Genomic DNA, 139,313 nt, shown 5'->3' on the forward strand with positions numbered 1-139,313 from the left:
TGTTTTACGTTTGCCTTTCAGTTGTTTTAACCGTTTTTATTATATCTTGCACATCGCCTTGGAAGGGAGTTATTACAGTGGAACCTCGGTTTTTGAACGTAATCCATTCCGGATGTCCGTCCGACTTCCAAAACGTTCGAAAACCAAGGATCAAAGGGCTGGCTGCGAAGTCAATAGAAAAAAATGAAAAGCACGCCTTGGAAGCCTTTTGACTTCTGAGGCGCGTTCAAAAACAGAAGCATTCACTTCCGGGTTTTCGGTGTTCGGCCCTCAAAAGGTTGCCCAGAAGGCAATGCGGCCCTCAGGATGAAAAAGGTTCCTTCCCTACCCCTGCTGCAGATACTGTGGGATGGGATTCTGACTAAATAGGCATACGGTTCCTCTCTGTCTATCTGTGTGTGTGTGTGTGTTCATTCACAGGGGGTTTTTAATTGAAATGCAGCAGTCCAATAAATGAGCTTGCATTGCAAAATATTTGATCAGTAACAAATTCAGTTTTCCCCATCCCATCTAAGCCGATTAAGAGATCAGGGCTGCAGTCTTTAGCCAGTGAACCTGGGGAGGTCTGTCAACTCCTGCTACACAAGGCTGCCAGGAGCTACAAAGAGCCCTTTTTGGCTTTTGCTTTTCGTTTTGCTTTTTGTGTGTGTGTGTGTTTTTGGAAGACTGGCTTCCCTTCCTCCCCTGCCATGCAGACGAGGGTGTTCTCCCCGGCTACCCAGGACTTACGTTAAAAAGCAGTGCTGGCACAGGCGTGAACCGCTCGACATGGATCATGCAGATGGCATCAGGCAAGTGCCCCTCACGGGAACCAACGAAAAACAACCTGGCAAGAGCGAGGGAGCGTAAGGAAGCTGCTGGCTGAGGCAGAGCAGAATTGTCCTAGCTGGTGACCAAGACCCACAGAGAGGCAGGGCAAGGGGTCAGGCTGCCCCCCCCCCCCCGGGGACTGGCACAGTTCCCAGAATCCACTGTGTCAATTCAAAAGAACAAGAGAACGGACACTGCATTCAGACAAGGGAACCGGCCTTTCCCAAAGCACTTCCACAGCCCAGACTCCTGCAGTCCCTCTTCCTCTGCTTAACTTTACTGGTGGGGTTTTCTCTGAGAAACAGATATATATTTGGCACTCAGCGAGGTTTGCCATACCCGCAGGGTGGCACAACACCTCCTCCAGTGCAGTAAAATTAGGGCAGATTCAGATCCATTTTGCCACCAACAGTGGGTGGAGAACAGCCGTCATAGGCTAGCATCCACACTGACAGCCTTACCCCTAGTTTCCTGGGATCCCAGGTGAGTTTCTGAGGGTCAATCCAGGCATTTATTTTTTCTCATACGTGAGAAGCTTTACCACATGGGGGAAGACTTCCGTGCAAAACAGAATTTTGCACAAAAGTGGAAAGTTACCTAGTTTCTAAACTAGGTCTCTCTGGCATGCTGACCTTTCCCCCCTCCCAAATGTGGTTGACAGTTCCTCTGGTGAAAATGAGTAGGTGTTAATCCATTCATGGAACAGCTTGGTGTGGGCCAATCTGAACGTTTTCCATGGTTTATTTCTGAAGATCATGGGCACAAGTAAAAGTTGGCATAATTTGATATAGAAGGAGATCTCCGTTATGAACTTTCTTGAACCTGGTACAACTCCTTATCACGAACATGTCATGTAAGGTTTCCTGACCTTCTTAATACTTTAGGTAAAGGCTAGCACAGTAATCTGGTGTTACCAGCAAAATTTAATTTTCACCTCCTGTAAAAAGAGATAAACTTGGAACTCAGGAAACAAACAAGATAACCAGTTTTTGTAATTTCTAACTAGGATTATGTTCTTTCAAGTCCCAATTATGCAGAGTAAACAAAATAGGGAAATAGGCAGGAAACTGTAGGGAGAGACAACAGGATAGGAATGTAGATGATCTAACAAATCACTCGTCCCCTCAATCCTGTCCCCTCAATGTTGAGAATGTGTTGGCTCAAAACAGCACTTACACCCTAAGATTTTCAATGGTTAGTGAGATATAAAAGCACCAACATCAACCCCTTTTGACTCTACACGGTCAAGGACCAGCCTGACACTAGGAGTCACGATAGGACAGGTATACATTTTCCCTCACCATGAGTAGGCAAACTAAGGCCCGGGGGCCAAATCCGGCCCAATCGCCTTCTAAATCCGGCCTGCGGACGGTCCGGAATCAGCGTGCTTTTACATGAGCAGAATGTGTCCTCTTATTTAAAATGCATCTCTAGGTTATTTGTGGGGCCTGCCTGCTGTTTTTACTTAAGCAGAATGTGTGCCTTTATTTAAAATGCATCTCTTGGTTATTTGTGGGGCATAGGAATTTGTTCATTTTTTCCCCTTCAAAATATAGTCCAGCCCCCCCCCCCCCCAGGTCTGAGGGACAGTGGACCGGCTCCCTGCTGAAAAAGTTTGCTAACCCCTGTAATAAACCAACCTTTCTTTATTTTTCTTGCACAAGAACTTCTCTTGGGTAAACACATATTCATAGCAAACACACATGTGAACTCTAGCGGAAGGTCCAAAACCTCTCAGAAGTGTGTGTAGGAATGCACACAAGTGCCGGGCAGGCATGTGGGTTCAGACACACATCTTTGAAACAGGAGAGGCATGCAGGTTACCTGGAAGCAGCTAAAATGGAAGCATTCAGGCCCCCAAAGCAGGACAGGGCAACAGCAAGCGGGATCGTCCAGTTCATAACTCCAAATACTTGATCGGCAAAGGTCTGGAAGGAAGAGAACATGAGAAAAAAATGAGCTGGTGAATGCCTTGCAGGGGGGTTCTAGTATAAACTTCATTCCCAACTCAACAAGAGACTACTTGCGCCTGTACTCCAAGAGGCTGAGGTGGGAAGAATGCAACTCATTGCGAATCATTGCAACAAAATTGTTCATGAATTGCCCCTCCGTTACTTCACATTGTACTACTGTCCCTTTGAAGTTGTTCTTTTGAGTAAATGATCAACGCTAATGGCCCTCTGTGGACCAGCCAACTGGATTCCAAAGTGACCTGTCATTCGGGGGTGGGAGGAAGAGGGAACGAGATCTACTCACCACAGCCACAGCGTCACTTGTTAATATCTCCGTCTTGCTCAGCACTGTGTAGTACGCCACGTTGGTCATGATGTAGATCACTGTGACGATGGGCATTGAGATGCCTATGGAAAGGGGAAGGTTCCTGAGGAATGGCAGTGAGGAAAAACAATGTTAACTCCCTTCCACCACCCACTTCGTACTTCCCTTGACACTATTCCTGCAACCCGATCATGCCCAGGGCTAGCAGAATACACTGAAGCCCACATTACCACCCAGAGGCCCTAGAAAGCTGCTTCACAAAGCCCAGTTCCCAGAATCCCCTGCTCCCCAAGGCCCAGTTCCCAGAATCCCCTGCTCCCCAAGACCCAGCTTCCAGAATCCCCTGCTCCCCAAGACCCAGCTCCCAGAATCCCCTGCTCCCTAAGTAGCCTAAGAAACTCTGTGTCACCCTTGGCTTCCTTTATTTTCATTTGCCTGCTGTACTAAAGAATATTGAGAAAATTATTACCAGGCGGCGGAGCAGGGTGTTAAATGAAAAAATGCTCCAGCTAAGCAGAAAATATAGTGCTTGACTCTGCAGACTCGCTTTGCTGTGATGAAAATTTCAAGACTGCCACCTCCTCCCTCTTAAGCCAAGCTATTATTTGATTCAATCAAATCAACATTTCTGCCGAGATCCCTTTAAACAATTCTTTAGCTGAAAGTGGATTTTTAGATTACAGCTTGCTCTGCAAAACCCAATACATTTTATGCTAGGCTTCACACAGCGTCTCCCTTCACAGCCAAGCCCACAGCGGACCCAGGAAGCAAGCTGAGCCTCTCTCAGCCGTCCCCGGACTGTGATGCAATGCCCAGCTGTGGCAACTAGATGGCAGAACGCCTCCACAAGAGCCCATCCCAAACAAAACCTGTTAAAAGGAAATTCAGCTACTTATAGAATGGAAGGGATCACTGGGGTTCTGCCACTACAACTCCATCACGCACACCCATATTTTCTTTTCTCGTTTTTTGAGACTGGTATGATGTGCTTTCAAGTACGCAAGAGGGAGAGCTCTCGCTCAGCTGTTTTAAAAACAACTCTCCAGGCAAAGTATGGAGAAGCCCCTCATCCATTTCTCTGCAGCAGAAAGCCCAACATTTCTCTGCAGCAGAAAGCAGGGAGGGAGGGCGGTACTTAAGGCTAGTCAGTTTCAATTCCTTTGGAAGCAGAGCACAGATTTTAAGGAGGGAACAATGTTGCTTGGCCCTAGGGATGTCACAGGCGCTGTCCCATAGGTCCCTGCAGCTTCATTCCACACAAAATGCCAAAACACATCGGTCTCGCTAGCTGAGGATGAAAGCCACGCTTTTCTCTGCAAATGCTGACCTTTCAGGGTTCTTAATTTCCTCGGTGACAAAATTGAGGGTGTCCCATCCGGAGTAGGAGAAGAGGGCAGAGTACAGGGCAAGCGCAATGTCCCCCGTGTGCCAGGAGGATCCTTCGAAAGGGTCTGCAAAGTTCTGCGAATGTCCTACATGGAAAGATAACCACATCCCGGTCAATCAGTCAACTTCTAGTTGCGATGAAAAAACATCCTGCCTGAGGAAAATTGGAAGAGGTGCAAAAGTCCCATCTGTGGTGCTGACACACTGTTCCCTCGCGCAAGCCATCGCTAGACGTGTACAGCTGTCAAGTGAAAATTGTTCAGGTGCAAACGGAAACCCACAAAGCCACAAGATGAGGGAAAGTGGGCTGTGAGTCTGTCTGGGTTTGGGTTTTGGGTTCAAGTCTCGCCTCAGACATGGGTTGAGTGAGTTGCCTGGAGTGGACCACTAACTCTCAGCTTTCCCACTGCGGAACGGGCACAGAGGCCTACACCGAAAGGCTGTGAGGTCGAAACACAGTAAAGGTCAAGAAGGCTCCAATGCTTCTATGCCTATGTGCATCAAAAGTCCACATCTGTCTGTTCTAAACCTTAATTCGGAGGGAGGGCAAGAGGGGGGAGACCAGGGGTAGAGATGGGAGTACCTTGCCCGATGCGGACCACGCCAGCGATGATCACGGCAATGAGAGCCAGCACCTTGGCGTAGGTGGACAGATCCTGCACCCGCGTGCCCCATTTCACATAGGCGCAGTTGACAAAAGTGAGGAGGCCTGGAAGAGAAAACAAGCCAGAGGTCATCCCATGGTAAGGGGCCCTTGGACTACACCAGCCCCCTCCACCCTAGACCATCCACATACACAGCAAAGTCCCATTAAATCCTTCCCTTCTCCAATTTCAAATGTATATCCAATACGGAAATATAAATGCATGCCTAAGCGGCTGATTCCTAAAAGGGAAAAAGAGAAAGAGAGAGAGAAATCGACGCAGCTGCCCAGTAATTTTTCTGCTGGACTCCATTTTATTTTCTCAGTGCAGAGGTGGGAAAACATTGGGGGGGGGGCAGCCCAAAGGCCACATTTCCCTGTAGAGAACCTCCTGGGGGCCACCTCCCAGTCGTGGGTGGGCCAGTGGCAAAAGTGGGTGGAGCAACAGATGCAACTCTTCTAAAGTATGAATCAGAGTTTTTCTCACACACCTCTCTCTACCCAGGCAAACATCGCAGATCAAGGCCAAGATCCAGCCAGGCAAAAGCCCTCAAGGATAAGAGAGAGCAGGGCTGCTGAGGGATGTGGTTTGGGAAGAGTTCTGAGAACTGGACAGAGAGGCCTGGAGGGTCACACTTCGCCTGGAGGGACTGAGGTCCTCGGTTGCTCCAACAGAGAAGCAAATAAAATACAAAAGTCTAGTGCCGTTGAACTGTTACCGGAAAAATCCGAGGGCTCCCTTGGACAAAACAACCAGGATAACTTGGAGCAAAACAGCAGCCTGTAGGCTTGGCCTTTATTGAACTGTTGCAACAGGGTATTCCCCTCACGTGCAGGAGAGAGGAAAGACCCAGAAGAATAGTGTGCAAGGTCTTATAAAAACTTTTGAAATTCCCCTCCTCTAGGTCTAGCCCACCCCCAGAAACATCATGCATACATTACAGAAAGGAGGGGTTGAGGGAGGCATACATTACAGAAAGGAGGGGCTGATGGTAACCTGAGTGTCTTGTCACCTGGCTGGTTCCTCCTTTCCCCCTCCCCACAGTTTCCTGCCCCCTGAGGGAAGATCTGATCATTGTCCTTTGTTTCAGTCCATGTTGAATCCACTCCCATATGCAGGTTCTTTGTGATCTTGATTGTCTTCTGTCTGGGATCATCAGGGTTGGTATGGGCAGGGCTCCTGTGTATGTGCTGAGACAGTGAAGGGATTATGGCTGACCAGGACTAAGTCACCCCCATTTGTTAGTTCTTGTCATATGGAGTAAAATAAAAATGGAACAGTGCAAATCCAATGTATGGTTGATTTTCTATGAATTTATAACAGAAATGTGGCGTTATGAATTTATAACAGAAATGTGGCGTATGTAGTGTGTGAGTGTGAAGTTTATACAAACAGAATGATTGGGGTGGGGGGGTTCCTGCTACAGACCAAACCTTCCAAGGCGTCCTCAGGCAAAAGGGGTGGCTGCACCCTTGGAGTGACCTGGTGAAGGAGGGGACTCCCTGCTCCCTTAACTGCCCCACTTTTGTGGGTCTCTTGGGCATGAGTTGCTATTAACAGAAGCCTCTCTGCAAGGGTGTGTGTTGTCTGTCTTGTGATGCACAAGGGCGTGGCTGGCATGTGTGCTCCTGGAGGAATTGCAAGGAGGCATTGCAGCCCCGGGTCCAAAGGTTAGCCATCTCTAGTCTAGGACCAGGCACAAAGGAGGACAGACACACACACACCCCACCCCACTATGACCCTCCGATCTCCATTTCCCATTGTCATGGGATGATGCTCTCACATGCACCCCTTCTCCTAGATGTGAGAAAGAGTGTGTATTCATGAGATATCACTGGGGGACAAAATCTGAATCCTGACTCTTTGCGATTTTAAAGGGTGGGGAGGTGTTTCATAGAATCATAGAATCATAGAGTTGGAAGAGACCACAAGGGCCATCGAGTCCAACCCCCTGCCAAGCAGGAAACACCATCAGAGCACTCCTGACATATGGTTGTCAAGCCTCTGCTTAAAGACCTCCAAAGAAGGAGACTCCACCATACTCCTTGGCAGCAAATTCCACTGTCAAACAGCTCTTACTGTCAGGAAGTTCTTCCTAATGTTTAGGTGGAATCTTCTTTCTTGTAGTTTGGAACCATTGCTCCGTGTCCGCTTCTCTGGAGCAGCAGAAAACAACCTTTCTCCCTCCTCTATGTGACATCCTTTTATATATTTGAACATGGCTATCATATCACCCCTTAACCTCCTCTTCTCCAGGCTAAACATGCCCAGCTCCCTTAGCCGTTCTTCATAAGGCATCGTTTCCAGGCCTTTGACCATTTTGGTTGCCCTCCTCTGGACACGTTCCAGTTTGTCCGTGTCCTTCTTGGACTGTGGTGCCCAGAACTGGACACAGTACTCCAGCTGAGGTCTGTTTCCCTGGACCCCGCTACTTGCTTGGCTTCTGTTTATTCCCGTGGAAAATGAATGCAGCTGCTGAGCTCAATCCAATCATCATAGCCCTGGCCTGCCAGACCTACTTCCTTCCTGGGTTGTGATGCAAAACCGAGCGAAAAAGAGAGCGAAAGTAAGCGTTGGGAAATGGCTTGTCAGCAAACGAGTCTAGCAAGGATGCTAGATGGGACAGCCTTGGCCCAAAAGGAATGCATTACCCCAGCTAAAAGATGACCTTCATTCCCCTCCTTTCCTGCATGTGTGAGATCTGACAGATACATGGCGCCCAAGAGTTGGAGCAAAAAATGGAAAGGGGGTGGGGGTGGGACACGGGGCACAGGGTCTATCACCTATTTCTAGTCCTGAGAAGGAGTGGGGTCTGCCGAGGTCCCAGGTTCCATCCCTGATGGCATTTCCAGGCAGAACAGAGAGAATGCGCCTTTGCCCTGTGATAGGAATTCTGAGGTCTTAGATATATGTCAAGTAATCAAGTAACCTGCCAGACAGGAGATAAACAATGACAGGAGAAAAACAACATTCAAATTTCTATTTTAGACCGCCTTTTCTGTGATGTAGGTATCTGGGGGGGTGGTCTTGAGCTACACCCCTTCTGTGATGTATGTATGATATTTCTGGGGGTGGTCTTGATCTACAGGGTGGCAATTTCAAAATATCTATATAAGGCCTTGCGCACCATTTTTCTGGGTTCCTCCTCCTCTCCTGCATGAGAGGGGAGCACCCTGTTGTAATAGATCAATAAAGATCAAGCTTACTAGCTGCTTTGCTTCTCAATATTCTCTGGTTGGCCTCTGTTATTTTCTCCTACCAATAGGGAACCTACGTAAGGACTCTACATGGGCTCTTGGATACCCCATAAGGGGAAAAGGGTAGATTTTGTTTACAACAGCCCGAAACCTCGCAAAGTCACTGGCCGTCAGTGTTCGCAATGAGTCAGGCAGATCCCAGCAGCCTGATTTGGTATAAGGCAGCTCCTGGTCTTTTTATGTCTTGAGGCAGGTGTTTCGGTTGTGGGGACAGACCTTTTCCACCTTCCCTTCTGGCTTCAAGACACAGACATGCACCCACCATGAATCCTTGAGGAGGATGCAAAGCAGAGCTGGTGGTTCTGCAGGCTGAGAAGCTTGGGGTACCCCATCATCATCCTAGCCCCTCATTAAAAAAAGGTAACATTCACAAAACCAAACAACATGGGCAAACATAACAAGGATTGTGGCTAATGCACAAACGGTCATCCAGAGTTTGAATTAAGAGGGAGGGAGATGGGACTTCCTCGAGAGGAGGTGGAGAAGTTGGTTGTTTATCCCTTTCCGGCTCCTGACGCTCTGATCACCTTTATCTTTATGTTTATTCCAGGAACAAGTTGTTATGACTCAAGGGGCTGTGTGGGACTCAGCTTTCTACCAGACGCCCAAACCCGGCAGGAGGGTGATGTGAGACATGGGGCAGGGGGGCTCAGAGAAGGTTCCCCCCACACACTTTGTACCTTTTCCCCTTGGCTCCAGGGTGTGGATGGAGCTTTCCTATTGGCAGGAGTGGGGGGAACTGGGGACACCTTGCAAACAACGGCTCTGCTTCTTTATAAACAAGGCCATAAATTCCTCTCTCTTATCAGGCGGGTGACATGCTCTGAACAGAGAAAACCACACATACCGTGAGCTGCACTCACTTGCACATAGCTCCAGCAATTCCCCAAGCATGAAGCAGCCCAGTTTCCCCAGTTCAGGGGAGGGGGTGGGACGAAGGCCATCTCAAATCCACCTTTTCTGTCCCAGCCTAGTTTCCAAATAATCTCATCTGAGGCTAGATGTGACCCAGCCTAAAATGGAAGCATTGTGTGTGAACAAGCCCCTTGGGCTCCACACATCTGGGGGAGAAGGGGACAGAACTACCCTTCCTAATATTCTTCCAACCCATTAAGAAAAGGAAGTCTAATGGTTCGCCCCACTTCCACCTAGAAATACACTTGCAGGAGTGCTAGCTGCTACTTCTTGCAGCTGGCTGCCTGACAGCAAGGGTGCCACAGAGCATGAACAGAGGGCACTTTCCTCATCAAAGAGAGGCAGCTTTCCTCTTGAAAACAGACTTGCGTCTCAGCATTAGGAGCCTGGCCTTAAGGGTGGCATTCTGGACAAGCCAGTAGGAATCTCACACCAGGAGACAATCATACATCACATCCACACAGTACATTTAATGATTATGTTTTACCCACCCACACAAAGGATCCTGGGAAATGTAGTTTGCAATGGGCACCAGGAACTGCAGCTCTGTGAGGGGTAAACTGCAGTTCCCAGGATTCCATGATGTGGATGTGAGCTCCCAGCACATCTAGGGCAAGGCAGCTAGCTGTTAAGAAGAGGGCATCCTTGAGAGATCTCAGTATAAAGGTTCTCTTTCTATCTCTGATTTTCAGCTTCAACATCATTAACTACAAACCCCTAAATTTGAGATACCCTCCATACCTTTTGTAGGGTTTTGCAGTCGTTTTGTAAGGTTGTGTCGGGCAAATCCCACGTTTTGCAGGGCTCCCCAAACTGAGTAATTGGTACATCAAACCAGGGTTCGTAGTTAACACACAGAAATGTGACGTTGTCCCGATTCATAACATAACCTGTGCCAATGTTTCATGGTCGTTTTGTTGGGTTTTGTAGTGCGAACCCCATGGTTTTGTAGCGTGAACCCCATGGTTTGTAGTGCCCCCCTCAAACTAAGTAATTGTTACTCAAACCAGGGGTATCCCCCATAAACTCCAACATTGTCCCATTCACTTGCCCTATAAGAGGTTTCGGGGGGGATCCCAAATTTAGGGGTTTGTGGTTAATGAATCTTTCAGCTTCTATGTCTGTGAAATGGGGATTACTACACTGGCCTAATTTACAGACCTGTTGCTACGGAGTTAGCGTTTGTAAAGCACTGAGCACCTGGGCAGCAGTGGGGGGTGGCACATAATCCTCTGTTCTAACCTTCTCCTGGCACCCTTTGCTCGAAGACACACTGGGCTTATGGGGTGCTCTCGGCTAGCTTCCCATCACCGCCAGCATTCATGCCTGACCTCGTGCCTCCCTCAGCCGTCACATTCCTGTGTGTTGCAACAGGAGCGGTTTCGGGGAGCCTGACATTGCGTTTCTCGCCAGCTGGATCTGGACAACAGCTGCCGACTCAGCACACTGCCCGTCTCCCAGCTGAAGTCACTCATTTCCTGAGAGAGACCCAAAATTACCCGCAGGGTTAGGAGGAACGGAGAGCCGAGAGGGCCCGGAGGAGAGGCTCGTGCCAGGTTTAGACACCACTGATGGATCACCAGACCATGAGTCAGAAAGGCTTGATGTGAAAGCGGTGTCACTCTGAGCATGTGCAGAGTGTCCCTCCCCACCGATCAAATACACCCGTCTTGCTCAGTCCAAGGCAACAGGTGGCAAAACCCAATCCCAAACAGCCTCAAGCAGGCACGGACTTGCCCAGATGCAATCAGTTTAGCTTTTAACCAACTCATCTTCCACAAGAGAGGGAAGCAGAGACTCAGGACCCCCTTCATTCTCCCTGGAGACCACCCTAGAGCTCCAGCAGAGGAGAATGAGGCTGGGTGGGCTTAAGGGTCCCTTCCAACTCTACACTTCTGTGATTCTATCTCTCCATCTTGGAGGTGCAAGGTTAACATCTAACAAACAGGCAGCTGATAAAGGCTGTGGAGCCCTGGCAAGGCGGTAATTATACTTTTATCTTTTATGTCTAACTAGAGGAGTGAGATGTATTGTGGGCAAGGGGAGCTAGAAGCCAGGCCTTATCTGAGATAACAGCCATATCTATTGGTTATACCCAGTAACCCCTTCCCCCAAAAAAATTCTGCTCCCCTGCCCCGCCACCCCTTCCAAAGCGGAGAGGGGAGTGGTACTCCCATAGCTAAAGGCATGTTGTGGGTGTCAGAATTCCTGGGTCCATCCCACGCCCAGTTCCAGAAGCTCAAGGTGGAGCTTTGGCAAAGCACAAAGTCTGAAGCTCCCCTTATGCCGAAGATTCAAAACCATTGCCAAGGAAGGAAAGAGTTTCCCAGAACTGGGAAGGAAAGGTCGCAGCAGAGAAAGATAAAGGAACAATTGGAGATTAGATAAGGGGGAGGGGGGAGGGCTACCTTTCAGCCCACCTGAGGCTGAATCAGCTCAGGCACTGCCAGGGCTTTTTTACTTTTCTTTTCAAACAACAACTAATGCCCCCCCTCCCAACAAACTTCACACAGCCCCGCTGGGTTCCCCCAAATACTCTCCCCACAGGTCCCGCTGGCAGTCTCACTCACAGATGCAGACGGCAGCCAAGAGTCGGCCTGCCAGGTAAGGTGCCTCACAGGACGGGAACACGGGTTGCACCAGGTAGTTGGCGAACGTGATGGCAATGACGGCCTGGCTGGTGGGCTCAATGATGAGGAGAGAAGTCCACAGGCGGATGAAGGCCGGCAGCTGCCCAAAGGCCTCCAAGATGTAGGCGTAGCTTGCCCCCGATTTTTTGATGGTGGTGCCCAGTTCTGCATAGCACAGGGCCCCAAAGACAGAGAACAGCCCTCCCACGGCCCAGACTACAAGGGAGAGGCCGTACGAGTCACTGTACATCAGCACGCCCTTGGGCGAGACAAAGATGCCCGAGCCGATCATGTTGCCCACGATCAAGCAGACCCCGTTGAGCAGGGAGATTTCCTTCTTCAGCTTCATGGAGTCGTCGGGAGACGTGCCGGAGGAATCCTCGAGGGGCTGGCGTGAGGAGGTCCCGTTGGGTACTGAGTTGGCCGGCAGCTCATCCTGAGGAGTCGCCTCATAGCGGGTGGTCTTGGCCATAGCTTGGCAAGAAGAGGAACGGTTCTGTTGTTATTAATAATAATAATAATAATAATAATAATAATAATCACCTGCCCTGCAACCATAAGGTCTCCCAGGGCAGGTTGCATCATTGAAACATAACATTAAAAACCATTTGAGACAATTTACAATCATATAGATAAAAATATACGCCTCAAGTGTCAAAAGCCAGGGTAAGGAGGGGGTGTCTTCAACCTCCAGCTATATAATGAAGGTGCCAGACCCACGTCTGTGGGGAAGAAGACCCACACCTTAGGGGTTCACCAGAGATCATGTCCTCTCCTGGCCTGCCACTCCACCTACACCCCAGCCTCAGAGGGGGAAGGAACTACCAAGACGACCCCTTCTGCCAATCTTAGCATCTAAGAGGGTCAGGATGTAAGCAATCTTTCAGATGTTTTGGGACCTGAGGCATTTGAGCTCTGGTGCATCTTGTACTTGTGCACCTGGCACTTTAAAGGCAGCGGTTCTCAAACTCCTTAACAACTTGAAGAACACTCTCCCGTTTTTGCTGTACTCATGCCACATTTTGCTAGTATAAAGCAGTAGTTCTAGGAGATACAACACCCAAAAAGATGGCGTTCTCTTCCAGGAGGCGCAAGTTGCGACAGGACATTGGGAGAAACGAGGTTGGGGGTGTAAGATGGCATGCACAGGCAGGTAGGAAACCGGACAAGAGTGCCTCTACTTTCCCAGGGGGCGGGGAGCATGCTATCCCAGGAGACAGACAAGTGCTAGAAGTAGGCAGATGTCCCTCTGCCTCCCAAATACTGGGACCCAGGGCTTGGTTCTTACCTCTTTATTTGCCTGGAGAACTGCAAAGAATGGGCATTAGAACCTTGATCCTCATTTCTGGAAGGCGAGTCCAGCAAGCGAGTTTGGGGCACTGAGGTTACCTAGGCACTATCTCTTAAATCTGAACAGCCCGAACAGGTAATGGTTGGGTAATCTTAAGAGGTTGGGAGCTAGTCACTGTAGATTTCCTCTTCTGCCCAGGGAGAGGTGTCTGGGGGGTGGAGAATGCAGGGGGCTGGGAACCAGGAAAAGAGAGGGTGGGTTTCAGCATTGAGAGAGCAGTTCTGGGGCTGGATTCCCACCCAATATTATTAGGGGACAGAAAGGAGTATATAGATGGGGATGATGGGAAAGAGAAACTGACAGATACTCACAGTCCACAGTGCAGTTCCTCCTCCTGCTCTGTCGCCTTATCCCCACACCAGCTTAAGAATAAAGAGACAGAAGCTGCCAGAACAGCACTTTTAACATGAGGAACTAACCAGGGTTGCCGGGGGCGGGGTGAGGGGGGTAAAGGAGGGTGAGCCATTGACCGAGTCCAAGGTCCGTCTGGTGCCAGGTGGGGGCAGGAGGAGTGCTATGGGAGATAAGAAGACTGGCAGTGCCTCTGGGGCACCCCATGGCTGAGCCGTCCAAGAATTGGCTTCCTGCAGGAACGTCTTGTGCATGTGCACCCTCGCAAACGGCGCTATCAGTTTCCCGCAGCAGCCCCCTCATGCATCCTGTGAGACGTCAAGCCTCTCAAGTCACACAGAGCACCTCTTCAGAGACAAAGAGACCTGTGGGAATCGGCAGCTTGCTAGACCTACCGGGGCAAATGGTTCAAAATGAAAAGGTTATCAGCCCTAAAGGCAACCAAGCCTGTCAGATTGGTTCAAGTGGAAATTCTCGCCACCATTCTTGCATTGCAGGGGGTTGGACTAGATGACCCTCAAGGATCCCTTCCAACTATACAGTTCTGTGATCCATGAACTTAACCTTCGCTTCTGATAGTAGTAGTTGGGAGTTGGAGCAGGGGAGTTGTTGTTTTCACAACTTGACAAGTGAATGGCAAGTGGGAATCCCAAACTTCAAATGTTATCTTTTCCCAGACTGTATAAATCACACGCGATGGCAACTTTCCAAGCCACACCGAACTCTTTTTCAGACAGAAAAAGTCCTGTGCGACTCTTGACAATTGCTACACAACACACACCCTGCATCCTGGCTACTTGCAAGTCGTTTTCTGGATAAAATGAGCCACACATTATTCCACGTTTGCAAATCATATAATGGCTTTGAAACCCTATGCACACCTACCTGGGAATAAGCTTAATCGAATTCAATGGGACACCAACAGGATTACACTGCAAGAGCACAATCCTTTGTACACTTCCCTGGGAGCAAGCCCCGTTCAATAAAGAGCATGGGACTGAGGACCTATCAAGTATACAGAGGATCACGCTGTAAGAGAATTAGGACAAGAGCAGCAGGGGAGGGGTTCCCCCTGTTAAATTAACACCCCGATCCCACCCCTGTGGCTAAATTTAGGGCTGTCATCTTTTTCACTGGCTGTGCCCCTGCGCCTTTTATTTCAGTTGTATCACAGGCAGAAACACGCATTGATTTGGCTTCACTGAAATGCAAGGGGGTTTGGGCTCCAGTTATCATGCATGAGGAGTCCACTTGCATGAACCATACATGCACGCCTGTTCAATATATATCAGATCACAATTTATAAATGTGCGCTTTATAAATCTATAATTTAATAGATCTATGTTATACACGTGCTTAAAGACCAAGTTCCTTCAAGGGGGTGGGGGCTTAATCCACCCAACCTCCAGGAACCCAGGAGTCCGAGGTTGCCAGCAAAGGCCACCGCACTGCGACTCCTCTTCCTGTTTATGCCGTTTCCAAGGGCGACGGCTTCCTTAGCAACCAAAGGCCAAGATGGCGACGGAAAAGCCTTGCCCATTTCAAAGATGGCCAAAGAGCCCCTTCCGCCCTTAAGAAAAATGGCAGTCAGGGCACACCAGAAATAAACAAACAAACACGCCGCCTTTCCTGAGGCTATGGGTTGTGTTAGAGACAGAGGTGTTAGTTCTGAAAGGGAAATGCATCTTTCACGAGAAAAGGCGACGCAGAGCGTGTTCCCTAAACCAATACGGTGAGTGGGGATATAGCTTCCGGTTTAAATCACAAAATGGCGCCGCGCTTCGTTTGCCGGTACTCACATCCGGGTCCCCGTACCAAAATGGCTGCTCTCACTAATAAAAAGATCTCCCTTAGGCAACTAGGAACATTGATCAGCTCACGTTCCCAAGGCCCTGGAGCGGGGCCTGTGAGAATGTGCAGCTATATCCGACTGGGTGTACGGAGTCTTCGGGCGTTTTCTCCTCTTTCCTACGTTTTTTTCTTAGAATTCTGAAACGATCCGTACAATATGGCGCCCTCCTGGCCTTTTTCTTTTTTTAAGGATGAGGCGACCTTTCCGTTCGCAAGTGGGTGGTTTCCGCTGACGAATTATCCCAAAATGGCGGCGCTCATTTAAAAATGGCGACACCCAGTGGAGGTGTGTGTGCTTTTCCGTACAACCTCTGCGAACGGAAGCGCATGGTCCCGTTCTCTGATGTTTAGTGTCAAAATGGCAGCTTGCGTGGCTCGGAGGCTGGGTACGGAAATCTTACCGGTGGGAGAGCTAGGGAAGGGAGCGGGGCTATGGATTTTGCATGGCTGTCCAGAGCAGGATGCTCTATTCTTTTCTGGGAGTCAGCCCCACCGAACCCGATGGGGAGTCCTTACTGAGTATACATGCATGGGAGGATTGCGGGTTAAAATAGAGGAGTTGTCCCCCAAGTGCCCTTCTTTTCTTACTAACATCGCAGGTTGCTGTTCCAGAATTATACCCATGTCAAATTCTGGATGGTGAAACATGCACAGTTGCCCCTCTAGCAATTTTTGAAAAGGGGGGCGCACGACTTTTATGGCTTTTAAATGGCTATATATATAAAGATTTCTAAATGGCCTTTGCTTAGTTTCTTTTAGCTGCGATGTGTTGCGATGAAAATATAATATGACTTTTGACATTTTAAGTCCGACCTGTTGCCAGAGCCCATAATGGTTATAACTGATTTATGCTCCGGCTTTGACTATAGCATTATGCTATTGTACTGTTGTGCCTATGAAATACCCATTGCTAGAACTTGCAAGTGGGGAGATGGCTCGAATCCTGCTTGCAGATTTCCCACAGACATCTAGTCAGCCACTGTGAGAACAGGATGGCTAGATGACCCGTTGGCCTGATCATGTAGCCTTTTCTTATGTTCCTATAAGTAAGGAGAGGGAGAGGCGATTTGACCCTCCAGATGTAGGACTTCCAACTGCCGTGAGCCTGGGCCAGCACAGCCTGATGGGAAATGTAGTTGAAAACTGCTGGAGGGCACCGGTTTGGTGAATGCTGAACTACAGGTTTCCCCCACTCCTGCCATAATGTCTTGGGGGGGGGGCTAATCCAGATGAGTACCTGCTTTCCTCTACCACACAGCACGTCATCCTTGCAAAGTTCTCGGGTCAGGTTTTGCCTCTGCCCATGAACTTGGTGGTAGCCTTGGGGCAGTGGAGCATTTGCAATAATAAAAAAAAATAAAAAATACAATGGACCTGTCTAACAGGGTTGTTGTAACAATTACCAGAAGAATGCTTAGAAAGCTTTGTGTCCCCTAAAGTATATTTAAGGTTAAGGGGTGATATGATAGCCATGGTCAAATATATAAAAGGATGTCACATAGAGGAGGGAGAAAGGTTGTTTTCTGCTGCTCCAGAGAAGCGGACACGGAGCAATGGATCCAAACTACAAGAAAGAAGATTCCACCTAAACATTAGGAAGAACTTCCTGACAGTAAGAGCTGTTCGACAGTGGAATTTGCTGCCAAGGAGTGTGGTGAAGTCTCCTTCTTTGGAGGTCTTTAAGCAGAGGCTTGACAACCATATGTCAGGAGTGCTTGGCAGGGGGTTGGACTCGATGGCCCTTGTGGTCTCTTCCAACTCTATGATTCTATGATCTAGATGCAGTGGTTTCAAGAGTACAAGGCACCGTGACTCTAACTGAATCCAGAATTTCTCTTTCTACTTCCAACCCTACAGGACCTCAGCTGGCAAAAATTGCTTCGATGTCTCGGACCTTCCATTGCAGTACTGTGGATCAGTCTGGTGGGGCCTGGAGAGTGAAGTGAGTGCCAGAGATAGAGGGGGACATCTTCAGAGCTAGAAAGGGATCCTTCATCTTACTTACTCCATTATTATTATTATTATTATTATTATTATTATTATTAATACTTTTCTGGCAGCACTGCAAATGACTTTGCCCTCTGTATACTTCCTTCCAGGCACGGTTTCCCTATAAACCCTTCACATTATGGACCCTTAACAGACCTTCCTGACTGGTCGTTTGCTGGTAAGAAAAATGGGTGTTTATATTATTTGTTTCACTGTATTTAGGCTGCAGACTTGCAAAATAAAAGTAATGTTGCCTTTACATGATATCGGACCATTGATCCAACTAGATCAGTATTTATAATCTCCTCTTCCACCCCAACTCACAGCTCGGTTAATCTGGAAGAGAACCAGTATACTTTGCTAAGCGCACTAACTTTTAGTGTTAAAATTTGGCCCATAATCACCATTCCTCCCTCCACCTCTTTCCCCCTTTTCTTCCTAATATAACACTAATGTCTTACAGCAAATGAAACTGATCTGTTGAAAATGCAGCTTGAAAAAAGAGACATTGCACATACTTTTGTAAACTAAGAAATCTTTAATAAAAATAATTTTTTTTAAAAGGCCCATAAAACTTGTTACTATCTGCCATGATTTGAGGGCGCAGTAAAAGGGTGTGACAGTAGCATCCTTTGCCAAGCAGGCACCTTCCAGAGGTTGTTGGACTACAACTCCTATCAGCCCCTTACTGGGAGTGATGGGAGTTGTAGTCCAACCTCTGGAGAGCACCAGTTTGGGAAGGCTGGAAGAGAGCATGCATCTGTGTTGAAATAACCTTAACAACCTGGCATGAGGTGCTATTGAGATTACTTTCCTGTACTTTTGAGCATACAGGGAAGGAGCAAGTATCTGTATCCTTTTTTGTTTTTTCTCTACCCCAGATGGGCGGCCAGCCCCACCAATGAAAAATCATCTCCGTCGGAAGGAAAAGAACGAAAACTTGGCTGTAAGTGGGAGCCAGAGCGCCTAAGAGCCTTAGGAGTCCTGGTTTGGGAGGAATTTTGGAATAACATTAAGGAAGAGTGTGGGGCTTCCTGGGTTGGCAGAATGCTGGAAAACCTCACAGGTGTAATAACAGATAGAAATGAGTCAATCTGGAGCTATTACTATGCTGTTTAGGGAGGGGTTGGGGGGGTTAAAATTTTATTTAATCATTTTTTTCGATACAAACAACAACCGCAAAAGACACATACAACCAAAACCATAATGACAATAATAACACAATTTGACAATTCAGATTTGAATACACTGATATACCTATGACTACACCTTTTTAACAATATTTTCCCACCTCTCTCTCCTCCTCCCACCATTATCCGCCTTATCGCTTAAAAATTCATTCCCGATTTCTTCATATTTATCCATTCTTAATTTGCGTCAACATGCAATTCGTTCGTATGTAGCTAATCTGTCCATATTATCAATCCCTGAGCTCAATGGAATCTTTTTGCAGCTCTTCCAATTCATCAAAACAAGCTTTTTTGCTTCTAATATAGCACAGTACATCCAATTTTTTTTACCCCTTCAAGGGGCTATTATTACTATGCTGTTGCCCTATAGGAAAAGGATCCAGTGGATTCTGAGGCAGGGAGTTCTTTCTCTAGAGGTCTGTTTTTTTTTTTAATGGCAGGCTCAGTCCTGGATCCCATGAATTAAGTCTGCATATGCTCAGAGGCAGGTTGCCTATGAGCATATGCAGAGTGCCCACTGCTGAGCAGCTTTAGCCAGCTCTTTCACCTCTTGAAACTGGGATAAGGATGGAAGGGAAGCATGAGCCTTGGTGGGTTTCCATTAAAGCTATGAACGTAAACCAGTTTGAATCCCATCACTACCCACGAACATTTGGAATTTTAGCTTTGTGCCTTCCAGAATACTGCTGAACAGTTCTCAAGATTTCTTGAGAAAGGACAGTGCAGTTTGAAACCCATTTTAAAATTCACGGTGTAACGTAATGTACCCTCAGCAACAGATTATGTACTTATTTTATTTATTTATTTGATCCAGCATATGAATCACTTCCCCCCTAAAACACCTTGAAGTGATTTCGCAGTTTAAAAAAGCAGCACTAAAAGCAATTCCATATGTAAAAGCGATTTTTAAGATTCCATATGTTAAAAAGTGTTTCCATGTATACAAACGAAACAACGCTGTTTAAAAGCAATTTCATGTGTAGAAACCGTTCGAGATCCAATATGAATAGAGACTGCGATAAAGAGAATCACTTAAAACGCTTGTTGAAAAGGGCCCTAAATGCACCCAAGCAGAGCTACAGTTCTCACAGGGAACTCTGGGAATGATAGTTCTCTGAGGGAAATAGTGGTTTCCTAACAACACTCAGAACCCTTTTTTAAAAAAATTATTTCCTAAAATTTATATACTGCTTGATTGTGTGTGTGTGTGTGTGTGTGTTATTTTAAAAAAACTATGGTTCCCAGGAATCAGGCAGAAGCTGTGGCAGTTTAAAGTGGTATGATACTGCTTTGAACGTCTAATGCAGATGGGGCCAACAGAGACAGCGCCTGTCCAATGGCCGCTGAGGATTTCCTCAGGCACAGTGCTCACTCTGCTCTTCACCTTGTCTCCTCAGCGTCGGGTAGCCATGATCTCCGCAGAAATGGATCACGGGATGGAGAAGTGGAAAGCTAAGCAGAATGAACGAAAGCGACAGGCAGAGGAAAAGCGACACAACAGACTTCAACCTAAAGGAAGCTCCCAAGAGCAAGACCCCAAATAAATACTTTCCCCCCCTCCAATTTGGCGCTTGATTTGTGGTGTGTTTTTTTTTTTTAATGTTCTCTTTTTTAATACCAAGGAGGGGGGAACAGTGGCGTCACAACGGGGGGACAGTGCACCCTGGGTTCCATGTCTGCGGGGGTGACAAGAAATCACCCCATGGGGGCTCACGGCGGCGCGAGCAGCCATCACACTGCCCCAGCCGCATGTCGAAGATCCTCCATCCGTGAGCAGAGGATCCTGGCGCCGGTGGCAAACCACTAAATACAACGCATGTGCGGCGTTACACACATGCGCTGTATAGCGGTTTGCCACCGGTGCCGCTCCAGCACCGTACGGACGGTCACCGCTACAGCCACAAGTGGAGGATCCCGGCACCATCCTTACAGTGCTGGAGCGGCGCCGGCAGCAAACCGCTATACAGTGGTACCTCAGGTTACAGACACTTCAGGTTACAGAATCCACTAACCCAGAAGTAGTACCTCGTGTTAAGTACTTTGCTTCAGGATGAGAACAGAAATTGTGCGGCGGCGGCAGTAAAAGGTAAAGGGATCCCTGACCATTAGGTCCAGTCGTGGCCAACTCTGAGGTTGCAGTGCTCATCTCGCTTTATTGGCCAAGGGAGCCGGCGTTTGTCCGCAGACAGCTTCCGGGTCATGTGGCCAGCATGACTAAGCCGCTACTGGCGGACCAGAGCAGTGCACAGAAATGCCGTTTACCTTCCCGCTGGAGCAGTACCTATTTATCTACTTGCACTTTGAAGTGCTTTCGAACTGCTAGGTGGGCAGGAGCTGGGACCGAGCAACGGGAGCTCACACCGTAGCGGCGGCAGTGGGAGGCCCCAGTGGCTAAAGTGGTACCTCAGGTTAAGAATAGTTTCAGCTTAAGAACGGACCTCCAGAACGAATTAAGTTCTTAACCCGAGGTACCACTGTACACCGCATGTGCGTAGCGACGCCTGCCCCAGGTGTCATGCCGCCTTCCTTCGCCCCTGAGGAGGAATAACAGATTCCCGATGTGGTTCAAGTTCAAGAACTGCCCTAGAGCCTTCGCTTGGGGCCAACTGCCTCGGCAGCCATTTTCTGTGCCGTATCTTAAGGAGATAAGGCAGTGGGCAAAGAAGAATCAGGCCTTGGCTGGCTTAGCTTTGGCAAGGTTGCCGCATCCATTCGTCTCCATTGTGGTCTCCCTCCCCTGGTGCCCACCTGATGTTTGCAGTGGGGAAATAACCAGATTGTTCCATCGAGAGCCTTTCAAGAACGTTCCTGTCCAAAGAAAATGGAACCTGTAGCTCCTGTTTGTTTGGGTTAAGGGGGAAGCGGCACAAAATGGTGGTCCTTTTGCACAGCAGCCGGCCACTGTTTGGCGGAGGATCAGTTTTTCATGCAGCTTTATGGGGTGTGGCTTAGGCTTAAAAAAACGGTTTGGGCAGGAGCTGGTGCATTGGAACAAGCTCATCTTGAGGTCACACATCTTGGTGTCACCTCCGCACCATACATGTTAAAGGACTGTTGTATCACTCTTAACAGCCATGGAAAAATTTGGGAACCGTGTTGGTTTGTTTATTTTAAATCGCACATCCCCTCTTTTCATCTAGGTTCTCAAACGTGGCTTACGGCAATAACCTCGAGAATCTAAAATCTGCAAAAGGGGGCAGGGGAAAGAAAAATTAAAATATATGGGAAAGTAGGGTGCAAAGGCCTACCCAAATAATCTGTAGCTGTTAGAGGAGCCCTGGAACCCTTCGAAGAGGATCCCAAAGCATGTGCAAAGTGCTTTGCCTTGCTCCACTATCCTAGCAGTTTGGAGACTCATCGCTCCGAGGAGGTTTTCCAAGAGAAGCTTAAACTGCTGCTACCTCTCCCTGAAGCGTACGGCCTAAGGGTTGGAGAGAGTCAGCAGGATTACACACTTAATATTTTTCTGCCTTTGTCAGCTGGCCTGAGGAACTGTGTGTGTGTTTAGGTTGGAGGAGATCTCAGCCTGGCTGCAGACCTCCTGGTGGCCGTAAGCCAGGCTGGAAGGAATCTTGGCCCTCTCCTCTGGAAAAGGGAGCTCTCCTTTTCCCCTCCTGCCATGTAGATTCCCTCTTGAGATGGCTCGCTGCTTCTTCTTCGTATTTTATTTTTTTCACCTTCCCTCTCTTGGCCCCGTGGGAACCACTGCCTGCTGGAGGTGAAGTCACAGCACTGCAGGAAGGAAGAAGGATCAAGGGCTGAGAATGAGGGACTTGAAAGGCAGAGGTGTGCACACACAAACACAAAAAGATTACTTCCTTCCCAATGGAAAAGAGGTTCCCACACATTCACCGCTACCGCAATGATCTATTCTGGTGGTTTTCTACCCCGCCTAAATTACCTTTTTTTTCTAATAGGGTGGAATGTTTCCTGTCACACCCAGTAGCCATTTTTGCAGCGAGCATCGCAGTATTGTGACACCTTAACAAAGTGGTTACGCTTGTAATTATTGGTGCCATAATAATTTAAAAACGGTTAAGTCTTTGGCCCTGTCACTGAATTTCCCTGGAGGCTTTTCCCCTCAGGGGATTTGTGCAAACGGCGGCCTCTGAAATTTATCGGAGGCAGGATGGCAGTATCTGGGAAATCCTAAGTAGGGAGAGTACTGGCACACTGCTCGCAATCTGCTTTCAGATTTCTGGGACAGCTCTGTTGGTAGAGCATAGCAATTTTAAATCTCGGGGTGGTGGGTTCGAATCCCACCTTGGGCAAACGATTCCTGCACTGCAGGGGGTTGGACTAGATGGCTCTTGTTGTCCCTTCCAACTCTACAATTCTATCATTCCTGTCAGGGGCAGGTTTGGTACAGGGAAATGGCAGCAAGCCATGTGTAGGGTTGGCCTGTGTCGCCTGTGATCCTGGAGGACGTGGTTTTGCGAAACTCTTCCATTGTCTCGAGCGAAGTCTGCCTGCCTGTCCCCTGGATTTGTCTCTGTTTAAGCTTTCCAATACAGGAACTTGGATGCCAAATTTGGGTCAGTGGCTCAGCCAGGGGAGGGAACAGAGTAGGGATATTTTTTTCCCCTTCTTCCCTCCGTTCCAAAAAATCCTCTTTCCATCCCGTGACCCTAGCTGCGACTGACAACACAAAGCCCAACCCCAAAGCTTCGGGATTTTGAGGCCCTGTGTGTGTGTGTGTTTAGTTTCTCCCCCTCCCCACCCCATTCCTCCCCCCAACCCTGCCAGCTCTGCCTTGCTGATCCCAGCTGTGTTTTGAACACATCTCTCACCCCCCCTCCTTCCCTCCCACCCCATATTGGTAATTGCTTCCAGATGCAGCAGCCACGAAAGCATGGATGAGATCAGCGCCTGGGGCCTATGCCAAGTGCACGAGACCCACAGGGACATCCAAGGGGCTGGAGAGACAGCAGTGCAGAGGGTTGCCATTTGCTGCATACACCGCCCTCGCCAAGCCTCGGCAAACCACCCTCCCAGCCCCACTTTCTCAGGGCTCCCCTCTACTTCAGGGTCACCCTCACACACACACACACACACACACACATCTTCGTGCATGAAGCCAATCGGGCGGCCAAAACAGTTGAGCTGTAGCCTCGCTGCAGCCCTTGTCAGTATCTATTGAATTATTCCTGACTCAGTTGAATGTGTGTCAAGGGGGGGACAGACGGACCGCCGCGGTTATACCAACGTCACAATGCAGGAGACAGGATACAGGGGCTGTGCGTCACGCATATATCTCTGGTGATTTGATTTTTATATCGTATTTTTGGCGGGGGGGGGGGGTGTTAATGCATTCATTCTAGCCCTGTGAATGGCTCATGTGGTCTAGCACCCTTTTTATAGAATTATACGAGTTGGGACCCGCAAGGGTCATCTAGTCCAACCCACGGAAATGCAGGAATTTGTGGCTCTCAGCAACTGGCATTTGCAGGTAAACTCTGTCTGGCAGTGGAGGGACGACAACAGCCATCATGGCTAGGAGAGAGTGCTTAGAATAGTTTTTTCTCTCTCATACACAAGCGTGGTTCTTAAAAACAACCCCTTCCTTTAATTGGCTATAGCTCGCTAGGCTGCGGGCTGCCAATATGGCACCCATGGGTGCACATTCACCCACAGGGGGCTTGCTTGGTGCCCACAGGGTTCCCTCCAGCCCTGTCCCTGTGAAAACCAGGATTGAGAGAAGCATTCTGTTGCAGCCCTGAGAACAGGGTGGTTCATGGCACCTGTAAGTTTCTCCATTTTGCAAACACGCCTGCTATCCAAAATAGGTTGGCTATGGTATGTTAAACAACGTGCACAGCGCTGCCACAGAGGTAGTCCCCAAGATGGCCAAAAGTTGCCTTCGGCATAAATGGGCATTCACTTAAGACATACAAACATCCCACTTATCCCAGTCAAGGAATACTTGCTAAAACTTCAGCCAGTTTCCAAAACATTGTTCCAGAGGCTGTCCAGGGCTCACTTTGAACCAAAGTGTGATCGGCAGGATTTCAGCCGCACAACTGTGAAGTCTGCAGTTCTGCTCTAGAACGCATGGAAAATGGAGCACAGTGCTCCTGACCATGTGCAGAGTGCATTTCCCTAATCGCTGTGCCAACTCAGCTGACTCCCCCAGCAACAAACAACTTGCCCCTGAATTTCCTAGAATTATGGCGTTGACGTGAAAAGCAAAATACAGTACTCGGAAACTAGATTTCAAAACAAACATTGCACAATGAGATGCACTTTTCCAAATGCGGCATCATCACAAAATTTCCCAAACATGAAGCTTCAATTCTGAAAAGATCAGAGGACCAGGGGGACAGGAAGTGTGGTGTTTCTGCAATTCATCTTCTCCCTGTGACTTTCATCACAGCCAAAGCCTCGCTCTGGTGTTTGACTCCACAAAGTATCCCAGGATGATTTCGAGTAGCTAATTTTGGCAGGGAAGCGTTAGCAGACCATTTCCGTGGCCATTGATTCCGGGCCATTCTGCACTATACATTTAAAGCAGTATCATAGCACTTTCAACAGTCACAACAGCTTCCACTAAAGCAGGCATCCCCAACCTTCGGCCTTCCAGATGTTTTGGACTACAATTCCCACCATCCCTGACCACTGGTCCTGTTAGCTAGGGATCATGGGAGTTGTAGGCCAAAATATCTGGAAGGCCGCAGATTGGGGGTGCCTGCCCTATAGCATCTTGGGAAGTGTCGTTTGTTAAGGTTGCTGAAAGTTGTTAAGAGGAGAGCCCCATATCCCTCACAGAGCTACAGTTTTCAAGAGTTCCCTGGGAAAAGGGATTGATTGTTAAAACACTCTTGAGAAGCGTAGCTCTGTGATTATTCTTAGATTTGAACTTGGCTCTTAGCCCTTAATGGGCCAAACACATTGTGCATTTCTATATTAGCATTTCTTTGGGTCAATGAAAAGGAATGGCAAGCAAACTTTCCAGGAATGTGCAGAAATATCTCGGGAGTATTTAGATATTAATTCCCAAAAAAGAAATATAAATCACACTTTAATACAACATACTACTAAAAAGGAGGGGAAATTCCAGCATTTATTTTTTTCCAAAAAAATCTCTGGTGATTATTTTTAATAACAAAATAGTCATGAACAAATTGTGTGGGGACAAAAATAAAATAAAATAAATGTTTGAAAACTCCCAGCATTTTGAGTCCATTTCCACCCAGAAATGGGGGTTTTTATTGCTAAACGTTAAAAGGAATAACAGATTTAAAACAGCCTACAGGTCCCAGCAATGTATGTTATATTCCCCTCCCAAAGAATGGGTGTTTATTAATAATAGCAAAATAATAATAACAATAAAGTGAAACAATAAACAATATTAAAAACCCGCCCACAAACCCAAATGTATCGTTAAACACAGTTTAATTCCGTTTGGAGACCATTTGAAAACACAAGACCCAGAATTCAGACACGCCCTCCCCCACCCCCAATGGAAAATGGTCTGAATAGGAGAGAGTTTAGATACCTCGTTCCCGGCCTGCAGGATTTGGGGGTTCCGTCTCCCACCCCTATTCTGATTTCCCCACCCTGTTAATGCACTATTTTAAACTTTCTTTTTTCAAAAAAGGCATTTCTATAGAATAATTAAAAAATTACATATTCAACAAACAAACAAAATTAAACGTTTTCCCTAAGAAAGGAGGATAAGGCAGTTTGAGGCAGTTCTCTGGTGCAATAGGAATTTTTCTTCCACTCCTCCCCCCGCCCCCCCCGCCCCCGTTTTTGGAAATTGCTACTTTGCTTTGTTTGCTTTTTTTTAAGAATCCAGAATGGATTGGAAGTGACAACTGTAAACTTCATGCAGTTATAATCAGACATTGGAGTAAACATTTATGCAAAATCATTTGAACCGTGCTGACCACCTCCATCCCATTCCACACCTCCTCCTCCTCTACGTCCACCTCCAGACCGACCGCCACAACCACCCTTCCCTTTCCTCCTGCTCCCAAACCTGCCCCACTCTCTGTTGCATTCAGGGTACCAATGGCCAACTCCACCTCTGCTGTGTGTGAGACCTCCACTTTCCCAAGGTTTGGCCCTTTAAGATGCTTCCCCACCTCCAAAAGGTATGACCTGTCATGCCACGCCCCACATTTTAAACCCCGCCCCTTGTCTTCCACCAAGGGCCCTCCCTGTTGGGTCATCTACATAAGCGCTTCTATTGGTCGGCCATGGCTCCTCCCTCCTTTTCAAGCCACGCCCAATGGAATGATAAAAGAGTTCCCTTTTTGGAATGCCATGCTACATTGCCCCGCCCCAAAATTCTGCAGCTTCCCTATTTCATCTGCATAGCTCCGCCCACCACGAGGCTGAAACCTGCAACTCCCCTCCCATCACTCCTAATAGAGGGTACCTATCCTTCTGCCCATCGTTCAGTCCCATGTGACCCTGAAAGAAGGTTGAGGGCTGGGCGGCATTAACGACAGCAGATACTTGGGAGGGTCGCCGTGATAATTTAACCTCGATCCCACCCAAGGGAGATCGCGGGAGGGGGGGAAACTTTGGTGGGCGTTCACAGTGTGCCGTCTTATCCCCCTGCCTTGCAGGTTGGCAGGTCAAAGCGAAGTCTCCTTTTCCCGAGCGGAGGTCAAGGGGTGCACTGCGACGGGGGTCGGGCGGAGACCGAAACCAGCATGGGGGAAGGTGGTCCTCTTTTGCCTCCTCAAGTTACACTCATGATGAGCATGCTCAGCGCACCCGCTGGGGGTGGAAGGGATATGAAGAGACCAAGAAGGAGGAGAGGAGAGGAGAGGAAGGAGGGAGAACAGGACCAGGGGAAAGGATGCAGCAGGAGAAAATGGAAGTGGAGAAGAGGAGATCGGGACATGGCTTAAAGAAGCAGCACGCAAGGAGCAGTGGCAGAACGAAGGCAAGAAGAGGAACGCAGGGAGGACAAAATGGCGGCAGGGCAGCACCGGGGAAAGGAAGAGAAGGAAGAGTGTGGCGACTAGGGCAGAAGGGTTCACGAAAGAAGCACCGGAGGAGAGATGGTGGCCAAGGCGAGGGAGACAGGAGTGCCCTGGCGCTCCCAGCCCAGCGAGGCAGCTCGCCTTGTCACACCTTGTCCAGCAGGGAACGCTGGCAATACAGCAACCGTTTGGGCGTGCCGTAGCGCTTGAAGATGAACAGGGCGATCCCTAGAGCAAAGATGGTGAGCAGGAGGAGGATGGGCAACACCACAGCGGCTGCGTTCACCTCCCCTGCTTCCGCATTGTCCACTTCGATGATGATGACCTCCTCGCCGTCTTCCTGGCGGTCGCCGCCCGAGCTGCATCCCATCCAGTCTCGGAGCACAGACTTGGGGTACCCTGGCTCCACCTTCAGCTTCTCGTTGTTGAACTTCCAGTAGCGGTCTCCCTTGTAAAAGTAGGTGAAAACTATACGGGGGAGGAATAGGGGGTGGTCAAGAAACAGGGAAGAAAATGAGAGTCAATTATAACAGCAAAGGAAAAAAAATATCCAAGAGCAATAAAATTCGAGATGGGTTTTGTGAAATTCTGAATCCCACTTTTAAATTGTAAACCCATCTGAGGCAGGGATGTAGGATCTGTCTGGTGGCTACTTCAAGGTTAATTTTCAGTTTCAAGTTGAGGACCTTGCAAAGCACGTTTCATTTTGTGCGCATATTTGGAATTTAAGTGATATCTGCCTGTGTTTTGCAGATTAAGTTTTGGAATCCGAATTCCATTTTCTGCCCCCCATTTTGAGTACATATGGAGAATCTGTGGCCCAAATGATCATTTCAGACCTTCCCTTTGGATTTTGACACCAATGTGCTAATTATAAAGGCATGTGTAAATTATAAAAGCAAGACTTTTTGTGAGAAAAATGGTATTCCACACTGAGTAGTTTCATTATTCTGAAAGCAAAATGTTTTCTATCTGAATCTTCACTTTCATTTCACGTTAGGAATTCGTAAAAATAACCTTTGGTTCCAGATCAACAAGTTTTTACGGCTGGGTTTCAATTCAAGCTATAATCACTTTTTAAGGCATTTTACATTTCATTGTAGCAAAATGGCTTCCTGATCAGAGTTGGGAAGGGTAAAGCTTCCTTTTTAAAAAAATCACATAATGAAAAATTCATGTTTTAATAAACGATTACCAGCTGCAACCCGCTGAATCATTTTAGGAACACAACATTAACTCCACAATGGCGGTCAACGGTATCGCACCAGCCATCTTTCATGAAGGCTCAAACGATTATTAGTCATTAAAACGGGACGCCTTTTGAATGGCTGAGTGTGCAGGGGGTTGATTTTCACACTAGAAGCACCTGGCAGGCATTCTTTGCATAATCTATGCATTGCATTTCTTCAGGAGATTCCTGCGGCTGAGGCCAGGCTACCCTCTGCCAGGATCAGGGGACAGGGCAGGCACTGCAACGGTGAGGAGACGCAATATTGGACAAGGGCTGGGCCTACTCCCATTGAAATCCCTCTCTCAGCCCTGATCCTCACTGGGTGACCCTTAGGCCAGCCCATGTCTCTCAGCCTCATCAGCCTCACAAGGATCGTTGTGAAGGGAAACGGTGCACTCCCTTCATAATAAACAATGAATGCATAACAATGTCCTAGAGTGAAGCAATTCAGCTTTTTCTGCATAGCTGCAATATGGTGGCTGCTGATTAAGCTCCCTGCTACAATGGCTCCAGCTATTAGGTATCAAATCCTGACCATATCTGCACACCACCATCCAATTTTATTTGTGTGCATCCTGCTCACTCTTTCTTGGTCACAGAATGCTGGCAGCTGCTTCTTACATAAGTCAGTATCAGGTGGGCTGCATCCTCCCTAGCTTTGCATTAGAAAGTGGAGCCTTTTCATCACCCCCTTTTCCAATAGTCCCCCCTCCGCTCCCCCTTTCTCACCCTCATCGCTGCCCATAAAAGCCCCCCGGAGCGACTCAGGGATCCCTTCCCAGACAGAAATGTGTTTGGGGTAGCCGGGCTCGACCGTCCGGCTCTCTTCGTTGAAGCGGTAATATCTGAAGAATGAAAAAGAACGCCGTGTTAGAAAAGACTGCAGAGCAGAAAGAGAAAAGTAATTGCTTCCCTCTTTGTAGCAAAACCCCCTGACGGGATGAGCAAGAAAGCTGCAGCAGCCGTGATCAAACCTCCCTCTGGTGGCCAGACAATGACTTAAATTGGAATTCAAGATTGCATGATGTGGCTAAGAGGGCCTTTAGAAAGGGTTAGACCAAGGGTGGAAAACTCCCACCAGCCCTTTCAGCAAGCATGGCCAGTGCGCAGAAAATTGCAGTCTAAGAATATCTGGAATATCTCGTGCCTGCAGTTGTTGGATCTTTGGTGTCAATGAGCAAGACACCTCTTGAGGATCTGCCGGTAAAACGTCTGCAGTGTGCAGCCCAAGCTAAATTTACTCAGAAGAACATCCCACTGCCTTGACTTGGGACTTTTTGCCCTGGGCAGTATTCTGAGGTCTGCAGGGCTACTAACTTGCACACAGCAAACTGGCAACCATAGCTGAAAAAGAGCTAAACATTTAGGTTTAATAAGGAACCAGAAACAATTCTATGTTGGCCTATCTCTCAAGGTGATCACGCAAAGCAGAGATTCTGAGAGCAGGTACAGCGTTCAGGATCCTGATAATCTCAGTTGCTGTTCTTTTGAAATAAAAGCCAATCTCTTCGCCCTCAAGGATGGGAAGACAGGCTTGGAAATGTGCAGGTGTTGACTGGTGAAATTACAGAACCCAGAAGGGAAGGACGAGGAAGATTCCTAGTTAGCTGGGGGAGCAGAACTTGCTTCCGTGCCCTGATCTTCAGCTCTTTGCCTCCCCCCTGCAACTCACAGTAGCATATTGTTTGGAAGGGCTATAGCTTGGTAGTACAGCATCTGACTTGCATCAATCTCTGGCAAATCCAAGCAGGGCTGCCTGAAACCTTAGAGAGCTGTTGTCAGTCAGTGAAGACAGTTCTGAACAAGATGGGCCCCCAATGGCCTAACTCAGTACTATGTCAACTTCCCATCCTCCTGTGTTCATTTGCTTACACAAGCAGCCTGTTCTAGGGCTCAGGGCGTGTTGCAAAGCTTCCCAAAAATTATGCACGGAAAACAAAAAGGACTGCGTCCCCTGCCAACTCACAAAAAGGGTCTCACAATTACCACTCGCTTCCCCCAGAGATTTGGCTGGCAACCTGCTTCGCTCTGAGAAACTGCAGCAATTTCCCTCCACTCTGCCCAGGGAAGCTGCCATTGCATGGCAACCCTCCCTCCACATGGCCTCCTGGACACAGCAATGAGATTCAGACACTCATGCACAGAATGCTTCGAAAGACCACGATGGATAGGGGTGGGACCACTAAGCAAAGGGGCTGGGCTGTGAGACTTCCAACCTCTTCCAACTCTGTTTTGGTCCCAAGGAGCCAGAGCAGATGTACGCAGGCAGAGTTTTGGGCCCAGGCTTGACACAGGTGTCCTGTGGCGCTGTGGAGGGCCACTGGAAGCTGACTGGAGAGGGATCCCAAGGTTGCCACCAGCCTGTCTCGCCTGCCGAGCAGGGAGGTGGAGCCTGAATGTGGGTCCAGGGACATGCGAGATGGTGAACTGTGCCCAGGCAGGGCAAAGCCACAGAGATTTCTGCAGCAGTCTGACGTGCAAATTACCCTTCTGACCTGGGTGAGGGACAAAGGACTCATTGAACCACCCAGTGGTTTCTTCCCTCAAAACAGCCGGCACTCATTACCCAAATCCTCCCGCATTTTCATCTGACAAACAAATGACTTAAAGCTGACTTCCGGGTTGGCGCCATCGCCGAATGGCGGACTCCCTCCGAGCTCCGGAGGGAGCCTGCTCGGCAGGGGCTGGGTTCTACCGCGCCGGCGACGCGGGGACCCTCAAAAACCATGGGCGCTGAAACCCATGGGCATGGTGACTCAGCTGGCACCGTTTGCGTCCCCCCCGACCCGCGAAGGAGCCTTTTTAAAGGCTGCGGAGCGGGTGACGGGGGGGGGGTTTGCTTTGAGTCCTCCGCTTCCCCTGCCGAGCGAAGCCGCATGCCATTCGACGGAGAGCGCTGACTTCTTCCATTGAAAATTTGGACTTTAAAAGAATAACCCGTGAGTAATTGGAACTTGGATTAAAAAAGGGGAAAAATTCCTTTTAAATTCGTAGCGAGCGGGGGAGGTGCAAAAAGGAAGTCAGCCTCCCCCCTGTTGTAGAGGAGCTAAAGCAAAGGATTTGACAACTAAGATCGAGCGCAACCTTTTTTTGATAAAATTATTAACTTCGCGATGGAAAATTACAAGACTGGGCTGGAGGAGAAAAGTGGAATGTGAATTAAAAGGCAACCCCCCCCCCCCCGAAACCCCGGGAGCGATCCGTAAGAGCGCCGGGAGAGGAGAAATAGAGGTTTTGACAGCTGTCAAAGGAGCTGTCAAAGCGAAAGAACAAAAAGAGAACTTTGTTACGAGGACTTTGCTGGTCACATTTGTTACAAATTGGATATAAATTGTTTAAAACAAGGAATAATAAGTTACTTTGACTGTTGGGTGTGATCGGGAAGGAAACTGAGTTACTATAATCCCTCTAGAGGAGCTGTGGGACATTACAAGTATTGTTGGCATCGAATTTGAATAGGACTTTTTATCTCCTGGGAAACTGCAGAAATGGAACACTATTTTGTCTACAGAGGTCTACACACTAAAGAAGACAATAGATTTATCTATTGAAGAATGGAAGGGACTTGACGTAATGTTTTGTTCTTGAATAACAAAGCCTCTGCAGAGGAATTAGAAGCTTTTTGGAATTAGAACGTTTGTGCAGGAGAGCAGGGAAAAAAAAAGAGGAGGAGAGAGAACAACAAGAACAACAAGAATAACAAGAACTGGACAAAGTTGGAAGATAGACTCCTTCCAAGATTGGACATGTGAAATCAAAGATGACCAAAAGACGGCAAAGACTAATAAAAAGACGGCAAAGCGGACTGGTGAAGGACTGTGGTTTAGATGTGGGAGCTCCAGGATGACAGTAGATATTGACGGACATTGGGAACGCAACCGGGAAAGGGGGGAGGGAAATTTGGAATCCAAAGGGTGTTAAATTACATTTTATTCTTTTTTCTATTTTTCTGTTTATTTCAATCTGTATTGTATATTAAAGAGGGGAACTCGTGGAAGGGAACAGGTCGATTTTAGGGGATGGGAAAATATTTTTTAAATTGGGTCAATGATAAATAATTTTAAAATTTGGGGTAAGAATTTGTTGAATCTATTTGAAAGAATTGGAATACAAGAGGGGGAGGGGAGGGGAAGTCCTGGAAAGATGCTAATGAAAATTAGGTTTTAAATTTGGATGTTTTTCTTTTTTTGTTATATTTGAAAATCTTTAATAAATATTATTAAAAACAAAACAAAAACAAATGACTTAAAGCTGAAACGATTTCAACCATTTGCTGGATAAGAAGTCTGATTTGCTGGGTGCGAAATGTGAGCCGCTTTAGTGGACCACAACAGCTTATCGGTAACTCACTTGTCTCCCCGGAAGAAGTAGGTTTTCCCACTCGGCATCCAGAAAAGAGCGGCGTCGATCCGGTCTGTGGGAAGCCCTCTGCCCAGCTCCTTGATGTGCTTCGGGTAGCCGGGTTCCAAGGTGGCCTCGTTGAAGACCCAATGCTTGTCCCCTGAAAGAAGGAAGGCCACCCGATTTCCCAAGATGCACCAGCAGCCTTAACCATGTCTAGCATTCCCTAGACAGAGGACCAAACTTCCACCCCCATCAAACACCACCAAGAATTATGGGGTGGGGCTCTGACTTGCAGGCCAAATTTAGCCCGGCACAGGTCCCAATTTGGCCTGCAAGGCTGTTTTCCCATGCAAGAGACTTTGGCAGGACAGCTGCACAGCCCACCTCAGCAATTAAAATGTATATAAATCACAGTAATAATAATAATAAAATTTTGGGAAAGGGGGAATAATATATTTAGTTATGTAACGTACTGGCATCCCACACCGAGGAACACCTTGCTGCCTTCAAAAGCAAAAGAGTTAATAACAGTCCACCAACCTTTAAAAAATACGAATTTGCCATCTTTCCTCTCATAGGCTGTGTTGATTGTTGAGGGGAGACCAACCCAGAACTGGCCGATAGGGAGAGGGTGCCCGTCCATCACACGGTTATTCCGGACTCGCCAAAACCATTTGTCCTGGAAAGCAGCGAGTTTCCAAACATGTCAAATGATGTAAAACAGTGTTTAAATTGCCCTGCATACTTAGATCAATGGGTCCAATGCATGAGGATATTGATGCTAATGGATGTTGCAATAATAGCTGGTGCTTGCACGCTTTTGCAATTCCACAGTCAGGCTGGGTTTGGGCTGACACTGGTTACTAATGAAAGTTGATGTTGGGTACTGGTTTCTACATTCTGACTATTAAATTTAAAAAACCATTTTCCACCCTTAAGGTTAAACAGACAAGCTTGAAAATACATAGCAAATATTAAACCTGTGTTTGTGGAGATTCCACTGAGAATGTCAGTAGCTATCAAGGGAATGGGCACTAGAGGCCTACATACACCTTAGTCTGCAACCATGACTAATAGAGGCTTAATAAATTACGCAAAATAAGCAGATTTGCTAAATCTCCGTATTTCATATACAGGTTGCAGAGTTCAGGGTTCCCCCCCCCCCAAAAAAAAAATCTTGTCGCATAATGATGAATCTATCTCTTTTATGTAGCAAACATAAACCCAGATAATAGCATTTTCAGAGATGGCTCCAAAGCAGGGCTATCGCCCTTCCTACAAACTCATAACCACCTCCCCTCTCTGCTTTGCCCTCCCCACAGCCTAAAGCTCTGATTATGCTCCCCGCACTGGGCTAACCTTGAAGACAAACATCTCGCCCCTTAGCACAGCAATGGTGTCAAATCTCCCATCACAGATGTTGGGGCCGTACGTTGGGTTCTTGGGCGGCCGGTCTGGGACTCGGGGCTTCATAGTGGTTCGAGGGATAGACGGAGGTTTACTGGGGTGGCCAATTTCAGTTCCTGGAGACAAGGATGGAAAGGGTTAATAATCTCAAACCTTTGGGCGCAGGGTTAGACTCAGCTTTGTGTGCGAATAAAACATGCAATGAAAGTTCTAAGAAGTCAGGGTTACAGCGAAGAACTGGGGTGATTTTAGTTTAGCCTGAAATTTCCACCTTTTTTGAGGAATTATGAGCCATAACGACCTAAAATCAAACCTCCATGTTCAAGGGCACTATTCCGTCAATTACAAAATGGCAGGGGGCAAACAACAGAGATGAATGACTCCGTCGTGCTCTGGAGCATAACCCTGTTCCAAAGGAGGCAGCTAGTTGTCAGTGTAAAGTCAGAAAATCAGCTGAGTGGAACTGGAAGCAGAAGCCTGAAAGCAGGCCAGGAAAACATGGCCGACATTCCCTTGAGGCTCTCTCTTAATTGGCCATGCTAAGGGAACAATTGACATGTGAGAGTGATATAAGAGTAGAAATGGAATCAGGCCAAGGAGTCAGAAGTCACAACAGAAGTTAAGAGGGGTCATACCATACAATTGCTGTATGCCACGCCGGTCATCTTCTGGCAACTCAAAGTTATCCGTTTCCATCCATTGGTAGAAGGGGGCCATGATGGCGGACGGGTCGTTCGAGTGCTCCAAACCCAGAGCGTGGCCCAGTTCGTGCACCGCAACCAAGAAAATGTCATTTCCTACGAGGAGGGAAGAAACGATTTACCAGTGTCCTTTGCAAATGGTTTACCAGAGTCAACCATCCCCTCAAGATGAAGGACACCAAATGGTTCAAGGAGTGCGAAAATCTTGGCCAACACTACTTGGGTCAAGGATAGCTGGACACGGGGCCATTCCTTCACGGATATCGGTTCTAATTGAACAAAGGCTGCACTCAGGAGAAAATAAGGAATTGGATACAGGGGCTTTCCTTCCTAAGAAGTCCTTCTGCTTTTGTCTACAACTCACTTCATTATGAGATTTGGGGAACTAGAAAAAGGAAGTGATGTTCTGGCTGGTCCCGAGCCGATGAGGAGAGATGGGTTCCTTCTTCTCGCCAATTGTTACTCATAGTGACTCATTCCCACGCAAGGGTTCGTCAGTCACGTCTGCCACCATCTACGCTTCTTCTTCCTGACATTTTATCCCCCCCCCCCAAAGTCCTTCCAGCACCTTAAACTTCCACTCACCACTAAGGTCATCACTGCGGGACGTCCAGGGCTCCGCAGCGTCGAAGTGAGTGTCGCCACCGATGTGGGGCCCAGGGAAGTAAGCGTGGGCCAAGAAGCCTCCTTCGCCATCGAAGGGGGTGCTGTCGCCATGGAAGCCTTCGGCGAAGAAGATCATGATGTCAGCCTGCGGCTGGCGGCCCTCGCGCACGTCCGAGTAGGAAACCTCGCGGAAGCGCAGTGGCGTTACAGACTGCCACACGCTGAAGGCACGTCGGATTGCGGTGAAAGTGGCATGCTCGCCTACCTTGGGTGTGTAGTTCTGGATGCTGGAACGGAAGCAGAAGTTGAAATCCCAAGGGTTTTGGAAAGGCCCGTCCTGATACCTCAACCATCTCAGGCATGTAGGCCTCTGAACCTGCGCTGCTTCCACAAAGGGATCACTTAGACATCCGTCTCAGGATCCCTAGATGCCTCCTAATGAATCATCCCTGTCCAATCAGCTTCAGATTTCCTTTTGTCCCGCTAAAATGACCTTCCAAGCTCTCCCTCCTTTCTCAGTCATGAACCCCATTTAGCTGCTTCCCCCTCTTAACATGCAGGACAATGGTGCCAAAAGCTTGTTATGACTTCTGCCCTTCCTCTGACAGCTACTTTGGAAAACTTTCAGGGAAAGCACTGAAAAATAGGGTGGGAGAAATCTGCTCTGTTGCCTGGAAACCTGAGAATCTGTAGTGCAAAACGTGTTGGCTTATTCGGGCCGTCAGATTTCTTCCTATCTGAAGTGTTTAGTTTGTGAAAATGATGTTTGCTGGAATACATGTGGGGCACTCAAAAATGAAGCTGGAGAGCAAGAAATTGAGAGTGGGCCTTGAGGAGTCAGACTATGGCCTTCCATGTAGCTCCCAGGTCTTTCTCAAGAGGCCACTACGCTGCCTTTTTACTCATGCTTTTTGTCTCATTGTCTCATTTCCTAAAAGTTTCCCCCTTTGATTTCAACATCAGGACGACACGAAATGTGTATAAAAATACCCCCATATCTGCATTTTCTTCCGGTAACAAGTCAGAATTCTGCCCCCCGTAATTCTATATCGCCTGTCTTTCTTCTGACAGAGCCATCCCCACAGCTAATTCTCCTTTCCCACAGATCAGCCCTTCGACTCCCTGCCCCACGCCGTCTCCTCTGCCAACCTCACCAAAAAGTAAGATCGTAGTGTGACCACTTCAGCCCTTGGATGGCGTAGCGCCTGCGCCGGACATTGGCCTTGATCTCCGCTCCAAATTTATCTGGGACACCACAGCGGGGCCTCTTCATAGCCCTGGAAAAAGGAAGACGCATTTAAGGTTCCAGCTGCCCTTGAGAAACACATTTCTATCTCACCAAAGTCTCTGTAGGTCAACCTCCCCATGTTAGCCATGCGGACAACCTGCCCGGGCCCAGCAACTTGTCATGAGGTCCGTCTCTCTTCATGCGCCACCTCTGAGAGAGGGGGACAATGTGGGAAAAGCTTTTTCAATGATCACTCCCCGACTGTGGAATTGTGGAAAGCCTGGCACCACCACTGCCAGCTTTCAGTTGCCAGGCTAAGTCATTCCTGTTTACCCTTGGTTCCTTCTTGGAATCATACTACTGCATGATTTCCGGCCTGTCTGTGGTGTTAATCATTTAGTAGGCTGGGGTAGCATGTGTCCTTCGTATAGGGTCAGTATTGTTGGAGGAGCGCTTTCAGCAAAAAAATAATAATTGTATTTTATTGACGCATTTGCTTTTAAAAGTTCGAAGTGTTTGCATATTTTATGGACTGCTTTGAGACTTACTTTTTAGAAAGCATGATATAAACTGTGATTGATGATGCCTTGACATCTGGCCAGCATTTACCGCTGCTTCTGTCGGAATAGTTATTTACATTCTAGCCGTTTTGAAACTAGTGGGGGTTGGTGCGTATCGGGACAGGTAGAATGGAAGACATGGGGACGCAACATCAGGTAAAGTCAGAGCCAATGGAAGACAGAGCCAGCTCATTCTAGTTCTGTCTGCCATTCTTCTCCCTGCTGGGTCCTAGAAAGGCAACACTGAGACTAAGGGGGAGGAAGCCGACACGGTACTTCCACCTTTGGGTGGGCTGTAGACAGGAAAGCAGGCAGGTGGGGCAGTGGAGTATTTGTACCTACGGGACCGCCTCTCCTGGTATGCCCAGTGGAGGACCTTAAGGTCCACAAATGACAACACTTTGGAGGTCCCAAGCCACAAGGAGGTTAGATTGGTCTCAACTAGGGCCAGGGCCTTTTCAGTACTGGCCCCAACTTGCTGGGATGCTCTGTCACAAGAGACCAGGGCCCTACGGGATTTGACATCTTTCCGCAGGGCCTGCAAGGCGGAGCTGTTCCACCTGGCCTTTGGTTTGGACTCAGTCTGACCCTCATGTTTCCCTCCTCTTATGGTTTTGATTTACAGGCTACTACTAAAATGAGGCTGCATTTTAAATTGTATTTTAACCTGTATTTTAATTAACGGTTTTTTCTTTTTCTATTATGTCTTATTGTAGTTTTATTGGTGTTAGCCACCCTGAGCCCGGTTCTGGCCGGGGAGGGTGGGGTATAAATAAAAAAATTAATAACAATAATAATAAGCCAGCCTCTGCCGCTTGAAACTACAGATGGAGAACGATTCAAGATGATGATGCTGTGATCATATACGATGCCCACTGCTATGAAGACCAAGGGAAGCAAGACTCCTAAGGAGGCAAAGCCCTGCCTCTGCTCTCTGATTGCATTGATATTATTTATTATTATTTTTAAATTTGTATACCACCCTTCAACCGTAGATCTCAGGGGCAGTTCACAACATAGAAATACAAGAGGTGGCATCATAGACTGAGGGAGCTAAGCCAGTAGCCGCCGGCCCGTAACTCAGACAACCGATTCTGGGTCTTATTGAGAGCAGTAGGCAGGTGGCGACAGCTCCATTAGATAGAAGATTGCATGAGGTAACTTTTTGGTGGATTGGGCCCCCATGGATTCATGCGGGGGGGGGGGGTATCGTTCCGGGCTTCTGCTTCAGGAGCCATAGTGTTATGGGAGAGTAGCACAAAGTTTTGCATGCAAGAATAGGACCTAGGAGACCAGGTTTCGAACCCCTACTCAGCTGCCTGGGTGGACCTGAGGCCTATCGCAGTCTCTCTGCGTAACCTGCTTCACAGGGTTGTTGTGTGAGGAGGGGCTGCTGCCTGAAACAACGGCGGCATACGCATGCCAACTTGTTTCTCCAGCACTGTCGTTTGCCAGGGTGCACACTAAGTCATTCTTTGCCAGTTCCACACAGTTCCCTCTCCCTTCCTCCACACCCACAATTCTGACTTCCTCTCCCCTAGCATAAGAAGCCTTTCTGGGATGCTTTTGGCACAGGGATAAGGAAACCAGTAGCCCCACCCCACCAAAGTTGTTGGACTCCAAGCCCCATCATCCCTGATTAACCCTCTCGCCCAGCCCTTTCCCGTATCATCACTAAGCCAGAACAGACAAGCAAATAACATGTTTTAAAGGGTTTCTCTTGCCCCACTCTTCCTTTTGGCAAAGGATCTCCAAACCAGCTTTCCACAGCTCTGGATGCCTTGGACTACAAATCCCATCATCCAGCGTGTGCATGGAGTTCTTACACTGGTTTATCAGCTTTATACAGGCCAAGGGGTGCCAATTTGCGGCCAGTCACCTAGCTCTATATGCCAAACATGGTGGAGATGTGCGAGACTTTTCCCTTTCCCAATCTTTGTTGACCAAGGCAGAGAAGACACCAGGCCTGCCACCTTCAGCTTGGCCATAGCTTGCTGGGCTGGCAGTGGCAAGGCTGGCAAAAGCGAGACAAGGCCGGTTACAGGAAGTGCACATCTCTGCTTGTAGGCAGGAGACGTCCATGCCAGGACTCAAGATGGAGCCTGGCTGAGGCTTTGCAGGGGAGGAGAGCAGAGGGCAGTCCTGGCATACGTCAACAGGCGTGGCAAATAAAATTGCTCTTTCGGCTGGAGTTTGCAATTATGTGACAGGCAAGTGCTAGCCCTAGACTAAACTGGGTTGGGGGGAGCTTAGAAAGAGGGAGCAGAGAGGGGATGGAGAGGGGAAAGGTAAACACTCATAAAAAAAATGTTAATTAAATCTTTTGCTAGCTTATAGTTTAGGAACCACTTAATGTGCTTTAAAGGACGGTGTTGCACATTGCAGTTGGCAACTACGCACTGCCACCACGAAAGATGAGCCCCCACCCCACAGAGAGAGAGTTCATAATCAAGGGGGGCAGAAGTACATACATTTGCCCCCCCCCCCACTGCAAAATTTGTAGATCTGGCACTAGAAGACCCACCATTTCCCACCCGGAAGCTGCTTCTGAGTCCTGTTTAAAATTCTCCTCCTCCTCCTCTGTTCTTTGTACCCTCGCCAAGCTCTTGTGGTGTGGAGTTCCACTGGTCAGCCCTAACTCCACCAGACACTGCTTGCTCTGTATGCAATACTAGGGCCACCCCTGGAACAGGATGCCGCTCAGCCGTTCTGCCTGCTTGCCAGCGCTGGGAACTGGAAGCCAGCCACCCAGCCACAACCACAGTCCCAGCCTTTCTCTCAGTTACATCATGGCCCTTTTAGGTGGTTTCATAATATCGTGTTCCCACCACCAGCGTTTTGAGAAATGCCATGCGGCATTTTGGAAAAACTGCCCGTAGGCCTTCAAGTTTGGATAGGAGAAGTTTTCTGAATGCAGGAAGCACCTCGCAAGGGACAAATCTCAGCTCCTGGACTGGTAGTCTTGCCTGTCCTGAGTTCGAGATTTATCATCTACGAGGTAGCTCCTTGAATTCAGTAGAGCTTTATCAAGGCTGGGTCTCACCAAGCATGTACCCCGAATGAGAAAGGCCCTCACAGTTCTCAATTCTCCTCTTTACCCAACTTAGGCCGGCAGGCAACCAAGGGACACAGTTGCCGACCACACGCTCATTTCAAAATGGCTGAAGCAGGTCAGTGAAGGTCGCCATGATAGCACCTGTGAGAACTATACCCCATTTGCTTGCTTGATGCTTGGTTTCAGTACTTAAGGAGACAATTCCCCTCTGATACTGTTTCCCAGTAAAGCAAAACAGCTTTGTTTATGTACCCCCACCCCATGACTAAAAGACCCCACGTACCAAAAGCACTGAAGTTGCCACAGCACCTCAGTGAACCATGCAAATACAATTTTTTGGATTGCATGGTTTGCAACAATAATTATTACTACTTACTGCTACACCTTAAAACTGGGGTCCCAAATGGTTTGGGGTCCCAAATGGTTTGGGGCCTGGGGCACATTTGGAACCCCAAAAACTGTTGTAAGGGAGCCTCAAAAGCATGCACTTCCCATAAGAAAAATTGGCAATGCTCAGAAACCCCTCGAGAAAGAAAAGAAGGCAAAACAGCTAGAAACACCCCAAAATGAATGAAAACACAGACAAAAAAAAGCAGGCAGCAGCCTTCTCTAGAAACATGCAACCTCCCAGCCAAACAAACCCCCACGCCACCCAAAATAAAGTTAAAAAATTAAATTATTGGGAGGGAGAAGAGCGTTATTGCCTTCAAAAGGGCATGGGTCTAAAAGAGATTTTTAAAGAGGGTCTTCTCTTGTGGGTAGGGGAGAAGCAAAGTTCCCAAGGCTTTTAGCGGTGAAAACAGAGAAGAGTAGCCACTGGATTTTGAAAGGGGGAATTCGTCACACCAAGGGCCATGGTGGCAGAGCCTGAGCACTGCAACGCAGGCGTCCGCGAGGCTCCCTGCCTGACACCCTGGAGAGCTGCTGCCAGCCAGTGTAGCCAATGCTGAACTGGGTGGACCCAGGAAGGAAGTGAGCAGCAGGAGGAGGAGGAGGGAACTCACTTCATGGTCTCGGAGTCCGCCGTGCCCGTCACCTGAAGGCCGTAGAACCGCTGCATGGCCGAAATGGCGGCCGTGAGCGACTGTGGGGAGCGCTGAGTGTGCGTCCGAAGGTCTCCGGGGGGCAGGTAGCCATACTGCTGCAGCCAGGCCTGGGGGGAGAAAGGAGAAGGGTGTGAGAAGCACAGATGTCAGGAAGGACAAGCAGTGGTCGAAATTCCCCAGGCACGTTTTGCTTATTTATTGCATTTATATCCCAACTTTTTCTCCAAGGAGTATATGGTTAACCCCCCTCCTCAGTTAATCCTGACAACAACCTTGTGAGGTAGATTAAGGGGCTGTGAGTGGCCCAGTGACCTTCATGGCCAAGTGGGGATTTGAACCCCAATCTCCCAGTTCCTAGCCTGACACTCTTAATGGCTCCAGCCCACTGGCTTCCCGGAGCCCTTCTGCAATGGGGCACCTCTATAAATTAAGTAGGTAAATAAAACATGGGGAAAGCCAAATGTCATTTAGAAAAGGATCTGAAATATTTTCTTTGAAGCTTGAACCTGTTTTATTCTGGGTTGTTTTATTTGATGTTTCAATGAGTTGGAAACCAATTTTTGAGATTGTTTCTTTAAAATATTAAGCAGTATAGAAATGAAATGAATAATAATCACAATGACGACAACAATAAATTCTACCGCAAAAAAGGCGCCTAGACATTGCATTGCTGTGACCAGGTTTAAGGTGCCATTTGGCGATTAGCTTATATATCTCGAGTTTGGTCACAAGCGCACTTGTGAAGCCGGAATCACTGCAAAGGGTGCACAGCCCAAAAAAATGCAGAATGGAAGACTGAGCCACGGCAAATTGTTTCAGGATTTTTTCTTTCCTCTGTCCATTTCTACCTATAGGCTTCATTCTCACTAAGATGGTCAACCCTGTGTCTGGACTGTGCCACCTCAATCTGCCGGGGGGGGGGGCTCAGCCGATTTAAAACAAAAGCCCTTCAGGCAGAAGATGAGCACAGCAAAGAATATCAGAGCAGCCGCCTCTCTGATGTGCTGATATTTTATGCAGGGGGATTATTTTCATATGGACAGGCGTTTGGGCCTACGTGCCCACCCCTTCGACCATCTGAAGTGGTACAGGCCAGTCTTGGCTCACCGCTTTGGTGAGAGCTCGGCCACAGAATCATAGGGTTCGAAGGAACCAGACACAGATAGAGGCCAACCCCTGGCCTCAGAACAAGGTTTTCCACAAATCCCAGCCCTTCTCCTGCTAGCTCCGCTCGCCGCATGCAGGCACGCTCTGGATAGCTCAAGAAAAACAAAATAGCTGGCTGCCAGGAGTGACGGTGGATCAAACAAACTGGGCTGGGGAGCCTGTGGCCTTCAAGACCTTTTGCAGGACTACATCTCCCATCATCCTTAGCCATTGGCCACACTGGATGGGGTTGATGGGAGTTGGAGTGCAGCAATGTCCAGAGGGTCAAAAAAGTTCAGGACCCTCTATAAATTACAAATCCATTTACAAAGGACTTGGAGAATGGGGCACGGGGCTCCCCACTATTGGTATTCTGTGCTTCTTCTATCCCAGTTGCCCCTTCAGATGTTGCCCACTGGTCATGGTCATTGGGGATGATGGGAATTGTAGTCTATCAACACCCAGAGGGCCACATGTCCCCCGCCCCTGATCTATGTCCATATACTGTCAGCTCAGCCATACTATCCATGGCAAAGACTCACCGCCCAATAATTGCTGGTATCAATCCCACTCAGTGCTTCTGTCTTTCAGCATATTCCCGTCTCTGTCCTTCCCACACTCCTCCCTACATATCAATCCATTTGTGTGCTCTCTGTTGCCTGCTTTGAGGTAGGGCATCTTGTATAAAGGACACCCCTCAACTATCAACCTTCCCCTCCACATACACCTATCCACCTACATAATCAATTTGTGGTTTCGTTTTTACAATCCAGCGGAATATCAAATTTATGAACTAAACAAATAAAGTTCACAGTGCATTCCTTCTGTTCCCATATATATCATGGGGTATCATATATATCATGGGGTTTATCATGGGGTATGAGGACCTGTTTAGTCCTTTGGATGCCGTCGGACTCCAACTCCCATCAGCATGGTCAATAGCCAGGGATCATGGGAGCTGTAGTCCAACAACACCTGACTGGCCCCAGCATCCTCAGTCCTGATCTACTGACTCCATCTTTCTTTCCTTTCTCTGTCCATCCACTTTTCCTCCCCAATCGCTGCCCATCCACCGACTCATTCCCATACATTCAACTCATCTTTCTGTCCGTCTGCCAATCTGTTAAAAGTATGCTGTGAGCCCAAAGCACCTACTGATTCAGGAGCTGACACATTGTGCCTCTGCGTGATCGCCTTGCCCTCCTTCCCATCATTCTTCACTGGATGAAAGGCAATAGCGACGAACAGGGCATGATAAATTCATTCCATTGCTCCCAATACAAAGAACCACCTGATCTCAAGAGCAGTCATACCCAGAACAGTGACTCATACAAAGGCACAACAGGGGAGGAATATTAAATATATTTTGAAAATTAAAGGAGTACACTTTGGGAAGTCGTGTAAGAGGGTTGGAAGTTTGGGAAACCCTGAAATACTCCAAAATAACACCTTCTCCTTATTCTGCCTGTCCGTCTGCACCAGCTTTCCCCTTCAGCTCAGCCAGTACAGCAGGAGACTCTTAAAATTATGGGTTTGAGCCCCACACGGGACAAAAGATTCCTGCATTCCAGTGGGTTGGACCTTGGGGTCCCTTCGAACTCTACAATTCTGCGATGACTGTGGCTGGTGCTAAGGGGAACTTATCCCACACTCTGCCCCCTGCCCAGTTCAGTCAGGGGAACATCAAATGCAACCTTAAGTTCCACGAATTTCAGTGGGATTTATTAAGTGCTTCCTTCACTTATCAGTTGCTTTGTGTGTCAGCTCCTGCCAGGCACACAGGCCTTGTGGCTGTCTCAGTTCCTCCCCCCTCACCACCCCACTGCTCCCCTTCCATTGATCTTTACAGTGAATCACTCTGTCTGCAGCCATTTTCAGGCATGGTGACCCTTGGTAAAGCAGGCTGGGCAAGGCTCTCCTCAGATCTAAGACGCCTGGGATCAGATCTTCAGATGCTGGTCTCTGCAACGCTTTTGGGGAGCTGCTCTTGTGGCGAGACTGGAATTGAGCAGCATGAAAAGAACAGAGCAGGAAGAAGAAGAAGGGGAAGGGGGGGTCATCTCTACAAGGAACTGTGCTTCAGGATTGACACTCATTATAGATCATCTCCTTGCGTAACATCAGGTGATTCAAAAGGGATGTTGCTCAGAGGGAGAAACCCAAGAAACAAGCAGCAAATGAATTATGGTGGGGAAGACAAGAGAGAAGAGCTGGGGAAAGGAGAAGAGTTAACCCTTTGTGATGCGATAGGTTTTGCAAGGGCGATTCTCCCACCTCTGCAAAACGCAACTGCATTTAACAGGGCCTCCTAGCCTGCCAATCCATTTCCCGACAGCAGCCAACCCCAAAAGAACGTCCTGAGACGTAAGCATGGCAGGTCTTTCCTGATATCTATCCCTAGAGCCTGTTCTTTACTCAGAAGTAGACTGCCCCTGCACATGGAAGTGTCATTTAGCTACAGAGAGAAATGTTTCTCCCTCTCTTGGAAGAGAGAACTCAGGGGCACCGCGTGAAAAATCCACTGAGAGGACAGACAGTGCAACTTGCAAATTTTTCAGCAGTGAGGTATGGCAATGGCCAGCTTGGCTTGGAGGGCATCAGAGGGGCAGTCATCCACATTCCCAGAGGGAAAGAGAGGTCTGTCTGTGATTATTGGCCTTGACAAATGAAATACTGTAGAACCTCCAGGCCTAGTAACAGTGTACCTCTCTCAATGCCAGTTGCTGGAAGGACACAAATACAGGAGAGGGCTATTCTTGTTTACACACACTGCTCAAGTTTCCTGGCCACCCCTAGAAAGAGGATGCTGGATGAGATCAACTCTTGGCCTGATCCAGCAGCGCTCTTCTTCTATTCTGGTGTTCCTATCATGGCTGGTAGCCATTGGCAGCCCTGTCCTTGGAACACCCTAATTTTGGCTTTTCATACAGTGGATGATACAACACAGCTGCTGCCCCTCTTTCTGCAAGTTTTATTTTTAATAGCTGTCAAACAATCCAAGAGGGGTTTTTTTTTTTAGCTGATTAATCACCTACCTTTTAACCAATTCATCAGCTGATTAAAGCCCACTGGGGAGAGTTATTAGGTTGTTGTTTTTATTTTGATTATATATTTTGTGGTTTTATATTTTGATTTTGTTCTGTGAACCGCCCTGAGACCTCCTGGTATAAGGAGGTATAAAAATTCAATACATAATAATAATAACAACACAACACAACTGACCCGGCTTAGCCATGGTTTAGTGCGAATGCACAAACATGCAGGTTTCCTGGATAGCAGATTGTGACCACTTCTCCTCCTGCACTGCTGTTTGCTAAGACATGGTTTGGCTTAGCATGCTGTCTGAACATGGCCTTTTGAGATGCAACCAAGGTTTGTTCTATGGTTTTACCATTCATGGATAAACCACAAGATCAGACATAACACCTTGCCAAACCATAGCTTCACTCACAACAGCAGCAGCTGGGCCAGAGAAGGAACAAAACAGCCACAACCTAGGAATCTGTTTGCTCTTTCCCACTTAAACAATGGTTTGGGGCTTAGTGCTTTGGGTACACTGAGCCAGTGAGATGTACTTTGAAGTAAACACACACACGACTCCACTAAGTTTTAAGAAACATAGAAACTTAGGTTGGTTTGACAGCTGTGGCCTTTCTTGAATAGCAGTAGTCTGGCCACCCTGATCTCTAGCACCCTCCAGCTTGGACTACTACAATGTGCTATGCATGGGGCTGCCCTTGAATACAGTTCAGAACCTTCCCCTAATACAGAATTCACCTGCTAGCAATCTACATGGTTTATCTAGAGACATACGACATCAACTCTGAAGGAACTACGCTGGCTCCCTATTCAGCAGATATGATACGCCACCTTCAAATATCTCAAGGTCTGTTACCTGGAAACGGGGACAGGCTTGTTTTCTCCTGCTCTGGAGGGTAGGATTTGAACCAATGACTTGCCATATGTCATGGATGCTTTAGATGAGATTCCTGCTTTGCAGGGAGTTGGACTGGATGACCCTCAGGGTCCCTTCCAACTCTACAATTCTATGATTCTACCACAGAGACCAGTTCAAGGCAATGTTGCCCTAAATCAACCTTCACCAACATGGCGCTTGCGCTCTCCATCACCCTTTAGCCCCAGCCAGCATGACGATGGGAACTGAACTCCAAAACACTTGGGAGGACACAAAGTTAGCGATGTTTGCTGTATAAGAGCCTGGGGCTCAAATATCTGCAGGAGTGCCTCCTCTTGTGCCAAGTTGCTTGAGCTCTTAACATCACCAGAGGAGATGCTTTTGCTTCCACAAAAGAAGAAGAATACTATGCATGCACAATCTTATATGTGCTTACTCAAAATTAAGGTGGTGTAGTGGTTAGAGCGTTGGACTAGGGCCTGGGAGACCAGGGTTCGAATCCCCTCTCAGTCTTGGAGCTCATTAGGTGACTTTGGTCCAGTCACTGTCTCTTAGCCTAAAGTACCTCCTAGTATAAAATGAGGAAGGTGAAAAACCATGCTACCTTGAGGAAAGGTGTGGTATAAATCTAATAAATAATCAAAACAAGTATTTGATGGCTCGCTCCTAGTAAGTGTGCTTAGACTTGCAGCCTAAACCATTTCCTGATATATTTGGCCTTACTTATGAGAGTTAAGTCAAGTAAGTGGGCACAGGGAAATGGGGACTTTAGGGTCAAAGTGAGCAGCAATGTATACATTTCAGACTCTCTATATAAAGGCCTTGTGTGCGTGTTTTTTTCCAGAAACACACCCCCTTAAGGCAAAGATTTAAAAAAAGAACTTGGAGCAGGCCCAGGTGATGATGTCAAGGAGCCTGACAAATTTCGACACCCTCGGGCGTTGCCAATTATTTTCTTGCCTTCCTATCCGTCCATGACGTTCCCCCCCCCAATTTCCCTTGCTCTACTCGCCAACGTTGGGTATAAAAAAAGACCCCGTGCCCCCGCTTTTTTCCGCTTGCTCTCCCTTCGCACTCCCTCTTGCCTCCCTTCCCTCGCTTCGGGATGGAGCGGTCCCTAAAAAAAGTCACCGTGTCTCATCCCTGAAGTCTCAAAAATATCCCTTGGAAGAGAAAGAGACACAAACAACCCACAGACCATGCAGCCTTTGGGTACAGTAACCGTCCTGCCCTCCTCCTTCGTTTCATCCTAGGCCAGAGCCTTGCGTAGAGTGAATTCCCCAGCCATCCCGGGCCTTCGCTCTTGTCCGAGCAAACTTGCAAACTTCCTCGAGGGTTCAGACAAGGCCCTCTTTTGTCTCGTCCCTCCCCACATCCTCATTCCTGGCATTCAGACCCGAGTAGCTTAAGGTCACAGCCGCCAACCCCCTTTCAGAGCTGGTACCGCCACTTCCCTGAACTGTTCTTTCCTCTACCTTCCTATGCTGGGTCCATTTCCTTTTCTTCTTGTTATTATTTTTTTTCCAATTGTAAAATTGGCTGAGAACACCCACATGAAAAGCTGCCCTTTTCCTGCCTGGGTTCTTTCCCCATATTCCTCTCTCTCTCTCTCTCTGCATTCATTTTTTCTTCCAAACTTATCACAACAATTAGGTTACAAGGTAAAAAACACCCTTCCAGTTGCATCTTCTGCCAGTGGATGTCCACCACCATCATTCTAGCCCTCATTGATCCCCAAGTCCTTCACAGCTCTTTCTTCCAAACCAGCCACCAAGGCCACAGACTTCTTTGTTCCTCTGAGGACATTTCAGGACTTGATTCGGGTTCTTCCCCCTTAACATAAAATATTCCCAGCTACCACAAAAAGTGTGTGTGTGTGTGTTTCGGCAGCAAAAGTTGCTTGGATCGGCAATAAAAGCAAGGAACAAAAAGAAGAAGAGAAAGAAAGGAACTGTAACAATAACAGACACGCCGTCAAAAGCCAAGGAAAAGTTGGAAGGAGACCATGGTGGTTTGTTTGGGGTTTTTTTTTTCCTTCAAGGATTGCGTAACTGAGAGCAGTGTGATCAAGAAAGAGGGAAGGAAGATGGAAGAATGATGGATGGGGAGCCTGAGATATGTATGGCTAATTGGAGAAATATGGATGAGAGATGTTCAATGGGTGACTGAGAGATGGCAGACTAAGAAGTAGATAAGATTAGATGATTGATGGGCAGGTGGAAGCTTTTTTTAAAGGGAGTTGAAAGTGGTTTGAGACAGACTTCACTCTCTCTGGTGTATACACATAATTCTTTTGTCTGGCTGAGTGAGGCAAAAAAAAGAAAGAAAAGGGATGATGAGTGTGACCACCACAAGTAACAATCCATCTTTCAAGCTCCCTTCAAAACAGTGGATGGAGAGAGAGATATAAGCGGACAAGCAGACAGATAGATATGGGAAGATAGGGAGGGAGTTTGAGTTTGAGTGGGCACAGGAAAAGGGTCACAATGAAAGAGGGAATTATCTGCTTGTTGAGAATGGTGAAGGCTCAGAAGCAAGGAATGAATTGTGACTTAACATTACTTGATTTATAAAGGAGCAGGGAGCCAGTTCAAATAACAGAAAGGAAGGAAGAGATTACATGACAATCTGATGGACTGTTGCAAGCTGCCTCGAGGGTGTCTGGGTGGAAATGGTGGTGTGTGAACCCAGTACATAAATGCAAATAAATAAAACTTTAAAAGTACATAAACAAAGGGGTAGGGAAGGGAAGGGAACAGGCAAGCTGGATTTCCATCCACTTTAGGGGAGTTTAAGCTGCAATATTTCTCCAAAAGGGAAGAGAAAAGGTTGTGAAAGAGAATAAAGGCCTTAAAACGAAAGGATTTTGGTAGACATCAATTTGGGGGGGGGGGGGCAGAAGGCATGAAAGTGTTTAAGCTGACGGGCAAAATCAAGGAAGAAAGGGAGCTTGCATCAAAGGGACAGCCGTCCAAAACTGGAACACGAAAGCGCTGGGAAGTGAGGGAATGGGGAAGGTTGGCAAAAGAACGAATGGAACAGAAAATGCCTTGGCATAGAAAACACCATCTCTCCGTCCAGCTGCAGAACACATCCAAGAAAAGAGGGGAGGGGGTGAACACAAAGGATGGTAAAAGAAAAAGCAAGGGAGGAGTAGATGGAAAGAACAGCTGGAGAAGGAATGTGAATAAAAGAATAGGAGCAAAGGTGATGGGAAGTTTGGCAGAAGGGAGATACAGGAAGGAAAATTCAGAACGTGCCTGACTCCTGAAAGGGCGTCTCAAGAAGAAGAAAAGGGGGGGAAATCAGGAGTGATTGGGAAAGGCCATACTGACCACCAGGGAAGGGTGGATGGATGTCAGAAGCTTCCTAAAGAAGGAGTGCTGGGAAGGCAGAACACATACAAAGGAATTTGCAAAAAGGAAGGCAGAAATATTAAACTGCAAACAGCAATCAAGCAAAGGGGGGAAATCAATATATAAGCCCAGTCAATGGGAAGAGGTGAAGGCTCTGTCATTGGAGAGATGGACGAATCCTGTTTAGATGGAGGTTGATATATAAGTGGAGAATAATGTGTGCCAAGCTGAAAGCGAATGAGTGTGGCAGAGGCCGAGGGAAAGAGAGAGCAAAGGAGAGAGACAGGGAATGGAGCCATCTCTGCAGCAGACAAGTGGAGACAAGAACATCGAAGAATGGAGCATTTAAGAGAACTTAGCAGGAGGGGAAGGCACAGAAGGAAGGAATGAGAAACCTGGGCTGGCAGAGGAGTGCAGAATGCAAACGAGGGAGAGAGAGAGAGGTGAGAGAAGAGTGAAACAAGGGGGAAGTCTACTGCGGGAGCAAGAGAATGAGAGAGCGAGGCAGAGGGCAGGAAGAAGGGAGTGCGAAAGCCAGCAAGTGAAGGGGTGGAAATAAGGGCGAGATCTTCTCCAATGGGTCTCATTCATAGCAAAAAATAATAATAATGAAGGTTCCCCGGAACAAAAGCGCACCAAGCGGGAACGTGGAGGAATGAACTGTCCGGTAAGGAAAAGAAAAGGAGGGGGGGGAAACGTAAGGGAGGAGGAAAGCAGAGAGCAAAGGAGTGGGGAAGGCAGGCGGGTGGAGGGATGCAAGGGAAGGAACGGAGAAGCAGGTCGGGCAAAGGAAAGCCTGGGAGATTAAGGGAGAAAGAGGAGGGAGGCACGGAGGAAAGCCGGGCAGGAGGAGCTGGCATTACCTCCCTCGATTTTGCAGGAGGACACTCACCTCGGGGCTGAAGCGGGAGGTGGAGGATCCGCGGGGCAGGAGGGCGCTCAAGGCCACGGCGAGGGGCAGCAGCCGGAGGAGGGCGAGCCACGGACACATGTTGCTTCTCCCCCCGAGTGTGGCGCTCTGTGGCGATCCCACTCACCCGAAAGCCTTTTTTTTTCTCTCCCCCTCTCCCTTTCTCCCGTCGTGCAAAAAAGAAAAAAGTTGCTGGTGTCGAGTTTCTCTGCCCCTCCCTCTCTCTCCTCTCCCCTCCTCGCGCTGCTTTCCCTCGCTCCCTCCTTCCGCCCCGTCTCTCCCCCTCGCCCAAAGTGGAGACGTGGTCGGGCGCGGGGTCTGGCTCCAATTAGAGGGTTGCGAGGAGGATGGAGAGAGAGAGAGAGAGAGAGAGAGAGAGAGAGAGAGAGAGAGAGAGAGACTCCCCTCGGAGGGGAGAAGATGGGAGGAGGGAGGGAGGAGGAAAAGAAAGACAGGGAGCCTCCAGTCTTGCAGCAAAGCCTATTGAGCTCAACTTCTGAGCAGAGGATCTCTGCACATGCATGCTCTTTCCCACTTCTACTACCTCTCTTTTCCCATCCCCTGTTCTTCCCTCTGCGCCGAACTTTAACGCTGTTAAAGTTTGGGGCAGCAACTTAATGTGACTGCAGCGACTTCTATTGCATGCCTATGCCGCCTTTCCACCCAGGAGCTCAAGGCGGCATGCATACATGGTTTGCTCCATAGCTGTCAACGTTTCCCATTTTTAAAGGGAAATTCCCTTATTCCGAATAGGATTCCTCGCAAGAAAAGGGAAAAATTGACAGCTATGGTTCGCTCCCGCTGTCACCGTTGCCTGCTCACAACAATCCTAAAAGGTAGGTTAGGCAGTGAGAGAGCGAGGTTGAACCAAAGTCACTTCCTGAGGCTCATGGCGGAGTGGGGACTGAACCCGGGCCCAGTGCTGGATTTATGTATAAGCTATAGTTTAGGGCCTCGCTCTCTTAGGGCCCCCCCAAAAAAATTAAAGAAAATAAATACTTGATGTACATTTCCAAAATATAAGATAAAAAACAAAATAAAACCTACATACAGCAACAGTGTTTTGTGTTGTGTAGGCTCCTATTTTGTTATGTGCAAATGGCTTTGATACCTATTAGGTCCATCAATTACCATATAGCATATATTCAGCACAAAAAACAGTGGCAATTTGTTGTCGACAAAGGACAGTTGGATATATAAAGGGCCCCATTACCTTCAGTAGCTGAGGGCCTCATCAAACCTAAATCCGGCCCTGCCCTGGTCTCCCAGGTCCTAGTCCTACACTCTAACCACTACCCCACATTGCCTTTCTGGTCTTTCTATCATGTTATTGGTGGTGGTGGTTTATGCCATCACTGTGCCTGGCAAAATAATAATAATTATGTTATTATTACTTTATTATTTAATAATTTCATTTATTCCCAGCCACTCTGGGTGGCTTCCAGCACATATTATTATTATTATTATTATTATTTACACAGCTTGGGTATTCTCCGAATGTAGGGCAATGTGTAAATTCTGAAATTAATTAGGTAATCAAATAATAGAATCATAGAGCTGGACAGGATCCCGAGGGTCATCTAGCCCAACCCCTGCAAGGCAGAAATCTTTTGCCCAACATGGGGCTCGAACCCACAACCCTGAGATTAAGCATCTCATGCTCTACCTACTTGAGAGGGAGGAAGAAATTCAGATCTAGAAAGGGGACTGGAATTCCCCTCAGGAAAGGTTGCAGCATGTGGGGCTTTTCAATTTAAAGAAAAGGCAAGTAGAGGCAACAAGGCAAAAAATTATGTAAAATTATGCAAGTCATGGAGAAAAGTGGTTAGAGGGTGCTTTTTCCCCACCCCCTCATAATGCTAGAAACTTGCAGACATCCGAAGAAGCTGAATGTTGAAGAATTTGTGTCTGAGGAAAGAAAGATCTTCTTCACACAGCACTTGGTTAAGTTCTTGGAATTTGATCCTCACAGGAGGCAGGGAAGTCGTCCAAGTTGGATGGATCTGTAAAGGGGATTAGACAAATTTGTGGAGCGGCTACTAGCCACAATGGCTATATACTCTGCCTCCACCGGTCAGAGGCAGTAAATGCTTGTGAATCCCATCTGCTCGAAAAGCGAGAGTGTTGCTGCGCTCAGGTATTTCTCACATGCTTCAATCTCACAGGCACCTGGCTGGCCGCTGTGACAACAGGATGCTAGGCTAGAGGGCCAGGAATTATTTATTTTTATTTATTTATTTATTTATTTATTTATTTATTTATTTGTATCCCGCCCATCTGGCTGGGTTTCCCCAGCCACTCTGAGCAGCTTCCAACAAAGATTAAAAGTACATTAAAATGCCACACATTAAAAACTTCCCTGAACAGGGCTGCCTTCAGATGTCTTCTAAAAGTCAGGTGGTTGTTTATTTCCTTGACATCTAATGGGAGGACATTCCACGGGGTGGGCGCCACCACCGAGAAGGCCCTCTGCCTGGTTCCCTGTAGCTTTGCTTCTCACAGTGGGGGAACTGCCAGAAGGCTCTCAGAGCTGGAACTCAGCGTCTGAGCAGAACAATAGGGATGGAGACGCTCCTTCAGGTATACTGGGCCAGAGCCGTTTAGGGCTTTAAAGGTCAACACCAACACTTTGAATTGTGCTCGGAAATGTATTGGGAGCCAGTGTAGGTATTTCAAGAACGGTGTTATGTGGTCTCGGCGGCCGCCCCCAGTCACCAGTCTAGCTGCCGCATTCTGGATTAGTTGTAGTTTCCAAGTCACCTTCAAAGGTAGCCCCACATAGAGCGCATTGCAGTAGTCCAAGCGAGAGATAACTAGAGCATGCACCACTCTGGCGAGACAGGAAGCTCTACTTATGGAACAAACGGTTGGAGCAGGAGGAGCAGGTTAGGTTAACGGGGTGACAGCAGTCACACCCTGGGAAACAGTTTCGACTGGCCGGAGGCGAGGGTAGCCGATGGGTCTCAAGTCCTCAGTGAGTTAAGGACTTCCTCTGCAGGTGAAGACAGGATCTGGCGGATGGAGAGGAGAGACCGAGAGTGGGTCCAGTGGTCAAGAAAGCGGTTTCTGCATGTCTTGTAGAGAGAAGCGAGGGGCAGACAAGACTCGCCCACCTGGGAACGTAGCCCTTCTAGGAGAAGGAAAACTCTGATCCTAAACCTCTGCTGCCTTGTGTCTATACACATTTGAGAGAAAGGGCTTTAGTTGTAAACCCCGAGGACAAATCCGTACCCTCTGTTTTGTGGGACATCTTAAACCCTACTCAGATCTGGAGTGGAGTCCCTAAGGGGGTTGGATGGCGTCTTGTATGCCTCCTTCCGGCAACTCCTGCAGCCAAGCTGGTGCCAAATGTCTTGCTCTGCTTTCGTTTGGACCACAAAAGTGAGACCGGGGCAAGGGGTATGTGTGTGCCTTGTTGTCTGGCCAGTCCAGGACCTCCATACACACTGCCCAGGCTTGCATCCCAAACAGGTCGGTGGGTGCTGCTAAAACAGCAAAAACAACATGGGAGGCAGCAGTTACGAGTTACCGGTCTCTGCAGCCACAGCTGGCGCTGTGATTCTGGGATGCTGGGATGCTGGTTTCTTTTCCAGTGAACAAAAAAACGCTATGGCCTGGGACTCTGCGTCTACCTACGAGTGCAATGTGCTTCAAGCCAGAACTCACCCCCACCCAGATTTCAGACCAGAGAGGAGGGCTGGGCTGAGCAAACCGGTGGTCTTGGCTTCCAGAGAAAGTGAGGAAATGGTTGGAGCCAAAGGACCTTCCTGGGGTTGTGTTCTGCCGAGCTGTTAAGACAAACATGTTACAATGCGGGGATTACTTGGCGAGGTTCTGCTCCAGCTGCTCTGCCCTGGAGGTTTGCTTGAGCACCGTCTATTTCAGAAGTTGCACTGCAGCCTTTCTTAACAGGGCAGACAGGTGGGCGCATCTTGTCTACGAGAGGCGGTGACTCAGACGCACGAATGGTCTGCGCAAACCCAGATATTCCTAATATCCGCTTTGCGGGAGGATATGAAACGTGAAGTCATTAGGGGCTTCCTTCCTGATAAGGATGGACTGTTCAGCAGCGCTGGGTGGCAGCAGCCAGCCAGCACTGGGCAATTGCCAAATTCTGGGCATGGGAATTCTCCGGTGAGGCCTGCCCTGTGCCTACTTAAGACCACACCTGAGGATTATGGGATGGCCGCTCCCATTTGAGGCAGCCCACATCCCACCATCTCTCACCACTCTGCCTCTTTTAAGAGGGTCTCTCTTTCCGCAGAGGGGAAAACAAGCTCTGCCCTGCTTTCTAGGGCAAAGCCAACTCTGTTTTGGAAGGGTAATTCCAGGTATGCGTGCTGTGGACTTTGGCATCGCTTTATCAACCCACACATGAAACACACACACACCTTTGAGCTGAAACTTTGGTTCCAAGAACTAAGTTTAGATGGGATCTGGGCCCTTGGCGGCAGTTCCACTGCCCTCAGAAGTTGGGGGGTGGGGAGGGCAGCAGCCCAGGAAGAAGGCATTGTCTGTGGCATCCTCTTAACTAAGGCCCGGGGGCCGGATCTGGCCCAATTGCCTTCTAAATCTGGCCTGCGGACGGTCCGGGAATCAGCATGTTTTTACATGAGTAGAATGTGTCCTTTTATTTAAAATGCATCTCTGGGTTATTTGTGGGGCATAGGAATTCATTCATTTTTTTTTCAGTATATAGTCCAGCCTCCCACAAGGTCTGAAGAACAGTGGACTGGCCCCTTGCTGAAAAAGTTTGCTGACACCTGCTCTTAACTATTTCCTCCCCAAAGAGTTGTGTCCTGGCCCTTTCATTATGCACTTTCCGTTGTATGCCGAAGATGCAGGTCTTTGCTTTTTCTGGCCTTGGAAACTACATAGAAATAGGTATAGGGATATAGATGACCCACCCTATTATCTCACCTGCAACTTGCTTTTAACTGATATTAACATTACATTTATACATCCGTGTAATCCACCCTGAGGCTCTATGGTGAAAGGAAGGGAAGAAATCACCATCATAACCCAAGGGTAAAAATCAGCACATACAGTCAGTTCTACAGTGCTACTGGTATTGTTTAGAAATGTGACGTGAATGCCGTTTTTCTCCCTCTCTCCTAATGCTAGGGCTGCAGACAAGAGCTGGCGTCCGTCTGCCTTGGGAGACAATGGAAAAGTGTGCCTTTGGGGATGCTGTGAAACCATTGGAGAGTTACGGCGCCTGTTGTGGCTGTAGGGACCAATACAGGAGAGACATGTTTATTGCAGCCGGGGCAGATCAAGACATCCAGTTTCGCTGTTGCAGCATCTCTTTTCTCTGCGCTCCTCCCAGCAGTCATTCCTCCTCTGGTCACTGTAGCTACACAACTTGCCTGTCTGTCTCCTGGTTCTGTGGTCGTCTGCAAGGGATTCCCACACAGCCAGGTTGATATTGCCAGCACTCATGTCATATTTGCAGACATCTTTGTAACGCAGAATTGGTCTGGTGCCTGAAGCCGGCCCCCCATAGAGCATGTCCTTGGGGATCATCCTGCCCTCTTCAGTTCTGTGTACATGACCAAGCCAGGGTAGACGTCGCTGAGACAGCAGCGTGAACATGCTTAAAGCACATTCAAAGCACTTTCTCCCACCTTCCAGAAGCTCCACTTGTTAATTGCAAATACGTGTGCAGAGGCTGAGAAGGTGGCACTCTGTGCGTTCTCAGAGGCTGCCTTTACTTCCAGATATACAACCGCTTCCCGCAGAAAGGGTATGGCCAAGCTTGTGATGCAGTGCTAAGTGGGTGTGGTCAAAGGAAAAAGGGGTGGAGCTAGTGGGCTGAGAGGTTTTCAAAGCTGGCACCACTGCGTTAGGGATGTGGGTGGTGCTGTGGGTTAAACCACAGAGCCTAGGACTTGCCGATCAGAAGGTCAGCAGTTCAAATCCCCGCGATGGGGTGATCTCTTGTTGCTCTGTCCCTGCTGCCAACCTAGCAGTTTGAAAGCACGTCAAAGTGCAAGTAGATAAATAGGTACCGCTCCAGCAGGAAGGTAAACGGCGTTTCCATGTGCTGCTCTGGTTCGCCAGAAGTGGCTTAGTCATGCTGGCCACATGACCCAGAAGCTGTACGCCGGCTCCCTTGGCTGATAAACCGAGATGAGCGCCACAACCCCGGCCACAACTGGACCTAATGGTCAGGGGTCCCTTTACCTTTACCTTTACCTTTACCACTGCCTTACTGCCTCTGGTGGGTTTCAAAATATCCAACCATCGCTGCTGCCACTTTATTAGAAAAGGAGAAGGAGTTAATTTAAAAATCAAAGGACAAAAACATTGCCCAAGTGATCAAACTTCTGCAAGCACAATTCTCGATGTGAGCGAATTGAGACTGAACAGAAAATTAAACTAATGAAACAGGAAAATTTTTGAATTTGCCAATAAACCAGGTAAATTGTTAGCACAGCAACTTAAAAGTGAACCTGCAGCCTTTCAAGAGGACTAATAGGAAGGAAATTGAAAGGGTGTGTAGGGGAAGCAAGTCAAGTCAGTGGAGGATGTTGATTTTGCAAATGATGTGGGCTTCCCCTCTCAGCAAAAAATTATCCCCCCTCCTTCTCCCCCCATCCTGCATGTCTCTCTCTGATCCTTGTCTGCTCCCCTGCTGGGTGGGGACACTGGCTCCTACAGTTGACTCAGCAAACACTGATTTTTGCTGAGTTGGAAGAAGAGAGACTCCTCTTGGCCACTTCAGCCAAAGTGGGGAAGGTGGTGGGAAGACCTGGGGGCTTCTCTCTCTCTCTCTCTCTCAGCTCTGCCTTCTCTAGCCCGCAAGATCCCTCCCGGCTCAAGGGATGGAATTCAAGAGTCCTGCATCCTGTGTTTCTCTCTCCCACTGGGGAGCTTAGCTATAACTTGGTAACCACCAAAACAAAACCCATTAGTCCGGTGGCACCTAGCTCCCTTCCTCTCCCCCCATTTCACCCCCCCCCCCCCGTAGCTGGGACTGAGGAATCCTGCTTCTCTGGCTACCCCCCTACCCACCCATCAAATGACCTCCTTTTGCAATCTCATTACACCCACCGCAAACATCTACATCCTTCCTCCCAGGTATGGTGGGGGGGGGCTCACATTTAATCTGTATGATCACTGGAGCATGCTTCCCCTTCCTAGAGAAGAACCCCAGGAGTCCTGGGACCCAGCCAGCACAAGAAAAGAAGAGAAAATGCATAGGGCAAAGGAGAAAGAGGAAGTGGGAAACCTTAAAAAAAATTAAAAATCTGGGATCAGCAAAATGTAAACGCCAGGAACCACGTCTGGAGACCGACAGCAAGAGATCCAAGTTCCATGGAATGAGGAAAAAAAAGAAAGAGTGGTGTGTTTTTGTGTGTGTTTTTGCTCTTCATGCAGAAGATACTTTCGGGAAAAGGCCATAGCTCTCTGTTAGGATTAGGGTTAGGATTCCATAGACATGCACTTAAAAGAGAAGGGAATACCCAGCAGTTTCTAGTGCCATGAAACGTAGGGGGACAAATATTCTCCATCCACGTTCTCTATGCTATGCACAATTTTGCAAAATTCTATCATGCCACCTTTTACTGGCCTTTTCTCTAAAAAGTCCCAAATGCTGCAAAAAATATTTCGAGAGCACTGCTTGCCTGTTTGGAAATAGTGCACAAGGAAGGGGGAAACCGCTGTTCCAAATTCCAGAGGTCCCAGGGATTAAGCTTGATGTGAAAGGACTACCCTCTAACTTAGTGGGAATGGGTTTAGGTTGGTGTGTGATGTGAGTGGAAGTGAACTCTGCACATGGTCAAAGATTGTCTTGCATGTTCCAGCTCCAAAGTGCTCAGGCTCATATCTTATTATTTGACTGTTATATTTATTATAAATTCATATCACCCTTATTCGAAGGAGCTACAGTTCCTTCTCCTCCCCTCCCCCCATTTTACTCTCACCACAAACCTGTCAGGTAGGTTCTGCAGAGCGATACTGACTCATTCAAGGTGACATTAAACCCTGTGCCACAGAATATTTGTCCCATAGTAGTTATTCCTGGCTCCATTACTGCATTTCACACAAGAAGTTGTGTGAAAAATCCCAGCTACTTGGTACCCACCCTCTTTGGCCCCCTAGAAAGTCTCTGCTAAATGGCAGTTGCCCAGTCAATCTATAAAATAAGTGAAAATTAGAACCTATCCATAAACAATCCCTTACCAAGTGCATTCACGAGCCCTGGTTAAGGGGAAAATCCTGCGCACTGTAGATTAGGTCCTAGACTCTGCACATAATACCCTGAGGTATCATGGCAAGCTAGTATAGATAACAGTGGAATATTTACCTATTGGTTTTGGTGAGGGTCTGTTTTAGTTTTGCACATGCCACTGTGGCAGGTTAGTACCACTGGGTTTCGTTGCTGCTACTGTTTTGCTCATCAGACTGCTAGGAGTGCCAGAGTGGAGAGGCAAGGGCTAGAAGCTAGTTGGGACATAAATGCACTCCCTGCTTCTGATGTTAGCAGGAATGTGTTAGCACACTCTTGTTGCCTGCTTGTATTCAGTAAAACTATATATTAATCATCCTGATTATTCTGGGGCAGGCAAAAGAAGGAAGAAAAAAGAAGGGCGAAACAGCTGGGGGGAGACAATGATGGATGAGATGCAACTCTTCGCAAAAAGGGTTAAAGCTAGCAATAGGAAACGGGGGCGATGGGGGAGGAATGCAAGCGGCAGCCTGAGCAAGCAAATTTGAAACCTGCAATTTGAGGCCTGGGTGGCGCTTGGCTCCCCTTCTTGTCCCGGCTTGCAGAATCGTGCCGTAGACGCTAGATGGCGCCAAACGCTGTCCAACGGCGGAGTCCGGGAAGGGGAGGAGGTGGGGAGGAGGAGCGCCCACTCTTAAAAGGACAGACCCACATAACTTCGAGCAATTTGGTGGGGTGGGTGTGAAATGGTATTTATTCCCCCCAGGGGAAGCAGGATCACAAAAAAGAGCGCTGACTCTTCCGCTCGATCCTTTTCGATGGGAAGGATTCAGAAGGAGGGGGGTGGGAATTGTTTGAAAGATCAGGTTTTCATGTAAACACCGGTGTCACTCCGGTTTAATGCCCCCCTATTGCTTTTTGTGGGTCCTGCTTCGTTTTCAGATCTGGAGAGTCTCTCTCTATCTTTTCCCCCCCTTTTTTGAGTCTTTACCCACCGGTGGGGGTGGGTGGGAGAATTAAATGCAAAAATTGCTGGCAGTGCCACGAAGTAGTTAAAAAGAGGAGGAGGATGGATGTGCGTGTGAAAACAGGAATGAGGAAAGGGGAGGGTCAGGAAGGAAGAGGTCACGTGGCTCGCCCCTCCACCTCTCCACCCCCCCACCCCCCACCCCCCGCGCTCCTCCCCGCCACGGGCTGAGAAAGTTGCAAAGGCAGGAAGTGGAAGGAGGAAACAAAAGTTTGCAAACATTCGGGGCGGAGAAGAGGGCGACGGGGACGCGTCCTCTGCAGCGCCAGGAAAAAAACACCCCGAAAAACAAGAAACCCCGGGGAGGAGTCGGCGGAACGGGGCGCCACGAGGCCCGAGGCCGCGGCGATGGGCCACCAGCAGCGCTGACTTGGCAAAGGGGCCGGGGATGGAGGCGTAGAGGTCAAAGCTGGGGAGGGAAAGGCGCGAGAAAGTGAAAGCGGCCGGCTTCCATCGCAGATTCGGGGGAGTCTTTTCTTTTTTTGGGGGGGGGGGATTATCTCCTCTCCACCATCCCCAAGGAAGGATCCACCGACCAGCCTTGAGATCTGGCTTCCTCCTCCGCGGCCACGACGCGTGGGAACCCAAGAGGCGCAGGAGAGGACGGGGAATCGGGCAGAGGGGGCGATGGGGCCCCCCAAGATGCCGACGCCTTCGGGGCTCGCCCGGGGCTTCCTCCTGGCGCTCCTGCTGGGTAAGAGAGAGGGGCGCGTTGGGCGCGGGGTCGGCTTGCCTTTGGGGGCACAGGCGCCCCTTTTCCTATGGTGCCCTGTTGCTGAGATGATGGCGATGGGGGAGGGCTCAATCTGTGCCCCCTCCCCAAGATATGCCGGGGCTCCGGTTCCCACCAGTTCCGACCAGCATATCCAGTGGTCAGAGATGATGGCAGTTGTGGTCCAGCAAAGCCTGGAGGGTCAAAGGTCGTCCTTTGCAGCACCCCACATTTTTGGTGGCCAGAGATCTGCCCATTCAAAGGCACACCTGTAGAGTTTGGTCTCTATACCTAAGCTAAGGGTGGTGATGGCCAATCCACTGGTGTCAATATTAACCCCAGGTCTGAAAAAAAAGGGGTCAGCGCAGTACTTTTTGCAGTTATGGGTCACTGGACCTGGAAGTCCTTTTCTCCCAGGAGACCTGGTATCAGCCCAGGTGAGGAAGAAGACAGGGAGCCTTGCCATGACTGGATGGAGTTTGAGCATTTCCCTTGCATGTATTCCGGTTTATACCTGATGGAGGAAACCTGAGACTGTGGAGTTCGGCCTAATAGCCTTCCTGCCCGGCTTCCCCAACCTGGTGCCTCTAGTTGTTTTGAACTTCAGTCTGTTAAAACTTATGGGGAGCAGAATTTGCTCTGAGTCATGCACCAGGTCAAACCTGCTCTGAATCTCCTCTGCTTCCTGCAGGCAACCTGTCAAAGGCCTTGTTTTCTTCTCAGGTTCTCTAATCTGAGAGAAATCTGACATCAAAATATGTCAGTGTTCAGAAAACTCTGGAAGACACGCTATGGTCTTGCGGGGCACTCTGCTGCTGACCTCAGAGTCACCGTAGTCCAGGAATATATATATATATATATATATATATATATATATATATTGCAAAAGGTTGCTCTGTTCTTATCTTGTTTTTAACAGGCTATTCACCTTTCTGTTTATAAGGGGTTTTGTGTATTTAGTTCATAGAATTTATGGACTGCTTTATAGAGCAACAACAACAAACCAGCCTCAAAGCAGTTTACAAAAAGAAGTTAACGTTTTTTTAAAAAAGAAAAAACAAGTATTTCATAGAATAAATAGAGTTGGAAGAGACCCCCCCCCCAGGGTCATCTAATCCAAGCCCCTGCGATGCAGGAACTTTAAGTAAAAATTCAGAGATAATTAAAATCAATGATAAGCTACAAACCACATTAAAACACATGCCAGTGTTCTTCTGCCTGTCAGGATAGGCTTGCCTAATCAAAATTATTTTAGCAGGCATATAGCAAGAGTATAGCAAAGGTGCTTGTCTGGTATCAATGGGCAGGGAGTTGGTATTGTTACTATTTTATTTATTTATTGAATTTATATACTGCGCTATGCTTGGGGATCTCAGGGCTGTTCACAGAATAAAATCAAGATATAAAACCACAAAATACCTAATAAAAATAAAAGTAGCCCCCCCCCCAAAAAAAACACATTTTAAAAGGGCATAGGATGTAAATCGCATCAACCAAAGGCCTGGTTAAAAAGGAACATTTTTGCCTGGCACCTAAAGATGTATAATGAAAGCGGCAGGCGAACTTCTCTGGGGAGAGCGTCCCACAAACGGAGCCACTGCAGAGAAGGCCCCGTTCTCATGTTGCCACCCTCCAGACCTCTTGAGGAGGAGACACACAAAGAAGGGCCTCAGAAGATGATCCCAGGTTCATATGCAAAGAGGCAATCCTTGAGGTATTGCGCTCCTGAGCCATTCCAAAGTGTGGCTATTGCCACACTATAATACTGATTTCTTTCCAATGTGGAACAGACAATATGTGGCACCTATAACAGTTCCCGAGACTGAAGTGGCCAAGTGGACATATAAAGAAATAAAACCCCTTGTAAACATACTGCAGGTATGTTATTCCCAAGCTGCTGAGGGCTTTATATACGAGGAGTAGCCACATGGCTGGCTAGCAAATCGGCAACCGTTGCAAAGGTGTTCTGTGCTGGCAAGGTATTGTTTGTTGTTGTTGCCATGCATGAGTATTTATCTACCAGCTGAACTCTGGCAAAGTGCACGCCAACCTAATGGAGGCTTAGGCCACAATGAATGTGCTCCTTCAACATACCAGGAAGTCCTTCGTTTGTGTGTTTTCCCGATAAGCAGACTTAACACAGACAGCCTGTCTGGAATTTGACTTTCTCTTTCTTTTCTATTCCTTAGGTGGGATTCAGCCCACTGAGAGCAACTCCTCACACATGGGTGAGTTGGGGGGTAGAGGTGGGGGCACAAGGCATGGGAACAGAGAGGGTAGGTGGGTGCGGAGGAGGGGGTTTTGTTTATATTTGAAGGTCCAGAAAAGTAACAAAAATTGTCAAGGGGGTGGAGCGATTCCTATGAGGAAAGGCTGTAGCATTTGAGACTTAGTGAGTGAGGGGAGACATGATAGAAAATTTATAAAATTATGCATGTCCTAGAGAAAAGGAGATGCAGAAAAGTTTTTCCCCTCTCATAACTTTTCATTTTCATTTCATTTTTAATTTGTATACCGCCTTTCTATATTACGATACCCAAGGCGGTTCACAGTAACAAAATATGCAACAAACAGCACACGCCTTATCTGATCCAATACAAAAAGTCGTAATAAAGCATAACTTTCAAATGGAACGACATATCAGATAAAGTCATGTTGAACCGTCTGTTAATCATAGTACACAATAAAATCAACTCTCAAAACATCAGCAAATCATTGTTAAACAAGAGATTCACCCTTAACAATTGCAGTAAATAATTGCTGAACTACGATCGATAAAGATAACTGCAAGTCGCAATGATTAAAACACCACAGTGCGTACAAAGCCATGTAAAAGGGTCAAATTGGGAAACAGACACATGACTTTTAAAGTGAAGTTGAACGTTGGAAGATTTCGGACAGAGAAAATGAAGCAATTCTTAAACCAGTGCATAATTAAACTGGGATTTGCTCCCACAGGAGGCAGTGATGACCATCTTGTGTGGCTTTCAAAAGGGATTAGGCACAACAAGGTCTATCAGTAGCTGCTAGCTGTAATGGCTGGGCTTTGCCTCTGTGGTTATAGGCAATAATGCTTCTGAACACCAGTTGCTAGAAACCTCAGGAGGAGAAAATGCTCTTGTGTTCGAATCCTGCTTGTGGATTCCCCACAAAAGGATGCTGGAGCAGATAGGCCATTGCAGGCTTGTATTGCGGCCTAGTTTTATTTTTATGCAGCCGCCTAAATAGTAGTTTGCTAGAAATAAGATTCCTGTGGCCCTTCAGACTTTGTGGGACTCCAGCTCCCCTCAGCCGCAGCCAGCATGGCTCCTGATCAGGGACGAGGAGAATTACAGTCCATCAATATTTGGGGTGTCACACATTCACCACCCCTGAGGGAAAGGCCAGGGTAGCCAACAGCCAATGCAGCACTTGTAAGGGGTGATGCAAGTTGCTGTCCAAAAATAGCTGGCTATCTCCGCATTGGGTTTGGAGAACCAGGATGCCGTGACAAAGGCTCAGAAGGAGACGGAAAGGACTGAGGAGGGCACTGAGCAGAGTGTGGGGTGGTGGTAGCCATTTCAGGGATAAGTGACAGCAAGGGAGAGTCTCCTGAAATGACCATGGAGACTATGGCGCTTAGAAAGATCTTGATACCTCGGTTTTCGAACGTAATCCGCTCCAGAAGACCATTTGACTTCCGAAATGTTCGAAAACCGAAGCATGCCATTTCCGGAAGTATTTGCTTCTGGGAAACTCATTATGGAAGCCGTATTGTGGCACATTCGGCTTCTGAAAAGCGTTCGAAAACCGAAGCAGTTGCTTCTGGGTTTTTGGCGTTCGGAAGCCGAAACGTTCGCCTTCCGAGATGTTCGAAAACCGAGGTACCACTGTATTACGAAGGGGAACTATAAAAGAAAGTCAGGAGGAGCTGGAAGTATGAGGAAGGGGCTCAACGTTGCTTCATTGACCTTCTCCTTCCTCCCACAGCTGTCTGTCAAGGCTACCCTGACGTCCGGAGGGAGCCGCAAGGCCAGATCCGTAGCCCTTCTTCCCAAGGGACGACATACAGCAGTTGTAGCTGGGTCATTCTGGCCGACCCTGAGGAGATCATCAGTATCAGGTGAGAAGGGAGCACTTTTAATTGGGCCCGGAAACCAACCTCACATGAGCGCATGCTTCAGATTTCCTGGGGAGCGCCACATAGAAGCAAAAGTTGGCATGCATACATGATCACTCTCAATCTTTTTCTCTTTTCCTTCCACAGGTTCCAGCACTTTCATCTCTCCTGTACCTCAGAGATGCTGATCATCCAGTCAGCCTCGCTCCCTTCATCCCCTTGGAAAATCTGTGGCTACCACACTCCTGAGCCCCTCCGGATAAAGGGGGGCAACGTGACCCTGAGTTACAACTGGAAGTTCATGACAGGAGATGGGTTTCAGCTGAAATATGAGAGAGGTACGGCGGAGTCCACAGCCCTGGTGCATTATGGGAAGAAAAGGGAAGCTTCTCTTCCCATCAATTTCCCTCCCTGATTATTGTTTCCAATCATCCATCTTCTTCTACACACACACATGTATACATGGAACGCCTTTCCCTCGGTTTTGTGGGTGGGGTGCTATTTTTCATCTAAAGTGTGGCTCTCCCTTCTTTCTTATTTAAAAAACAACCACCACAAACTGATTTGGGAATGAGGAAAGAAAACCTCAAGGCTGAAAAAGTCAGAAAGTGGGAGAAACCAGAACTGAAGGGGTCCCCCATCCCTACCGTTTCCGAGCACAATTCAACTGTTGGTCCTGACCTTTAAAGCCCTAAAGGGCCTCAAAGGCCCAGTATACCTGAAGAAGCGTCTCCACCCCCATCGTTCAGCCCAGAAACCGAGGGCCTTCTGGCTGTTCCCTCACTGCGAGAAGTGCAGCTACAGGGAACCGGGCAGAGGGCCTTCTCGGTGGTGGCGCCCACCCTGTGCAACGCCCTCCCATCAGATGTCAAGGAAATAAGCAGCCATCTGACTTTTAGAAGACATCTGAAGGCAGTCCTGTTTAGGGAAGTTTTTGATGTTTGATGCTTTATCGTGTTTTTGATATTCTGTTGAGAGCCGCCCAGAGTGGCTGGGGAAACCCAGCCAGATGGGCGGGGTATAAATATGTTGTTGTTGTTACCACCAACACACATCTCCAAAGCTGATGGAATACTAATCTGTATATTATTGGCCCTGCCCATTCCATGCCTCTCTTGGTTTCCTATCAGTCCCTCTGTGTTTTCCACACCCCTTTCCTCTCTTTCTCTGCTCCAGAAGCCAGCAGGCCACCTGTCTTCCCCTGCAACCTCACCCTGGACAACTTCTACGGCATCTTTTTCTCTCCCGGCTTCGCCTCCGACTCCTACCTGGGCGCCGCGCGTTGCCAGTGGGCCCTCGACGCCCACGACAGCCGGCCTCTGAGCATCCGCTTCACCGCCCTCAGCCTGGGCGTCGGGGACTCCCTGAGGGTGTACGAAGGGGCGCCCGGATCCGTGCCGCGCCCCCGCTTGCTGCGCAACCTCGACTACACCAGCAACAAGAAAGTGGTCGCCGTGGACTCGCCTTCTAGCCGTGCGTGGGTGTCCTACGAGGCGGTGCCGGGAACATCAGGCCGCGGCTTCAACGCCACCTACCACGTGCGGGGCTTCTGCGTCCCGTGGGATTTCCCCTGCGGTGGAGGCGACGGCGAGGGGGCCACTTGCTACAGCGCCGCCGAGCGCTGCGACGGGTTCTGGGACTGTGCCAGTGGAGCCGATGAGGACGGCTGCAAAGGCTGCCCGGTGGGGCAGTACCCCTGCGGGGGGCGCGGGATCGGCGGGGCCGGCTGCTACGGGCCGGCCGACCGCTGCAACTACCAGACTTTCTGCGCCGACGCCGCGGACGAGCGCCATTGCTATTCGTGCCAGCCGGGCAACTTCCGGTGCCGGGACGGGCGCTGCATCTACGAGAGCTGGGTGTGCGACGGGCAGGCGGACTGCATTGATGCCTCCGACGAGGCGGACTGCTCCTATGTCCTCCCGCGGAAAGTGGTGACGGCAGCCGTCATCGGCAGCCTGGTGTGCGGCCTTCTCTTGGTGATCGCGCTGGGCTGCACCTGCCGACTGTATGCCCTCCGCAGCCACGAGTTTGGGTGAGGGGAGCAGCTGGGGAGCGAAGGGCAAGGCTGGGGCTTAGGGAATGTGCACACGAGATATCAAAAATGGGGAGAGCAATGGAAACTGGGGGGGGGGCAGGACTGGGAATGCGGGTGGGAAGTATAGGAATGGAGGCATACAGGGAGGGAAGACAGGTGTCCCCAGGAAGTACTGTGATCATGGTACCCTGGTGTATAGAAATCTGCTTTATTTGCTTAAATACCTTCCTCTTCATCCAAGGGTGGATTTAATTTAAATCAAATTGATCTAAATTACTAGTCAGTAAGACTTGATTTAAATCATTTTTTTACAGAAAGACTTATTCTTGCTGGTATAATCTTAATATTTACATGCAGATGAAGGTTTCATTTTCTGCATAATAAGTTTTCAGAGTTATTTTTACAGTTATATCAAAAATTACAGATATGGTTATACTTTTAGAAATACATGGACAGATGATTATGAAATTATTGTGAGGTTTAATTAGTTAACTGTTTATATTGGCACAACATTTCTGCTGTACTTTATTGGAAGGAGAAAAATAATAATTTCCGTAATAACAATTTAAACAATTTATTTAACTAAAACAGTAACATTATAGCATATGTATCTATGTTTACTAGCCGATGTGGTTAAACACTTTTTTAAAAAAAAACAGACTGAGTTTTACCACACATGAAAAACTTAAAAGAAACCTTATTTCCTGATGACTAGCATTTGGATTATAGCATAACTTAAATAGAAAACTATCTTTACAAAGATTTTTCCTCCAAAAGCATTTTATTTTAAAAATCTGGTTATTTTATTTTATTTTTTTTAAATCCTTGATTGTTATCCATCCTGTTTCAGTCAGAATTAGGCTCCTAGAGCAGCTTACAAATGTCCTTGATAACAGTCCCTGCCCTCAGTCTTGCAGTCCAAAAGGCATAACATGAAAGGAAGAAAGGATCTGGAGGGAAAAGGAAAAAAGCAAACTCTGTCTTAAATGACAGAGCTTTTGTAACAGCCTGCTGGACTGTTCAAGGAAAGCTGCTGGCCTTTCTCAGTAGAGGTGATAGCAAGATCCTGCCATCTTATCCCTCTGTTCCTGTAGCCTGATGGGATGGCTGCTGTGGGCGGCAGCTGAGAGAGCCCAATGGACATGGTGAACCAGTGGCCCAGCTGCTGTGGGTGCAGCTATTGCCTAATAATAATAATAATAGTAATAATAATTTATTTATATCCCACCCATCTGGCTGGGTTTCCCCAGCCACTCTGGGCAGCTTCCAACTGAATATTAAAAACAGTACAGCGACAAACATTAAAAACTTCCCTAAACAGAGCCACCTTCAGTTGTCTTTTAAAAGTAAAATAGTTGTTTATTGCCTTGACATCTGCTGAGAGGGCGTTCCACAGGGCAGGCGCCACTACCGAGAAGGCCCTCTGCCTGGGTCCCTGTAAAGAATGTTGCCGTTTTAACAGGAGATATTGTAGAGCTGGAAAATGTGGGCGATGAAAATTAACTGGGGCACACCCAACGAAACTGGATGTTGGAAGATTCGGGACAGGGGGAAAAAATGCTTCTTCTCACAGCGCATAGGTAAAACTATGGAATCGATTCCCATGAGAAGCAGTGAGGACCCCCAACTTGGACAGCTTTAAAAGAGGATCGGGCGAATTTGTGGAGGATAACGCTATCAGTGGCTGCTGGCCACAGGGGCTGTGCTCCACCTGCATGGCCGGAGGCAATGGGAACTGCATTTGGGGAGAGTGCCGTTGAACCCTGTTCCTTTTTGCGGACATTGGGTTGGCCACTTGTAGGAACAGGATGTTGGGCTGGACAGGCCCCCAGCCAGATCCAGCAGGGCGCATCGTCTGTTCTTATGACGTGAAAGGAAGTTGAAGTTAGAAACTTCCACTCGGACAGAGAGAGGGAGAGTTGAGGAGGGATAAGAAAAGAATGTTATTGAGGGATGGAGAGGAGTGATGGGTTCAGCTCTCGTCTCACACTTTGTGTCGTCTCTTTCTCCCCACAGTATCTTATCACCCTTGTCGCGGATGGAGGCCCGGCTGGTGCAACGGCAGGCGCCGCCTTCCTACGGGCAACTCATTGCTCGCGGCGCCATCCCCCCCGTCGAAGGCTTCCCCACAGAGCACCCTCATCAGGTCAGCAAATTCCTAACATTTGTAGAACCTGAGGTATGAGGCAAAATGTACAGGCCCCACTCTCTTCGTTTTTGTGTGTGTGAGAAACGCTCCCCAAAGCCTTTTGTTTGTCATCTCTACCAGAAAGATTCCTATGAGTGCCCCATGTCTTGACTCCCCATGTCTCCCCACGTAGCCGGGCAAGATTGAAATTGTCTCTGAGGTCTAAGATGTTACATTATTCTGGCTACTTGGCTGCCACTGGGATTGCAAACTGCACAGATGCCTCTCTGTAAGCTCCATTGCTTGTACGATGGGATATCCATATGGCTATAACAATTATAACCACAGCTGGGAAATGGCCCTCATATTAAGATGCAATTCATTCTTAGAAAGCCGTGTCTTTGAGGCAGAAGTCTGGGGACTCTGAGCCGGGAGTTTTGAGGAGCAATAGGCAACAAGAGCACTCGGGCGAGGCTGTGTCAAGTAGCTCTCGCCATATTGAGGATCTGCAATGAACATCAGTATTGCAGCCTCCCATATCACTCAGTGCTGAAGAGGGCTCTGAAAACTCTGGGACCATCGCAAGCGAAGATGCGAAGACCTGAATAATAGGTGTGCACAGCAAAGGAACTGTAGGGCATGCATCTGGAGAAAGAGAGCGTAAATACCTTACTGGAGTCTTCCCAACATATTGACCATCTCAGGCCCTATGATTGGCAGGGGAGGCCTTTTTAATGTTACCACCTCTGGCTGCTGCCTGGATAGCGTTGACCCATGACAGGGACTTTTGGGTGGTGGCTCTGCATTTGTGTGATGCACTCATTGGTGGGGTGCACCTGTCTCCCTCATTATTGGCTTTCAGGATAAATTTTTATAACATCCCTGTTTACCCAGGCATTTGACTGATGATGGCTACTGAAAATGTTGAAATTAGTAACTGTGAGGGAATGCAATTGTTTTTAGTGTCTTCCAGATTTGCGTTTTTGATGTTTCAAAAACCTTTTCTAGTTTAGATTGTACTGCTTTGACATGTTTGCCACACTGGGCTTTGGGGAGTGGGACGGGCAGGTTGCAAAGGTAATAAATTAATGAATGGGTAAATATGCTCTCCCGGGATTCCTTGAGGGACTCTCCCTGCCAGGTAAACACACTTGTGTTTGGTTTTCGGTCTGTCCTAATTCCTCACCACCCTTCCCTTTGCTCTTTCATTTCAGAATTCAGTGCTGGGGAATTTGAGGTCTCTGCTGCATATGTTCCGCCACGACACAGCCGCCGCCACTGCCACTGGTGGGAACCGCCGCCCGCATCGCAGCCGCTTCCTGCGCCGCTTGGCGAGGCGCATGAGGCGGTTGGGACTGCTGCCTCGGTCTGCCCCAACCACCTCCACATCTGCCGCTGCTGCTGCCACCACCACCACCACCACCTCTTCGTCACACTCCACTCCGGATACCTTGCCTGAGCCACTACCCGGAGAGGAAAACACAACTTCCGGCCAGCTGGAAGAGCAAGCCCCGCCTCTTCCCCAGAAGGCCCCGCCCCCGCCTGCTGAGCCTGTGCCAGAGCCTCAGGCCCCGCCCCCTCCCACCCCACGGTTCTCGGGGATGATGCGCTCTCTCCGTGTACGGCTGTTCTCCCCTGCGCTGCCATGCTCTGTGGAGGCAGGCAATCCCCTCAGCGCCCCTCCGTCTCCCGAAGACGAGGATGACGTCCTTCTGGTGTCCCTCACCGTGCCCGACTCCGAGAGCGGAAGTGCGTCTGCCGACTGGGCTGCGGACGACGAGCCCCTTCTGACCTGAGCGGCCTTCTGCAGCAGCATCTGGACTCTCTTACCCAAACACTGGACGTTGCCTTTTAAGAACTGCACACAGGGTTACTTATGCACAACAGCAGAAGCAGAATTTTTTTCCACCTCTCCCCCACAACCCACCAGCAATCCCTTCCCTTCCCGCTTCCCTAAAGGTATATTTTGTGGTGTATGGGAAAGGATAGCAGTGTATGGCAGTTAAAAAAAAGAAAGAAAGTTCTTAAAGGTTATTTTCCACGCTTGGCGTTTGAGCAAGAGAATAGTTGCCACTGCGACACCTCTCTTTCCCCAGTCACTTTGAGGATTCAAATACCAGCTCAGCGGAACAGGGGAGTGATGCTTGCGTGCCATGTAAATCGGGGTTCTTTAAAGGGGAGAGATTCTGATCCGGTATACCGTCGCTGTTTCTAGTTCTGCGCAACGAGACGAGAGGAAACAAATCCCTAGGGGCCACCCAGTTATCTTGACACCTCCATCTTCTGAGAGCTGCCTGTCACGGGTTTTGTTTCAGTCGGTGCTGAAATCGCGGCTTGTGTGGAAGAAGTGATAGGAGTACATGCACTTGACATTTTAAGAAATGTTCTTGGAAAGTGAGGAGGAGGAGGAAATGAAATATGCTTCTGCAGGGAGAAGCTCAGCTATGTGCCTGAAGGAAGGAGAGTTATGTAGTAGTCAGAAGTAACCCTTACAGGCACTGTAACCCTTAAAAGCAGTGACAAATTGGCGGGACCCCAACCCTAATTTTGCAATGCCACAGCAGAGAGGAAAAAAATCAAGTGATTCAGGTGGACTAGAAAATTATTATTGTGGAGTTGTGGAAAGATTAAAAGAAGGAGGAAAGGCTGAAGTCAGCAACTCAGCTTAAATTCTTCTGCAGTAGTTGCAAAACAACATTTTGACTGTGCACTCCCTATGTATGTTTATTCAGGAGTAAATCCCAAATTTGTTCAAATGGACTTACTCCCCGGTATAGAGACAGAATTGCAGCCTTAGGCAAGGAAAAGGATGGACAATGTTTTCTTCCTTTTATTGATTAAATGTTTTGTAAGTAAGCTATTTTTTGAAAAAACACAGAAAATGAAAGAAGTTAAATTTTGCACATGGAATATCCGAACAGCTTTAAATAAGAAAAATTTGTATGAAGGATTTATTTTTTTAAAGAAAACACTCCTCGAGAGCAGTGATCAGTTAAGATTTTTAGTCGTGATAATTGCAGAATATTTCTTTGGCGGTGACCAAAAGCACAGAAAACGATGCATAGATCCAAAGGCCCAATAAATTAACATAACTTGGTATAAATGATGATAAAAATTAGATTTTAAAAGGTAAAGGTTATATCTGGCTATTTAATATAAAGAGTACTATTTTTTAAAAATGAAGCTAAGGCTTCATTCAAGCCAGTCAGAGCATGAAGAGATGTTTTTCTAAACATGACGTTAGAACAGTTAACAACTCTTAATTCTACCTGATTTTTTTTTAAAGGCAGTGGCTCGTTCTTAAGCATTAGACAGGTGTTTAAAAAGGAGCATAAAAGGGTCATATCTTCATTGAGACTTTGCCCAGATCTTTGTATGTCTATTTTTAATAATAATAATAATAATAATTTAACTGACAATATTCAAAAAATAATTTCAAAAGGACATTGTGGGTGACTTCCAATGTTATCTGCCCATTTGTGCAAAAGATATCAGCTTTGCACAAGAATGTTTCTGGTTTCTCCTCTGCTGCCTCCAGATCTTCAGGGGGTCCCCTTGCCTTCTGGAGCATAATTTGAGGGTTTCAGGAGGGGCTGAAGGGGCAAGAGAGGAAGGAGAGCCCACATTTCAGAAGTGGAATTTCTCTCACACTCTGTTGCCTCTTGCCCATTAGGTGTGAATTGGAGCTGGGGAACCTCTGAGCCTCCAAATATTGTTGGACTCCAACTCCCAGCACCCAACTATCGTGGGCAGAAGTTGGCACTCATGGGAGTTGTAGTCCAGCAGCGTCAGAGGAATCGCAGGTTCCTTATCCTCTACCACAAGGTGTGTGGTGGCCATGCTTCTGAAAACCAGTAGCAAGGCTAAGCTATGTCTGCATAAAGCTGTATAGAGGTGAAAGAAAACAGTTTTTCCTTGTTTTTCAACTGACACGATTCTCTGTCTGGAGATTCGTTTTGGCAATAACAGGCTCAGATGCAATGACTGTGATGGATTCTTCTTCTTCTTCTTCTTCTTCTTCTTCTTCTTCTTCTTCTTCTTCTTCTTCTTCAGTTGTTGATCCAGCTGTTGATATGCAAACAGGGGGGGTGAGGTGGGAGCCCCACCAGATTAGAAAGTCTGCAGAACATTCCAAATCAAAACGATACACTGCAATCCTGTCAGGTAAAGAAACCTCCTAACAGGATTTTGCTAAACCGGTGCCTTCTTAATCGCACAATCTATGGGCACTCCACGTGACTCAGACGAAGCAAACCAGGGCAGAGGTGGGGGGGCCTCTGCAGTTGGCAGCTATTACTGTACCTCTCCTGGCCCACCTGGGCCTTGAACTCCTTCCCCAGCAAGGATGGGAAGTGGGGCTGCGACTCCCATCATCCCTAAGCCAGCACAGTCAGTACACAGGGATTATGGGAGCTGCAACCTCTGGAAGGCCACAAATTCCCTGTCTCCCCCCTTTAAAAAAAAGAGTTAGGTGAGATGTTCAAGCCCCATTGAAATGGACCCACGGTGCATTGGTTCCCCTGGCTTTGTTAGCTGCTGGCACAAGTATGTATGCGTGTGAGATATATAGATATATATACATATATAAATTATATATAATTTATTCTTATTTGCTGACAAGAGATGCTTCTCGGAGAAATCAGTGGCGACATTTAATGGAAGCCAGGAGTTCATGTTTTACTGCTGTCTTGTTCTGTTCTCTCTCCCATCCGGGTAGGTGTGTGTGGATAACTGACAACGTCGAGTTCTAGATGAGCAAATATTTGCACTGTGTATTTTAGTCCGTTGAGCTGTGACCACTAACTGGGGCCGCGCTGTTTTGTTATTTCACCTTCTGTTGCCTTTTCAAGTTTTTTGCTAAGAATTAAAAAGAGAGATTTTGAACTGTAATGTGGATTCCCACACCAGTCTTTCTGTTTCTGAGCCAACTAATTAACCGGCTGCCAAAAAAGGCTTGTAGGTTTCAGGGATGTGATGAGGGAGAGACCCATTTGCCTAGAGCTGTTTCTACGGTCAGTTGTAGCAATTACCGTATTTTTCGCTCCATAAGACGCACCTAGTTTTTGGAGGAGGAAAACAAGAAAAAAAATATTCTGAATCTCAGAAGCCAGAACAACAAGAGGGATCGCTGCGCAGCGAAAGCAGCGATCCCTTTTGCTGTTCCGGCTTCTGGGATAGTTGCGCAGCCTGCATTCGCTCTATAAGATGCACACACATTTCCCCTTACTTTTTAGGAGGGAAAAAGTGAGTCTTATAGAGCAAAAAATGCGGTACTTCAACTCTGGTCCGCCTCTGACGTGCTTATGAGGGCGAGTCCCAAATTGGAGAGTCTACCCCTCTAGCCATGATCAAGGTTGTGTCTCTCTCATCCCAGGGTTAGCAGATTGTGTAAACCAGCCTTTCCCAAGCTGGTGCCCTCGAAATGTTTTGGGAACTACAATTCCCAACAGTCCCTGCCAGCCAGGTCCCCCCCCCAAACGTAGTGCAGAATTAAGACAAGAAATGTGGGGAACCACAGAGAGACAGAATGGCTTGACGTTATCCCAGGATACTTGGCAAAGACATACAGTGGTACCTCGGGTTAAGTACTTAATTCGTTCCGGAGGTCTGTACTTAACCTGAAACTGTTCTTAACCTGTAGCACCACTTTAGCTAATGGGGCCTCCTGCTGCTGCCGCACTGCCGGAACACGATTTCTGTTCTCATCCTGAAGCAGAGTTCTTAACCTGAAGCACTATTTCTGGGTTAGCAGAGTCTGTAACCTGAAGCGTATGTAACCTGAAGCATATGTAACCTGAGGTACCACTGTATGTGGGTGAAAATACATCGGGACCCTTTGTTCTTACAGATTGCTACATCAGTCTGTAAGAACAGCAGCCCCAAAGCCTTCGCTATGGAAACAAGCCACGGATGGCTCGGAGTTATCCTCGCTCAGAGTCTCAGTTTCCTGTATGTGAGACATAACCGACAAAAACAGTGCCTTTGTTGAGCTGCTGCGAAGATAACTCAGCCAGTGGACCCACGCAGTTCTAAAAGTGGGAAGAGGGAGATGTGTTGCCTGGTGCAGGTAAATCAAGAAAGTGTCTGTGGTAGTGCCCTCTGCTTGTTGCAGTTAGCACAAGTCAAGCTGTGAAGGCTTTGAAGAAGCTGGTGATTGAAGCCTACAGCAGCTAGACTGGTGACTGGGAGTAGCCGCCGAGGCTATATATACTGGTCCTGAAAGACCTACACTGGCTCCCAGTACGTTTCCGAGCACAATTTGAAGTGTTGGTGTTGACCTTGAAAGCCCTAAACGGCCTCAAAGGCCCGTATACCTGAAGGAGCGCCTCCACCTCCTTCATTCAGCCCGGACCCTGAGGTCCAGCTCCGAGGGTCTTCTGGCGGTTCCCTCCCTGTGAGAAGTGAGGTTACAGGGAACCAGGCAGAGGGCCTTCTCGGTGGTGGCACCCGCCCTGTGCAACGCCCTCCCATCAGATGTCAAGGAAATAAGCAACTCTAACTTTTAGACGACATCTGAAGGCAGCCCTGTTTAGGGAAGTTTTTAATGTTTGTTTTTTTATCGTGTTTTTAATATTGGGAGCCGCCCAGAGTGGCTGGGGAAACCCAGCCAGATGGGCGGGGTATAAATAATAATTATTATTATGCCTTTGCAAGGGGGGGGGGTCAGACTGAATGGCCTCTTGATGTTCCTTCCCAACTCTTCTAACAAACGGATCTACACACACTTCAGATTGATTTAACTAAGCAGCATGCAGTAAATTCAGTACTACAAACAAAAGGTTGGCATACAGATCACCAACTTCTGTTACCTGGGAAGGTTTGCAAAAGAAAACAGCATGAGGGGAAATGATCAACTACCAACAGCCAACAGCACAAGCTATTTTATTTGCAAATAATCCTTCACCAAGATTATCCCTTAATACCCTTTTCCCCCAGCCTAAAAGTTCTTGTGGGTGAGGGTGTTTGTAGCCACTTCACCGACTGCCTGGGCCTGTTTGGGACATAACTGCAGTTGGCATAGCTGCCAGGCACCAATAAACAGGGAAATCCCAGCAACTCTGTAAAAAAAACTATTTATTTTCAGTCATACGGTTGAGGGGTTGCTTCGCTCTGCGTGGCTAATATCATCCAGGCTGCATCGGTGGCCTTGTTCACACAAAAAGCTTTCCAAATGTGCCAAACGGGTGGTCATTCTGGATTCATTAACACAGATGGATAATAGAGGCCCAGAATTCGTCCCTTTCTCTACCGCCGCCCTCGCCTCAAACGGCTCCGGTCTGTTGCCCTGCCAACAGCATGGAAACTGCCTCCCGGGGATCAGAAAGGCCATGAGTTCAAATCCTCCCCGGGCTGCAATTAGGGCAAGGAGGACGCCTCGCTGATTGCAGCTGAGGCTGAATGTATGAGAGGGAGAGAGAGGCCGAAAGTGCAAGGATGCTGAACCAGGCCTTGCAGAGCGACCAGGTGTGCTGTCTTTTGGATGCCTCAACCTCTAAGCACAAAACGAGCAGAATCAGCATGCAGGAGGGGGCACTTGCCCGCAGAGGGTCCCCACGGGCCCAGCCAGCCTCAGCCTTGTTTCCCGTGTCTCCCAGGGGGGCTCCCTTCTCTCACCCTATGGCAGGCATTAATTATGCCTAATTAGCATCCTCCCACCCGTGACTAACTGTATAATTCCCTCCCCCCTGCCTAATTAGGCTGAGCAGCTAATTCAGCATCATTAAAGAGGGAGAGAGTCTCTCCTGTGCGCGCTCTCTCATCTCTGCCCATCCCCTTCCTATACGAAAACCATTCACCAATGGATGCTCAACAGCCCCCCACCCTCTCTTGGTTTCATTCTCCATCCAATTACTTTGTTTACTCTTTCTTCCTCCTGTGACTGTTTTGAATATTCATTTATCCACCTAACATTCGTCTTTCCACATCATCAGTTGCCTCGATGGCTGCATCCATGTTTTGGATATATTTTTAAAGCTGTTTAAAGTAGAGGGGCAGGTTTTGTTTTTAATAATAATAATTATATAATAATAATGCATAGTTTTGATTTTGTGTGCACCCATGTTTGCCACCCTGCGCTCCTTTGGGATGAAGGCGGGGATACAAATTTAACAAACCAATAAATATACACTACCTGCTGAAGTTCTAATTAGAGTAGACCCAGTGAAATCAACGAACCTAATTTAGCCATGTTAATTAACTGTGGTGGGTCTGCCCTGCTGCAGGACTAGCACTGGCTACAGCAGAGTGGATTTTGCAAATGTGCTTTCGCAATCACACAAATTGCCCTTATCAGTCTTTCCCTTAATCCACCCATCCATCTGTCTCCTTTGTTTATCCCTCCATGCTCACTTTCTCATTATCTTATATATATCTCTCTCTTTGCGTTAGGCTCTCACTCTCTACTCTTTCCAACAAATACCCTCCCACACACACACACAAACAAATATACACACACCATATTTCTTTCTTGTCCCCATTTGTGCTATACTGTACATTTCAAGCAGCATCACGCCATGTTTAAATAGTCAATGCTTCTCCCAAATAATCCCGGGAAGCAGGGTTCCCCAAACTTGGGTCGCCAGCTTCTTGGACTACAACTCCCATCATCCCTAGCTTGCAGGACCAGTGGTCAAGGATGATGGGGATTGTAGTCCAAAAACCCTGCTGGGAAGTGTAGTTTGTTGAGGATGCTGACCCCTGATTGGAGACCCCTGTATTCCCTTCAGAGAGCTACAATTCGCAGAGCTCCCTGAGAAGATGCACAGACTGTTAAACAACTCTGGGAACTGTACCACTGCAGGGGGGGGTCTTCTAAAAATTCTCCAAACTGCGGCCCCCAGTAATCTTTGGGGGAAGCCATGACCCTATAAAGTTGTATGACACTGTTTTAAATGCCTAGAACAGATGGGAGTCACCGTTCCAAATCCTCAGTGTCTCTCACACACAGATATACCTCTATCCAGTGGCGTAGCATGGGTTGTCAGCACCCGGGACAAGGCAAGTAATTTGCGCCCCCTAACCCGTGGATTTGCACCCCCTAACCCTAACCCCCAGATGTTGCACCTGGTGCGGCCAGCCCCCCCTGCACCCCCACGCTACGCCACTGCCTCTATCTTTGCTTCTTCCAGTACACTGATATTGATGATCATCTTCCAAAGCAACTACTCTATTCCCAACTTAAAAATGGAAAGCGTAATGCTGGCGGTCTAGAAAACAGGTTTAAAGACTGTCTCAAGGCAAATCTTAAAAAATGTAGTATAAACGCCAACAATTGGGAATCACTGGCCTGTGAGCGCTCCAGTTGGAGAACAGCCTTTACCAAAGGGGTCATGGGCTTTGAAGACACTTGAACTCAGGACGCAAGAGAGAAACGTGGTAGGAGGAAGGCGCGCTTGGCAAATCCACACCATGATCAGCTCCTGCCCAGAAACCAATGTCCCCACTGTGGAAGGATTTGTGGATCCAGAATTGGCCTCTACAGTCACTTATGGACTCATTGTTAAAACCATGTTTATGGAAGACAATCTTACTCGGCTACGAGTGATCGCCAAAGAAGAAGAAGATACCTCTATCGTTAATTCTACATTGCTCTACCTACAGTGCACAGCATGGCTCACTTCCTTGAGTCGCCTACAGGCAGTTTCACCACCTCCACTTTTGGCACCCTCTTTGTGGACACTGGTCAGGGGGAAGGGGCTGGTGGGTGTGTAACCGTGTCCTGCAGCAGAGGAAATCGAGCACAGCACCTCCAAGCCCAATTCTGAAAGGTGTTAAGGACCGAAGGAGACCCCTGCTGGATCCTGCCAAACAGAGGCCTGGATGCCACAGTGCTCTCCCCAGTTGTGATTCCCCCCGCAACTGGCGTTTAGAGACACACTGCCTCCAACGTGGAGGGAAAACAAAGCCCACACTATGTCTTTTTACACCCTTGCATCATGTTGGGTTTTATAGCTGAGTTTTCTAGCAGAAAGGCAGAATAGATGTGTGTGTGTATTCTCCTCTTTTGCCTGTCTCTCTCCTCCCTCCATCCACCAGCACCCTCGTCCCCCTAAGATTAATCAGCCTATTGATCCGTTCCCAGTGCAAATGTTCCTGCCTAGCAATTTGCCAACCCATCCACAGACACATAGGCTTTCTTAATCCCCCATATACATGCCCTAATCTTGCTTCCCATCTGGCTGTGCCTCCCTCCGTGCACCTTTCTCCCCCTCCCTCCCTCTCCATCCATCCTCCAATCATTTACAGCCTCTTTCTCTCTCCCTCTTTCTCTCTCCCCCCCTCCATGCTCTCCCCTCTCCATAAACACACCCCCTTCGCCTAGGTCCACCTGCCTATCATCCAAACACATCCCTGCTGCTAATTCTCCCCCTTCCTTCCTTCTTTCCTTCCTCCCTCCACATTTGGGCTGCAGGGAGCCGTGGGCATAACCTGGGATCCCCTCCAAAATTTGGCATCCTCGCCTCTGGGTCTTGGCGTTTCGCGAACAGGTGGGTTTGGGGACACGGACCGGCCTCGCAGTTTCCAAACATGTGCGACTCTCCTCCAGGGCGGGGCATCCCCAGGTTTGTTTGGATTATTTATTTTTCCTGCTTTTTTGTATTTAATAAGGGAGGGGAAGGGGTTTTAAAAGGGGGGCTTAGCTGACAGCTCTGGAGGCAAAGAGAGGGAGCAGGAGGAGGGTGGTAGATCTTCGAAGGGGTGAAAGGCCCCCATTTTACCTACCACCATTCAAAAGCAAGCGGTAAGCTGGGTATAAAGGCTTTCTGCTGTGTGTGGGGGGGTGTAGGTGTGGGGAGGCGGTGTGGGAGCCAGGGGTTTGTCCCCTCCACAGGGTATTGTGCCTTTGTCGCCGTGTCTCCAACAGATGTCTGTGAGAGACAGCGTGTGCCAAGACCGGCATTGTTGCACTGATGAGTGTGCCAAGCCGGCGTGGGTATGAGCAGAGAACATGGCAGAGCATGAGTGACTCTGTCGGAGACATGAGTTGTTCGTGCCTCGGCGAGAGAGCCCTGACAGTCAAAAGCCCCCATTTTTGACTCGGGCATCCGACAAAGTAGGCTGTTGCCTGACTGCAAACATTCCTGCCACAATCTAAGCGGTTATTAAACTGATGTGCCAGCCAGCGCACTTTTCTGACTTGGAATTTTGCACAAAACAATTGCGGATATTCGAACTCTATTCCACCTTGCTCCCATAAATACCAGATTGGTCGGCAAAGCCACCCAGAGGAAGCTAATTGCCTAAAGGATTCCAACACTTCCAGCAAGGTAGATATTGGCAAGCTGGGGGGTGGAGTGGGGGGTGGGGGTAAAGGGAGATGATCAAACCCACCACATGGTGGTCTCCTTCAGACAACGGAGTACCACTGAGAAGACAATTCAGACGGTCCATCTCAGCTCAGCTTAATTCGCCTTTATGGTGCGTGGTGGATTTTGCCTCCAAGTAAGAAACCAGTCAAATCAGATGGGTCTGATGTGCAGTGCTCGCCAGTGTTGTCACAATGTTCACGAGTTTGTCATAAGTTGTCTAATGTGGTAGCCGCACTGGAGGACCCCTTTAGGCGACCGGTTTCCTCCCACCGCTCCGAGCTGCAAACTGGGAGAAATTATTGGCATGTGCTTTGGTGTGCAACAGCCAAAAGTACAATTTAATGTTCGTGTTCCTGGTTTTATGGTGGTGTTTGAGGACACGCACATTGTCTGCACTGGGTGTGGGTGCGCGTAACCTCGCTTGTAAGCAGCGGTCGTAAGGAGCGAGAGGGGCTCGTGCGGATAAAAGAGTGTGTCTGTGCCATCGGTGAGATTGGGGCTTCCACAGCGAGGGTGCCATGGGTCCCCATGCAGAAGTTGTTGCAGTACACAACACTGCTTTGACAAAGGGTCTGGAAACCAAGCCTTATGAAGAATGGTTGAGGGAGTTGCATGTTCTTAGCTTGAAGAAGAGAAGACTGAGAGGTGATAAGATAGCCATCTTCAAATATCTAAAGGGTAGGAACTGAACCAATGGCTTCAAATTGCAACAAAGGAGCTTCCAGCTAAATATTAGGAAGAACTTTCCGACGGTAAGAAGCGTTTGACAGTGGAATGGACTCCCTCAGAAGGTGGTGGAATCTCCTTCCTCGGATGTTTTTAAGCAGAGATTGGATGGCAGAGATCTGTGAGGGATTCTTTAGCACTGGATCTCTGCATTGCAGGGGGTTGTACTAGATGACCCCTGGGGTCCCTCCCAACCCTACAGTTCTGTGATTCTATCCCATGCCCCGATGGTGCAGCTATATTTGGATTGGCTCTTTGTTCTTGCGGCTCACGGGGCCGTGAGTGACATGTCATAGACGCTTGTCATTCCAGTAGTCAATGAAATGGAGGATAATTAGGTTTGTGTAAGTATTGATGTTTGGAATGGTATTATCTCTGCTTTTAGGCTCACAGAGTGAGGAATGTCGATGTGTCTGTGTGGCGTTACTGTGCATGCCTCCATATTCCTTCAGTGTTCAGTAGACAACCTATGCATCACATATTTGGGTGCCTGAGAGATGCATTGTGATGCCCACTTAAACCTTAGCTATGTTTTGAGTCTGAAGCTGTGTACGCACGGTGCATAAGGCTTCTCCCATAGAATCCTGGGAACTGTAGTTTCACAAGTGGAATTGCAGCTCTGTTAGGGGTAAACTAAAGTTCCCAGTATTCTCTAGGGGTGGTACAATTAGCTACCAGGCTATAAGTTCAAGATGCTAGTTTGGTCTATACACAGTGTGGGACCAGGACACCTGAAATATTGTCTCACCCCTTATACACCCACTAGATCTACAGCTGAGGGCTTCCTGCAGGCACCACCTTATCAGGAGGTCCATTTCGCAAAATGAAGAAATTGGACTTTTAGTGTTGTTCCACCTGCCCTTTGGAATGTCTTCTCCTTGACTATCAGATGTGCACCATCTCTGTTGTCTTCTCGGTGCTTGCTGAACCCGAACATCTTCAACAAGCCTTTGAATCTGAAGTCTTTCCCACTTTGTATCTGTGCCAGAATCGTTTTCAAGATATGCTTATTGTTTAACCCCTTGTTTGCTACCCTCGGCTCCTTTGGGAGGAAGGTGAGCTGGGATATAAATGCAGTCAATACACACGTTGTGTGTATACAGCCACGGTGTGCAGTTGCGTGTGCTCACATGCCCTTTGTTGATGTGCGTACACAGCGAACCTGTTAGCTTTGGCTGCCTCTGTGTTTCGGTCAAATGAGGATATAGTTTTAACCCAAGCATGCATGGCATTTGCAGGCACATGGCGATCGTGCTGGTGTGAGTGCGCCTGCATTGTGACACTGCCACAAGTATTGGTGTGTTTCCCCAGGGACCACATGCACATGAGATGCAGTCCTGTTGCGTATTGGTGTCAAACTGACACTGTCTCCCTGGGCTGGTGTCGATGCTGGTGTCTTTTTCTGTAGGTGTGTCTGTCCTATGTGAGCAGAAGGCGTTTGTGTTTGCTCGCTCTCTCTCGTTCTATTTGTACATGCTTCTAAGCAGGGGACCGCGTGTGGGTTTTATTGGCAGGCCCTGGCTGTTCCCGAAGGTGTGTTTATTGCTGTGTTGTGTAGAATTAAAGGTAAAGGTACCCCTGCCCGTAAGGGCCAGTCTTGCCAGACTCTGGGGTTGGTGCGCCCATCTCACTCAAGAGGCCGGGGGCCAGCGCTGTCCGGAGACACCTCCGGGTCACGTGGCTAGCGTGACATCGCTGCTCTGGCCAGAGCCAAAGCCAGAGCCAGAGCCGCACACGGAAACGCCGTTTACCTTCCCGCTTGTAAGCGGTCCCTATTTATCTACTTGCACCCGGGGGTGCTTTCGAACTGCTAGGTTGGCAGGCGCTGGGACCGAACGACGGGAGCGCACCCCGCCGCAGGGATTCGAACCGCCGACCTTTCAATCGGCAAGCCCTAGGCACTGAGGCTTTTAGAAAGCTGTAAAAGCAGTCCACTTTTCTGCCCAAAGCCAGGATGCTGTTCCCACCTGTCCTTTTAAGATGGCCACCCCACCCCAGCAAATCTCCTCCTCTGCCTTGTACAAACTGCACACCAGGCAAAGTGTATTCCGTTACTGCATCTCCAACCTAGAGAAAGCTCTGCCAGTTGAATTTCTGTCTGTATTGCAGAACAGGAGGTCTGCAAGGGAGAAAGAAAAAAGCAGAGGGCTGGGGGAGCAGCTTCACTTACTCATACTCCCCTGACTTAGAAAGAGAGAGGCCCATATGCAAACCACAACTGTAGAACAGAAACAGACTCCCAGGTGCCTGATAGCTCAAGAAAGCAAGCCAAGCTGTGAGGGATGGCAATATCCCGCCACACATGTCAAACTACGCAAGGGTCAACCCGGGTGAAAATTCTGTGTGCCAATTCAGACACCGAAGCCTGAAGACCGGGTGTCTCTGAAAAGCCATTTATTTCCCGTGGAGCAGAGAAAGAGATTTGACCCACGTTTTCCTATGGGAACCTGCTTTCCTATCAAGATCATCATAATCAGAGATCCTCCTGTGTGTGCTGTATTGCCCAGAAATATTCCTGATTTGGAAAAGGGAAAAGGCCTTTTTCAGTGGCTCCCTCCAAAGGGAGGCCTGCCTCGTAGCTTCTCAGATGACTTTACTTATGACACTCCAAAATCTTATCTCTTTTGAGGGAGGACGAATATAAATTGTTGCTCCGTTTTTGGAAGTGACAAGCTGTATCCAGCTAGATTAGACCCACTAACCTAAGTCATGTCCATTCACGTCAATGACACAGCAGGACTAGCATTGGATAAAAGCCGTAGCAATTGCTATGGTTTAATTACGTTTAATTAATTTAATGATTGCTGTACTGTTTCTCTTCTTAGTGTTTTATGGGTGCTTTGTTGAAGGCGATTAAATTGTTAATTAAAATTGCAAACTAAGCCTGCTGCCCCATGCTCACTTGTTTAGTAGAAATATTATTACGTTTTTAAATTTTCACTTGACACTTACAAAGTACCCACAATTTTTAAAGCACTGTATGTATATTAAAAAGTACACCAGTCCCTGCCTGCAGGTTCATAATCTTGAGTCATGATCCAAAAGGAATAATGAATGGGGAGGGAGGAGGAAAGCAAGTGTTTGAGCAGCTGAACCTTCACTGGCCAATGGATGGGGCCAAGCTGGTCTGTTTCCTGCCCTGATGTAATTCCTGGGAGAAAAGGGGGTGCATCCTCCCAGGGACCCCAGGTCTCCTTCAGCTCAGCAGTCCCTGGTAACTGGCAGTCTTCTATACAGACATGTGTCAAATTCCACCATTATTTTCACTTGTGTGATTAACTGCCTTGAGCTCATGGAGAAAAGGCAGAGTGTAAATGTTTTGAATAAACAAAGAGACCATCGAATATTGTGTCTGTCTGCCTGCCTGTCTTTATACTCAGTAATATGGGTAGTTTTAATGTGTTTGTGAAGTAGAGAATGTGCAAGTGAGGGAGGTAGAGAAAATGTGCTTGTTTGTGTGAGAAAGATGTGCATTGTTTATGTGCTTTATTGTGTCTCTAGCTCTACGGTGTGTGTGTGAAAGAGAAGGGGAGTTTGGTGCTTCTAACCAAAGCGTGATTGTGTGTTGTTCATGTTGAAAACCTGCAGAACAGATACATGGTATTGCACATGCTTTGGCTACATACATAACATAGATTTCAAACACACACACACACACACACAGAGAGAGAGAGAGAGAGAGAGAGAGAGAGAGAGAGAGGAATGCTGGGAACTGTGCATTATGAAAGGAGCTGGGAATTGTAGCTCTGTGAGGGTAAACTACAGTTCCCAGTATTTTGGGGGGAGAAGCCATGACATTAAAGAGGTAAATGGGTTGTAAATGAATGGTGTGCACTCAGCATCCTTCCCTCCTTCTCCCTCTGTCACACCCCTGGTGAATATATTTGTATTTTGCTAGCCATAAAATGCCACGTGGGAACATAGGCATTGCCTCAGAGAATGTGTGCTATTAGCCTGGCGCACGAGCCTAGTTGGTATTCTGTGTGTGGCATGGTGCTGTGATGAAAATAATGTTTACCATTTAGAGATAACTCAAGATTTCCTCAGAGATACTTGTGGACATCTCAGCTACAAAAGGGCAAGCAAACAAAACCCAAAACAATTTCCATATTCCTTTTTTTCACACATTATTTTTGAGGCAGAGAGTACACTGAGTATCTTTGGACAACCTTGTGATATCTCTACACCAGCGGTTGGCAAGGTTTTCCTCGCCTTTTCACTCCAGCGGAGATCCCTCCATGGGATCGCACGCACGCGTGAGCACCCACGCTCATGATTTCCAGCGTTTGTGTCTACGCAGACACGATTTTCAGTGTCTACATGCGCAGACATGATTTCCAGCACCGCAGAAGCGAGTTCCTGCGCCATGCTGCCCCGGTTTAGCGCAGCACGTGGGGACTTGCTGAGCGGGCAGTTCGGCTCAAGGGCGGCTCGTGGGCAGGTTAAACGACCCCTGTGGGCCACTTGTGGCCCATGGGCCTTAGGTTGCTGACCCCTGCTCTACACCCTGTGGTAAAATTAATGGGATCTGTTCGCTTTCCCAGACTGTCCTTTTCTGTGGTAAAGAGCCAGTGAGTGAAGAAGAACCACACAAGTATCATAAAAATAATCAACGTTATAAAATACAAATGCAAATAACAAGAATGAAAACGGCAGCACAAAACCAATACATTCTGGGTTTAAAAAACTATTTAAGAGTCCATTCAAAGCACATCGTTTCCCCTCAAGAATCTTGGGAACTGTAGTTTGTTAAGGGTGCTGCGAATGGTGCTTCCGTGAGGAGGGGTAGCCTACAGTTCCCAGGATCCTTTGGAGGAAGCCATGAAGTGGCATAAATGTGCTTTAAATGCATGGGGCAGTTGTGACCAAAAATAACTCAGCTATCTGGGTCCCAGGAAACCTCAGACCCTCCAAGTGTCCCTATTTTCCAGGGACAGTCGTGGATTTAGAGAAGCCGACCCGGTTTCTGATTTGAGCATGGAAGCGCCCACTTTTTCCTTAGGATGTCCCTGTTTTCTTTGGAGAAACGTTGAAGGGTGAGGATTTCAGTGGCCTGAATTGCACCTGAAAATGTTTTGTGTGCATGATGTGTCCTGGTGCTGAAATGCTCTGACCCTCTTGCGCATCTCGCCCCTGTTCTCGCAGCTTGCCGTCCACCATGACGTTGCCCTCGGCGCTGGCGGGTGCCGGACCACGGCGTGGGAGCATGCCTTTGCCCATCAAGCACCAGCTGGTGAGGGCGTCGGCGGTGGACGAACTGGACTCTCCCCCCAGCTCCCCCGAAGTGGGAAGCACTGGGGGGGCCAGCCCCGCAGGAGGACGCGGCCCCTACAAAGTCATGTTGCTTGGCGAGAGCGGGGTGGGGAAGACCACCTTGGCGGCCATCTTCGGAGGCCTTAGAGGGGGCCCCCACCACGAGGAAGAGCACACAGGTGAGCCCAGAAGATGCCAGGGGATGGTGTTGCAATATTTCACTCTGCAAAACAGCAGAAGTTCAAGAGGCCCTGCTTTTCCTGCCATACATGCAGCAGAAGGGGAACAGGAGAGAACGGCGTGCTCCACCTGAGGACATTTTATTTTTATTGATTTAAATAGACAGGAGAAGAGCCATATTGGATCAGACCAAAGTCCAGCATCCTGCTCTCCATTCACCTGTTGAATTTCTGCCTTCCATAGCATTGTTGTTTAAGAAGGGGAAGGTAAAAACTCTCCAGATAAATGGAGGTTTTTGTGTGGAATTTAAGCTGTTAGGCCAGAATTTCAAAGTGACGGCTGTGGGAATTGACTTTGCTGCAGTGATTTTCTTAAAATCCTGAGGGGAAGCTGGGATAGATCTTCTGGAAAAGTTTCAAATCGCTGCTATCTTAAAAACCTGACATCATATAATATACATAGAGTGTGTGTTTGTGTCTAAGGCTGCGTACACACTAAGCCTTCAAAGCACACTTGCAAATAAATAATGGGCAGGTTGTACGCGAAAGGTTGCTGGAAATTGTGACTCGGTGAGGGATAAACTACACTACCTTGAGATGTTTCTCAAAAAATAATTTCATTTATCTAATTCTTATCCCACATTTATACCCAGAAGGCTCTCCTAGGCTCCCCTTAACTTTTCCAACCATTACATGTATAGGGTTGCAGCTAGTCCTACTCAGAGCAGACCCACCGAAATTAATGGCCATGGCTAATTTAGTCCCATTAATGGTCTCCTTTGAATAGAATATGGTCACATTCTACCCATATAACTTGACAAATCAGCCACGAAGTGGATATTTGGTGGTACAGACATATCTGGCAATAGTTTCTAAGGTGATACTCAAGCTATACTAAACCTCCTTTTCTCTCCCTTGCTTTCTCTCTCCACATTTCTTTTATTCCCTCAGAGGATTCATACGAAAGAAATTTCTACGTAGATGATGAAGAAGTCACTCTAATATTATACGACATCTGGGACCAGGTAGGTGCATTTCGGTCACCTTCCTACCCATTGAGATGGGATGTACCCAGAGTGTTGCCCCAGCAGGGCGAGAAATATTACAGCAAGAAGTTCTGCATCCCATCTTTGTTGTTGTTGAGTCGTTTAGTCGTGTCCAACTCTTCGTGACCCCCTGGACCAGAGCACGCCAGGCACTCCTGTCTTCCACTGCCTCCCGCAGTTTGGTCAAACTCATGTTGGTGGCTTGGAGAACATTGTCCAACCATCTTGTCCTCCGTCGTCCCCTTCTCCTTGTGCCCTCCATCTTTCCCAACATCAGGGTCTCTTCCAGGGAGTCTTCTCTTCTCATCCTATCTAAAAGCTGATAAGTCTTGCAACACACCGGAAACATTTTAAAATTTAACACACCGGAAACATTTTAAAATTTATTATTAATGCAAGTAGTTGCGTCAACCATAAGATGGAAGGCATGACCATATAGAGTTATCTCTTACACACAAACGAAGGAACGCCTTTGATTCTAAAATATGCAGCTGCTGGGACACAGATTAAACAACAAAAGGTGATAGTCAATGAAGTTTTACTCAGTGCAGACCCACCGAAATTAACGGGCCTAACATCGTCATGTTTTGTTCCTTTCAAGTGGGTTTACTTTGGGTATGACTTATCTGAATACCACCCACAGAAAATGTGCTCTGGTCTTCAAAGCTGTTGGCTTGTTCATAAGCAAAGGCATGATGACTGAATCAAAACTCGTAACCGGACCATACAATGGAGACTTGTGATTTGATCTCTCATTCCTTTTAGTTTTAACATACAGCTGCCATCAGGAGCAGAAGGGGTGGATTGGGACCGTAGCGGAATGGGAGGGGAATTTACTCTTCCTCCCGAAACAGCATTTTGTGAGTCACCCATCTTCCAAAGTGCATTCATTGCCCCATGAATGGTAATATATATCTTTAAATGGGTGACAGCCCCAATATAACCAGTCTAGCACAGAACATAGCAGGCTTCATCCTGACAAGATTGAGAGTACTGTATTTACACCGGTGGCTCCAGCATCTGCCCTGGTTTTCTGTTTTCAAAATTGCGGTATTCCACAATTTTTCAGGTCTACAGAAATTCTCAGTCAGTTACAAATCCAGCATTCTGAGAATCTCTGTTGTTATTGTTTATTTGAACCAGTTTTCTAGATCTTAAGTCTTAGAGGATATTGTGGGCAATGCCAGGCAATATCAGAATGTTTTGGAGATTGTGGAGTGGGATTTCCAGTTGGCAAGGGCAGTTTTCTCTGCAGCTCTTGGTTACTGCAAGGGGCAAACGGAAACAAGGCAAAATTATGCAAAAAAAAAAATCATGGCATGGTTATGATGAACGTATGCAATTATATCCAAGATTTACACAAAGCTAGACAACCGGATGGAATTGCCTTGTTTTATTATTGTTTTGTTTTAGCATCTCGTTTGCATGGAAATGCATTCCAAAATTGCACAGCATCCCTGAAGTGAGGGAGAGTGGTATGCAAATTTATGCAAATCCATATTAAATTAACACAGCCGTTTGGGAGTCAGGCGGGGGTGTATACCACTGACATGCACGAATATGCAAATTGTTCTGGAAACTGGCAGCATTCTTGGGCGGCTTGATTGCAGCATACAGTGCCATTATGCAAATACATGGAGTGTATTCAACTGCCAAGGAGAATAAGCAATAGAACCTCCATTATCTGCATTACAATTATCCAAATTCCTCGATTATCAAAATCTGCCATTTTCAAATACCTGCATGTCTTCTCCCCTCCCGTGGCTGCCAATTCAGAAGGGTCCAGGGAAGGATCCTGAGGAGCTGCTATATGTTTCAATATTATCTTAATTGCAATTTTGATTATTGTGTTTTGACTTTAGTTGTAAAGTCACCTTGGAACGATTCGTATCCTTAAAGGTGAGATGTGAATAATTATACTGTAATAAAATAAAGTGTAAAACACACTCCTGTTTATCTGAACTTTCCAGTATCCAAACACACCGATCGGAAACATTCAACAGCCACCCCGGCTAATATCGCTGTCACATTCACTCTGGTAACATGCTGGATTGATCTGTTACACTTTCCAATATATTTAAAAGCTGCAGCTTTGGTTAACGCAATTCTTTTTAATATCACCCACATATACAAAAAACGCAGGTAGCTCTTGTAGAGAGAGAAAGAGGTTGCCTCTTTTAACATGTTGCTGGTTACGACTTCCAAAACTGTTTTTTTCCCCTTCAGAAAAATTTGTGTGCATGTCTGATTTTTTTAGAATCACATACAGATATAGAAAAATAAAACATGCATGATTTACTAGCAAATATTTAACAGAGGAAATGCCCATAACAAGTAGAATCACCAAATAATCCACACCAGTGAAAGCACTCAGTAAATTTCCCTTCCAACGCCCCCCCCCCCATTATATGACAGGCACTGTTTAGGAGGCAGGAGTGGGTGTCCCCCCCCCCATATTGTGGTCCTGTCTTTTGTTCAGGTGGGAAGCCATTTTGTCTTATTACGCCACACCCCCAGCGGCGGCCATTTTGTGACTGGTGCCCGCGGCACTTCCCCCAAAATGCTCGCTGTCAAACAAAGGTTGGCAGCCCCTGATCTGGACACACACGTGCCCTCACATTTCCTGACTTTGACCTCTTCCCTCCGCGCAAACTTTTCCCGCAGGGAGATCCCGGAGGCTGGATGCAGGAATCGTGCCTGCAGACGGGAGACGCCTTCCTGTTGGTTTTCTCAGTGACTGATCGCCGCAGCTTCACACGGGTCCCCCCCACTCTGCTGAGCCTACGGGCCGGGTGCCCTCGGACAGACCCCCCTATTATCCTGGTGGGGAACAAGAGCGACTTGGCGCGATCCCGGGAGGTCTCACGCGAAGGTGAGTTGCCAGACATGCCGCTCACTAAACACTGGGGAGATTGCCTGCACTACCATTTTGGAATAATTTGTTCTTTCTGAAGGGCCGAGGCAGGAGAAGGAACCCACGAGAATTCTTTGCTTGTTTATTTTCTTCTTTTCATTTCATTTTTAATTTTTTATTGAATTTTACAAGAAAAAGAAAAACAAAGAACAATACACCACACTATGAACACATTTATATACATATTTTCCAAAATAAAAACTAAAAAAGACAAAAGAAAGAAGGGAAAAAATACTTTTCGTGACCCATATTACCAAATTCATGCTTCAAACATTGCAATATATAACTTAGTTAAAATATTATAAAAGACTTCCACCGCATTCACCGCACGTCTCTTATTTATCTTGCTCGCCTCTACATCTGTTCTTCAATCATTTCCCTTCCTTAGATTCTTTCATAGTCAGTCAAATCTTTATGTTCTCTATACTCTTCACAAGGTTAGTCTAGGCACAACCAAACTTTCATATTTGAGCCCTGCTTGTATAAATATTATTTAAGCATTCCCATTGTTTCTGAATTATAGCTTTTGATTTATGCCTTATTAAATCCTTCAATTTTGCTAACCACAGGTACTCGCATAGTTTACATAACCATTCCCCTTTCGTTGGGATATAATTTCCTTTCTAATGACTGGCTACCAACGTTCTCACTGCTGCTGTTGCATACAGAAAGATGATAATTTTGTCTTTGGGGATATCGTTACTCAAGATTCCTAGTAAATATGCTTCTGCCCTTTTGATATATGATACTTTTACCAATTTTTTCATCTCTTCATGGATGATCTCCCAAATTTTTTTAATCTCTGGACACATATGGTATAGTTTACTTTTCTCATGTTTCTTGCCTCCATTACCAGAGGGCCGCAGCCTAGCTGTCATGATGAACTGCAAGCACATCGAGACGTCCGCGGCGCTGCATCACAACACGGAGGAGCTCTTTGAAGGCGTTGTGCGGCAGATACGGCTGCGCCGCCGTCGGCGTGAGGGCGATGGCTTCAGCAGGGAAGGGGCGGGGGGCCGACGCGAGAGCCTCACGAAGAAAGCCAAACGCTTCCTCTCTAGCCTGGTGCCGAGGAATGGACGCTTCTTCAAGCAGAGGTCAAAATCCTGCAACGACCTTTCAGTGCTATGAGCCCCATGCCAGAAATCTCTGCAATGAAAGGAAACACGTAAGATTCCCCTTACCCTTAGCTGCATCGAGCTCAGGAGAGCAGCCACGTCGACCCAGGGGCAGTTCCCAAACATAGCAAAGCTCCCAAAATCCTCCTTGGCTCAGCTCTCCTCCCATCATCTTCAATGCATAACCGAACAAACTATTTGCTCCTGTCTTCTGCAGCATCTTGGCTCCTGGAGAGGGCTTCTCAAACAAAGAAACACACGAGTTTTACAAAAAAACACACATTTAATATACAGTATGCTTTACAGGACCTGGAGACACCTGCTCTCCAAACTCACGTGCCTCTCACCTTTTCAAATATTGCTCGTGGCACTCTTGTGAAATTTATTTTCTTGTCTGCCTTTAAGGGTGTCTTGTCTTAAAGGTGCCCAACTGGTACAAAACGCTTCAGTCAAGAGACTCAGGACTTTTGTTTGGGATTTCTGTTCCTTTCTCGTCCGTGACGCTCAGGTGCCCATAATCTCTCATGGGACAAGATTTTTTCCCCCCCAAGGCACTAACTCTAGAGTGAAACGTTACGTCTACTGTGTATGTAAACAAATAGCCCCTAGACTCTTTGCGCAAAGCCTTATCCGTCGTGCTACTTTGCTATGTCTTAGGAGGTATTTTCAGAGGTGCTGTTTTTTGCTGCCCTCTGCATCCGTACATATACCGAAGAGGATATAAAATGGTGGAAGTTTCTTTTCTCTATAGTTGTGTGGCGCACCTCGCTTTTAAGAGGCCCTTGCTTAAAGGCACCGACTTTAGAATGTCCCTTCCTGTATGGTCTAGCAAACAGGAATGCTTTGTGTTCGCTTAAATGTTCAACTTTGAAAAGGTAGTTAAAGGCACCAGCTGGGGGATATTTCAATCTCATTGCATCAACACAGTGGAGGAATAGCACCTCTAAAGCTTTGTGTACCTCACTTTTAAAGAGCACATAAGGGCATCCCCCAGCCCTGTGCTTATTTCAGCCAGCTAACTGCAGCTTTGGAAAGCTTAATTCGTTTGCTTAATGATGCTTCCTATGCCAATGCTCACCTTTTAAACAATTGTTCTGTTTTTTAAAAAAATTATTATTAAGGAATTCATCAAAGGAATTGCTGTTTTAAATACCAAACACATATGTTTCTCTTTTAATATCATCACCCACCTGAAGGGCATGCTCCTCTTAAGGAGAGTCGTTGTGGAAGATGGATTACCAGTTAACCGCCATATCTAGCACATCCTTTTAAAGAAGCCATCGCAACAGCAGCCTTCTCAATTCAGCTACAGATGGAGAATTCTGCACATGCCGTAGCTTTTAACCTCCCTTTTAAGAGGCAGACTAAAGGCACAAACCTCAAAGCATTTGTGACTGTGGGGCAGGGATGTGTGTGTGTGTGTGTCTTCTGACTGACTTGCTGGACCTTTTGTTTCGAAGGCTACAACCAATAATGAAATGGAACAATTAATGATTAACCAGCTTGGAGCCTGGTTCTTTTCTTAAAGGGACAGGAATTTTATTCCTGGAAGAAGACTGCTTTCAGATTCCAAAATGACGGATTTGAAGGATGTAGCCTTATATGTACACCCCACACCGGCCAAAAAAACAACACCTTGAGGAAGAGTGCCTGACAAATGCTGTGTGCTTATTTTCCAATTAAAGCCATTTTCTATTATAGTACCTTCATTTATCTAACCTGTAGCGTCTGGGCCAGGGGTTGCTCAGAACCGTTGGAAAGTAGTGTGGGATGTGGGGAGCAACAAAGGAAAGGGATGTAAAAGGATGGACTGGCAGGGAAGCTGCAGGGAGGACAGGAAGAACGCAGGAGGCAAGGCAGTGAGTGGTAAGCCAGATTACTTGCGGAAAGGCCATGAAAATTATGTGATCCTGGAAGTGCACGGCTCCTACTCAAGAAATGGACGTTAGGATGATTTGACAGCAGGGTGGGGCGTAGGATGAGAAGCTCAAATGCATCCATTGTGTTCAGGGCAGTTATACGTGAACCCATTTTCCATGTTTGCACCTGCAAGAGTTTTGAGGGAGATTGGCTGATCCACCTTTGCTCAGCCTGTTTCCCCTGGGTCAGAGCGCTTTTCTTGTCATTCTGTGCCTTGCGAAATAAAAAATAAAATCAATCCAATCTTACCCACTGAATTGGATCAGATGCACGGGAAAATCGGAAGAAAGGTTTTGCTGAACCGAGCTTCAGCTCAGCAGGTCAGATCACATTTTCGCAAGGCAGAACGGTGAGAAAAGCTCTCGAACCCAGAGGGAATTAATCAGGACGCAACACAATCGAAATAAGGGTCAACCCAAAGGGTGGCTAAGCTCACGGCTTTCGGCATGTGTCCCTTAACTTCCTGATGAAACCCTGCAGGATTTTATACCACAAAATCCTCTTTTTTGTTGTGCTTTAGTGCAAGATCTCCCCTCCAGACTCGGCAGTGGAGGAAGCATCGCAGAACGACTCGTGAATTAGAACCATGTGTGGACAACAGGGCAGTGCAAATCCACGTCTAATTCCCTATTAGTGAGTCAGTACTCCAAGAAAGTACTTCTTCGTGCAATGCACAGTTAAACTACGGAACTCGGCTCCAGAGGAGGCAGCAGCAATGATCGACAACCAAGGTGGCTTATAAAAGAGGACTGAACAAATTAATGGAAGACGAGGCTATAAACAGCTACTAGGCACAATGGCTAATGCTGCCTTCACTGAGGCAGTCATGCTTCTTGAATTACCACTTGCTGGGAACCACAGGGAAGATGCTGTTGTGTTGAAATCCTGCTTGCAGGTTTCTCACAGGCATTGGTTGGCTGACAGGACGAGGTGGGTCACTGGCCTGATCCAGAAGGCTCTTCTTTGTGTTCTTAAAATTGCAAAGTGCATCCACAAAAAACAAGCCAAACAGAAAACCCACCAGTATGTGATTTTCTCCAAGATGTGATTTTCGCTCAGCTTTGCAAGGACTTGGCTGTGACAAGAAAGAAAGGCCTTCTCCACATGCTCTGTTACCGTCCCTTCCTTCATCCGTTCCCTGGGCTTTTACCCATTGAGAGCAGGTTTCAAGGGGCTGCACTTTGCCTCTATAGGCTGGGGGTTGGGGAAAAGACAGATCAGGAGGAGAGGGAGGAAGAGGAGGCGGTTTGCCTACAGAAGCCGAGGCCCGATGAGCAATGAGAGTGGCACAGCAGCCAGCGGGCCTAGAAGCAAAAGGCAGTGCAAGGAGCCTGCTTAAGATGCAAGCTGTGTGCCTCCCCTCATCAGAAGAGGAGACAGGCTGACGGTTCAAGCTGTCAACGCTTGCCAGGGGCACTCCTACGCCTGCCTTAAAAGAGAAGCACCTGCAACGAAGATTGCTATTCCCTCACCACCGACACTCCACTTTCTGCAAAGCTTACCTTTGCACAGATCCAAAGCACCCGCTGCCACCTTCAAAACCTCCAGCCTGAGCCGTGATAGGCACCCTTGAGGTGTCACCGCCTCTGCCCCTGTGTCCTTACCACTGCTAAGGAGTGGGTGGGGAGAGAAAGAAAGGGGCTTATCAAAAACTTCAGAAGCGCTTGCATTTTCTGAAGGAACCAGCTGGTCACACCTCCCAGCCACAAGGCAGACTTGAGGTGGGTGGAGGGTGTCTGAGTCAGCAGGCTCTGCAGAAAAAAGAGGACCTGAACACCTGGATGTGTTGTGTGTTCTGTGACCCCTTTGCCCCTTACAAGTTCTTAAACTTGGGAGGGCATTAAAAGAGAGCCAGGTCAATTGAGGAAGCAGAAGGCTATTGAAGGTAGTAAAGTAAAGGGACCCCTGACCATTAGGTCCAGTCGTGGCCGACTCTGGGGTTGCGGCGCTTTATTGGCGGAGGCAGCCGGCATACAGCTTCCGGGTCATGTGGCCAGCATGACTAAGCCACTTCTGGCAAACCAGAGCAGCACACGGAAACACCGTTTACCTTCCTGCCGGAGCGGTTCCTATTTATCTACTTGCACTTTGACATGCTTTCGAACTGCTAGGTTGGCAGAAGCAGGGACCTAGCAATGGGAGCTCACCCCGTCGCGGGGATTCGAACCGCCGACCTTCTGATCAGCAAGTCCTAGGCTTTGTGGTTTAACCCACAGCAAACATTCCAGCAGTGGCCACTGTGAGAACTAGATGGACTGCTGGCCTATGTATATTAGAAATCCTTACATTACACATTTTGAGTATAATGCTATACTGTTGGTGCACACTGGTTGTATACTTGCTGAATGTAATGTGTGAACACTCCTGCAGTCAGCTATATAGCCAAGTGGGGATTTGAACATTTCTCAGCTTCTAAACCAACCCTCTTAGCATGCTAGTCCTCAAAGTGAATATGCCGCCCATACCAGAATTGAACCCATAAGAGAATCAATAGAATGCATCCCCAAATTGAATTTACTTTCAAACCAATGACTAAAAATGCCTCAATAATGTACTCTTTCCCCTTCACAAGTCTCCAAAACCAGATTAACTGGTTTGAAGCAGACCCTCTCATTTTCATGCACAGGAGCACGTAGCACTGATTGCTCATCAACTATAGCACAGGTGTGTTCACCATGAAGATGGCTCTTTTTTTAGAAAACAAAGAAAAGGAAAAAAAGGGTAAAAAGAGACAGCATTTGTTCAGTAAACACCTAAATGCAATTTCAGGTCACCAAGGACGGAAGTTGCCGCCATACAAATATTGCAGAAATATTTTTGCACAAGGAGCAAGGAATGCTTTCGACTCCACTGCCTCCTAGCTTAGCAAAACCAAACCCACATTGCAGCCCCTTTTTCTCTCTCCCCTCCTTCCTTTGCCAGCGAAATTCCTTCCTTTGCCAGCGAAAGCTATCAAAGCTATCACACTTGAGAAAACAATGAGGAACAAAATGTCTTCCCCCCTTCCTTCCCTTTCCATGGCTCAAGTATTCAGAAATTGGATGAGCAAGAAAAAGGGGGGGATGGGAAGGAGATGTGCATCTCTTCACCATGGAAACACCCTTATGGGTCCACAGCTGGGTGGTTGCCATGGAGACAAAATGTTTCCCATTGCCATAGCGATGATCATCGATTGAGCAAGCTGGCAGCCAGACTGCCACCCTAGTCTTCTGCAACCGAAATCAAGGACAAGGGGCTTGGGGGGCGGGCAGGCGGTGGAAGATATGGGGTCCCCACAGATGAACCCAGGCTTGTAATTAGGGGAAAGGAACGCCATTTGGGAAACGGGAGAAAGAGGTTAAAGTTATTTATGGATCATCACTCTCCGTGTCCCTAGGGGAGGCCATGCAGGTGCATAGCTAGAGGTTGCAGGAGCCTCGGGGGGGGGGGGTGTGTGCTGAATTTGCCGACAGATTTCGCAGTACATTCAGAGCCATCTGCAGCTCAGAGCGAAGCAGCACCTGGGAGCCAGGAGCAGGCAACTGAGAAGTCGTGAGGAGGAAGCAGCAGAAGAATGGGTCACATAATTTACTCCTGGGGTGTGTGCACACCCTCCATCTCCAAAGGAAGAAGAAGAAAAAGATCTGCCAAGATATCCATGAGCAAAACCAGCATGGGGGTGGGGGAAAATAATAATCTCACACCCTACAAGTCACACATTTCTCTCACAAGGATGGAGAAGGGAGCTGGAGGGTTGCTCCTCCGCTCCCACACCAGCTGGATCCTGTGGCTTTCAAGCGACAAACAACAGCCACAGCTGAGCAACTTAATGTGGCGCCATGAACAGGCTCTGGCCATCTTCCTGCAAGACCAGGAGCAAAAAAAACCCCCAAAGCGCATCAATGCATGTACATCTGCACTCACCCAAGCAGTGAACGTCTGACCCAATTACCAACATATGCCTTGTATTTCACAACTCTAAACACAGCGAAGAGAACAAGAGGAGAGAATCAGAAAATAAGACAAGGTGGCAGCTCTGGGCAACATGCGCTGTGAACAGCCATTTTCTCTACGCTAACCACTCTCTCTGCCGGGCAAGAGGATCACGCATGCTCGAGGAACCCCCTGGGAATAAAAGCTGCAGGAAATCCTGTGGGGTGGGGTAGCTCATGGCTCTTAGCTGTTTCCCACCAGGAGGCAAGCTTAGGTGGGACAACCAGGATCAAAAGACCCTTTTGAGTCACAAGGAGGGTGTGTAGGGATGAGTGATGGCGAGTGGGCTGAATTTGGCCCAGGGACACCCAGGCAGCCCAACCGCGGATGTTGACTTGCACGGTTCAAGAAAGGCATCCTGCCCAGAGCGTCGGTGGAAAACAGTCCCTCTCTTTCTCAAATCAGTCATTCCTGAACAGGGAGCCATGGGAAGACTGGTGATGTGCCATAAACAAGTTAAAAACCAAAGGCTCCCGGCAAGTCGACAGAAGGAAAGCAGATCAAGATCTAATGGTAGATCTCAAGATCTGCTGTCGGGACCAACAAGGTTTCAGACTCCCAGTTATTTGACAAGAGCAACAAAAATGTGACTTCTTCTGCCTACATCAGGCTGCCAAAACAAGCTGACAAACTCTGGACTTTTTGTGTGCGCAAATTCTGGCGCGGAGAACGAATTTCAAGGCTTCTTACTCTTTAATTCTAATTGTATAGCTTTCGGACATGGCTCTCATTTTGAGGAAACAAAAGTTGATCCAGCAAGCCTGAAAGTCTGCCCACCCCTAGTCCAAGGCTGCCCTGGACTGCCTCCTCTGGCCTTGGGGCCTTCCACGCATCGACTCTGCCAGGGGTGGCAATTTTGCCAATTGTCTGTGGCAGACCCATCAATCACTCCTGATGGAGAAATGCTTGGGTAGCTTTGAGGATGTTTCAGTTCTGACTTAATTTGGTGCACATGACTGAAGTCCCCAGACAGTTTGGAAACATTTATCTAGACTAAGAACCACAGCATCCTCCCTGTCTCTCCAACCAATAGTCTTAACCTGACAGACCCTCCCAATAACACTTTCATCCCCATATTTCAGCCTCAACCTGCAGATGTGCATCACCTCTGCCCCTCAATTCCAGGAGTAGAAGCAACCTCACCTCCTGCTGCCCTTTCACTGCCACAAAATGAAAAACACACCTAGCTACATTTGGTGACTTTTTATTATTCATTTATAAGCAAAAAAGAGAAAAAAAGAGAAAAAAAATTAAAAGAGACAGATAAAAAGAAAACCAAAATACACCTTCAAATTTGGGGATGGAGGGGGAAGGGGAAAGATGTGATCCAAGGGACTTGTTTGAGGGAAGGTGCGGCAGAAAATGGGAACATCAAGAAGAGGATACAGACCCAAGAAAAAGGAGGGGTGAGGGAAAGGAAAGGGAGGAACGGGACGACATCCCCACACTATAGGCAACCTCAGAGAGATTGAGAGGGGATTACAAAACACTGCTTGGGAAGGAGGGGGGGGGATATCCCCTCGGGGCCAGGCCTCCCACCCAAATGCTGGTTCTCGACTCTCCCCATTTCCTCCCTCTCTGCTATGTACAAGACACACGCGCACACCCATCTGCAATGAGCTCAATTCATGAAGCCATCCAGCAAATACCCACAACACACCACTGGAGAGCAGAGGGTGGGAAAGAGGAATGGCAAATGTACACCCTGGCACTGCAAGCCCCGCAGGGCCTCTGCCAGGAGGCGGCAAAAAAGAAGAAGAGATGCTGAGAGCCTACGTCTGTGGGGGAAACGGGTCCCTGGTCCTCCTGAGGGTCCCATGCAGGGGATTTAACGCAACCCCGCCCCCCACATCCGATTATGATTCCAGAATCAAGGGGAAGAACACCAATCCCCTCCCACCCCCAGGCTCCTGGTGGGAAGGGAATCGGAGTAAAATCAGTTCGCATTGAGAAGGGGCCCCGAGGAGGAGGGGGTGTTCCTTCAGAGTCCATCCCGCTCTGCCTTGCATTCAATGAGGGCGGTGATGTGGTGATGATGTGGAGATGATCATTCCCCTCCTGGCTCCGTGGGAGAGGGAGGGCAGGGGGGGAACCGGGTTGAGTTACCTAGGGAGAGAGAGAGACACATACAAGGATTAGGAAGGTACAGTATAATTCCTCTCCATCCAGAATCCAGCTGCACAGATTTCGTGCAAGCACATGATAACCAACATAAAATACCGAGGGCAGATTAGGCCTTTGTGTGTCGGTTTCTAAAAGTAGAATTTTCTGAGCCACAAGGTTGCAGACAAAAGAAAAGAAAAAAAGGCTGGAAAACCATTTCTGGCAAACCATCTCTCTCCTTCCACCCCAATTCGCCACATAGGTTTCGTGCCAAAACATTGCAGCTCAGAAAAATCACACAGAAGTTGTTTGATGTGAAAACTGAGTATATCCTGAGGAGAACTGTCAGAACACTGATGGCCATTCCTGGCATCTGTGACTAGCAAGTTTAGAAGTGAGGGGGATTCAGGGATAAGGCAGGAAGGGAGCAGCCTGGCAGTGCATTTTGGGAATGTGGGAGAACACTAGGCCAGGATGACGCCATTTCCACACACCAATTTAAGAGAGTATCAGCCCAATCTGGCTGAGGGAAATTAAACAGGCACCACTGGATTTTCCGGCACATAGTAAACGACCCTTGCCCCCCACCCCACCCGTCTCTGTGATTCAGCCACTCACATTGTCTGGGGAGTGAAGAGGCCCGAAAGCTGGAAGCACTGGGAAGCCAATGTCTGTGAAGCCAGGTTCAGTGCTGGGCTGAGAGCTAGAAGTGGAGAAGGACAGAGGAAAACAGTAAGAGATTTTCTTTTTTTTACGGAAGCAATTCCCAAACAAGACAGTGGTAAAACAGGTTCATGCCTTAGGGAGCTACTCAAGCTTCTTAGCTGAGACCTTTTGTAAGCAGGCTGGGCAAATGTCTGGTTGGATTAAGGCCAGGGTAGCCTTCCCTTGGATCTGGGTGGTGCTGTGGGTTAAACCACAGAGCCTAGGACTTGGTGATCAGAAGGTTGGCGGTTTGAATTCCCACGACGGGGTGAGCTCCCGTTGCTTGGTCCCTGCTCCTGCCAACCTAGCAGTTCGAAAGCACCTCAAAGTGCAAGTAGATAAATAGGTACCGCTCCAGCGGGAAGGTAAACAGTGTTTCTGTGTGCTGCTCTGGTTCTCCAGAAGTGGCTTAGGCCACATGACTTGGAAGCTGTACACTGGCTCCCTCGGCCAATAAAGCGAGATAAGCGCCACAACCCCAGAGTCGGCCACAACTGGACCTAATGGTCAGGGGTCCCTTTACCTTTTAGCCTTCCCTTACTGGATGCCCTCAAGAGGTTGAGCTACAAATTTCCATCAGCCCCAGACAGCATCGTCAATATTAAGCAGTGATGGGAGCTTATGGTTCAACAATATCTGAAGAGGACCAAGTTAGGAAAACTTGATCCACTGGAGAATAGCAGAATGCATGCCTTGAACGCAGAGTGACCTATTTTTCCGTAATCTGCAGCATCTCCAGTTTAGAGAAGCTCATGCAGCAGAGGTAGAAGGACCTATCCCCAAGACTGTGGAGAACTGCTGCCAGTCAGAGCAGACAAATGGGGCCAATGACTGGCTCAGTATAAAGAGGTATCTCCAGACACAATTCCCAGGAGTGTACAACAATGGTCAGGGATCTGTCTCCTTGCTAAAGATTCTTTATTAAAGATTGTGGCTGGACCTCAAGTCCCTCAAGGTTCTCATCAGGGTCACACACACCCCACCCCCAAACAAGCCCATCCAATGGATCACACACATTTCCCACCTTACCTGTCAGGGCAGCTGGGTTCAGTGCTCCCAGGGGTATCGCTCCGTTGAGCTGCAGGGCCGCCTGAGCCGCGGCTGTAGTTGACAAGGGGATCCCGGAACCTGCTGAGAGGGGAGACGCCCCAAAGGGGAGACTCAGCCACAGGCACCTTTTCATCTAACAAGCATTTCCTTAGCAGAAGGCGTTAAGTGATTTAACAACTCTTTGCCCTAGGCTGCTGCCTGAGCCACAAGTATATTGGGACATGAATGAGGACCCTTTCAAAAGTTTCCCCTGCACTCCCCCAAATCCCAGTCTGAGGTTAGTCATAGGCACTTTTCGGTGCACAGAAGCTCCCCCCAAATCTCCACCCCTCAACTGCAGATGGCCACACAAACTCTCTGAAGCAACTGAAGGATTCCAAGGGGACCTCTCTTTTAGTATGACTAAATGCTCAAAAACAGTAAAAGCTGTTATGATGAATCCAATGAAGTTTTTTTTGCTCTCCTTCCCACTAAATGGTCAGCTGTAATCATTTCGGACAATTCTGCAGGAACCGCAACTGTCCTCTTAGTGTCTCCTCTCCCCATCATATTATTCTGATTTCCTTCCCAGCATATCACGAAGCCCCAGAGAGGACAGCACCCTCTAATAATTTATCATCGCAATCTTATGAGGCAGGCTATCTGGAGATCATAGCAGAGAGCATTGATCTCTGTAAGAAGCAAGACTCCTGTCATGTTGAACAGAGGGGCCTGGGGAAGAACGGAAGCAGACCCTACTCTGCAGCCAAAGGGAGGCACAGTGTTCCTGCTTCTGCCACACTAACTCTTTTCTCCATGAGAACAGAAAATGAAGTACATCGAAGGGTTCTAATTTAGAAGGAGCTATTATGTGCTGACGGGACGCAGGTGGCGCTGTGGGTTAAAGCCTCAGCGCCTAGGGCTTGCCGATCGAAAGGTCGGCGGTTCGAATCCCTGCGGCGGGGTGCGCTCCCGCTGCTCGGTCCCAGCGCCTGCCAACCTAGCAGTTCAAAAGCACCTCCGGGTGCAAGTAGATAAATAGGGACCGCTTACCAGCGGGAAGGTAAACGGCGTTTCCGTGTGCGACTCTGGCTCGCCAGAGCAGCGATGTCACGCTGGCCACGTGACCCGGAAGTGTCTCCGGACAGCGCTGGCCCCTGGCCTCTTAAGTGAGATGGGCGCACAACCCCAGAGTCTGTCAAGACTGGCCCGTACGGGCAGGGGTACCTTTACCTTTTTATTATGTGCTGACACAGACAGAGGAAGGGATACAGATTTATTCCATCCCCTCTAATAGAACCAATGCAAGAAAAGGTGTAATTAGCCAACAGGTGTGGGTGGGGCTTAAGTTCTCTAAACCTGAACTAGGGGGCAACCTACTTCTTCTTCTCCTTGCCCATTACCATAACTGTTAATAATGAAAGTATAGAAGAGAGGCTGGAGTATTGTGATTTCCTCATCCCTCCACCCCACCCCTGGGGTTGCATTACTTCCAGCTTCATAAAGAGTTCTGGAGAACTTGGAAGGTTGCTCAATGTTTTGTGGCATTTCAGTTGGTCATAATACAATAGTAATTATTATTACTATTACTATTAAATTTTCTATACCACTCTTCAGCCAAAGATCAGAGGGCTGTTCACAATATAAAAACACAAAAATATATAATGTAACACCAAACAAAAACAATACATTCCCTGCCTGCGCAATTAAATTAGCCAAAGGCCAATAGAAGAGGAACGTTTTCATCTGGCACCTAGAGATATGCAATGAAGTGGGGAGCCACTGCAGAAAAGGCCCGTTTGTGTGTTGCCACCCTCTGGACCTCTTGTGGAAGAGGCACACAAAGGGCCTTAGATAGTGATCACAGGGTCCGGGTTCATATATGGAGAGACAGTCCTTGAGGTATTGCGGTCCTGAGTATTGCCCAACTACTTGATTTTGGTGTGTTCCCAGCCAAAGAGAGTTCAAAGGTTTTAAGACCAAAATGGCCTGGGAAGGGGATATCTGAAGGACCGTCTTCTACTGTACAATCCCTTGAAAACAGAGATCTAGAGATGAGGTCCTATTTGCAAGGTACACCCCTAGAGGCAAGCTAGGCAGATGTCTACTAGAAGCAGGTGCCTTCCTGGTGGTACCCGTTCCCTTGCGTAAAATTTACTTCCCATCAGATCAACACCCTCAATTGTAGTACCAAGCTTTTAAAGACTGCTGCTCTCCAGACATCCATCTTCTTGTTAATATTGCTTTTATTGCTCCCTGCATGGCATTATCACTTCTTAATAAACAAATCAGTTTGTTTCCATCATTCATGTGAAGAAATCTCTCCCAGTTTCCTCGTTGCTCAGTTCCTACCAGGAAACTCACCTTCTGCCAGTTTGGCCATGAGCTGGAGCTGGGAGCCAGTGGTGCTGAGATTAAGGGCCGACCGCTCGGGCTCATCACCATCCGGGAAGGTGATGTCGGTGGTGCCGTCCAGCCGCTCAGTGACCTGCCCCACCCGCATGGGTCGGCCAGCCAGCTCGAAACCATTCAGCTGCTCCAAGGCACGCCGAGCACACTCAGCCTCTGCAAACTGACAGGGGAAGAAAGTGCTTTAAAAGGGAAGTATCTGAGGCTCCCCACCCACCTTCAAAGCCAGGTGAGAAGAGATACATACCGTGATGAAGCCATAGCCCTTGGACTGCCCGGTATCCTGGTCACGCATCAGCACAATGCTGTCAATCTGCACGCAGGACGAAAAAGCCACAAATCAGAGCTCCGTGAGCCCCCACCACGCTCCGCCCACTCGCTCCTCCAACCCTCCCACCTCACCCGTTACGGCCTCCTACCTTGCCAAAGGGCTCAAAGATCCCACGCAGCATCTCTTTGGTGATGTTGCAGTGAAGGGAGCCAACGTAGAGCCGCATGGGCCCCCCACTGCCTTTCTGAAGGTTGTTAGCCATGGCTGCCAGCCGGTTCTTCTCTGCCTAAGGCCAGGGAAAACCAGGCAGGATTAGAAACAGCCGCAAGCAATAGGCATTATTTTTTAAAAAAATCAAAAATCAAATGTTTTTTCCAAACATTTGTTCCCACAAGATGGCTCGCAATATTAAAAACAGTAACAGAGTTAAAAAGTTGAGAGCCGGATACGAGTTTTACACAAGTGTAAATAGCTCCTCATCCCCTGGCCTTTGGGTGGGAGAAGAGGGCTGCACAAACATGCCCAAAGGAGTATCTTACTAACTCTGGGCTGGGGCTTTAAGAACTTCCAGCCCTTTCCTCAAAAACCCAACCTTTCCAGTTCCTCCGAACACTCCTTTGCTCCACCTCTCTGCATCATCTCTAGCTCCATTTTTTGTCATTAACGTGTTCACCAGGTCACATACACCTACCCCAATCCACACCCCTCCTTCTCTTTCTCAGGCCATGCATACTAAGTTTATTTACCCGCCCCCTCCCACCTCAAATGCGTCTCACACCTGGGAGGCCTGGACAATGATGGGCACACCAAGGAGGCGCTGCCCTGTCAGCCCAATGGCCAACGGTACCGACTGGATCTCACAGAACTCCACGTAGGCGATGCCCTTGGAGCGGCGGGAGTTTCGGTCAGAGATGATCCGCACATCACGCACCTGCTCGGAGGTACAAGGGAAGGCAAGTGAGAGATGGAACGGCTGCAGGAAGCCCATAGAAGTGCAGCTGAGGATGACTAAAAAGGCGTTTCTGGTTGAGATTACTGGGTACCATGCAGAACACAGAGGGAACTGTGGGTTTCAAGACTGCACTTGAAGGGGGGGGGAGAATAAGCAAATGTCAAAGCCCAATGGAGGGAGGGAGGGGAAATGGCCAACCTTGCCGACAGCAGAGAAAAAGTCCTCGAGGTCACGTGGGCGAATGCGGGCAGCCAGCTGCATGCAGAAGACAGTGCGGGCATCACGCTCCTCTGGGCTCAAGCTGCCCAAGGGCTCCCTGTGGGAGAAAAGGAGAAGTTGCCAAGGAGGTTCAAACCTGGGAGGAGGAACTCAACAAGCCGTCTTGGTTCTGGGAGACAAGGGGTGGGCAGCTGTGGGGGAATCCCTGGTCCTGAATGGGGTAACTGTGCCCCTGAAGGACCAGGTGCACAGCCTTGGGGTCATTTTGGGACTCACAGTTGTCCATGGAGGTGCAGGTTAATTCTGCATGCAAGCCAACTGTCTACCAGCTCCATCTGGTACACTGGCTGAGACCCTACCTGCCTGTGTCCTGTTTTGCCAGAGTGGTGCATGCTCTGGTTATCTCCCACTTGGACTACTGCAATGCGCTCTACATGGGGCTACCTTCAAAGGTGACTCAGAAACTACAACTAATCCAGAATGTAGCAGCTAGACTGGTCACTGGGAGTGGCCGCCAGGACCATATAACACTGGCCCTAAAGGATCTACATTGACTCCCAGTACATTTTCAAGCCCAATTCAAAGTCTTGGTGCTGACCTTCAAAGTCTTAAATGGCCTCAGCCCTGTATACCTAAAAGGAACATCTCCATCCCATTGTTCAGCCTGAACACTGAGATCCAGCACTGAGGGCCTACTGGCGGAAGCGAGGTTACAGGGAACCAGGCAGAGCGCCCTCTTGGTAGTGGTGCCCATCCTATGGACTACCCTCCCATCAGATGTCAAAGAGATAAACAACTTTTTTACTTTTAGAAGTCATCTGTATAGGGAAGCTTTTAACATTCGATGTTTTGTTGTGTTTTTATATTTTGCTGTAAGGTGTCCAGAGTGGCTGGGGCAACCCAGTCAGATTGGCGGCATATAAAAAAATAATATTATCATCATCATTATTATTCTGGCCCAAGAAGCACCACCCAGCCCTCCCCAGTCGCAAACACTTACCGGAGGGGGCTTTTCTCTCTGTACAAGGGACTCTTGCTGTGCCCAAACCGACGCCTGCAAGGAAAGGGAATGGGACACAATGCAAGATAGCCTAGTTCAACCACGAGAGCACGAACAGGGCAACCACTGTCGAAATACACCAACTACCAAGTCCTTTCTCATTTGCTTGAGATCAAAGCCAAGAGAAAACATCCCAAGGCAAGTGACAGCCTGGCTATCAAAGGAGAGGCTCAGTACCACTGCTACTATCTGCTGCCATATACTACCCACTTCCCAATACTGTTGTTTCCTTCTTAGCTCTTTCACCTGAAACACCTTCCAGGGCAGGGTTCAGATAGGAAGCAGGAATCCTATACTGTTTATATATAGATTGTCTAGCCAGTGTGGGGAACCTTTGGCCGTCCAGAAGCTGCTGAACTACAACCCTCTTCAGCACCAGCAATAACAACAAAGCGTCAAGAATCATCCGGGTTGTGGTTAAGCAAACACCTGGAAGGCCAAAGGTTGTTATGTACATTGATTATTGTACATATCATTTGTATTGTATAATACATTTGCATTGTTTGTGTATTGTCAGCTACGTTAGGCATCCAGTCTGAAATTCATTTTTTAAAAAAGAGATTTGTGCATTAAATAAAATGGGGGGGGGATTGTTTCTGGGATATGCAATGGGTGGAGAAAGCTTCAAGCCATGTCATGGAGACGCTGCTGTGGCAGAGCAGGCCGAGGATTTGGGAGAGATGGAAAGCAGACTGAGGGAGAAGCTCAGAGGGTCATGGTCCATTGCTATAAGACAGACATTAACTCAGCCTCTCGAGCCATCCCTGTTGCTGATACAGCTAAGACGAATTATTTCCTCTCTTTGCATTAAACATTTGATCACCCGGGGCTTTTGTGACAGGACTGTGGCAGTGTCCCTTACCCAGGGGGTGGGGGGCTCCGGTAGCGCACTCTCTCGTCCCGCCGGCGCTCTCTGCTGCGAGACCGGCTGCCCCGCCTGCGGTCCCGGCTGCGGCTCCGGTGGCGGCTTCTGCTCCGGTGGCGGCTACGGCGATCTCTGCTGCGGCTGCGCCTGCGGTGGCGGTCTCGGTCCCGACTGCGGCTAGAAGAGGTTTGAAGAACAAGAAAGGAGTATGAAGAATGGCAGCCTCCCTCAAACTGCCCTCGTTGCGCCTCCTACTGCAGGACCGTGGGACAGGGAACTAAGTGTGCTGGGTGATACCAGGCCCTCCTTTCACCCCACGGTGCACAACACATTTCAAGTACGTTCAGAATCCTGGGAACTGCAGTCACCCCCCCCCCCAGCGCTACAACTGCCAGGACCCTTCCCCTGGGAAGTCCGTGGGGGAAGTTTGCCAAACGCACTTTAAATGTATGGCGTGGATCTGCCCAAAGATACTGGCTGAAATGCATGCATACAGCTAAAATCCAACCATCCTGGCCAAAATCCTCCAATCTCTCTGGAGCATGCAAGGGGAAGTGCTCCCCCTCTTGCTCTCCCTGGAAAAGGAAGGACGGAAGGCAATAAGCTCCTGACAGCTACATGTTTGCCAACCATGGCAAGTGGGGGTCCTAGACTAGCAACCCACACAGCTCCTTGCTCACTGCTCAGTCCTCTGTGCTCGTTGGAGCCCATCCCTACCTACCTATGTCTGTGGTCACGGCTCCTGCTACGACTCTTGCTCCTCTTCTTTTTGCTGCAATCGGGAAGGAAGGAAGGTGAGAGATGCGCAGGAAAGAGGGAGGGGAGAAGGAAACGCCAGAGGAAACAGACCAACTCACCTGCTGCTTTCCCCGCTGCTGCTGGGGGCGCTTTCTTTCTTTGCGTCCTTTGCTTGCTCCTCCTGAGGCGGCTGGAAAAAGGGTCGGAAGACAGAAGAGAGGGGGTAATATGCAGCCCCTGCTCCTCCCTCGTATGCCTTGTAGCCCAGCCCCACTCTGCCCTCCCCCAGCTGCTCCCGACCGCTTTCATACATTACCTGTGCTGTGGGGGGATCAGCTGGTGGCTTTGAGGGTCCTGGCTGGGCCTGGAGCAAACACAGGAGGGATGGGCCCAGCAGGGAAGGGTCACTGAGACACACAGGGAGAGGGGGGCATGCACACACAGTCTCCACCATTCCTCACCCCACTCAAACCAAGAAAGCAACAACAACCCAAAACACGTTTCTTTCCGTATGTCTAGCACAGAACGGCACATCTGAGGGACCGTGGAGAATCACTGGCAGTACGTCCGAGCTCATTAATTATACGAGGCATGGGAAGGGGGACCCAGAACCCCAACACTTGCAATTAAAGCAGCTGCACCCTCTCGTTCCTTGGAAAGTGCAGCTGCTTTAAGATACTACGCTTTTAATGTTTTGTCTTTCATAAAAATTAGGAGCACAGCTGCAAGAACAAGTGAGTACTTAAGCTGCCTCAGCAGACTGAGACATAAGAGCAAAACACACACATGCATCCCAGTATAGGCCTGTCCCCCATCAAATGCTCCAGGGCTCTTTGGCAGGGAGATAAGCCACTTTTGAAGTTTGAAAACCAAAGAGTTTTTATTAGGAAAGTTAGCTTTTCATATCTGGCATGTACCAAAACTCCCCCTGCCCATCATTCTACTACCAGGAATTGTTTCCTTTAAAAAATCACAATATACTGTTCAGCGCAGAATTGTCGTAAGTAGTTGATATTCAGCAACTCAACTTTCAAGGGGGTTTCCCTCTGCTTAAAGAAGGGTCAAATCTGCTTGCCTTATACCCACTTTGAAACTGGTGCAGGATTTGCTTCCCTGAGAACCCCAACTTCTACTGTAAAGAAAAAAAATGTTTCACCCACTGTTTAGCCTACCCAAAATACCAGTGATATTAAACTGAGTTCTCTCCTATTGCCAAAACCCACTCCAGGAACATTTACCTGGCAAGCATTCAGTTTCCAGGGGGGGACCGGGACCGGGGACCTGCAGTTGGAATCATCAACAACAAAATTCCTTGATTTAATTAACACAGAATTTGTTGTTTTCGAGCTAATAACTGCATGAGCCAAGACTCTGCATGGGATGCTGTTGTTCTGGTCACAACAGCAGGTGGGGCAAAGTGCCACATGCAACCAATGCTTAGGAAGAGATAAACGTCACCACGGCCAAAATCGTGGCCAGATTCGCACCCACTGATTTCTAATAGGAGCTGCTTCTAAAGAAGTGCATTCCGGAACTACCTTAAATAAATAAAGACCAGGGGGAAAACAGCATGTCGCACAAATGCACATAGCTTTCTTTGGAATGTGTTATTCTGCTGCAAAGTTTGGGTGCTCTTTGGCAGGGATGGAGAGGACAAGTGGTCTAACGCTTATAAAAGAGAAGGAACGTTTTTATTTTATTTTCTAGACCCCAGGCAGTATGGTGACTGAATTGTGGCAAGCAACTGGCAACCCCTGATCCAATAAGCTTGTCTCTGAATTAACATGATTTCACATCTTTAGTGGCCTGCATCTATATGCAAGCCAATAACCAATTTCTTTGGTGGCCTTACATTAACAATGGAAACAATAAAATGCAGCTACGTAAGCTAGAAATGTTACTTTTTTATAAAAAAACAAACAAAGTTGAGGCCCTCAGGGAAGGGAGCTACACAAGGGAGTGCATTAGGCAGCACACTGCAATCTTGGTAGCATGGCTAAGAACCCCCTTTTTTCGCAGGTTGGGCATGCTGCTGCTGCTGCTGCTTTCAAGAACTCACTCCTTACCTCCTCTTTCTTGTACGGGGCCTCCAACATGGCCTCTATCACGATATCAAAGTCATCCGAGGCCATGCCGTCCTCTTGGCTCTGCAAGTAGGAAGAGAGAGAGAGGGGAAGGGTTAAACGCAGAGTTCCCTGCAATGGAACCCCACAACACTACCTTCCCGAAGAACAAGAGAAGGGGGTGAGGGTGGGTACTCACTGGGTCCTGGGATGGATTGGGGAACGCCGGATCCATGGCTGGCCCAAACGGGTGGGCTCCCCACCACCCCGAGACACAGGAGCTGCTAGTGGAGAAGGGCTTCTAGCAGGCAAAGAATTCGATCACAGCCTGGAGAAGATGGAGGCATGAGTGAAATTGAGAAGTGGGCTACACCGGGGTGGGCAGGGAGGACCATGCATGTTGCTTGGATACGCTAGAGTTCTAGAATCTACGGATCTGTAAAACCAACTGGAGCCCACCATGTGACCTCTGGGATTCTGGAATGCCAAGACAAACGTGAAAGAGCATCTCAGGTTGCCTGCCCACCTCCCATGCAAACGATCCCTCTCCTCTAGTAACCTGCGCCTGCCTCCTTTTCTAATCTAGAATGATCTCAATCCACCCAGTAAATTCCTTCACATGGAAACCTGCACTCCACACTCCTTCCACAGACCTCACACTGCAAAACATCCCCCAGGAGAGTAAAAAATAAAAACACCCCACTTCTCCGTCTGGGTAAAGGGGTGCCTGTCAAATACACCTGCAAAATACTGGCTGCAACATTTTTGCTTTAGAATGAGGTGGGCAGGAGTGGATGTGGGGAAATAAGTATTATGTGACATATTTTAATAAAATCAAAGTTTGGGCCCAGAAACCGATAACTTTTTTAGAGGGGGAGCAGAGACAGGACAGAGGGGGACTGTGTATCGGCAACCTTTGTAAATGAGGACCTGTATTTTCACTCTAGAAAACCAGAGATCTGTACTAACATCTCATAATCCCAAATATCTCTACTCTGAACTGCCTTGCACTTATTTCTACAGGACTTTGCATAGGATGGAGCAGTTAAGTCTTTAGCAAACAGGAGAGCTGTTGTTTTCTCTATGGCCATGAAGTCTTCACAGGCAACATCAGATTTTACATGAAAATGGTCTTGTCATACCATTGTAGCAGTACTCAATTTTAGGCACACACCACACTGCCAAAACACATTGTTCTTCAAACCTTTTAAACTCTCATATTCTTCTAAGTTTACTCTAGCTACCTAGCTAGGAAGTTACTATGCAGAAACCTTGCACACTTTTGTACGTATACTGTGAGTGTAAGGATCTGAGCACTGGGGCACTAATCCAACACTAGCAGTAGAAGAACCAGAAGTGGGCATCTCTTATCCCCTCCTACAGCCAGTCAGTCATTCAGAGAAGAAGGAAGAGCTACTTGATCAGAAACTCTAGTCTGTTCCCTTCCTCTTTGCTGCTTTCACTGTTAGCAAAGTAGATTGGGTTGTTGCAAACTTCTGTTGACAGGAGGAAAGCATATCTAGCTCTGTCTGTTGCAGGATCTACTGTCCTAAGAGTGCCCCAAAGTAGATTCACACAACCGACAGTAACCCTAAGGCTAAGAAAAACCTGTAATTTTGGGATGCATGGAATTCATGTAGTTTGTGTATTGTCAAATACCTCATAAATAGTGAGTCTGTAAACATGCAATAATTTATGAGGGGCTTCCTCTGAAATTCCTAAGTATACATGTAGGAAAGAACCTTCATGTAGCTTTCCAACAGTGAAAAGACTATCACAACATTGTTTTAAATTTTAAGTTGATTCAAAGTTTCTAGTCCTTGTTGTTTCGTTCAAACAATTAGTTTTGTCACCGCTGTAGAATTCTCCGCACCTTTGCCCTGGAGTTTTTTGGACTTTAACTCTTCTATAGAAAGAGAACCTTGCTCTAGAATAGTAGCTGATCATTTACTGGGATACAGAGGCAAAATTTTCCCACCTTCCAGTGATTTACTCAGGCAGAAAGATCAAGTGACAGTATCCACTAGATAATACAGTACAATTACCGGTAATTTTTTCATTTCTCTCGATAAATGCCTAAGCTTTATTACAACAGTGACAACTTTTAAAGGGCACACAGTCTACTGAAGACTCAGAAGCTAAAAATGGACTTCAGAAGTATTCCCAATGGCCATGCATGGCCTAGAAAACTCTCCATAACTCCTATAGGCTACCAAACACAGCCTAGATTCTGGGTTGGGTGGTGGTGGTCTTTCTTGGGGTTTTTTAGCTTAAATATTCTGGTGAAGCCTAAAAAGTGCCCCCAACAGACCATGCATATTCACATGCAGATATCTGCCTAAGCTTGGGGTTTCCTTGGAATCTGGAATGTGTCCAACCTTAGTTAAGATCTCTCATGGTGTACAGCTGCATTCAGTTGTGACAACATGCATGGGCTTCTTATGTTAACAGACAAAAGATGCAGAGGAGCTGCTGCTCTTCCAGTCACTTGCAGATGTTTTCTGGAGTATCCAGAGTTGCCCAGCTCTAGTCTTCATGGTACAGTAGAAGCTATTATGTTTCCATCATGAGGAATTTAACCACACCAAAGAAAGCTAGCAGAGAGAGGCTAGAACATAGGATCTAAACCACCCTGATAAAGAACTTGCTTGGATCTCAGGCTTTTCAAATCTTTGTATCCCCTAAAACAGAAGCAGCCAATGTGGTGCCCTCCAACCCCCACCACCCCACACCCCACATGTGAGCTGGCAGTCCAACATCCGATGGAAGGTGCCAATAGTGACTACCCTTGCCCTAAAGCAGCCCTTCTCAACCTTGGGTCCCCAGATGTTTTTGGCCTACAACTCCCATCATCCCTGACCACTGGTCCTGTGAGCTAGGGATCATGGGAGTTGTAGGCTAAAACATCTGGGGACCCAAGATTGAGAAAGGCTGCCCTAAAGCATCAAAATGATAAAATGCCTATGAAGATCGTCAAGCCTCAAATTTAAGGATTCACTATGTAGAACCTGCTTGCTCCCTACTCTCCCCAATTCCAGCCTTTAATTACTGCTCAGGTTTTATTACAGTGTGCAACTTTTCCATCATGAAATCTATGACCAGCTTGATATACATACCTGTAGCTCCAGACACCCACTAGTCTAAGGCAGTTGTGGGGAGCCTTTGGGCCTCCAGCACTGGTTGGACTCCAACTCCCATCAGCCACTGACAACAAGGCCAGTAAGTGAGAGGTGATGTGAGTTGTAGTCCAGCTGTATCTGGACAGCCACAAGCTCCCCACCCCTGTTCTATTCTGTTCATGTCAGATATAGGTGAGGTGCCCTATGGCCACAAGACAAGTCCTCTTTAATACCAAAACAAACAAAACATGCAACTCCAACTCCATCATTTGTTTACTAGCCTTTGGTCAAGGAGCTCACACATGTATTCCAGAAGACCAACTCACAGCCTGCTCCAGCTGAACTATTCCCTCTCCACCACAGGGCTACCTACAACCAACTGCTCTGTGGGAAGGATTCTCGGCAAACAAAAACCACCCCAGAGTCTACTCTGGCTACACTTCCTTCACTCTCCCATAGGGCAATACTACCAACAATGGCTGGATGGGAAGAATTGTGACACTGGTGTTTATTATTATTATTATTATTAGTGGTTGAATGCTTCTTGCAAGTTGCCTTTGAAGAGGATTTAAGGAAATGAGCAGAAGCCACCATATTCTCAGGGGTAGTCTCCAAATGTTCTTATACTGTACTACAATTCCCATCTCCCCTGACTATTGGGCGTGTTGTATTCCAACAACATGAGGAAAGCACCACATTGCCTACCCCTAGCATTAAATAAACCCTTATTTTGACTTTTCCTAATATAACTCAGTAGCTTTCCAAACTTCAATCTAGCGGAATCTAGAGACAGACAAGAATGGTTCACAACGTTTCAAAGTTTTTCCCTAAACAATATCCCTAGAGAATTCCACTCCAGCAGGCTCTTCTTCAACTCCCTGCCTACCCCAAATAATCTACTGAACTTTGAAATATTAGATTCCCAAAGATCACTTTATACCTGTTCTGCCTTCAACTCGACTGTCAAAAGTTACCCATACTTCAGAGTTGATAAGGTTGGCAAACCACAAGAAAAACAGCATTTCTTGTGCTTCATGCTTGTAGCATGCATGCTAACCTGAACACAACAGCATCTACTTTTTAGGAAAGATACACAGGTCTATACTAGATCTGCAGTCTAACAGGGAACCCAACAGGCTGCAATCATGTACTTGCAACATCAGAACCTCACAGCATCCATATCTATGTATATGCACAACCCACTTTTCCACCAAAGTCTTCAAAGGGCCTCTTCACGTTTACCGAAGTACAATGGATACACTGCAACAGACACCCCCCCCCCACTCCAAAGTGTGGCCTTAAGCTTTCTTATCCCGAGGGGGACTGGCCCTCCTCGAGTCCCAACTCTCTTTAAAAATGGAGTAAGCAATACCACCACTCCAAAAACAAACACCGCCTGCAAGTAGGAAATGAGCCACATACATCTTGAATATTTATGTTGCAAACCGCCCTGCGATTCTTGGATGAAAGGCGGCATATAAATTTAATAAGGATGAGCATACATACATATATAAAACACACCTACCGCCATGTTTGGCACCCCTCCCCCCGCTCTCTTTTAGGCTCAGAGGCACCATCTTGTTACCTGCCGGGAAACCCCCTCCCCCCCCCATCGGAAGGAGACCCTGCACCGCCTACCTGGCCTTTCGTCCACCACCTGCCCCCGCCCGCAATGCGGGAGGGAAGGAAAGCGGGAGGGCAACCCAAGGCCAGGCCACGCCCCCTCCCCAAAGCCCCGCCCTTTGCCTCTCGCGGCGTCTGCGGCCCTTCGGCCCGCGCTCCCGTCTCTTTTTCAGAACGGCGGGGAGCCCTAGAAACCCCTCCCGCTGACGTCACCGCCGCGGCCGTGACGTCACCGCCGCCACTTCTGCCCGTTCGGCGCCTCCGAGCTCTTTCCCCTCCCTCCCCCTCAGGCCTTTCTCGAAGTCACTCACCCACCTCCCCCTCCCCTTTGGCCGTTAGACCCCAGAGGTCTCTTTCCGGCCCGGGTCAGCTCCAAAGTCTTTCGCTCTCTCCTCAGACGCGGCCGCAACAAGCAGCAGCGGCGATGCTAAGATGGCGGCGAACACTTCTCCCTCCAGAAGCTCCCCCCTCCCTTCTCCTTCGCCTCGCGGAGGCCCCAAAGCGCATGCGCGTGGACTCTAGCGCTGTTGATTGGCTAAGAGTGGAGGAGGAGGTGGAAAAAGAGCAAGAAGGGTCGGGGGAATGGGAGGGGGGGGTGTCATTACAATCAAGACGGCGATTGGTCGGGCTACTGCACGGAGGCGGGCTTCCAAGCCGTGATCTCGATGCTCACTCGATAATGGCTCGGGAACGTTTGAGGTAAGGTTTTCCTTTCGCCCTCGCCCCCGAGTGGAACCAATGGTTGCGAGGCGGAGGTGGGCCGAAGGCGGGATATACTTAAAGGCGATTGGCCGAAACGACGGAGGAACTGTGAGGACGAAGTCTGATTGGATAAAAGTGCGGGGGGAAATAAAGTGTCTTGTTCGCCATAACAATCAGCATTGGCTGTCATTCCTCGAAGGAGAGGGGGCTCCTCAAGCTATTTAATTATATGAAAAGCTTAGGAAACAGGAGCTGATTGGACGGAGGCCTTCGTGGTGGAAGCGAATCCCTGATTGGCTGCTTCGTGGCGGCGGCAAGGCCTCTTTCCTGGTAGAAGCCAGGAGCTCCTGTGAAAAAAGATGGAACGGAGAGGGGGGGCTGTGCCGGGCAGTTGCCATGGCAACAGAACCACAGGCCTGCTACGACTCCCGCGGTCCTACGGGCTGCAGCGGAAGCCAATCATCGCCCAGCCCGATCCAAGATGGCTTCCCTCCCCTGGGGCACCTCTCGCTCCACCTTCAAACCATATAAAGTGGGGGGACACATAAAATGGGACACCCAATGCCACCCCCTTATCTTCCCTGTGAATCCTGCATCAAGCACAAAAGAGCCATTTCCTTTTAAATACCTTTGGGGGCAAAGGGCACACCACCAAATCAGATAAAATGATAATGGCAGCAGAACTTCATATAAGCTGCTCCTGTGGTCAGAGCACATATCGGATTTTAACTGGTTTGTAACTAGTTTTGGCGCTTGTGAGTCCACAACCCTGCCCAGCAAGGAAGAGCTGAGGCATTGTTGAATGAGAAACTTACGCAGGTGCCTTGCCCTACATACAGGGCCTCCTCAACCTCTTTGGGCACTTTGGAACTCCCTGCCTCTTGACATAAAGCAGGTGCCACCGCTATACTCCTTTTCGGCACCTGCTGATGCTTAGGAAGTTGAAGGAATTTTAACCCGTTTTAGTATTTTAACTTTTGTATGTTTTAAAGTAGGGTTGTGATTTCCCCCCTCAATTTGTCTTATTCTTCAATTCTTCAAGGTTTTTTCACAACCAAGCAGAGTATAAATTTAGGAAATAAAATAAAATAAGCCAGCATTGCGTTGAAAATATTTTCGTAACAACTGTTGGGTGTTGTTTGGTAAGAACGGAGCGGCTCAGGGATGCTTGGGGCCTCCAGCTGATGTGCATCCTGTTGGCCCTGGTTCCTGATAGACTGCCTCTGAACATGGAAGTTCTACTTAGCTGCGACAGTTAACAGCCATCAGCAGAGCTATCTTCAACTGGTTTTAATTGCTGTTTAAAGCCATCTAAGTTAAGACGTCACGACAGGAGATGGCAGCTAATTCTAAAACGGTTATATCGCTTTCAAAACCAAATATCGAAAGCAAGTTCCCTGCTTCATCACAGACAGCAGCTCCAAATACACATTTGAATGACTTTATTGAAATTTCACAGACCAAAAGCAACACATGGAACAATGGCAGGTGTTAAGAGTGGACCTTTCCTGGATCTACACCCGCAGCAAAGTTGGAGCCCCCCCAGGCCTCTGCACAGTCTCTGATGCTCCTCTGAGTGGAAAGAGGATTTATTGTGTCTCAGGGCTGGCAGCAAGAAGAACTTGGTTAAGGGGAATGGACTTGACTCCTCTCATAGTCCAATGGTGTAGGAACGTCCTGTGGGGTTGTGGATGACGGAGCACATGGGAGAGACAACGGCCCACTCGTACCACACTTTCTTCGAGTTGCTGCAGCGCCAGAAGGCCACGCGAATGCGCTCACCTGCCTGCACGTTCATGGGTTGCTGGGGGGGGGGGGGGAGAAAAGCATTAATAGCTGAGGGTCCGTTCACAAACCAGGATAACACCACCCCAACACAGTGTTATATCAGGAACCGTTGTCCACAAGTCCTTTTCCCACAGCAGTCTGCTAAAGACTTTCCTTCCCTTCTCTTGTTTGGTTGTAAGTCACTTTGGGTTGCCTTGGGCAAGAGAGAGGTTTAAAGACACTCTCTCGAGGCAAATCTTTAAAAATGTAGTATAAATACAAACAACTGGGAAGCACTGGCCTGGGAGCGCTCCAATTGGAGAACAGCCTTTACCAAAGGTGTCATGGGCTTTGAAGACACTCAGGACGAAAGGGAGAAACGTGCTAAGAGGAAGGCACATTTGGCAAACCCTCACCATAATCAGTTTCCACCTGGACACCTATGTCCCCACTGTGGAAGGATGTGTAGATCCAGAATTGGCCTCCACAGTCACTGTTAAAACTGTTTTCATGGAAGGTAATCTTACTCGGCTACGAGTAATCGCCAAAGAAGAAAGCACATAATAATTTGAGAAATAATAAATAATTTCTCCACTGGAAGCAGTCTACTAGGGCAAACAGGGCATTGCTCCATCAAGCTCAGCCTGTGCTCAGACAGTTCTCACTTGCCTACTCTTGATGAAAGCCTTGTGCTCTCAGCCCTAATCCTAAAGCATTAGGAATGTGTGGGCTAGCTGGGAGCATCCTGTTTTGTTATTTCCCCCCCCAAATAGGTTTTCTTATAGGTGTGAAAACCAGTTTAGAAGAACCATCCAGTCCCACCACCACCAACAAAAAAAAAAGGAAAAAAGAGATCAAAAGCAAAGAAAAGGTGTGTAAGAGCGCAGAGGAGGAGAGACAGTGGGGGAAGAAGTGGCAAAGACAGAGATGAGGAGACAGAAACCGTGTTGCCTTAAATAGCATTTGATTATCCTGGCACACATTGTTGTGTTTTTCCCCACTGAATGTAAAGCGCACAAAATGTCCACACCTTCTACAGCTGTACTTATCACCTTGGAGGTTCCCTTGGTGCAAAGTCTTACCGCCCAGTGGTAACAAGGGATGCCTTCCTCTCCCACAAGGAAGCGTTTAAGGAAGCACTTACCTTGAGAGGGAAGAAGATAGGGAACCACGAAAACATGCCAGGTGAGTGAGTCTCAGGCCGAATACCTACGTGGCAGAAACATTGAAAAAGGCACATTCTGCAACATCAAGGAACATCAAAGCAAGACCGCTCACTCCACACCTTCAACTTCTGAGGGGGCACACCTGGCGGTTCCCCACCACCTGAGCTTCTGTTGGCCTTTGCTAGGAACCAAACCTTCAGTGCAACAGGTGCCCTACCCTGTGGAACTCCCTGCCATTAGAGGTTCAGTAGTAACCATTCAGCAGGAATGGCTCGGGACTGCAATACCTCAACACCACCTCTCTCTCTATGAACCTACCTGGACCCTGAGATCATCATCTGAGGCCCTTCTTCATGTGCCGCCTCCATTAGAGGTCTGAAGGGTGGCAGCACGAGAACGGGGCCTTCTCTGCAGTGGCTTCCTGTCTGTGCGATGCTCTTCCCAAGGAAGTTTGGGCTGGCACTTTCATTAAATACCTTGAAGTGCCGGGCAAAAATGTTCCTTTTCGACCAGGCCTTTGGCTGACTGACATCCAACGCCCTTTTAAATGTGTTGTGGAAGGGTGATTGTTGAGTTGTTTTTGCTCTTATTTTTATTATGTATTTTGTGTTTTTTATATCGTAATTTTATCCCTATATCTACAGACATAGAGCAGTATACAAATTTAATAAGTAATGTAATATTAATTCTTGCCTTTCGGGAGTCTCTCAAAAAAACCTGTTATTCGGACAGGCCTTTGCAACACAAATTTCTTTTTACCTACCAGTGGCTACTGACGTTTTAAATTGCTTTTGTTGCAGTTTTGTATGCTGCACACCACCCTGTCGTACGTTTCACGGGTTTAAAAGTATTTAAATGAAATAAATAACCCCCCTTATCTCCCCTCAACTTACTGAGAGTGATGTCTCCATACAGAGTGGTCTCAAAGTAGCCCGCGAATCCGTGAAGCACTGTGTTTACATCCACGGGGAACTCCAGTGTCTGGTAGCGGTTGTTGTCTTTGACTCTGTCTACAAGAAGGAAGGGGGTGTGGTCAGCCAAGGCCACTCCCCCTCAAAGGACGGCCCACCTTGTTCTCTTAGCTGATCGCCCACCACAAGCTGATCGCCCACCACTCACCTGGTCTGGGCCAACCCAGGTTCTATGGCAGTTTGGTTTTTAAAGGTGTGACTAGCAGTTCTTGCCACATCGTGTGGCTAGTCTAAGCCCCACCCTCCTCAGCAGGGAACGTGCGGTTAGCTCCTCTGCAGCCCTTCTCCTACCTGGGTTAGGGTGCTTGAAGGAGAAGCATGCCTGTGGGGGTGCCAACTGGTGGAAGTTGTGAAGCCGGACAACATAAGGCATTTCAAACTGAGCCTGGGGACGTGAAAGACAGGAATAGAACAAAACGCTGTTAGGACACTGTTCTAAAATTCACTTTGCATACATAGGCGCCGACTGCTTGTCGTACTTGACAGAGCCATGTTAAAAGGTTTGCAATTACCGTATTTTTCGCTCTATAACACGCACCCGACCATAACACGCACGTAGTTTTTAGAGGAGGAAAATCCGTAGACATGCCACCCGTAGGCATTCCCTCCATAACACGCACAGACATTTCCCCTTACTTTTTAGGAGGAAAAAAGTGAGTGTTATGGTGCAAAAAATACGGTATTTCCTCCTATTATTTGGGAGGGTGGGGAGTGAGACAGCTGTACAAAAACTGTGTTGGGCCTTCTTCAAAAGAATACTGTCTTCCTTCGTCTGCTGGGTTTGTGGAACTTGAACTGACAAGTTCAAAACAGCTCAGTTCATGTCACTAATTTCTCCTGTCCCTACGGACCATGTCATTCCCTGTGCTCTTAACATTGATTCTTTTACAAATCATTAAAAACAAGCGTCTAGTCCTTACTGTAACAAGCTCTTCACCTCTGATTACATTTAGGCTGGAAGCCAAGCCTTATGGGGAAAGGTTGAGAGAGCTGGGCATGTTTAGCCTGCAAAAGAAGAGGCTGAGAGAAGATATGAGAGCCATCTTGTAGCAAATGGAAAGCTAGCACATTTATTATGCCCTAAAAGCCGTCAGTAACAAACACTGTGCCGTCCAGATGTTGTTGAACCACAAGTCCCATCATTCCTGGTTGTTGGCTCTGGAGGTTTGGGCTGATGGGAGCTGGGAGTTCAATACTGACATAGGCTTTTCCGGATAAGAGTCCATTCCACGAAAGCTTATGGCCGTAACATACGTTCCCATCTTCCAGGTGCTACAAGACTCTGTTGTCTTAGCTGAATTTAGCTGTATGGTCTCATATCCTTCCAAATACATTTGTATTTGTGTGTGGGGGGGGGGGTACTAAAACAATAAAGGGGTATTTCTTTTTAACCTTGACCCAATGTTTTCATGCATTACTGGCGGTTAGGAAAAGTGCCATTTTCTGCCTGTGTTATTCAGAGTTCACAGAATCCTGCTTTTTCTTCATACAACAGTTTTTATTTCTTTTATGCATGCAGCAGCTGCAGAACTGCAGACCACAGGGCATGGAGAAAGTCTCACCTCGGGATCGCGGTCTTTCTCGCGACAGACGCGCACTTCGTTGTAGAGCTTCGAGGACGAGATTGGGCCCAGGAAGGAGGTGTAGTCGCCCGGGATACTCACCCCTCCTTCTGCGTATAGGAGGAAGGGAAAAGGCATCAGGTGCTTGGAATTGGCTGGTAGCCCCAACCCACTTAGCATCTAGATGCTCAAAGCAGTGCTCCCTCTCCACTCAAAACGACCCCCAAATTATACTCTCCCTGTCCACGGGCTGCCCTCCACTGTGCCCCACTCACCTTTCAGACAGTGCTCTGCCCCATCCAGGCACTCTGGGGACAGCTCGTTGTCAGCAAAGGACCCCAGCAACTCTGACACCATGAGGTCAGCCTTCTCGGGGGCTTCCCACTCACGCATGTCGCAGGAGACCACCGTCACCTGGGAACCCCATTCCTCGTACTGCCAGCTCTCCAGCCTGCAGGAAGGGAAGGCAGAAGTCAAAGGGCATCAAACTAGCAAAGTTTCACCCTCAGTTGCTGTTGCCCACAGGTAGGTCCAGCTTGTGGGCTTCCCAGAAGAGGCATCTGGTTGGCCACTGGGAGAACAGGAAGCTGGACTAGATGGGCCCGATTCAGCTGGGCTCTTCTTATGAGGCTCCTCAGGAGGGTCATAAAACACCTTGGTGTGCAGAGCAGGTTATCCCGACATTTCAATCCCACAAGGACATCAGGGAGACTCAAGGCATGGGCATGTGGACCATTCAACCCCACTCAAAGGGCGACACCACAGCTCCACCTTCCCCCTTATCGCCACAACACAAAGCAAGGGGTTTTATAATCTGTGCGTAAGAATATAGGGGAAGCCCTGCTGAATCAAGTCACAGGCCCGTCTGGTCCAGTATTATCCTCTCACAGAGGCCAACAAGACACCTTGGAGAAGCCTGCAAACTGGAGCATAACAGCACTGCAGTTTTATTATTATTATTTATTAAATTTTGTTTTACAATTTAGAATATATATTTAAACAGCCTTAAGATATCAATGACTTCCCTTCTCCTCCTTCCATGCATATTTTATATAAACTAAACCGTTCAGTATTCCATTATTACATCCATCAAAACTTATTTACACTGTTGAATTTATCTCAATGCTGTCCATGTTTTCAAGTGTACACAATTTCCCCCCAATATATTCAATAAACATTTTCCAATCTTTAAGAAGAACAAATGTTCTTCTTGTTCTCTTATTCTATAAGTTAGATCCGCAAGCTGCGCATATTCCATCAGTTTTACGTTACCATTCTTCTTTGGTTGGGACATCGCTCGCTTTCCATTTTTGGGCTAAGAGAACACGGGCCACTGTAGTGGCATACATAAATTACCTTTTTTCGACACCTGGGAATTTCCATCTGAATTATGCCCAACAAAAAGGACTCTGGTTTTTTTTGGAAAAGTGCTTTAAAACATTTTTTTTTCCAATTCATTATAAATTATTTCCCAATACTCTTTTACCCTTTTACACGTCCACCACATATGAAAGAACATATCCTTGGCCTCATTGCAATGAGCACTGCAGTTTCTAGTAACTGGTAATCCCAGCAGTGGAAGGAGAGCCTTACTATAAGGGTTAGTAGCCATCAATAGCCTAATCCTCCGTGAATTTCTCTAATCCTCTTTGAAAGCCATTCAAGTTAACCGCCACGTTCGCACAAGGCTGAGAAGGAGAGACTGGAAAAGCAAACTTTTGCTGTTTCCCAGTAATACATCTCTACAGTCTGGACTAGTTGTGGGGGAGCCTTTGCTGTTGCTCAACTACAACTGTGATCGGGCATACACGCTAGGGCTCATGGGAGTTGTAGTCCAGCAACAGCCAAAGGACCACAGGTTCCCCAAACCTGGCTAGGACACAGTGCCTGGGGGCACTGTGAACTGAACTCCACACTTGACTCACAGTATGAAGCCTCCTCACCAGTAAGGAAAAAACGAGTGTGTCATCAGGTCTCCCACCTGCAGCTTATATGGGGAGTATGACAGGGTTGGGTGAGGCCTCTAAGAAGGAACAAAGCCTTTTCACACCTCATGCCGCAATGAGGTAATAGTATTATTGCTGTTATATTTAGTAACGGGGAGTGCAAATGTGCCTGTAATTATATTTTAGCAACCTGCTAAAATCTCTTGATTTATTAGGAACCTGCCCAAAGAATATAAACCAATGCACAAGGTATCTGCCTAGAAGCTTCCATTTTAAACTAACATGTAATACAAAGTGAAGGGGGACGGAGATGAAACCCAAGCCCTCCCTAGTTCAGAAGGCGTTTTCTCTTCCCCAGTTAACAAACAACAACAAAGAAGGGGGGAGTGCCAGAGAGCAAAATTTGCACATTAAAACTATCTGTTAATCTGCAGACAGCAAAACATTCTAGATTGTGGTTTCCTACGTTATCTCCCATCTCGGTTCCTGTTTTGGAGCATTTGCTTGAGGCAATAAGATGCAATGACCTGCGGGGGACTTATTGATGCAATCTTATACCTTTAAGTTATCCGCTGCAGTTACTGTCCAACTATTGTAAAAAAAAATATATCTTTCAATTTGTTAGTTTGTGCAGGATGAAGAGCAAAGCCCTGGTCCTGTAAACCTTCCCAAATCCTGCAGTTTTCCGGTTTCCTTTTTCTCACAGCCAGTACAGGGGCCTGTGTGGGTTTCACCTGCTCTCCTCACAGAAGAGAGGGCACAAAATGTTTCTTTTCAATTTCCACCCGGGGGGAAAAGAGCTAAAGTACTTACGTCACCACAGCATTGGGGTTTTTCTCCACAGCGTAAATCTTGATGTGTCTGTCGGCCTGTCGCGCAGCGCGGAGGGAAGCGTTCACAAGGGGCCCCCGTCCTGCTCCAAGCACCATCACCACCCTGAGAAGTTGGGGAAGGAGAGAAGGGGAAAAGGAGGAAGATGCTGTAAAGGTAAAGGTAAAGGGACCCCTGACCATTAGGTCCAGTCGTGGCCGACTCTGCGGTTGCGGCGCTCATCTTGCTTTACTGGCCGAAGGAGCCGGCATACAGCTTCCGGGTCATGTGGCCAGCATGACTAAGCCGCTTCTGGTGAACCAGAGCAGCGCATGGAAACGCCATTTACCTTCCCGCCAGAGCGGTACCTATTGATCTACTTGCATTTTGACGTGCTTTCGAACTGCTAGGTTGGCAGGAGCTGGGACCGAACAACGGGAGCTCACCCCATGGCGGGGATTCGAACCGCCGACCTTCTGATCGGCGAGTCCTAGGCTCTGTGGAGGGGTGCTAAAATAACAGGCAACTAAGCAGCTCACTCTCCAGATGGGGGCAAGATGGCTGACCAGCTGGAAAGAGCCGTTGACGCAGACCCCAAAAGCACAATAAACTCAAGGCCCACCTACGTTTTGTGACGGAAGGCCATTATCTGTGCTCCATTTCTGAAGGACGTACGCCAATTCCCGCTAGGCCACATTCAAACACAAGTTGGGCTACTTCATTTTAACCAACATACGCAGTTGGATTTTTGACTTTTACTCCTCAGGAGTGGTCCTGCAGGGTTCAATGGTGTTCTCTCCCAATTTAAGTGTGCGCAGGAAACAGGCCTAGCGCTCCCGAACACAGTTTTCTCAGCGAGAGAAGAGTTAAAAGTGAAGGCGTGCCAATTTCTCTTAAAGACGAGAAATCCTGCTTCCAAACTGTTCATTCCTCTTTATTTATTTTTAATGTGCTACAAGAAACTGCTGGAGCCTGTGCTCAGGGCAAGACAGAGACAAAAAAAGGAGAAAGCTTCATCAAACGGTGTGTTTCTCTGGGTGCACCCTGTGGTAGTTTTGATGTCAAGCTTCTCTTGGAAGAGCCGGCAGTAAATTTGTTGCTCCTGCGGGCGGGTGGGGGGGCGGCTTGAAAGACACTGTGCAGATGAGAGGATCTGGGAGTTCAAGCCGAGTAAGAAGAAACAGGGAGAGGGCCCTTTTCAACTTATAATCCACTTATATGAAAGGAAAATGGGGCAGGTGGTGCCGAACAAGAGTTTCATCCCCACTGAGGTGGCACTACAAGCTGAACAGAACTGAAATGGTATATTACCAAAGCTTCCCTGACTGCTCATCTACTACTGACCCTGCTGGAAACTTTTCTATTCCACCAGGCAATTGGGAATACGTCCTTCCACAACGGTTAACCAATGTCTGTTTTTAACTTTTAAATATGTTTTTATTGTACAGTTATATGTTTTTATTGCTTAAAACATGTTTTTTATATGTTTTTATATTTTTTATTGCTTATAATTCTTAGTTTTAGATTTTGGATTTATGTGGAAATTGTTTCCCATTTAGTTGTGTATTTTTTGATGTGATTTATTTATCGTTTATGGCTTTTGTAATTATGTAAATCTTGTTATGCTGTAAGCCGCCTTGAGCATTGTTTTTTTAACTGTGGAAAGGCGGCATACAAATGAAAAATGATGATGATTTTATTGCTGCAAACAGCTTTGACATATTATATATATATATATATATATATATATATATATATATATATATATATATAAAATAACGACATACCGATATAGAATTTATAAACAAATATAATGTGGCAATAAACGGCTGGCTAAAAAGTGCCAAAGGGTGCCTCCCACATCCTCCCATTTCCCAGCAACCTCCGCAAAGGCGGTCAAATGAGGCCAACGCGGCTCAAGGTTGGGATTCTTACTCACTGAACGTTAGTTTCTTTCTCCTCATCAGGCACACGGTCTAGGAGGCACTTGTATATCGCCTGATGGGAGGGAGAATAATGGGTTGGAGTGCGTCTGTAAAAGTCAGTTCCTCTCCCCGCCATCGAGAACTAGCTGATCATGTTCCCACTCCAATCTCCCCTTCACAAAACACATTCCTTGAGGCCTTCTCTCTCTTGCCCAAATGTGGAGTCCTCCAGGCACTGCTAGACTACAACTCCCATCACCCCTGACTATTTGCCATCAGCTGGGGTTGATGGGAGTTGTAGTCCAACAACACCGGGAAGGCCCATTAGCAACCCTTCCCTCTTCCCACAACATGTTGGCCCTACAGTGCTCCAACCAGCTTCTGTGTTCCACCCAAGCACAAACATTTGGTCTATGCTCCTCCCCACATAGCCCTCCCCCCCACTCTTTCCCTTCCCACTTCTTGCTCCTCTCTCATAGCTCTAACCTCCCTCTCAGCAAGCCCCACACCTTTTCTCCACCACACACCAACCTGTTGGTACTGGGAGTACTTGATAGGGTCCTTCTCAAACACCTCATAGGTCTGGGATTCCAGGTTGTCCATCAGGGGCTGTGCGGGGAAAAAGCACCACAAGAAGAAAGGCTTCGCACCCAGTGTGGGTCACACAGCAAACAAAGGGGCCGGGTGTTTGTTAAGGAGCAGGACTTCCAGCACTGCGGGTAAGGAGATGGGCGGATGGAAAAGACACACCAAAGTAACACACTACAGAGGTCAAATGGGAAGATCACAGAATCATAGAGCTGCAAGGGACCCCGAGGGAATTCTAGTCCAACTCTTGCAATGCAGGAATCTTAACTAAGACATCACCATCATAATTTATTAGCATCCTAAAGCATCCAGAGATAGATCAGACTATTTTAGTCCAACAACAACCTAGTGGGTGACAATCCTGGCTGCGGTGGAAGTCAGATGAGGAAGAAGAGGCGAGTGCGAAAGGCGGCGTTGGCAGGGGGCAGCCCGACAGGGAGGGCCCCTCTGCTCCTTTGCCTCTACAGGCTGGGGGAGGGGAGGCAGCCTCACCTGCTCCCTGCCATGCCGCCACCGCCAGATCGATTTGGGAAGGGCGCTGACCAGCCAGGAGAGGAGGCGCTCAGCAAACCGTATCCAAGCAAGTTACGCCAAAGCAAAATATGTGGGTTTTGCACCAGGGTGGTGGAATTCAGCCAAAACACACAGCAGTCCTCTTTGCCTCGCACATTCAAGGTGGTCAGTTTTCAGAGGTGCACACCGAAGGCTGAGAGGGAGCAACTCACGTATTCAGAGCTGGAGAGGACCTTGAACCCAGGAGACTCACCTGCAGTGGGGACTGGAGATAGTCTTCATAGCCCTTTGCAAAGAGCTCATAGGCAGAAGGAGGAGGGCGGTTCTGGCTCAGATACTCCAGGTACTGCAGGTAGGAGCAGAACTCCTTTTCCGGATGGTGGTGGGAGCCTGTGATGATGAACTGCACCTCAAGCTGGGGGAAGGGAGTGGAAGGGCCAAGTTTATTTCTTTACATCCAGCCTTTCCCCAAGGAGCTCAAAGTGGCGTACAGGGTTCTCTGCCTCCCTCCTTTATCCTCACAACAACCCTGCGAAGTGGGTCAGGCTGACAGACTGTGACAGACCCAAGGTCACCCAGCAAGCTTCATGGCAGAGTGGAGATTTGAACCCTGGTCTCCCGTATCTTAGTCCAACAGTCTAACCCCTACACCATCCTGGTTCACGCTAAAATATCCGCTCATCCACCCTGGTGACCCATCGCTCTGCAAATTATTGTTAGCGTTAATTGTGTACATGAGGCTTCGGGGAACCTTCCCAGCCTGGCGTGCCAGTTCCTCATCTCCCCTTTGCAAAGCCTGCCTATCAATCATTTGATAGGTGACTGACACCTGTCAAAGTCCTGTGCGCAGCACTTCGCAAATGCCTGGCAACCACCGGACTCTTGGGAAGTGTCATACAATAGGCTTTGCAGGTTCTGCAAATCACTCAAGCTCAGCTTTTAGCAGCCCCGCACCTGACATTACGTCTAACGTGGAAAAGGGAGGCCTGGACTAGGCCCACATGCTGGATGATCGCACCCCAGATCTAAAAACAGACCCAGAGAAACAGGGGAAGGAGAGGGATGGAGACCGGAACAAGCAGGCAAATACAGTGGTACCTCGGGTTACATACGCTTCAGGTTATATATGCTTCAGGTTACAGACTCCGCTAACCCAGAAATAGTGCTTCGGGTTAAGAACTTTGCTTCAGGATGAGAACAGAAATTACGTTGTGGCAGTGTGGCGGCAGCAGGAGGCCCCATTAGCTAAAGTGGTGCTTCAGGTTAAGAACAGTTTCAGGTTAAGTACAGACCTCCGGAACGAATTAAGTACTTAACCCGAGGTACCACTGTAAGGTAAGATTATTTCAATCACATGTTATTTTGGCTTAGCTATATCTCCCAGATGCCTGCTTCAACCTCACAGACTGCAAGTCCCTCAGGAGTTACCTGCCAGGCACCTGTTCTAGTCATACATCTTTTCACACGTAGAGCTAACGTTTTCTCTTCAGGAGGATTTAATTTAGCAAAATCACGTGGGGCCGTAGCTCAGAATTCTCTGCTGCTTATTCTGTCCCCCCCCCTTCATTCCTTGCGTGCCCTCGCAAAAAGCAAGGCTCTCTCCCAAAATGGCTTTGTTGCAGAAAATGGCGCCCTAGGGACGAGGGCGTTGTGCTCTTTCCAACGGCCAGATTTGTTCTGGGAAAGGTAAAGAAGAATTTAGACAGGTAACCCTTCACACAGGCGATAAACTCAGGGTTCCAGTGATGGAAAGAAGCAGGTAAGAACGTGAGAAGAGGCTGCTGGATCCGGCCAATGGCCCATCCAGCCCAGTATCCTGTTCTCGAGGAAGAAAAGGGGGAAGCTGACCTTCAGCAGGCGGAAGACCAGGCGCTGATGCATCTTGGAGAGGACAGGGAAGCCTTTCTTATTGGTCAGGAAGATGCTGGTGGGCAGTATGGCCGCTTTGATTGGCTCCCCCAGCCAGCGGTCAATGACGTGATTGGACGGCAGGTCGGGGCCCACCTCCAGCGCTGAGAAGAAGGCACAAAAAGGCATCAAAGGAAGAGAAGAGGCGCCAGACTCTGCACCTCAAGGGTGCCAAGGGGTGCAAGCCTCCCTCCCCCAGCCTCTGGGGGTGCCCCCCCATCTCGACCCAGCAGCACTCACCCACGGCAACACGCTTGTTGTAGTCACACAGCGTCCGGAAATTGTGCCACCTGGAGAAACAAGAAACTCATGTGGCCCCATGGGAAGGCTGGCATCTCCTGTCTCTTCCTCGGACCTGCATTGTCCTCTTCCCCTCCCTTCCTTCCTCTCTTTCTCCCCCAGGACTTGCTTACGCAACTAGCGGAGCGACTGATGTGTTCAGGAGATGAGTCAGAAGACTCAGGTGTTGAGTCTCGGGAGAGGGGAGCCAAAAGGCCAGCCCCACTTTGCCACAAATGGCCACACAAATTGAAACAGCCAGTATCGAAGGATCAAAACATTTTTTTAAAAAAGAACACGATATCTAGTTCTTCAGCGGCATAACAAGAGTTCCAAGAATGAATCTGGATTCCGCCCCTGCTTTTAAAGAGAGACAATAACCTCTAGCAAGGTCAAGACCCCTCGATTCACTTCTTGCCCAGTTTGGGATAAATGAATATGGGGTTTTGGAAACCATCTCACCCTGCCTTAAGTACTGGGCTGCATTTAGGTGAAAAAGGACCTCTTTGCAATTGTTTGTATACACGTTGATTTAGGTATGTGATTATCCCAACTGTTTTCATATATGAAATTATGTATTTATTGCTAAGCCATTTCAAGAGGTTTCATAGGAAGAGATTAATAGTTTTTTAAAATAAATAAATTTGTTTTAATTATTAAATTTGTATACCGCCCTTCATCCGCAGATCTCAGGGCGGTTAAAATGAAAATAAAACAAACAAAACTCAGCTTTAAAAGTGTGACTTGCGCTCTGTTCTTATTCCGTAACAAACTGGCTCTGCCTTCCCAGCATCCGCCCAGGTTCCTGCTGACAACCACTCACCACTGCCAGGTCTTCTCCTCGCCTACGGACTCGTCCTCTATCTCCTGCACTGCCTCGTTCTCGATAACGTCGTCCCTCAAGTCCTCAGGGGCCAGCAGTGGGACTCGCATCCAGAACTAAATTTGGGGGAGGGGGAAAGGGAGAGGGGGGGATGAGGAGATTTCACCCCTCCCATATCCAAGAATCTCCTGACGAGTCTGCTGATTCTCCAGAGAGGAGGAGCAGTGTACTGCTTTCTACTTATTCAGCTCCAGCACCAAGTCAAGTCAGTCTGTCAGTCAGTCAGTCAGTGTGTTGGAGAGAGAGAGAGACTGAGTGTTAGAGATCGTGTGTAGAGATAAGGTTGCTGCTAAGAGCAGCTGCAGACACTCAGTGCAGCATTCATTTATGCTTAGACCTATTTAGCTCTGTATATAGTTTTGTATTATAGTTACAGTTATAGAATAAAAGAAGATATTCTACAGAGCTGCTCTCCAAGTGGTTTATACACTGCTAGACTCTGCTATACTCTGCTGTGCGACGACTGTATTGTGGAAGTGAATCCGGTGCTCACGGCTCTAAGCTGTGAGTCCACAGCACTTTGACCTGGTGGTCTCTGGAAGTGCTACCCAGCTCGCCTAGCCCAGTCGGGGTTGAAGTGCATGAGTCCAGTTGGTGACACTGGCTCAAGGGCGATGCTGACAGGGAAATGATCACATGCATGAGGCAGGAAGGAAAGCGTTGGTCGGTCCTTGTCTTCAACACTGACCTGAGCATATTGACAGAATCAGGGAATAGTAGGCTTGGAAGGAACCCTCAGGGGTCATCTAGTCCAACCCCCCCCTCCCCCGGCAATGCAGGAATCACAGAGAAAGAATCCCTAGTGGATATCCACCCAGCCTCTGCATAAAAACCTCCATCACCTTCTGATTAAAGATAAATTCCGATGAAAGGTAAATTAGGGTTTTCATTTTGGAAACTGCCTTTTAGAAGACACCTGAACGCAGCCCTATACAGTGGTGCCTCGCAAGACGAAATTAATTTGTTCCGCGAGTTTTTTCGTCTTGTGAAGCACGGACTTTGGAAAAGCTTCAAAAATCACCAAAGTCTTCAAAAACCTCAAAAAAGGCTACCACACCGCGTGCTATGAGTTGCTCCTCGAAGTGAAGGCACGGTTTTAAGAAAAAGGAAACAAACTTGCAAGACGTTTTCGTCTTGCGAAGCAAGCCCATAGGGAAATCCGTCTTGTGAAGCAACTCAAAAAACGAAAAACTCTTTCGTTTTGCGAGTTTTTCGTCTTACGAGGCATTCGTCTTGCGAGGTACCACTGTATAGGGAAATTTTCAATGTTTGATGTTTTATTGTGTTTTTAATATTCTGTTGGAAGCCAGTCAGAGTGGTAGGGCAACCCCGCCAGATAGGTGGCATAATTATCATTATTATTATTAGTTTTTTATTGTGCTTCATTGCATTGCTTTGAATGACATTTATTTTTTCAATTGTTGTACCAACAAACAAAACAGCATGTCAGAGGGATGCAGGTCAGGTGAGGTTTTTGCAGGTGTACTGTGGCTATAATGGTGGTGGTGGGGGGAGTATTTGAAGCCCTTACCATGGAAGTGTGATGCCCAGTATTGATGTGGTTACACAGAACGCGGGCCAAGTTGGGGTTGTCTGCCTGCTTCAGGGGCAGCAGGAACGCTGGGAGTCCCAAGTACGCCCCAAAATTCAGCTCCTGCAACATGGCCTGGGGAGGACAGAGAAAGCATAGAACAACATGTAAAGTTATTGCCAAATTCAAACTTGAAAGGATATACGCACAACAAAACTGGAGGAAGGTTTAGAATGGCTGGCGTTTTGTTTTTGAAAGGGCAATGCAGTAAAAGAAAGGAAACCTCATTTCCCCTCCATAAGAACTCCAAGCGATACAAGGAAACGATTAAACAAGAGGTTCAGGACAAAACAAAAGGAAGAACTATTGGAAATGGCCAGCAGCTAAGATGGCGCCCTCCAGATTTTGTTGGACCACAACTCCCATCATCTCTGACCATTGGCCACACCACACATGCTGGGTATGATGATAACTGAAGTCCAACAGCATCTTAGAGAAGGAATGCACAACCTGCGGCCCTCCAGATGTTTCTGGACTACAACTCCCATCATCCCTCATCACTGGCTATGCTGGCTGGGGCTGATGGGAGTTGTAGTCCAGAAACATCTGAAACGTAGAGCAGGTTGTGTACCCCTGGTCTAGAGTGTACCATATTGGCTACTCCTGGCTTAGTGGCTCAGGGCCTGCTTTGCATGTAGAAGGCTAGAGATTCAATCCTCAGAATCTCTAGCTAAAAGAATATCAGGTAGCAGGTCTGGAAAGAGACCTTGGAGAGTTTCCACCAATCAGAGTGGCCGATGCTGGGCTAGAACGACCAAAGCTCTGTCCCTTTATGCAATGCACATTTAATTTATGGAATTCAGTGCCACAGATGTCATGACAGCAATTGGCATTATATTATTAATTCAATTTATATGCCACCCTTTATCAAATGATGCCAGGATGGCGTACAATATTATAAACACATTACAGAACATCAATGACAAAAACATAATAAAAACATAGTAAAAAGCATACCAACATACAGCCTAATAATAAAACAATCATCAGAATAACAGTCTTCTATCCCACAATTTTACAGGCCATAGCTTATTTAATAGCCATAGGCCTGAATAAAGAGGAATGTTTTTGCCTGGCGCCTAAAGACATGTAACGATGGCACCAGGCGAGCCTCTCTCTTGGGGAACCACCAAGTACAAGTACCTGGTCAAAAAAAGGAAGCTCATACTAATTTATATGTCAGAGGATATTAGTTAGGACCAGGGGTTCCCATGCCAGATACCTCCAATTTCCACATGCCAGGAAAACACAGAACATCATCTGTTGAAATGTTTATTCAGCACAATAAATTGAATTTACACAGATTTTAATAGACAAATCCACATCCCCTGCTTATGATCTGGCTGGTCACTTCTGAAATGGTGGCCAAGACAGAGTTTTGAGTCTAACATGGCAAGGTAGTTTTTAAAGTCTTGGTGGACAGTTTCTCCATTTCCCAAACAGCACACACAAACCTTTGTAGACCATCTTAGAAACACCTCCCAACCCTTTGTTGCCAAGCTCACTCACCGCCTCAGAATTCCTGCGAACCTTTTCCACATTGGAGTCTGCCCGGATCCATGGGGACAGTTTGCCCACAATCAGGGTGTTCCAGTCTGCAAGGAAGCAGGATGTCAAGGAGAATGTGACCATTCATTTGGGGAGAGACAGACAGCTTGTTCAGAGCCAATAGCCACAATGAAAATGCAGCTTGCCCTTTAAAACCAAATGAAAGCTTTTTTTTTAATAAAAAAAACTTGTACTACTCATGGGTCACACAGTAACAAGTACTCAGTGACCTCCTACTAAGGAACTATCTCCTCTCCCCAAATTTTTATCCAAATCCAGACCTCCCAGCATTTGTAGTGGAGCTTCCTGCAGCCAATCAGAAGCCGCACTTTGGTTTCCGAACGTTTTAGAAGTTGAATGGACTTCTGGAACAGATTCTGTTTGTCTTCCAAGGTATGACTGTACTTTTTACTGTGATTTTGTTCCTTTCCTTTAAACTTTGTTTCTGGTAAACTGCATAGAGGTAAAGTAAGTGATATATATATATCTAGAGAGAAAGAGAGTTAAATAAAATAAATAAATAAATAAATAAATAAATAAATAAATAAATAATATTAAATATTATTAAATAAATAAAAAATAAACCAAAGGGCCTTTCCTACATCAAGCCCTTGAGAATACCACTATATTTTGACAAGTAAATAAATTCGTTACTTCCCGCCCAGTCTTTAACGGACAGAGAAAGCAACAGCCGCAATCTGGGTTCCCAAGTTCTCACCTCTCCCCGAGAGCAAGAGGTCAGAGCGTGTCTGGGGTCCCGGTCGGTTTTTAGCTGGCTCCTGGAAAAACTCCCTCTTGTAGCGAGGGTGGAAAATGGGCATGCAAAGGAAATCAAACCTATTGGGTGAGGAGAGAGGAAATTGAGAAGTTAAGATCCTGGTACCACAAGTTAAAATGACAACACTGCATCCCACCGGCACCTGAGATGTGTTTGGTTGGGATGCAGAAAAGAACTTTCTCTGTGGATGTGTCTTGAGTTTGACAAGGGAGTCACATCTTAACAAACAGACCCCATGTTTTCTATACATTTAAAACAGTATCATGCCACAGTTTGCAAAGGGTGCTGAGAATTGTCAGGAGTTCCCTATTCCCCTCAAAGAGCTACGATTCTCTGAGTGCTTTAATAAATCAATCCTTTTTCCCAGGGACCTCTGGAGGAAGCTATGTCTGTTTGAACTCGCATGATATAGCTTTAAAGTATAGTGCAGATCCACTCGTTCTGTTGGCCTTCAATTGTTGTGCAAGACCATTTACTTCCCACTTGGCCAACCAGGCAATTAAATTTAACCTCCCTGATAATGTTAGTTCACGTGCTACCTACTGCCTCTTCTCTCTAATCACTGATTATTTCATGGTTTTTTTGTTGTTGTTTTAACCTGCCAATCAGAACATAAGCATCTTCAGCATCTCTACTAATTGAAAGATGGAATAGCAAATGCTTTTTAAAAAAAGATAAGCTGCCTGTAGTTTTTCGAAGTTTATTAATTAATGGATTAAAATGATTAACTAGTGGATTAAAATTTTAATACGGTTGTACAGCTTATACCAACGTCCCTTCCCCATTTCTTTTCTTTTTGGGGATGATGTTATCTTTATAGTGGTGATAATCAACACAGTCTCCAGTGAATTGTGGAGTTTTTTCTATAGAATCCCTTGAGACAGAATTGAAGCTTGAGCAAGAACTGGGGGAAACTCTCACTTGTTGGAAAAGTTAATTTCTTTTCTCCTCCAAGGCCATCAATATGCCACTAACAATGGTCACATTAACAGCCAAGTTTCACCTATAGCTCTGCAGGTTCGTGACCGCAGGAATTTGACTGAGAAGAAATCTTACAATATACAGTACAAAGACTGAATCTAAATTTTTAGACCTACAAAATATATATGGCAAAGGATGTAACTACAAAGCTAGAACGTAGTGTCTAAACATAGCAACTCACCCAGATGATATCAAAGTTCATGGCTGGCTAGATGGTTGCAAGCTACTTCCCAAACAAGGCTGAGGGTGTGGAAACTCACAGTTTAAGTGTTTCCTCAATGAATCATAGAGCTGGAAGGACCCTAAGGGGCATCCGGTCCAACTCCCTGCGCTACAAGAATCCTGCCCACAGCCATCCCTGGGTGGGCTCAAACAGCCAGACTGACCCATTGTGCCACCTGCTTCACTCATCAGTGAGCTTAGTGGCAGAAATCAAGCAGAGTTGCCACCACACCCTAGGGCAGCGGTTCTCAACCTGTGGATCCCCAGATGTTGTTGGACTACAACTCCCATCATCCTTGAGCTCTGGTCTTGCTGGCTAGGGGTGATGGGAGTTGTAGTTCAACATCTGGGGACCCACAGGTTGAGAAAGGCTGCCCTAGGGGAAGATTCCTCTACGTCAGAGCTGGGGAGCCAGTGGCCCTCCAGATGCTGTTATAGACTCTAGTGTCAGCCCCAGCCATGATGGCCATACCCTTGACTGGGTTACAAAAGTTGTAGGCCAGCAAGATCTGGAATGCCAAAGGTTCCACTGTCCTGATCTATGAAGCGGACGCATTGATCCCCATCAATCTTATCTGTTCAAAAGTGGGACGGTCTCCCTTAGGGTGGTAGTGGACTTTCCTTCACTGGAGGTTTATAAGCAGAGGCTGGATGGCCATCTGTCATGGATGCTTTAGATGAGATTCCTGTGTTGCAGGGGGTTGGTCTAGATGACTCTTGGAGGACCCCTTCCAACTCTACCATTCTACGATCTTCAATGCTAGGAGAGTCTCTGCCTGCTGGGAAGTTGTTGGAAGCCACACAAAGGCAGCACCTTTGCATTCTCTGAGGTCAAGGGTCAGGTGGCATGACCTCCCCTGGGGTCAGAGGTCACCCCGGGATTCTGAGTAAATGGGAAGGCATTAAAAAAGCAAACCCAACCCAACCAGCCCTCAGCCCAGGATGGTCCCAGGTGACCCGCAGGTAGAGGTCAGGGGTCACCATGGCACGCTTAAGGGAGGGGTCAAGGGTCAGCAGAGGACCACGTGGTCCCTCTCACCCCTGCCTGGCGACCGCTCCGAGGGTGCCCGCCACTTCCGGGACGCAGCTCAAGTCCCTCCCGCAGGAGACGCGCGCCGCCGCTGCCGCCGCCCCCGGCCCCACCGCGGACGCCGCTGCCGCCGCCATCGCCGCCGCTGCGCTCGCCGCCATCGCCCGCCACACAAGGAGCCGGGAGCCCGGCAGCCGCGCCTACTTGGTCACCCTGGCCAATCAGCGGACGCTCTCGGAGAGGGGTGGGAAATAATAAAAGGTCCAGCCAATCGCAGGAGGTCTTTCCCGGGCAGGAATGAGAGGAGGAGCCAATTAGGCTCCAAGCCGGGGGCGGGGAAATAGCATTCTAGCTCAATGAGGCGCCGGGGGAAAGAAATCGGTTTCCCATCATGCTCTTGGGTGGAGAGGCGCTTGAGGTCTTTTATATTCCACTGATGATCAGCATGCCTTGCGCTCCGCTCGTCTGAGGACTGCAGTTCCCGTCATGCATTGCGGCGCAGGTTTTCAGTTGTTCGACGAGCTCGCCCTGTGTAGCGTGCTCTATAGGGATGGTGCCGTGAAGCTCACAGAACGTCCAAGGGCCAGTGGCGCAATGGATAACGCGTCTGACTACGGATCAGAAGATTCTAGGTTCGACTCCTGGCTGGCTCGGAAAGGGCGTAATTTTGCCCCACCACCCAAAAAAAGAAACCAGTTTAGAATTAGAAAAATTTAACTAGGTGATATTATTGCCATTTAGACATTGGCGTTATTTTACATCTAGCCTCCGCCTCATACTGCAGGGGGAATCCGCATAAAAATAAGCCTGCCCAAACGTGGCAGAAATATTTGTCCACAAATTATAAATATTTTCATATGAACCCGTTAGAGTTGAGCAATATTTAAATACAGCAGGGAAAGTCCTAATTTTTCACATCGGGCTTAAACAATTGAATATTTCCTTCCAACATCATATTTAAATTCCCAAGCGATGTATATTTGCTTGCAGACTTAAGAAACCCTTTAGCTACTACTGGGAACAAGATAGAAAGCTGGTTTTCTTTTATGCAGTTAAATATGGGCTGCTGGCAGAACGCCCTTATTTGTTTTTCCTAAATAATGCAGTAGCTGAGCACATCATCGTTGAAAAGGCATCCCTTCTTCTCGCCTTCAAGAGGAATTTTTTTAATGCATCAAAGTTAGTCTCTTTTAAAAGAAATAAAGCTTTTAAAAATAATCAAAAACATCAAGGAACAAATAGCAACCATTACAAAGTTAATTAATGGAAGTTGTATATGATATACTGAAAAATACTACAGGTGTCTTATTTTTAAATCCCTTTTTACCAACAGCAGTCTATTTTTAATTTCGGCTTGCTAAAAAAATTCACAAAAGTGTGTCACACTGTATGGCTGTTTAGTAACACAAAATATATCAGGAAAACGGACTATCCATAGGTCTGGAAGCAGATAGATGATAATAATAATGATAATAATGATAATAATAATAATAATAATATTTTATTTATACCCCCCCATCTGGCTGGGCCTCCCCAGCCACTCTGGGCGGCTTCCATAGAAACCAAAAATGCAGTAAAATATCACACGTTAAAAACTTCCCTGAACAGGGAACAGATAGATAATATTCATGTATTGTATTCCTAATTCAGTTGAATATTATATTTATACGTGCCTTTGAAACCAACTGGCTCACAAAGCAGCTGAAAATTACAGTCCAAACAGCTGCAGAACAATTTATCTTGGGTACAATATCTGAAGATTTTTAAGGCTCTCTTTCGGACCCTGGCAGCTAATACCATGTTCTGGGTTCTTTCTCCAGCAGGAGGCGCTGTAGATGGAACTTGGGAGCTGGTCAATATGCCAAGCCACAAAAGCCATCCTTCCACTTATCTGCACATTTCACCAAATAAGAAAACACGGGGACAAACGATTGCAGGGTTTATTTTTTGCTTTTGGATAAAGAGCAAGCCAGGAAAAGCCACAAGGGCAACCACAACAACTGCCGGTGCGATTCATTTGCTCTAATTAACCAAAGGTTTGCAGATTTCACCAACACGATGCACAAATCTGGTCCTTATGGAGGACGTAAGAGTCCCATGGACTGCAAGAAGATCAAACCTACCCATTCTGAAGGAAATCAGCCCTGAGTGCTCACTGGAAGGACAGATCCTGAAGCTGAGGCTCCAAGACTTTGGCCACCTCATGAGAAGAGAAGACTCCCTGGAAAAGACCCTGATGTTGGGAAAGATGGAGGGCACAAGGAGAAGGGGACGCCGGAGGACGAGATGGTGGGACAGTGTTCTCGAAGCTACCAGCATGAGTTTGACCAAACTGCGGGAGGCAGTGGAAGACAGGAGTGCCTGGCGTGCTCTGGTCCATGGGGTCACGAAGAGTCGGACACGACTAAACAACAAAAGTGCAAGTTTTTCTTCTGGGAAATGCTAAGGTTTTAGTGAACTCAAAATGGATACCGCGAGAAATTCAGCAGTCTGTTCACAGGGCAGGGGAGAAAAGCAGGACCCAGGTGTCTCTCCATTAGAGGGAAAGCAACAGAGACATGAGAAGTCAGCCAGCCAGCCTTTCCTCCGTACTTTATTGTACAAAACAGTCGTTACACACTAAACAGATCAATATTCAACCAGTCCGTGCCCAAACAAGGCCTCAGTCTTTGCTGAATTCTCTCAGTGCCCAGCGCCTGTTTTCAATGATGGCTTGCAGCCGGGCATATTCCTTCACCAGTTCTTCGAAATCTGGGCCCAGTGTCTCATAGTTGGAGACGATCTTGCGAGAAGTGGCCAGGTCTTGCTCCTCTTGGCTTAGTGCCGCCTGCAGTTTGTCCCTAGAAAAAACGAAGAATGAAAGACTGGCGTGTTGGACGAGCTTTTGCAAAATCTATGCCAGAGACACACTTTTCCAGCCTCCTAGCAGCTACCCAAAACCCAGCTTCTTTCCACAATCCGTTCCTGTCCACCCGGAAAAAAGTCCGACTAGAGTCGTGTTACTGAGAAGGTACTTCCTATCTCCATAGGTAGCTGAAAGGAGCCTCTTCAGCGTTATATCTTTGTGCTCTCCAAGCCTCAAGAACAAATATCATTCCTTATATTTCTGGTGTGGCATATTGGCTAGAGCGGGGGTTGCCAACCCAGCGCCAGTGGACACCAGGGTATCCGCAAAGACTACCTTCTCAGCTGTGATAGGAATTTTGAGGTCTTAGATATATGTTAAATGTTCGTAAGTGTACCAACCAAGCACATACATAGATCAGCACAGGAAGAC

At 47.8% G+C, this 139,313-nt stretch overlaps 8 protein-coding genes and 1 long non-coding RNA gene across 31 annotated transcripts in view; 3 read left to right on the forward strand and 6 right to left on the reverse strand.

The window, feature by feature from the left end:
• Window positions 1-14,009, reverse strand: part of SLC7A7 (solute carrier family 7 member 7) — a 17,521-nt gene extending 3,512 nt beyond the window's left edge. Inside the window, exons 1-7 of one of the 3 annotated variants that reach the window (XM_079951952.1) lie at window positions 13,582-14,009; window positions 11,860-12,415; window positions 5,057-5,182; window positions 4,415-4,559; window positions 3,067-3,190; window positions 2,635-2,738; window positions 730-826 (exon numbers count right to left, since the gene is read on the reverse strand). In XM_079951952.1, the coding sequence (XP_079808078.1) occupies window positions 730-826; window positions 2,635-2,738; window positions 3,067-3,190; window positions 4,415-4,559; window positions 5,057-5,182; window positions 11,860-12,391 (1,128 nt within the window). In that variant the 5' untranslated portion in view covers window positions 12,392-12,415; window positions 13,582-14,009. Of the gene's footprint in view, window positions 1-729; window positions 827-2,634; window positions 2,739-3,066; window positions 3,191-4,414; window positions 4,560-5,056; window positions 5,183-11,859; window positions 12,416-13,207; window positions 13,451-13,581 lie in introns of those variants that run through there. The other 2 variants (XM_079951951.1, XM_079951953.1) reach the window with 2 other exon arrangements.
• Window positions 14,010-15,724: 1,715 nt separating this feature from the next.
• Window positions 15,725-20,209, forward strand: MRPL52 (mitochondrial ribosomal protein L52). 2 transcript variants are annotated; one of them, XM_079952232.1, is made up of 5 exons: window positions 15,725-15,758; window positions 17,330-17,414; window positions 17,572-17,639; window positions 18,343-18,407; window positions 20,049-20,209. In XM_079952232.1, exons 1-5 carry the CDS (start codon window positions 15,740-15,742, stop codon window positions 20,193-20,195), a joined length of 384 nt encoding a protein of 127 aa, XP_079808358.1. In that variant the 5' UTR covers window positions 15,725-15,739; the 3' UTR covers window positions 20,196-20,209. The 2 variants fall into 2 exon arrangements, with proteins under 2 accessions (XP_079808358.1, XP_079808357.1); XM_079952231.1 differs by having other exon boundaries at window positions 15,739-15,858.
• Window positions 20,210-25,683: 5,474 nt separating this feature from the next.
• On the reverse strand, window positions 25,684-51,430 carry MMP14 (matrix metallopeptidase 14). Its single transcript, XM_079951932.1, has 10 exons — window positions 51,079-51,430; window positions 41,727-41,875; window positions 37,034-37,156; window positions 35,859-36,166; window positions 35,208-35,369; window positions 34,525-34,688; window positions 33,706-33,844; window positions 33,172-33,322; window positions 29,551-29,666; window positions 25,684-28,058 (listed from the first exon to the last, which is right to left on the reverse strand). Exons 1-10 carry the CDS (start codon window positions 51,175-51,177, stop codon window positions 27,736-27,738), a joined length of 1,734 nt encoding a protein of 577 aa, XP_079808058.1. The 5' UTR covers window positions 51,178-51,430; the 3' UTR covers window positions 25,684-27,735.
• An 8,998-nt stretch (window positions 51,431-60,428) lies between these two features.
• LRP10 (LDL receptor related protein 10) lies at window positions 60,429-74,163 on the forward strand. Its single transcript, XM_079951877.1, has 7 exons — window positions 60,429-60,993; window positions 63,201-63,239; window positions 64,981-65,113; window positions 65,258-65,448; window positions 66,287-67,142; window positions 69,162-69,291; window positions 70,488-74,163. The coding sequence occupies exons 1-7, from the start codon at window positions 60,927-60,929 to the stop codon at window positions 71,067-71,069; spliced, it is 1,998 nt and encodes a 665-aa protein (XP_079808003.1). The 5' UTR covers window positions 60,429-60,926; the 3' UTR covers window positions 71,070-74,163.
• LOC307202356 lies at window positions 72,502-76,238 on the reverse strand. Its single transcript, XR_013832845.1, has 2 exons — window positions 73,355-76,238; window positions 72,502-73,317 (listed from the first exon to the last, which is right to left on the reverse strand). It is a non-coding gene; the product is annotated as an uncharacterized lncRNA (long non-coding RNA).
• Window positions 76,239-79,132: 2,894 nt separating this feature from the next.
• Window positions 79,133-93,518, forward strand: REM2 (RRAD and GEM like GTPase 2). 5 transcript variants are annotated; one of them, XM_079952124.1, is made up of 5 exons: window positions 79,133-79,760; window positions 86,454-86,740; window positions 87,692-87,765; window positions 90,451-90,658; window positions 91,557-93,518. In XM_079952124.1, the coding sequence occupies exons 2-5, from the start codon at window positions 86,467-86,469 to the stop codon at window positions 91,829-91,831; spliced, it is 831 nt and encodes a 276-aa protein (XP_079808250.1). In that variant the 5' UTR covers window positions 79,133-79,760; window positions 86,454-86,466; the 3' UTR covers window positions 91,832-93,518. The 5 variants fall into 5 exon arrangements, with proteins under 5 accessions (XP_079808250.1, XP_079808249.1, XP_079808251.1 ...); XM_079952123.1 differs by having other exon boundaries at window positions 79,135-79,835; XM_079952125.1 differs by lacking the exon at window positions 79,133-79,760 and adding an exon at window positions 79,927-80,014.
• A 5,380-nt stretch (window positions 93,519-98,898) lies between these two features.
• RBM23 (RNA binding motif protein 23) lies at window positions 98,899-115,352 on the reverse strand (the record flags this gene model as incomplete). Of its 13 annotated transcripts, none has more annotated exons than XM_079951987.1 (16): window positions 115,182-115,352; window positions 110,324-110,452; window positions 110,128-110,208; window positions 108,378-108,425; window positions 108,181-108,251; window positions 108,045-108,095; window positions 107,321-107,500; window positions 106,399-106,452; window positions 105,378-105,495; window positions 105,006-105,158; window positions 104,376-104,513; window positions 104,204-104,269; window positions 103,912-104,119; window positions 101,548-101,646; window positions 100,432-100,516; window positions 98,899-99,816 (listed from the first exon to the last, which is right to left on the reverse strand). In XM_079951987.1, the coding sequence occupies exons 2-16, from the start codon at window positions 110,357-110,359 to the stop codon at window positions 99,813-99,815; spliced, it is 1,392 nt and encodes a 463-aa protein (XP_079808113.1). In that variant the 5' UTR covers window positions 110,360-110,452; window positions 115,182-115,352. The 13 variants fall into 13 exon arrangements, with proteins under 13 accessions (XP_079808113.1, XP_079808105.1, XP_079808110.1 ...); XM_079951979.1 differs by having other exon boundaries at window positions 101,548-101,649; window positions 115,182-115,351; XM_079951984.1 differs by having other exon boundaries at window positions 101,548-101,649; window positions 115,178-115,351.
• A 1,643-nt stretch (window positions 115,353-116,995) lies between these two features.
• PRMT5 (protein arginine methyltransferase 5) lies at window positions 116,996-136,202 on the reverse strand. Its single transcript, XM_079951881.1, has 17 exons — window positions 136,046-136,202; window positions 133,744-133,862; window positions 132,987-133,072; window positions 131,418-131,552; window positions 129,827-129,942; window positions 128,965-129,014; window positions 128,665-128,828; window positions 127,070-127,231; window positions 126,247-126,324; window positions 125,730-125,788; window positions 123,794-123,916; window positions 121,310-121,485; window positions 121,035-121,144; window positions 119,764-119,857; window positions 119,395-119,511; window positions 118,480-118,544; window positions 116,996-117,372 (listed from the first exon to the last, which is right to left on the reverse strand). The coding sequence occupies exons 1-17, from the start codon at window positions 136,195-136,197 to the stop codon at window positions 117,220-117,222; spliced, it is 1,959 nt and encodes a 652-aa protein (XP_079808007.1). The 5' UTR covers window positions 136,198-136,202; the 3' UTR covers window positions 116,996-117,219.
• A 2,411-nt stretch (window positions 136,203-138,613) lies between these two features.
• The window catches only part of HAUS4 (HAUS augmin like complex subunit 4), a 10,781-nt gene continuing 10,081 nt past the window's right edge, over window positions 138,614-139,313 (reverse strand). For all 4 annotated transcript variants that reach the window (XM_079952073.1, XM_079952072.1, XM_079952071.1 and 1 more), the window contains one exon: window positions 138,614-138,876. In XM_079952073.1, the coding sequence (XP_079808199.1) occupies window positions 138,699-138,876 (178 nt within the window). In that variant the 3' untranslated portion in view covers window positions 138,614-138,698. The remainder of the gene's footprint in view (window positions 138,877-139,313) is intronic.

This window comes from Podarcis cretensis, assembly GCF_951804945.1.
Source record: "Podarcis cretensis genome assembly, chromosome: 13".
NCBI lineage: Eukaryota > Metazoa > Chordata > Lepidosauria > Squamata > Lacertidae > Podarcis > Podarcis cretensis.

Bases quoted from the DNA above. Each gene is read 5' to 3' on its own strand.
- MMP14 (XM_079951932.1), bottom strand. From the start codon at position 51,177: ATGTGTCCGTGGCTCGCCCTCCTCCGGCTGCTGCCCCTCGCCGTGGCC. The intron at 41,876-51,078 runs GTGAGTGTCCTC...TTCTCCCCCCAG, and splicing joins CCTCCCGCTTCAGCCCCGAG to GCCTGGCTGCAGCAGTATGG. The intron at 34,689-35,207 runs GTATGACCCCTC...CCTTGTCTCCAG, and splicing joins TGGCATACAGCAATTGTATG to GAACTGAAATTGGCCACCCC.
- REM2 (XM_079952122.1), top strand. From the start codon at position 86,286: ATGGAAGCGCCCACTTTTTCCTTAGGATGTCCCTGTTTTCTTTGGAGA. The intron at 87,766-90,450 runs GTAGGTGCATTT...CTTTTCCCGCAG, and splicing joins TATACGACATCTGGGACCAG to GGAGATCCCGGAGGCTGGAT. The intron at 90,659-91,556 runs GTGAGTTGCCAG...CTCCATTACCAG, and splicing joins CCGGGAGGTCTCACGCGAAG to AGGGCCGCAGCCTAGCTGTC.
- PRMT5 (XM_079951881.1), bottom strand. From the start codon at position 136,197: ATGGCGGCGAGCGCAGCGGCGGCGATGGCGGCGGCAGCGGCGTCCGCG. The intron at 133,863-136,045 runs GTGAGAGGGACC...CTCACCCAATAG, and splicing joins GGAGCGGTCGCCAGGCAGGG to GTTTGATTTCCTTTGCATGC. The intron at 121,486-123,793 runs GTAAGTACTTTA...CCCTTCCTGCAG, and splicing joins AACCCCAATGCTGTGGTGAC to GCTGGAGAGCTGGCAGTACG.
- MRPL52 (XM_079952231.1), top strand. From the start codon at position 15,816: ATGTTTAGTGTCAAAATGGCAGCTTGCGTGGCTCGGAGGCTGG. The intron at 17,640-18,342 runs GTAAGAAAAATG...TCTCTACCCCAG, and splicing joins TCCTGACTGGTCGTTTGCTG to ATGGGCGGCCAGCCCCACCA. The intron at 18,408-20,048 runs GTAAGTGGGAGC...TTGTCTCCTCAG, and splicing joins AAAAGAACGAAAACTTGGCT to CGTCGGGTAGCCATGATCTC.
- LRP10 (XM_079951877.1), top strand. From the start codon at position 60,927: ATGGGGCCCCCCAAGATGCCGACGCCTTCGGGGCTCGCCCGGGGCTTC. The intron at 63,240-64,980 runs GTGAGTTGGGGG...TTCCTCCCACAG, and splicing joins GAGCAACTCCTCACACATGG to CTGTCTGTCAAGGCTACCCT. The intron at 65,449-66,286 runs GTACGGCGGAGT...TCTCTGCTCCAG, and splicing joins TCAGCTGAAATATGAGAGAG to AAGCCAGCAGGCCACCTGTC.